The sequence below is a fragment of the Saccopteryx bilineata genome, chromosome 1 (assembly GCF_036850765.1).
Source record: "Saccopteryx bilineata isolate mSacBil1 chromosome 1, mSacBil1_pri_phased_curated, whole genome shotgun sequence".
Lineage (NCBI taxonomy): Eukaryota > Metazoa > Chordata > Mammalia > Chiroptera > Emballonuridae > Saccopteryx > Saccopteryx bilineata.
In genome coordinates this window covers 131,504,042-131,605,719 of record NC_089490.1, presented here as the reverse complement: position 1 = coordinate 131,605,719, position 101,678 = coordinate 131,504,042, and the positions used below count along the sequence as shown (strand labels likewise).

General features: G+C 45.3%; 2 protein-coding genes across 4 annotated transcripts; one reads left to right on the top strand and one right to left on the bottom strand.

The window, feature by feature from the left end:
* Positions 1-1,635: 1,635 nt before the first annotated feature.
* On the bottom strand, positions 1,636-51,665 carry CCL25 (C-C motif chemokine ligand 25). Of its 2 annotated transcripts, none has more exons than XM_066266630.1 (6): positions 51,489-51,665; positions 5,321-5,416; positions 2,859-2,976; positions 2,651-2,763; positions 2,202-2,327; positions 1,636-2,043 (listed from the first exon to the last, which is right to left on the bottom strand). In XM_066266630.1, exons 1-6 carry the CDS (start codon positions 51,568-51,570, stop codon positions 2,036-2,038), a joined length of 543 nt encoding a protein of 180 aa, XP_066122727.1. In that variant the 5' UTR covers positions 51,571-51,665; the 3' UTR covers positions 1,636-2,035. The 2 variants fall into 2 exon arrangements, with proteins under 2 accessions (XP_066122727.1, XP_066122736.1); XM_066266639.1 differs by lacking the exon at positions 51,489-51,665 and adding an exon at positions 5,603-5,746.
* A 124-nt stretch (positions 51,666-51,789) lies between these two features.
* ELAVL1 (ELAV like RNA binding protein 1) lies at positions 51,790-101,234 on the top strand. 2 transcript variants are annotated; one of them, XM_066266625.1, is made up of 6 exons: positions 51,790-51,971; positions 71,002-71,190; positions 84,881-84,984; positions 87,176-87,329; positions 93,870-94,005; positions 96,774-101,234. In XM_066266625.1, the coding sequence occupies exons 2-6, from the start codon at positions 71,019-71,021 to the stop codon at positions 97,096-97,098; spliced, it is 891 nt and encodes a 296-aa protein (XP_066122722.1). In that variant the 5' UTR covers positions 51,790-51,971; positions 71,002-71,018; the 3' UTR covers positions 97,099-101,234. The 2 variants fall into 2 exon arrangements, with proteins under 2 accessions (XP_066122722.1, XP_066122719.1); XM_066266622.1 differs by having other exon boundaries at positions 93,780-94,005; positions 96,774-100,649.
* Positions 101,235-101,678: the final 444 nt, after the last annotated feature.

The following is a 101,678-nucleotide window of genomic DNA, read 5'->3' as shown; positions in this document are numbered from 1 at the left end:
GGTAGAACCCTGAAACTCAGGAAGAGTGACATGCTACACCATGATCTCGGGTGAGACAAGCCTCTCCTCAACACTCAGTCTTTCCTGGAGACAGCTGGAAGCAGTGCCCTGCATCCTCCAGCTCCCACACTGGCTCAAGCAGGGCCCTGTGGTTCACCGTATCTGATCAATCTCAGGCTAAACTTCTGCAATGCACTAGGATTCAGTCTCTGGGGGTTGGTGGAACATGGAAACAGCAGCTAAGGTGGGCATGGGGCTCATCCCTTCAAGTGGAAGAACCCACAGGACCCCAGCTAGAGTTGATGACATGCAGCTGTGTTCATGCCCCCTAGGGTTCCAAGGATGCTTTATATCAGAAGCAGAGAAACAATGAAGTTATTCTGGGGCTACACATGCTCCCTTAGCATGTTCTTGAAGCTAGTAAACACTGCAGGCCCACACAGAGAGAGCCCCAGACCCCAGGAGAGCGGAAGCTGTGGGGAGGATAAGCTACAGCCCAGGGCTCTGAGGAGAAAGCACAAAAGTGAGAGGTGGGTGGAGACTATCCTCCATCTGGGGGTGGGGGCGCAGTCCTTGGGTACAGACATATGCATTTGATACCAACTGAGCCTTCATGCATTCACCAATACTGATGAAAATGGCTCATATTTCCAGACCACGTACTACATGCTGGGCACTGTTCTAAATATTTTCAAATTATTGACCCATTCATTACTACAACTTCATAGAATAGAGCCGATTATCCTCATTTTAACTTTTCAGATTAGAAAACTGAGAATCAGAAGGTTAAGCAATTTGACTAATGTGTCTCTCCAGGAAGCAGGTAGCAGAGCCAGGTTCAAAGTCAGGCAGCGGTACCATGCCTCACTTCACCATCCTGCCTGACTCCAGGTTGGGCCAGATCTACCAAGTCTGAGGGCTGGGATTCTTATCCTGTTAACATGCAGTCAGTATGTGTGTTTGCATATCATGGACAGGAGTTTATTTAGTCCCCACAGACTTGTATGAGGCAGGCAGTGTTATAACCCCATTTAACGGGGGAAACTGAGGCTTAGCAAGTTTGCGGAATCTGCCCAGGTCACCCACAAAAGCATAATAGGGCCTGGATGTGACCCCAGTTCCTTCAAGTCTGGTCCATGACCCCAAACCACTTCTTGTCCTCTAGAGATGGTGCATTTGCTTTTCATTCACAACATCCTCTGTCACAGTGCAAACACTCTGCCTGAGGAGAGCACAGTTGGGGGGATTGAGTTTGGGTGGTGACCTGGACCCTGAAATGTGGCCTTTCATACTCCTCTTGTAGACCAGTCACTGGACTCTATGCTGGCTGGAATCTAGTTCACCCAACTTATCAGGAGCTTCTAGGCAGCCATCATAGCTCACAGAGCTTTATCCACACGCAGAAACCTGGGCAGAGCAAGCATATGACCCCCACTTTGTAAACCAGGAAGGAGGCAGCAAGAGACTGAGAGGTTTCCTCAAGGTCACAGGCTGAACTCGTACCCAGTTCTGCATTTAGCACATCCATGCTCAGCCCCCTAGAGCTGTCTGGTATCCCGGAGTGTGAGGGGATCAAGTGGGGCTCAGCACGGGCTGGGACTGGTACCGGCTAATGAAATGTAACAAAGATAGTAATGATGTTCCACTGAAGGTTTATTTTTAAAGAGCACAGCCCAGGAGGGGTGTCCATGGACTGTCTAGAGCTTTGTAAGAATCCAGCAGGACCCAAGCAAGTGTGGCCCAGGGTAGATGACAAGGGATTGCACATAGGTAATGTATCTCAGTGATTATAAGAACTAGTGGCCAGAGCTGGGTCTGATTCCCAAAGAAAATATGGGGCTTAAATCAGGCCAGCTCCCTCTTTCTAGCTGCCTACAGAGCAGGAGGTGGCAGGCTTGAGGGAGCCAATGCAGACTCAGGCAGGAGGGATAGAGCTGGCTTGAAGGATAGAGAGGCTGGAGGGCTACAGGGCAACAGTCACGGTGGAGAAAGCTCCAGCCAATCTTGTGTTGGTTGATCTTGGAGATGTGAGGGCTCACAGTCCTGCAGGAGGTATTGGAGAAGACAGCAGATGACAGGGAGCAGAGTAGAGCTGGAGCCCCCTGGGCTGTGTCAGTTGTGGACACCTAGGACCCTCCCATTTGAGCCTGTGGGACTGTCCACTGAGCTAACCCTCCTTGGTCCTGGAGATGAGTCCTTACCTGGATTAGCTGTTGTTTGGAGGGAGATATTTCTCTTATTGTTTCTGGTATGATCTCTAAATGTGGAATGTGAAATTCTGAGCCTAGAGGGTCCAGAGCTCAACTTCTTCCCCCAAGAGTGAGATCCTGTCAGAAAGATGGAAAGAGAAATATATATGAGACTCACCAATATCCTTTGAGCACCTGGATCCAGCCGAGCCTGAAGCCACTGGCTAGTCATTTGAGCCAACGAGTTCCCCATTTGCTTGACTTTTCCATCACTGGCATTAGAAAGTATTTTGACTAAAAGAATTCACTCAATCTCCAACTCCCCAGGAACTGGCTTTCTTTGGGGTGGGGACAGCTGTAAGTATGCTGGGCTGCAATTCCCTCCTTTGGGGGTTGAAAAGCTCAGGAGGCTGCAGCAGGGAGGGTAGGCCCCCTAGATGTTGGGCTGAGATCTCACCCACCTTGGGGGCCTTCAGGATGCTTTTGCTGACTTTTCAGAAGCATTATCCCTTTTTGTACCCACTTGGCCTGTGGTTTCCCACACACCCTCTTCTGTTTGCGAGGGAAGTAGAATCTGCAGGTGGGAGTAGGGTGCCAAGTTAGTATGTAAGGAAGGAGCAAAGTTATGTGTGAACCCCCACCCACTCCAACTCCCACTGTCCCACTCACATCACAGCATGCAGGTTACAGCTCCCGCTCACATCCTGGTACACATAACTCCGGGCATGCTGGAGCACATTCAGCCTAACGTGGGGGTGGTAAGCCAGGCAGCAGTCTTCAAAGACGCCTGCAATCACATGGCCACCCAGGCTCACTTTTCTATGTGTGCCTGTGCAGCTGCATGTGCCCTGGGTGTTCAAGCACAGACACCAATGTGGGCACCCGCAAACATAACATGACCGTCCCAGGCCCCAAGGAGGCTTAGGAACTGCCCAGGTAATAAGGAAGCCAATCTGCTCACCTTTGGCCCTTGATATGGGGGCAGCTGGCAAGAGTTGGAGAGAGCCTGAAGGCCTTGTCTGGGAAGGGCCCAGGACCTCAAATGAACGAGGAACCAAGGCCATTTTCACTGCTGCTCTGGGGCAGAGGGCAAGGAGGGCAGGTTCAATACTCTGAGGAGGGGCCAGAGCCACCACTTCTATCTGGGCCCCTCCTCCTAAAATGAGCAGGCTGGCCCACTGCTCCTTATGTCCTAGCTCCTGCTCCAGGCTGGCCTTTCCCCACCTAGGTCTATCTCAGGTACAAACTACACTCTGTCCCCATCAGAATGACCACTTCGAGTCACCTGAACAGAGACCAAGAGGTTTGGGTGAACAAAAGCATTTAGAGTTCCTACTCAGAACCAGAGTCGGGACAAACAGAGGAAAACTAGACCCACTGTTGTCATCGGGGATGTCCTGGAGATGGAAGTTGATCTATGCTGGGAGTGGGAAGCTCAAGGACCTTGAGGGGAGGTGCTCAGAGAGGAAGGTGCTGGTGCCAGAGGGTCTGGAAGCAGAGGAGGAATTGATACGAGAGATGGTACAGAGGCTTTCAGGGTTGTCTGGGATCTGTCTCTCCTGGTCCCTGGAGGAACCACACCTGAATCCCACCAGTGCACAGTGGGAGGGAGGGTTAAGGGGGAGGCCTCCAGTGCCCCAGAGGACAAGGAGCAGTTGAGTCAGATGGACCCTGGGCTACAGTATCTGGCAGGCAGTTTCTGGGGCTGGGGCCACTTTGTACCCTAGGATCAAAGGGCCAAGGCTTGGCCTGGCTGCTGCAATGGGCCTCTGATACCAGAACAATAGGAATGAAGCCCAGCCCCCTCTGGGGCAAAGGCTAAGGTCTCTGGGGGCTGGAAGAGGGCCTCAGACCCAGTGAGGAGTGGGTGAGGCAGGTGGGTAGGGCCATGGGACCTCACCCCTGCCCTGCTAGCTGCTGGGGTTCAGTAACCCTTTCCTGGGCCTACTGGGATGGAGGACACAGTGGTAAGGCTCATGCTTTAGAACTAGCTTTTAGTCACTAGTGTGTCTGTAAAGTCATGGTGCACTTTTGACCAGTCACAGGAAAGCAACAAAAGACGATAGAAATGTGAAATCTGCACCAAATAAAAGGAAAACTCTCCCAGTTTCATACCTATTCAGTGCAGTTCAATGTGGGCTCACACACAGATTTTTTTAGGGCTCCATAGGTAGCTATCCTGTATAGCCTCTACAGACTCGTCACTGACTGATGGCCTACCAGAACGGGTTTCTCCACCAAACTGCCAGTTTCCTTCAACTGCTTATCCCACCGAGTAATGTTATTCCTATGTGGTGGCACTTCATTATAAACGCGCCGATATTCACGTTGCACTTTGGTCATGGATTCAAATTTTGTGAGCCACAGAACACACTGAACTTTCTTCTGTACCGTCCACATCTCGACTGGCATGGCCATGGCTCCTCCGCTGTATACACGGTGTTAGGTCATTTATCTGCGCATGCATACATGCTGCCACATCATCCTACAGAAACTAGGAGGGTTTTCCTTTTATTTGGTACAGATTTCACATTTCTATCGTCTTTTGTTGCTTTCCTGTGACCGGTCAAAAGTGCACTTTACAAATACACTGCAAGCATCAGCCTCATGGATCTTCATGGCCCCTCTTTACAGTGGGAATTCAGAGCCCCACTTTGTAGATAAGGAATCTAGGGCCATAAGGGCTGAGTAATGACTCTCAGCCTGATCACACAGTTAGTCCGAGTTGGGGGAAGTCTGGATGGGGACCCCTTCCTACTAGTCTCTGGTGCTCTGCAGGGTCAGGTCACTGCAGTGTGTCATTGATGGTAAGGGGCTAGGCCACTGCTGGAAGCCACTCTCTGCTCCCTACATTCCTTGGGCCAACTGGAGCTCCTGCAGGGAAATCTTAGGTCATGGACTGTGGAGGAGGCATCACAGGAACCCTGCAGTTCCAAGGAGCTGCACAGATGTTAGGAGTTTCTGCATGCTTGGAGGCAGGTAGCCCTCAGAATTCCATGGAGATAGACTCAAGCTTTTGGAGGAGAAGATAGACAAATGGGGGAGGGGACAGAAAGATAGATGAGAAGAGGGGAAATCGGGGGGGGGGGGGTAGAAGGTAGGTAGAAGGTAGGCATGGCCCAAGACAGTACCTTGAGCTTGGATAGCAGGGGCCCAGATGTCCACAAAGCAGGTCACCAGGCAGGCCAGGAGCCACAAATTCATTGTGCAGGTTGGTGCTTCTGAACCTTGAGGAATAAGATGGGAGGTAGGCATTAGGAGGACCCCAAATGGACAGTAGCAGACACTGAGAACACCCCCCATCTCAAGCCAGGACCTTCTACAAGGGAGGCAGACAGTACAGGATGGGGACAAGTCATTCCTGAGAGACCAGCTGCTGGTCTCAGTTGTCGTGGTGGTGATGGGGCACTTACCAAAGCCTATGGTGTTTCTGGTGCCTCTGGTGTGTATGCCAAGCTCTCAGGCCCACTAGCTGACAGGCTTCCCCACTTTATAACACATGAAGCCCCACCCTGTCACCACCTGCCCTCCTCCACTACCTCCTCCTTCTCCTCCGGACCTGCACTCCCACTCCACTCTCCCTCCTGCCCCACCCTTCTCTCTTTTCCCTGTTTCTCTTTCTAGCTCCTCTATCCAAGGTCAGGGTATGCCTGGAGGAAGTTGGGGCCTACAGAGGACAAGAGGATCCAAATCAGTAAACAATGACTCCCTCAACTGTCTACTCAGATGTAAAACAGACAGGGGGTTGGCTCCCTTGGCAATAAGAGGCTAAAGAATAGATGCAGATGGACAGCCCAGACTTGAACGTTTTTTGTGTGTGTGTGTGACAGAGACAGTGAGAGAGACAGAGAGAGGGACAGACAGACAGGAAGGGAGAGAGATGAGAAGCATCAATTCTTCGTTGCAGCACCTTAGTTGTTCATTAATTACTTTCTCATGTGCCTTGATGGTGGGGGAGGGCTACAACAGAGCGAGTGACCTCTTGTTCAAACCAGTGACAATGGGCTTCAAGCCAGTGAACTTTGGGCTCAAGCCAGTGACCATGGGGTCATGCCTATGATCCCATGCTCAAGCCAGCGACCCTGCGTTCAAGCTGGTGAGCCTGTGTTCAAGCCAGATGAGCCCATGCTCAAACCAGCAACTTTAGGGTTTTGAACCTGGATCCTCTCAGTCCCAGTCAGATGCTCTATCCACTGTACCACCGCTTGGTTATGCCCAGCCTTGAACTTGACCAGACTAACTGAAGGTTGGCTACCCCATGATGCCCCTCATCTTCCTCCACCTTCCAAGGCCTCTCAGCCAGCACCCTGCTTTCTTTCTGAAGGGCCCTTTCTCTTCCTTTTCCTATTCCCTCTCCAGCCAAACACCTGGTTGGCTTCCTGTGGACAGGTCTCAAGTTGCCTAGAGCCCAGTGAAGAGGCTTCACCTCTGCTCCCCACTCCCAATCCACTTGTCTTTGTGGGGTCTTGACTTAATCTGGCTTTTCTCTCCTGCCACACAATGGTGTGATTTATGTCACAGAAATGTCCAGGTGCTGAGAACAGGCAAGTCTATAGTGGTTGTTGCCTGACCAGTGGTGGTGCGGTAGATACAGCGTCGACCCAAGGTCCCTAGTTTTAAACCCTGAGGTTGCCAGGTTGAGCAGGGGGTCGCTGGCCTGAGCGCAAAATCAATGACATGATCCCAGGGTAACTGACTTAAGGCCAAAAGTCCCTGGGTTGAGCAAGAGGTCACTGGCTCTGCTTGAGGCCCCCCCCCCTCAAGGCATATACAAGAAGCAATTAATGAATAACTAAAGTGAAGCAACTATGAGTTGACACTTCTCTCTTCCCCCCTTTCCTGTCTCTCTCTCAAAAAAAAATAAAAATAAAAATTATATATATAGTATATATACTATATCCGGACCTGTAGTGACACAGTAGATAAAGTGTCATCCTGGAATGCTGAGAGGTTGCTGGTTCGAAACCCTGGGCTTACCTGGTCCAAGCACATATGGGAGTTGATGCTTCCTGCTCCTCCCCCTGCCCTCTTCTCTCTATATCCCCCCCACCTCTCTAAAATGAATGAATAAAAATTTTTTAAAAAGTTGTTGCCATGAGCTGGGAGGAGGGGTGAATGAGAGGTGACTACAAAAATGTGTTTTGGGGATGTGGGGGTTCTGAAACTAGATAGCGGTGAGGATCAAGCGACTGAGTACAGTAAACACTGCAGAATTGTCCACTTGCTATGGGTGCAATGTATGTATGTGAATCTTCCTCAATATTATCTTGAGAATAATCTCAATAAAACTATTAACCACAACAAATAAATATTTTGGTTTTAGAATAAAAGTCAGAAGCCCCATGTAGCCACGCCAGAAGGAAACAAATCATCTAGTAACTCAGCAGGTGATTCTTTTCCTAGGTCCTGTGGCCCAGCCGGAACAGGTATACGAGGTGAGGATGGGGACAGGTAGGGGAAAGGGAGGGCTGCCGAAAACTCAACAGCTTTTAACTTTTAATTTTTCGTTTCCCGCATTCTTAGTTGTAGAACACACTCTGGGTATTGATGACAGCCTATACTCCTTTTTCATCTCTCCAGCTCCACGAGGAGCCCCTGATGGGGGTTGGAGGTTTCCTCGCTGCCCTACCCGCCGGCTGGGTGGAGCTTGGCGTTGTGGGCAGGACTTGATGGAAGGCGCTTGCCGTCGGGGCGGAGCGTTATGAATGGGGCTTAAACCGGGGGCGGAGCTTGCGGGCCTAGCCCCGTACCCCACTTGGCGATGGAGGACGCTGTGTGGGTGGGACTAGGCCCCGAAGCCGCTCCGCGTGGCTGCGGGCGTGGGGACGCGGCGTGGCGGGCCCGAGCCAGCCACCCGCCCACTGCCCCTACTTGCCCCTACGGTGGGCAGCGGCCAAGACGTGTAGTTACCCAGACTTAGCTGAGCGAGTTCCCCTCCCCGCCCGGTCCCTCGCGATTTGTTCAACTGCAACCTTAACAGGAGGGCACAGAGGCTGAGAACCAGAACGCAGAGCAGACAGGGATTTGCGCGTTCTTGCACTTGGCTCAGGAGTCAGGTGTCAGGGGTGGGAGGGAGACAAGATGCTTAGGTCGGCGAGGCCCTGCATGAAAACCCCAAGTTCTGACGACCACAGGGGCTGAGTGTGAGGAGGGCCACATATTCACGGTCAAGGCTGAACCCTGAGAGGGTAGGCCTTTTCTGTTCCTACAGCTTCTGGAGGCGTTAAGGATAATCTGCTTCCAGCAGAGAAAACCCTCTTCTCATCCTGCGCGAAATGAACGCAGCTGTGGGGACAAAAGCCTCCTCCTGCTTCCTGGTTACGAGCTCTGGCAATGGGGGCCGTTGGCAGTGGTCTCCATCCTGGAGCTGAGCCAAACTCAGAGACTGGCTACACCCCAGTGCCTGGAGGGCCAGGCAAAAGTTTTGTGGGCAGAGCCACAACTCGGCTCTGGAGGCACCCCTGTGGAAAAAGCTTCTCCAGCGTGAGAGATGGGCTCTAGAAGGGAAAATACCAACCACTCCCTTTGAAGTGCGCTCTTCTGCAGGCCTCCCTTTGAAGTGCGCTCTTCTGCAGGCTGAGTAATGACTCACTCTTATTTCTCTGCTTGAAGCCCCTCCCAGGTACTCAACTTTACAGAGGAGATAGAGGGCCAGGGAGGCCAAGTCTTTTGCTTCTTTTTGGCCAAGTAAATAAACTTTTCTTCTCTTTTTACTTATTCATTTTCGAGAGGAGAAAGAGAGAGAAGGGAGGAGGAGCAGGAAGCATCAACTCCCATATGTGCCTGGACCAGGCAAGCCCAGGGTTTTGAACCGGTGACCTCAGTGTTCCAGGTCAATACTTCATCACTGAGCCACCTCAGGTCAGGCTCAACTTTTCTTATATACTGTAAAGGAAAGGGGGACAGTCCCCTCCCTAATGGAGGAGGGCCATTGAGCAAAGGTCTGAGGGGTCATCAAGAAAAACATTGGGGAAGTATCACTGGCTGAAGTGGGAGGTCTTTCTGCTGTTGATTTTGCATGTCAGATCCCCGTTAACCCCAGGTGCTGCTCCTGAACCTCCGGTGCCTCAAGGTCCCATCAGCTCAGATGACCTCTGAGAGAAGCAGCAAGGGGCCCTACTCTCCCTTCCTCCCCATTATCATGCATCTCTTGTGGAGACAGGTGTTCTGTCTGCTGGGCCTGGACTCCTGTTACGCCCAGCTGCCTCTTGCTCTGGTCTAGATGCACAATGGTTGCCAAGCAACTGGAGGAAGAGAGGTGAGGGGGAAAGGGATGCATTGCTAGCTTCTGGCCTTTCAGGGACTTAGTTTTCAGATTGTCCCTGTGTTCCCAATGTGATTGGCCCTGGTCCCTCCTGCAAGGCCAGCTTTGAAGGGCTTACCTCCCAAGGTTGACCAGCCACCTCTGTGTTCCAAGAGTCGGCCGCACTGATTGCAAGGGTGGGAAGACTCAGGCTTGGCTCTGGTCATGGCCTTGGCCTCAGTTCTTGTGCTTCTCCTTCTTTTACTGTATTTGTTGGGGCTGGGCCAGGCTGCCGGCTGGGCTAGGGGTGGCTTGAGAAGGGGTGGTGGTGAGCCCTGAGGAAAGGGTCCCATCTGGTTCCAAGACCTCTTTGCAGCTGCAAGCTCCATTCACCTCTTCCACACAGGTTTTCAGGGTGCCTCTTACAGACCAGCCCTGAGGCATCAGAGAACCAAATATATCCCAGACATAAAACATGACAAGGATGTCACTAGTCTAACAGGACCTCTGTGTTGGGACCACTTGTTATCTCATTCATCCAGCACTGAGCGAGCACTTTCTATATGCCAGGCCCTGGGCTGGGTGCTGGGTCAAACATTGAAAAAGATAGGTGGTCCCAGTGTAGAGCAGACAAGACAAGCAGCAAAAGGCAAAGCAAGATGCTATGAGGTCAGGATCACTGCCCCTAATTCTGAGTGATAGGAAGACTCTGGGGTTGAGCTGTGTTCCTTTGAGGAGAATGGCTTGACATAACAATAACCCTAGAGGTTTAATATTTATACCCATTTTTCAGGAAAAAAAAACAATCAACTGAGGCCCAGAGAGGTTAAACCTGACCAAGTAAACAGGGTCCAGATTCCAAGCTTAGGTCTGACTCCATTCCAAATATACATACTATTGAGTGCTGTACTAAACATGTCTTGAAAAAAAATTAATAATGTATTTTATTTAACCCTATCCATAAAATATAGGCCCTTGCTAGCTGGCTCAATGGTAGAGCATTAGCCCAGTGTGTGGATATCCCAGGTTCAATTCCCTGTCAGGGCACACAGGAATAGCTCTGTGGAGCCTCCACCTCAGGTGCTAAAAATAGCTCAGTTGATTCTAGCATTGGTCCCAGATGGGGGTTGCCAAGTGGATCCTGGTCAGGGCACATACAGGAGTCTGTCTCTCTATCTCCCTCCTCTCACTTGGGAAAATAAAAGAAAACACACACACACATACACACAGAAAAATAAAAAGAAGAAGGCATCCCTGAGGGGCTCTATCTTTAGCAAACCACAGTTGCCTTCAAAAAAATGGTTGGGATTGCTTGACCTCTTAAAGGGATGAGGTTAGGGAAGTTGCCAAGGGAAACTCATGTTCCAGTTGATCTTCATTAGCAACATATCTTATATACTGTATACCTTTCTCACCATGATGTGTGGGATAAAGTGTGCTCTTTCTCAAAAAAAAAAAAATGCTCATCACCTTTCTTCTCTCACTACCTATTATCTATCTTCTTTTCCCTGTTTCCACAGCCACTCACTTTGGCAATGAATAAATGCCAAGAACAGTGCCCAAATCTCACCAGCTAAAAGAAACCCAGCATCTCTGATCCCTTCTTGCCTTACTCACCCACCCCACCCTGCCCCATCCCTTCACCCCCTACTCCTGAACCCCTGCATGGCCTCCAGATTGAAACCTAACAGCTGCCCCTCACCCTCAGCCTCTCTGGCCATTCCTTCCATTGGGCTCTTGCCTCACTGCTTCAGAGACACACCTCTTTGTGTCCAGTTCCCCTACACAAGCACTTCTGTCACCTTTGAGACAAGGACATTTTCTCAAGGTTCTGCTCCTGGTCCCTTTCTCTGGGATCAGACAGAGGCCACACAAACCCTCCCTTGGTATTTTAGGTACTGGTGAAAGGGCTGGTGATGCTTCATAGATTATGTGTCCACTTGACTGTGAACTTCTGCAACAAAAACTTATTTCCCTTTTAACATTGGCATAAAAACCAAAGATGTCTTCTCTTACAGAGGAGGAAATGGAATTGACCCAGGATATGTTGATTGTAAGAAGTTTTTCTAAGTCATGTAAGTGAAGCAACAATTGGGACTTTTTGGTCTTTATAAGCATAACTTTAAAAAAAATTGTTTCTTTATCAGTGTTCTAAGCTTGAGAAAGCCCCCAACCTTTTTACATTGAGTCCTCCCCACCTAGTGAGAGAGACAGACAGCAATACCCTGTGCACCAGAGCTCATGCCAAGAGAGGCCAATATCAGCCCCAACACCCAGCAGCCCTCCTTAACTTGGAATTTCAGAGTAGATGACTGTATGAATTCTCTGCATCTGCTGTAACAAATCACCACAACTTTAATAGCTTAACATCACAATTGTGTTATCTTACAGTCTTTGAAGGCAGAAGTCCTATAACGGAGGTGTTGGCAGGGATACATTCCTTCTGGAGGCTCTAAGGCACAGCCCATGTCTATGCCTTCTCCAGTTTCTAGAGCTCTCAGCAGGTCTTGGCTAACAGCCCTTTTCTCTGCCTTCAAGGCCAACAGCATAACATCTTCTAACCTCTTTCTGACTCTGCTTCCATCCTCATACCTCCTTCTCAGACCTGGACCCTCCTGCCTCCCTCTCATAAGGACCCTGTGATGACACTGGGCCCACATGGATAATCCAGGACCATCTTGCCAACTCCATAGCCTTAATTTAACCACACCTGCAATGTCATAGTCCCAGGCTCTGAGGATCGAAACATGGACACTTTGTTGGGGGGGGGGGGATTATTCAGCCTACTGAGGCACATATGGGTGCCATATTCCTGAGATGGGGGTCCATGGAACACCCCTTGGGATAAGTAATGTGTGGGCTTGCTTGCAGAAAATGGCAGGTGGGCCTTGGGGGGGACAGAAAATTCCAGGTAGAGGAAACATGGTACATAAAAGAGCAGGCTTCCTGAATACTTGTCTGAAGGGTATTAACATCATCAGCTCGACCCAGGCAAGGGAGTTGCCCACCTTTGACAGGTTCAGTTCTGCAAAGTGAAGGTTCTCCCCTGGGCCACTTCTGTCTCCAGGGAACACCTGGCAATATATGGAGAGATATTTGGCTGTCACACCTGGGGAACAGTGGCCAGAGATGCTGCTAAATATCCTACAATGCATAATCCTGTCACCAGCACAAAGAATCCTCCTGCCCAAATGTCAGTGGCACTGAGAGTGAGAAACTCTGCTTATAGTCACTTTCTGGCTGTCTCTCCAAACCCAGAGGGGCTTCCCCTTTCCCCCATCTAGGGTTTCTGCTCAGTAACCTTTAGCCTTTCTGCCCCCATCTCACCTTTCTTAGGAAAAGCTGTTTCTAGTGACCCCTGGCCTACCCTGAGAACAGAAGCATTTGTGGAGGTCAATAGCTCCTACCTCTGGAGTATAAAGGCAGGGCCTGGCCTAAGCCCCAGGAATAGTGTTTCCTCCCTACTATCACTAACTTGGGCCTGACCCACTCTGGCCTCTGGGTCCCTGCACTGAGATGAGGCAGATGGTATACTAACACCTGTTGAGACTGTGCCAGTCACTGGGTGGAGGATAAGCTACTTTATTCCTGGGAGAGCAGAAGGAGTGATTTAGGGCCAGCCCATTTGCCTCCAGCTTCTTGTTGCCACCACCTCAAAGTGCTCCTGTCAGTGATGCCCCTTGGAGTTGAACATGTCCTTCTGGGGCCAGGGTAGGAGTGGGATGCTCATTTCACCCACCATGAAAGGGACCCCAGCTTGGGTGACCTGACCGTGTGTGTGGGGGGGGGCAGGGAGACAGAGTAGGCTCTGCCAGGATGTGATAAACCACAGCTGGTGTCTTACTGCCATTGTTGGCTCTTCTAAGAAGGTTCCTCTGTTTGTTCATTTGGTCGGCAAAGTTTTGATGCCTATAGGCCCTGTATTTGGTGCTGGGGATGCAAAGGTCAACAGGACCCAGCAGTGCCTTCAAGGAACTCACTGTAGTTGAAGCAAACAGGGCTCATACTGGCTGACTGCTTAACCCAGAATGAGCCCCCATACTAACTGTGCCTCATCTCTCAGTGGGAGCAGAGCAGTTGCATTTCTGGAGGAAGAGACAGCAGTATTGGCTGGGGAACAAGGGCAGCAGGTATCTGAATAAAGAAAGCCCCAGTGGCCTGACTTGTGTTAGTGCAGTGGGTAGTGTCGACTTGGAACACTGAGGTCACTGGTTCGAAACCCTGGGTTTACCCGGTCAGGGCATATACGGAAAGCAACTACTGTGATTGATGCTTCTACCCCCCCCCCCCCACTCTCTTTCTCTCTCTAAAAAAAATCAATAAATAAATTAAAAAGAAAGCAAGCCCTGGGGCAGGAAGGTAAGCACTTATCCAGTGGGACTTCCTTTGGGATGAGCCCAGAAAAAACCCTGCTCCTGGGGTGGGAGAGCTGTCTGGGGAGATGGCCCATCCCACCTGCCACCAGCTCCAGATTTTCTCCCTTACTGCCCCTGTGCTGGTTGTAGTGGCTTGGCCAGTCTCTGCATTTCTATGCAGCCCATCATTGAGTCCAAATCCTTAATGTATGGCACTGTCCTCCTGCTGGGGCCCAATGTCAGCCCCATCCATCAGAGAAGGGGGTGTCCAAACCTCAGAATTCTGGCTCCAAGACCTGTGGAAGACCAGGCAGTGCCCTCAGGTGACAAGGGTCACCTGAGCTCCCCTGCCCACCCTGCTGTAGCAGAATCACATGTGTCCTTCCTCCCTCCACCCCCAGTGTTATGAACTGAATTGTGTCCTCCCCAAGTAAATATATTGAGCCTAACCCCCAGGACCTGAGAATGTGACTGTATTTAGAAATCAGGCCTTTATGATGTAGTCAAGTTAAAATTAGGTCATTAGGATGGGCCCTGATCCAATATGACTGTGTCCTTATAAAAAGGAGAATTTAGGACAGATACACACAGAGGGAAGACCATGTGAGGACACAGGAAGAAGATGGCCGCCTAAACACCAAGGAAGAAGGCCTCAGAAGAAACCAACCCTGCTGAGACCTTGGTCTTGGATTTTCTCCCAGAACTGTGAGAGGCTAAATTTCTGATGTTCATAAGCCACCTAGTTTGTGCTTTGTTATGGTAGCCCTGGTGAATTCGTACACCCAGAATGCACCTGAGTGAGAAAGCAGCATGTCTTAGGAATGTGGTGGGAGTAAAGAAGACACACCCTTTCTCCACAGCCTTGGAATCTTCCCTCTCCCATGTGGATCAGAAGCCATCACTTCTTTTTTTTTTTTTTTTTTTAACTTTATTTATTTATTCATTTTAGAGAGGAGAGAGAGAGAGAGTGTGTGTGTGAGAGAGAGAGAGAGAAGGGGGAGGAGCAGAAAGCATCAACTCCCATATGTGCCTTGACCAGGCAAGCCCAGGGTTTTGAACCAGCAACCTCAGCATTCCAGGTCGAAGCTTTATCCACTGCGCCACCACAGGTCAGGCAGCCATCACTTCTTTTTGCTTGTTTAATTTTAATGCTTTTTCTTTTCTTTTAAGACTTTATTGATTGATTTTACAGAAAGGTGGGGAATGAGAAGTAGTTGCTTCACTCTAGCTGTTAATTGGTTGCTTGTCGTATCTTGACCCGGTGTAATGCCGGTGGCTAAGGCCAGGCAGGTTCACACTGGATTTGGGCAGACAATAGAGGAATTGCAGAACCGGAAGGCATTGGGCCATTCCTGTTTTAATATATAGATTCTCGCAATGGCAGATGAGCAAAAGGCAGGGGAAAACCACTTCTCACAGTGGCAGGCGAACGAACAGAAAAATGGCCCCTCACAGTTGTGAACAAGTGATCCACCAAATGGCCCTTTGCAGTGGAAGGCAAGCAATCTGTGCCAAGGGAAAGCGCAAAACACTCATAACCTACCTAATCCTGCAAAGTGCAAGAAAGCAAGCCTGACACAGCTGGTTTCCCAACATCCAGCAAGCCTGGGGTTTCGAATCAGCAACCTCAAGAGTTCCAGATCATTGCTCTAACCATGGTGCAACTATGGGCCAGGCTCTTTGTTTTTAAATTACTATTTATAAATTTTATTTATTAATTTTAGAGAGAAAGAGAAACATCAATTTGTCATTCAACTTATTCATGCATTTATTGGCTGATTCTTGTATACACCCTGATCAGGGATCGAACCAACATCTTTGGTGTATCAGAAAGATGCTCTAGCAAACTGAGCTACCCAGCCCAATATTCTTTTATTTTTAAGCCATTCTTTTATTTTTAAGCAAACTGCACTACTGAGGCTGTCCCCTTACCTCAAACTCAAGCATCTTAAGCCACTGGGCCCTGGTTAGGCGGGGACGTGGAAATAACACACCTCAGATGCTTCCATAGACAAATGACTCCCACCAGGCTGTGCTCTCCTTCTGAGTAGTCCAGGTAAACCTTCCTGCCAGCCCCTCCTCTCTCCTAGGCCCCTGCCAATTCTTATACACATTCTTCTTAGGCCTTTATTTTGCCCATTGACACTGCAGCAGGCCCTCCCTCAGTGCTGGCTCATCCCTTTCTTTTATTTTTTAAATTATTACTTCTTTATTTATTTTAGAGAGAAAGAGAGAGAGAGAGAGAGAGAGAGAGAGAGAGAGAGAGGAGGGGGAGAGAAACAAGAAGCATCAACTCCCATATGTGCCTTGATCGGGCAAGCCCAGGGTTTCGAACCAGTGACCTCAGTGTTCCAGGTCAATGCTTTATCCACTGCACCACCACAGGTCAGGCTCCACTTTCCCCTTTTTCTTTTTTGTGACAGAAACAGGAGAGACAGAGAGGAGGACAGAAAGGGAGAGAGATGAGAAGCATCATCTTCATTACATCACCTTAGTTGTTCACTGATTGCTTTCTCATATGTGCCTTGACTCGGGGGCTACAGAAGACAGAGTGACCCCTTGCTCAAGCCAGCAACTTTGGGCTCAAGCTGGTTAGCCTTGCTCAAACCAGATAAGCCTGCACTCAAGCTGGCGACCTCGGGGTTTCGAAAGTGGGTCCTCCACGTCCCAGTCAGATACTCTATCCACTGTGCCACCACCTGGTCAGGCTCCACTTCCTTTTCTTTTCTTTTTTTTTAAATTACTTTTTTGAATTTTTTTATTTTTTACTTTTCTGAAGCTGGAAACGGGGAGAGACAGTCAGACAGACTCCCGCATGCGCCTGACCGGGATCCACCTGGCACGCCCACCAGGGTCGATGCTCTGCCCACCAGGGGGCAATGCTCTGCCCCTTCGGGGCATCACTCTGCAGCGACCAGAGCCACTCTAGCACCTGGGACAGAGGCCAAGGAGCCATCCCCAGCGCCCGGGCCATCTTTGCTCTGATGGAGCCTTGGCTGCGGGAGGGGAAGAGAGAGACAGAGAGGAAGGAGGGGGTGGGGGTGGAGAAGCAAATGGGTGCTTCTCCTATGTGCCCTGGCCGGGAATCAAACCTGGGTCCCCTGCATGCCAGGCCGACGCTCTACCGCTGAGCCAACCGGCCAGGGCCCTTTTTTTTATTTTTTTATTAATTCATTTTTAGAGAGAGACTAGAGAGAAAGAGAGAGAGAGAGGAAGGAGCAGGAAGCATCAACTCCCATATGTGCCTTGACCAGGGAAGCCCAGGGTTTCGAACCGGCAACCTCAGCATTCCAGGTCGATGCTTTATCCACTGCGCCACCACAGGTCAGGCTACTTCCTTTTCTTTACTCCCTCCCCCTACTCTTCCAGCCACAGATGGAAGACCCTGCAGAGGGTAGGTGCAACTCTGTGCCTTGCCCTTAGCTCTCAAATCATAAGCACTTTGGCATCAAGGTTCCATGCATGATTTCTGAGCTCCATTAGTCCTGGTCTTTGGCCCCCTTTTGTCCCTCTTCTAGGAGTGTAACCTCAGGCCCACTTGTTCCTTCAGTAAAATGGGACTGGGACCCAACTCACAGGCTCACCGTGAGGATTAAACTGCATACACAGAGCTCAGCCCAGGGAGCTACTCTTTCTCCATATAATTGTGGTTCTCCTACTGTTGTTTCTAGTGGATGAACAATTCACCAAGCTAGCCTCAGTGCTGGGCATTTGGATTGTTGCCAACTCAAAAGTACCTTTTTAAAGGCAATAAGAAACATTTTCCTTCCAAGAGCCCTCCCTTGGGTGGTGCAGGTTAATTTTCAGTGGTATAACCACAAAGTCTGACTATAAGCCCTTTCATATGCTGGTACCTTCCAGTGTCTGTCAGACAAATATGACTGTTACCCCAGAGCAAAGCCAGTGTTGGGGTCCTGGAGGCACTGCAATAATCTTCACCTTGACCAGCTCCCACCCAAGGCCCCACCTTGACAACACTGTGCAGACACTGACCCTTGTTGACCCTTTTCTCCTCTTGTAAATTGTCTATTTCTGATCTTTGCTCCTTTGGTTCTTATCAATTTGTGTGAACTTTAAAAAGTTGATCACACCTGGCTTGTTCATCTTGAGGAAACATGCTGCTCGTTATCAGAGCTCAGTATTCCTGGAGGCTCTGAGTAAGGTGCTGAGTGTGCTTTTGGATCTTTGGCCTGGGGAGCTGGGAGGGTTGAGGGTCTTGTGACACATGGGGTATGAGAGTTGCCAAGGTCAGGTAGAAGCTGGGAATGGGAACACCCATCCTTGGTGCTCCTGCCCTAGCACATTGGGGCAGGTAGGAGTACCTCAAAGGAGAGCTGGCAAATCTGTGGACACCCTGTCCGCTGGAGAGCTGTCACAGCAAACTGACCACCTGCCAATGCCTGATAAGCATAAAGCCCCCATCTCATTTATAAAGAAAAAATTGGGGAAAACAGTGTTGTTATACTTGGTGAAAGAAGCTGGACACAAAGAACACCTATTGTATGATCTCATGTATACAGTGCAGTCAGAAAGAGGCAAACCCATGGGGTCATGAAGATTCATGGTTGCCAGGGGCTAGCGGTGACTGCTTATGGGCATGGGGCTTCTTTTTGGGACGATAAAAATGTTCTGGAATGAGATAGTGGTGACGTTTGCACAACTTTGTGAATATACTAAAATCACCAAATTTCTGCTTAAAAAAAATTTTTTTTAAAGCACTGCAGAAAGCCCAACAAATAATACATAAAATATTTAGAGACAAGGAAAAGAACTCATATAGCATGAAAAAGAACAGTTGGAATTAAAAAAAAATCTTTTTTAAAAATTATTAAGTGAGAGGCAGAGAGACAGACTCCTGCATGCACCCTGACCAGGATCCACACAGCAAGCCCACTAGGGGGCGATGCTCTGCCCATCTGGGGCCATTGCTCAGCAACTGAGCTATTTTGGCCTCTGAGGTGAGGCCATAGTGCCATCCTTAGCACTCAGGGCCAACTTGCTCGAATGAGCCATGGCTGCAAGGGGGGAGGGAGAAAAGGGGGAAGGAGAGTGGTGACTTCTCCTGTGTGCCCTGACTGGGAATTGAACCCGGGACTTCCACACACAGGGCCAATGCTCTACCGCTGAGCCAACCAGCCAGGGCTAAAACAAATCTTTAAAAAAGTAATACTGAGTCACTGGTAGGAATGAGGATGATGACAATGTGACAACACCTAGAAGTGAAAGTGGTCAACATCTATATTGCTTTGGGACAACAGGAGCAACCAGGTCACTCTGGGACCCTGGGAATCAGAGCAGTGAGGCCTTTTCTAAACTTTGACCCTATGGGAGATAAAATGCCCACTGCTGTTCTTGCCAGAAAGATAAAAGGATAATGGGTCAGACCCAGAAAGATAATTCTGAAAAAAAATTTGCCAAGCTTGCTCAGGTCAGTGCCCCACGTTATCTCACAAGGTGGTATTAAGAAGCCATGATTCTAAGACAAGAAATTGAGCCCTTCTCATTCTCTGGGCACTAACCACGGTACTTACTTTATGGGCCTGTAGATACAAAGGTAGTCCTGGTGTGTTGGATGTCCTGCTCAGTGCCTGCTTTACTCATGTTGCCAAGGTGGAAGTGCCACATGCCTTTTGCAAACAAGCAAAACCTCCCTGAAGCCTGGGGAAGTTATTAGCACAGCAGCTCCTGAAGGGAAGCTCTGTACTGTGTGCCCCTCAACAGCCAGGCTTTCCAGGTTAGAAATAGAAACCACAGGTAACCTATGTTCTCAAATTCTAAACTAGTCAGGACATGAATTCCAAACTGTTACTAACCTGAGAATAAACTCAGCTGCCTAAGAAAAACTAAATAAATGTTGGGGACTGAGGGCCAACAGGGTCTTTGAAGTTTAGATTTTGGAGGGACAGAGGTGTGGGGAAGTGGCAGTAAGCTGACAGTCTGCCCAACCTCCCACCTCACTTGTTCTGTGAAGTTGCTAAAGGCTACTTTGCTATGGTGCTGGATTGTTTATACTCATCCTTCCCCCCATGTCTCCCAGAAAGACTGGAGGCAAGTTTCTTTTATCCTTTATCTCGTGCAGTTAAGATGTTATGTATGATGGGGGTTTTTGGCACTTGGTAAAATTCTTGGGTTGCCTTGCAAATGTGATCAGAGATCTCTTTGATTTGCCAATGGCTTTATTTTGCCCTATAAATAAAGCAGGAAGTGGGTGTTGAGCGCGCTCTATTCTTACCATCAGCATTGCACAGACCTCCTGAGCCCATTCTTTTTCTCTAAGCCTATTTTCTTTTTCTTTTCTTTTTTTTTGTATTTTTTTTTTCTGAAGCTGGAAACGGGGAGAGACAGTCAGACAGACTGGGGGCGATGCTCTGCCCATCTGGGGCCATTGCGCCTGACCCGCATGCGCCTGACCGGGATCCATCCGGCACGCCCACCAGGGGCGATGCTCTGCCCCTCCGGGGCGTCACTGTGCCGCGACCAGAGCCACTCTAGTGCCTGGGGCAGAGGCCAAGGAGCCATCCCCAGCGCCCGGGCCATCCTTGCTCCAATGGAGCCTTGGCTGTGGGAGGGGAAGAGAGAGACAGAGAGGAAGGAGGGGGGGAAGGGTGTGGAGAAGCAAATGGGTGCTTCTCCTATGTGCCCTGGCCGGGAATTGAACCCGGGTCCCCCGCACGCCAGGCCAACGCTCTACCGCTGAGCCAACCGGCCAGGGTCAAGCCTATTTTCTTAATTCCATACCGTTCCCACTCAGGACCTGGAATTACTAGCCATGCTGGTTCGTGGCAAGTGCCACCTGAACAGGAATCTGAGAAAGGGAGAACTAAACTAAAGGCAGGTGATGGAACTCATCAGGTGCACACAGTAAAGTAAAATTTTTGAGTCAAGTTTTGAGGGAAGAGTATAATCGGGAGTAATAAATTATGGGACAGTTAGTCAAAAGTAAGGGACCTTTTTCTTTTTGTACAAATGTTTTGAGGAGCTTTTGTTTAATCAGAGTGAACTTGAAACAAAGGGATGTTAATTTGAGAACCCCTTGGAGTCTGAGAGATAATAAGGGTGTCGCAGCTATGGCCGTTTTAACATTTGCACATCTGCCGCCCTCTGCACGCTCTTAACATTTATCGGGTTGCCTCAGACCTTTGGAGTTTCCTGCTCCAACAAGCTTTAGATCTGGCTGGAAATACAGGGGATTACATCAAAATATGCGCTGATATTGGGCCTTCATATATGCAAGGTCTGGCAATTGCCTCAGTGTTTCAGGGGAGGCCTCCAGGACAATACTTTGATAAACGGCAGAACAAACGAAAGAAGGAAGGTCAGGGAAGTACTTCTGCCCGTGGATCATGTTTCCAATGTAGGAGTTTAGGACATTTTGTTAGAAGTTGCCCTGCTTCCCCCAGATGTCAGTCTTGGCCTCTCCTTCAAGGGCAGCTAGCTCTTAAAGCTCCTAGCTTCTGCCCACATTGTGGGAGAGTGAAACATTGAGCAAATGAATGTAAATCTAAGTATACTGCTGAAGCGCATGTGATTCAGGGAAATGGAGCCTTCCCTGGCCCCTTCAACTTAGTTTGCCGCTCAGCTAAAACTGAGGTAGAGAAATCTCAGCATAATCAACCTGAACCGCCAGTTGCAGCAACAATAGAATTTGAGAATGGATAGGAGACTCAGGTATTAGGAAAGTTACAGCTTTTCCTGTTATTGTCTGATTTTCTTTAATATTTTAGCTACAATCCTCTGAACTATCATTTTATTTCTTTCTTATTCTTTGCCTAGAAATTTAGGCAGGGGACGCCTGTTGGATCTGACTATAGAAAATATCCCAGTAGCTGCTGAGTTTTCTTTTTCTCACAGAAATTTTGTCTCATCCATCTTTTGTCCCTCTCAAAAAAAATGCCCTAAGATCAGGCAGGCATCTTTCTAATCTGGTTGTGCTCTGAAATCCCGGGTTTCTCTCTGGTTTGTCTGGTTCATTTGATTCTTGTTTCTGTTTAGTCTTTAAGGTTGTTTAAAATGTGTCTGTTTTTAAGGCCTGAATTAGTTCTTGCATGCAAAAATTGGAAGTGCCGGCTCTAATATTGAAAAAATAAAATGGTTTCATCCCTACATTTTTTTAAATTGAAACTTGTAAGGAGTGCTCATTTAAATTTAAACAGAATGGATGTGGATCCCAAAAACTTGCTAATTTGATTGAGCTGATGCATCTGTTATTGCTAAGCAACACTGGGTTTTATTTATTTATTTTTTCTCTTGATTTATTCATGAAGCAGTCACTTGAGCTGTGAGGATTGAGGCAGGCTGGATTTCCCTAACAAAGGTGTTTTTTTTTTACAATGAGAAGATAACAAAGATCATACTGAAAATTTTCAGCCTATGTGCTCTCTAGATTGCCTGTTAATTAATGGGGTAGAAATGTTTTGAAAAATATGGGAGTGTTACTTAGAAAAGCATTTACTATATTTTGTCAGACTTTTGGAATTAACATGAGGACAGGTATTTCCTACAATCCTCAGGGTCAAGGCATTATAAAGTGTGCCCAGCAAATGCTTAAATGTCAATTATAAAAAATAAAACAGAGGGAGTCATATTCTGGAACTCCTGCAAATCTTATTACACTTTTTACTTAAAAATTTTTTTGAGGCCCTGGCCAGTTAGCTCAGCAGTAGAGCGTTGGCCTGGCATGCGGGGGACCCGGGTTTGATTCCCGGCCAGGGCACATAGGAGAAGCGCCCATTTGCTTCTCCATCCCACCCCCTCCTTCCTCTCTCTCTCTTCCCCTCCCACAGCCAAGGCTCCATTGGAGCAGAGATGGCCCAGGTGCTGGGGATGGCTCCTTGGCCTCTGCCCCAGGTGCTAGAGTGGCTCTGGTCGCGGCAGAGCGACCCCCCAGAGGGGCAGAGCATCACCCCCTGGTGGGCAGAGTGCCGCCCCTGGTGGGCATGCCGGGTGGATCCCGGTCGGGCGCATGCGGGAGTCTGTCTGACTGTCTCTCCCCGTTTCCAGCTTCAGAAAAATACAAAAAAAAATATTTTTTTTTGAATACTGATGCATCCCAGAGCCTCTGGAATCCTACAAGGAAAGCCTTCCCTGACATGCAATGGAGGGACCCACTCACAGGAATCTGGCAAGGGCCAGACCTTGTTCTCTTATGGGGCTGAGGATATGTGTGTGTTTTTCCTAGGTCTGCTGAAACTCCTCGGTGGGTTCCTGAACATTTGGTGAGACACCATGAGCCAGGATGAGAGACACTTCACAAAAGCAATTGTATAAGGCTTATTCTACTATGCTCTTATCCCTTTCTGTCAAACCTGTTCCCTCTCTCAAATCCTCTTAGCACACTCAAAACCTCTTTCTCCTGCAAATTCCCACCTCCTTCATTTGATCCAGCTGATAACGCTGTCCTGTCTTTTTCCAACCAGCTTCAGATATACAGAAAAAAGTTTATATAGGTTGAGGAGGATCCTCAAACTCCTCAACAAGATCTCCTGAGCATGGCTTTTAAGGTCTATAATGACTGAGAGGAACAGGAGAAGGCAGACGGAGCCTAAAGAGATCAGGCAAACTACCAACTCTTGGCATATGCCCTTAAAGGCTCCAGCACCCCTAAGGGACCTCATAAGACTCCATCAGGGCCCTGCTTCAAGAGTGGAAAGGAAGGTCATTGGACTAAAGCCTGCCTGGCTTCTTGGCCCCCACCAGGGCCATGTCCTTGCTGTGGAGAAAAGGGACACTGGAAGGTAGGCTGTCCCCTTGCTCCTGATTCAGTCTCTTCCAGCCCTGCCAGCCACCTCTGATCTAACCTTGCCCAGCCTGCTGGGACTTGCCACTGAAGACTGAAGGTGCCCAGAGCCATCGGCCCCATCTCATGTCACCACGGATGAGCATAGGGTAATCATCCAAGTAGCAGGTAAGCTGATCTCATTTCTTATAGACACAAGGGCCACTTACTTTGCCTTCCCTGAATATTTGGGTTCTGCTCATTCCTCTAAGATCTCTTTTGTGGGTGTTGATGGTCTTATTTTCCTCCCATTTGCCATGAATCCACTGCCTTGTTTAATGTATAGTGTCTCCTTTACACACTCTTTCCTCCTCCTGCCTCAATGCCCCATGCCTATTTTAGGCTGGGACCTACTCTCCAAATTGAGCCCCTCTCTCTCTCTCCCCTCTTTTTGTCCACTTCTGTTACGAATTTACCTCTTCCACCCAGCATAGTGAATCCCAAGGTTCTCCTCATTACTGCACAGCTGCAAAGCTCCAGTGAAAGGCCCCCTGGTTTCATCTCTCCAGATTAAAGAAAACAGAAGCTCCATCTCCATATATGCTGCAGATGGCCCTTCCAGTCTACCTGAGTCATTGCCAGAAATCCAGTATTGACAATATGAGACAAAAACTTAATGTGCTAGAAGCAGTGGTCATTGGGACTTGGATGCTAGCTGCAGAGTATGGAACTGTGACAACAGTTCCAGTGCCTTGTGGATTTTTTCTGAATGTAACTCCTGCTCCTTGGGACAGTTCTCAGACTGAAGTGGGGTTGGGTTGCATTTACAAATAATGTGGAGTGGTGATGGTGTCAACATGGACTTGGTGAAATTACATTAGACATATTAAGGACATTCAAAACTGCAAAAATTTTATTTTAGATCCTGCTGTATTAGCTAAGAATTTGCCTGATAATCTGAAAGGTTTCAATCCCTTCATTGTATTAAGACAGTTGTTTTGGTATCTGTTGGTAATGGCTATTTTAATTTTGTATTTTATATTTTTCTAGTCTGCCTCCAAATCAGAACATGAGAAATCAGATGAGTATGAATCATAGCACACGAATTGAAGTTAAAAAATAAAAAAGGGGCATATGTTGGGGGCTGAGGGCCAACAGGTTCTTTGCAGTTTAGATTTCAGGGGACAGAGGTGTGGGGAAGTGGCAGTAAGCTGACATTCTGCCCAACGCCCCACCTCACTTGTTCTGTGAAGTTGCTAAAAGCTATTTTGGTATGGTGCTGGATTGTTTATACTCCTGGCCCGTGTCCCCCGGAAAGACTGGAGGCAAGTTTCTTTTATCTTCTGTCTTGTGAAGTTAAGACATTATATATGGTGGGGGTTTTTGGTACTTGGTAGAATTTTTGGGTTGCCTTGCAAATGTGATCAGAGATCTCTTTGATTTGCTAATGGCCTTATTTTTCCCTATAAATAAAGCAGGAAGCAGGTGTTGAGTGTGCTCTGTTCTTGCCATCAGCATTGCAGAGGCCTTCCGAGCCAATCTTTTTTCTCTAAGCCTATTTTCTTAATTCCGCACTGTTCCCACTCAGGACCTGGAATTACTAGCTGCCCTGGTTCATGGAAAATAAAGATTAAAAAGGTTTGATAACCCAAAGAACACCCCTGTAGCAATGAGTATTCCTAGTGATCTTATCTTGGTTTCTAACACCCTTCTCTAACAAAAGGAACCAAGCTTGGAGAAATGGCTCATTCTAGGACTGGTGCAGAAAATATATGACATGTGTCTGACCAGGTGGTGGCGCAGTGGATAGAGTGTCAGCCTGGGATGCAGAGGACCCAGGTTTGAAATCCCGAGGTTGCTGGCTTGAGTGCAGGCTCATCATCCGGCTTGAGTGTAGGCTCAACAGCTTGAGAGCAGGGTTGCTGGCTTGAGCGTGGAATCATAGATATGACCCAAAGATCGCTAGTTTTAAGCCCAAGGTCTCTGGCTTGAGTCCAGGTCACTGGTTTGAGCCCAAGGTCACTGGCTTGGCTGGATCTCATAGGTCAAGGCATATATGGGAAAGCAATCAATGAACAACTAAGGTGGCACAACGAAGAACTGATGCTTTTCATCTCTCTCCTTCCGGTCTGTCTGTCCCTGTTGGTCTGTCTCTCTCTCTTGCTAAAAAAGAAAGAAAGAAAATATATGACACGAGCATGGTACATCTAATACTACCAGAGTAAGGTAGTGTTCCAAAGAAAACAAACAAACAAGCCAAAAAACATTGATGGGAAAATGCCAAAAGGTCACAGGAGCCAAATGGAAGAGACCCCAATGGCTAAAGTAAGAACAATTTGGAGATAGCGATGGAGTAGGCAGATGTTCCAACTGCCACCTTTCAGGACCATATGGATTCAAACTTAATTTAAGAATAATTATCTTCAAAAATCAACTTTGGAATAAAAAAAGAGGACTCTATAACCAAGGATCACAAAAGAAGCCACACCAAGACTGGTAGGAAGTCCAGAGATATGGAAACAGCTGCCCCACTCCCAGAAGCAAGTGGCGGCTGAGGGTCAGGAGGGATTCTCACTGCAGGGAACGTCACCCTGAGAGGTGTGAGTGCTCAGCCCCAAGCCCAGAGCCCCAGCCTAGAGCCCCAGAGTCTAGAAGAGGCTCCCAACAGCATTTGGTGGTAAAAAGAGCAGGGTTTCTGTCTGCGAGAGAGACTGAGCTTTCTGAGATGCAGGCTCCGTCTTAATTGTTGACTGCTCACGAGTTAACTTGTATTTTCATGCCCAAACACTGTTGACTGCTCACAAGTTAACTTGTGTTTACACTTGCATTAGCTATTTCAATTTTTGAAACTCAGGCCATACACCCATAAAGGACCGTCTGACCCTTGCATTGTGTGCAAATGCTAGCAGTGACTGTAAAGTAAAGCCACTGCTAGTGTATCATTCCAAAAATCCTTGAGCCTTTAAGATACACAAGATTCTTAAAGAAAAACTGCAGGTTATGTGGCACACCAATGCTAGGGCATGAGTTATGTGGCAGTTTTTTATTGAATGGGTAAATCTCATCTTTGGTCCTGCAGTGAAGAAATATCTGCCAGAAAATAAACTCCTGCCTCACCAGGCGGTGGCGCAGTGGATAGAGCGTCGGACTGGAATGCAGAGGACCCAGGTTCAAGACCCCGAGGTTGCCAGCTTGAGTGCGGGCTCATCTGGTTTGAGCTAAGCTTACCAGCTTGGACCCAAGGACGCTGGCTTGAACAAGGGGTTACTTGGTCTGCTGTAGCCCCACAGTCAAGGCACATATGAGAAAGCAATCAATGAACAAGTAAGGTGTCGCAACAAAAAACTAATGATTGATGCTTCTTATCTCTCTCCGTTCCTGTCTGTCTGTCTATCCCTCTCTCTGGCTCTCTCTCTCTGGCTCTGTAAAAAAAACAAACCCAAACAAACAAACAAAAAAAGAAAATAAACTCCCGATGAAAGCATTACTAATCCTTGACCATGCTCCAGCCCATCCACCTGGTCTTGAAGATGACATTCTCAATGAGTTCAAATTCGTGAAAGTCTTCTACCTCCGAACCAACACGACTTCAATCTTGCAACCTATGGATCAGCAGGTCATTTCCAACTTTATTTTTTTTTATTCATTTTTAGAGAGGAGAGAGAGAGGGAGAGAGAGAAAGAGGAAGAGAGAGGAGAGAGACAGAGAGAGAAGGGGGGAGGAGCTGGAAGCATCAACTCCCATATGTGCCTTGACCAGGCAGGCCCAGGGTTTCAAACTGGCGACCTCAGCATTTCCAGGTTGACGCTTTATCCACTGTGCCACCACAGGTCAGGCTTCATTCCAACTTTAAAAAGCTTTACACAAAGCACTTGTTCCACCGCTTCTTCGAGGTGACTGAGAATACAATTCTAACCCTTTGAGAGTTTTGGAAAGATCATTACAACATCATGATGTGTTTATGCATTGTTGACTTAGCATGGCAAGAGGTTACAAGAAGAACCTTGAACTCGGCATGGAAAAAGTTATGGCCTGATGTTGTTGCAGACAGGGACTTTGAAGGATTTGAACCAGAGACTGAGACCGAGGTAGAAGCATTGGAGGAGACTGTGTCCCTTGGAAAGTCGATGGGTCTGGAGGTAGATCAGGGTGACGTAAACAAGCTCATCGAGGAAAATGAGGAGGAACTCTCAATTGAGGAGTTGAAGGAGCTAAAGATGATGCAACATACAGAGCTTCTGCAAGAGATTAGTAGTGAGGAGGAAGTAGAGTCAGAGGAAGTGATTTTTTTTTTTTTTTTGCATTTTTCTGAAGTTGGAAACGGGGAGGCAGTCAGACAGACTCCCAAATGTGCCCAACCAGGATCCACCCGGCATGCCCACCAGGGGGCAATGCTCTGCCCATCCGGGGCGTCGCTCTGCCGCAATCAAAGCCATTCTAGCGCCTGAGGCAGAGGCCACACAGCCATCCTCAGCGCCTGGGCAAACTTTTGCTCCAATGGAGCCTTGGCTGCGGGAGGGGAAGAGAGAGACAGAGAGGAAAAAGAGGGGGAGGGGTGGAGAAGCAGATGGGCGCTTCTCCTGTGTGCCCTGGCCGAGAATCAAACCCGGGACTCCTGCACGCCAGGCCGACGCTCTGCCACTGAGCTAATCAGCCAGGGCCATGATTTCTACAAGTGAAATTAAAGACATGCTGGCAATATGGGAGAAGCTTTCAAGTTTCATTGAAAAGAAACACCCAGAAAGAGTTTCAACTGGTTGTGCTTCAGCACTTTTTAAATGACACTTGTTTGTCACATTTCCATAACATTTTTAAAAGGCAGGCAAGAGCAAACCTCTTTGGATAGATTTTTATTCAAAAGTCCTGCAAGTGAAAGTGCCGAAAGTGCAGCCAAAAAGGCAGAAACAGGTGATGATTAATTGAAAAATATGCAATGTTAAGCTTAGGTTAAGTTTAAAGTTAAGAAAGTGCTTTTTTTTTTTTTTTTTTTTTTTTTTTGCGTGACCTGTGGTGTAGCAGTGAAAAAAGCGTCAACTTAGAATGCTGAGGTCGCCAGTTCAAAACCCTGGGCTTGCCTGGTCAAGGCACATATGGGAGTTGATGCTTGCTGCTCCTCCCTCCTTCTCTCTCTCTCCTCTCTTAAATAAAAATAAAATTTTTTTAAAAAAGTGCATTTTTTTTACAATTAAGTTTTGTGGTTTCATTTTAAGTAAAGAAAGTGCAGTTTTACGGCAATGAGATACCACCTCACACCTGTTCGATTAGCTGTTATTAGCAAGTCAGGTAATAGCAAATGTTGGAGAGGTTGTGGAGAAAAAGGAACCCTCATACACTGTTGGTGGGAATGTAAAGTAGTACAACCATTATGGAAGAAAGTATGGTGGTTCCTCAAAAAACTGAAAATAGAACTACCTTATGACCCAGCAATCCCTCTACTGGGTATATATCCCCAAAACTCAGAAACATTGATACGTAAAGACACATGCAGCCCCATGTTTATTGCAGCATTGTTCACAGTGGCCAGGACATGGAAACAACCAAAAAGCCCATCAATAGATGACTGGATAAAGAAGATGTGGCACATATACACTATGGAATACTACTCAGCCATAAGAAATGATGACATCGGAACATTTACAGCAAAATGGTGGGATCTTGATAACATGATACGAAGCGAAATAAGTAAATCAGAAAAAAACAGGAACTGTATTATTCCATACGTAGGTGGGACATAATAGTGAAACTAAGAGACATTGATAAGAGTGTGGTGGTTACGGGGGGGGGGGAGGGGAGAATGGGAGAGGGATAGGGGGTGGGAGGGGCACAAAGAAAACAAGATAGAAGGTGACAGAGGACAATCTGACTTTGGGTGGTGGGTATGCAACATAATTGAAAGACAAGATAACCTGGACTTGTTATCTTTGAATATATGTATCCTGATTTATTGATGTCACCCCATTTAAAAAATAAAATTATAAAATAAAAAAAAAATAAAAAAAAATAAAAAAAAAGAAAGTGCAGTTTTAGTTTTGTTTAAAGTAAAGAAAATGGAGTTTTAGTTTACATTTAGTGTTAAAAAGTGCAGTTTTAGTTTACGTGTCTTCAGTGCCTGCATCCCTTCCTCCCTCCCTCCTCTGCCATTCACTTCCGTTAGCCACACTAGTCTGTCTCCAAGAATACAGTACTAAATAACACTTTTTTCTCTTATTTTATATATTTTGTTATGCATTGGTAAAGTATACATGAGTGTTTCTTTTTTAATAATTTAGAATGGTTTGGGGATGTTTCACAGGGCTGGAATGGATTAAATCTATCTCAGTTATTTTAAATGGGAGAAATTTGTTTGATATACAAGTTGACTGACTTACGAGCTCAGTTATAGAATGAATTAAACTTGTATCTCAAGGTACCACTGTATACACATCACCCAAAGTCAAATCATCCTCTGTTACCCTTCATTTGGTTTTCTTTATGCCCCTTTCCTCCCTTTCCCTCCCCCTGGTAACCACTGCACTCTTATGTATGTCTATGAGTCTCAATTTTGTGTCCCACCTATGCATGGAATCATACAGTTCTTAGTTTTCCTGTTTTACTTATTTCACTCAATATAATGTTATCAAGGTCCATCCACATTGTAAATGATCCTATCTCATCATTTCTTATAGCTGAGTAGTATTCCATAGTATATATGGACCACATCTGCTGCAAACCACTGCAGCTAGTAATTCCAGGTCCTAAGAGAGAACGTCGCGGAATTAAGAAAATAGACTCACTGAGAAAGAGGATCGAATCCAAAGGCTTCTGCAATGCTGAAGGCAAGATCAGAGAGAAAGCCCCCAGTCTTGCTTTTTATATAGCATAGCCCCTGGTTGGCAAACCATGGCTTGTGAGAAACATGCGGCTCTTTGGCCCCTTGAGTGGGGCTCTACCACAAAATACCATGTGCAGGTGCTACCTTGATAAGGAATGTACCTACCTATATAGTTTAAGTTTAAAAAATTTGGCTCTCAAAAGAAATTTCAATCGTTGTACTGTTGATATTTGGCTCTTGTTGACTAATGAGTTTGCAGACCACTGGCATAGACAATTAAAGCCTTTAAGCCAATATACAAATAAGGAAGTCTCTGATACAAAGCCACTTATCTGAGGCATAAATAGGATTCCTCATAAGAACACACCACCCACATCATGCAACAGTCAAGGGTGAGGGGAAAAGCTTAGTTTTGAGAAGGGTGTTGAGAAGATCTTAGTATTATAAGGGTGTGTGAAAGATCTTAGTATTAAAAGGGTGAAGAAGAGCTGTCTTAAACTAAGCCCTAGGTCAGTGGTAGTCAACCTGGTCCCTACCGCCCACTAGTGAGCGTTCCAGCTTTCATGGTGGGTGGTAGTGGAGTAACCAAAGTATAAATATAAAGATAGATTTAACTATAGTAAGTTGTTTTTATAAAGATTTATTCTGCCAAACTTAGCGAAAATCCGACATAAACTACTTGGTAATTATTATTATATGCTTTAATTTGCTGTAACTCTGCTTTATAAATTTTATAAAGTTACGTTACTTCCCTACTTTAAAAATCACCATTACTGTGGAACTGGTGGGCGGTTAGAAAATTTTACTACTAACAGAGATACAAAAGTGGGCGGTAGGTATAAAAAGGTTGACTACCCCTTTTGGGGTAAGGATTTTGTCAGCTTATAGCCTGTCTCCCACACACACCTTCTTTATCCAATCTCTATTGAAGGGCCCTTTGGTTGTTTCCATGTCTTGGCCACTGTGAACAATGCTGCAATGAACATGGGGCTGCATGTGTCTTTATGTACCAATGATGTTGAGTTTTAGGGGTATATACCCAGTAGAGGGATTGCTGGGTCATATGGTAGTTCTATTCTTAATTTTTTGAGGAACCACCATACTTTCTTCCATAATGGTTGTATTACTTTAACATTCCCACCAACAGTGAATGAGGGTTCCTTTTTCTCCACAGCCTCTCCAATACCTGTTATTACCTGTCTTGTTGATAATAGCTAATCTAACACGTGTGAAGTGGTATCTCATTGTAGTTTTGATTTGCATTTCTCTAATAGCTAATGAAGATGAGCATCTTTTCATATATCTATTGGCCATTTGTATTTCTTCTTGGGAAAAGTGTCTGTTCATGTCCTCTTCCATTTTTTTTATTGGATTGTTTGCTTGTTTGTTGTTGAGTTTTGTGAATTCTTTATATATTTTGGATATTAGCCCTTATCTGAGCTGTTATTCAAAAATATCATCTGCCATTTAGTTGGCTGTTTGTTTTGTTGTCAGTTTCTTTTGCTTTGTAAAAGCTTCTTAGTCTGATATACTCCCATTCATTTGGAGTCCAATTCATAAAATGTTCTATGTCCATGAATTTAGTACCTATGTTTTCTTCTATGTATTTTACTGTTTTGGACTGTATATTTAGGTCTTTGACCCATTTAGAATTAATTTTTGTACAAGGAGACAAACTGTAGTCGAGTTTCATTCTTTTGTGCGTGGCTTTACAGTTTTCCCAGCACCATTTACTAAAGAGGCTGTCGTTTCTCCATTGTGTGTTTTTGGCTCCTTTATCACAGATGATTTGACCATATATATGTGGTTTTATTTCTGGGCTCTCTATTCTGTTCCATTGGTCTGAGTGTCTATTTTTATGCCAATACCATGCTGTTTTGATTATTGTGGCTCTGTAGTGGTGTTTTTTTTTTTTGTTTGTTTGTTTTTTACAGAGACAGAGAGGAATAGATAGGGACAGACAGACAGGAATGGAGAGATGAGAGGCATCAATCATTAGTTTTTCGTTGCGCATTGTGACACTTTAGTTGTTCATTGATTGCTTTCTCATATGTGCCTTGACCAGGGGGCTTCAGCAGAGCAAGTAACCTCTTGCTTGAGCCAGCGACCTTGGGTCCAAGCTGGTGAATTTTTGCTCAAACCAGATGAGCTCACGCTCAAGCTGGCGACCTCGGAGTCTCGAACCTGGGTCTTCTGCATCCCAGTCCAACGCTCTATCCACTGCGCCACCACCTGCTCAGGCTAATATGGTTATTTTAACTATATTTATTCTCCCTATCCAAGAACAAGAAATATTTTTCCAATTCATTGTGTCTTTTTCAATTTCCTTTAACAATGCTTTGTAGTTTTCATTATATAGGTCCCTTTATATTCCTTGTTATGTTTATTCCTAAGTATTTTATTTTATTTTATTTTTGTTGCAACCGTAAAAGGGATTATTTTCTTTAGTTCATTTTCTGAAGTTTCACTTTTGGCATATAAGAAAGCAATTGATTTTTTGTATGTTAATTTTGTATCTGCGACTTTACTGTGTTGGTTTATTGTTTCTAATAGTCTTTTTGTGGAGTCTTTGGAGTTTTCTATATACAGGATCATATCATCTGCAAAAAGTGAAACCTTTACTTCTTCTTTCCCAATTATGAATGCCTTTTATTTCTTTCTCTTGTCTGATCGCTCTGGCTAGAACTTCCAGCACTACGTTGAATAGGAACAGAGAGTGGGCAGCCTTGTCTTGTTCCTGATTTTAGAGGAAACGTTTCCAGTTTTTTGCCATTTAATATGTTAGCTGATGGTTTGTCATAAATGGCCTATATTATGTTGAGATATTTTCCTTCTATACCCATTTTGTTCAGTGTTTTAAACATAAAATGATGCTGTATTTTATCAAATGCCTTTCCTGCATCTATTGATAGGATCATATGGCTTTTGTTGTTTGTTTTGTTGATATGGTGTATTATGTTAATTGTTTTATGTATATTGAACCATCCTTGTGATTCTGGGATGAGTCCCACTTGATCATGGTGATTATTTTTTAATGTGTTGTTGTATTTGGTTTGCTAGTATTTTGTTTAGGATTTTTGCATCTGTATTCATTAGAGAGATTGGTCTGTAGTTTTCTTTTGTGTGTTGTCCTCGCCAGGTTTTGGTATGAGGGTTATATTGGCCTCATAAAATGTGTTTAGAAGTACTGCTTCTTCTTCAATATTTTGGAAGACTTTTGAGTAGGATAGGAAACAAATCTTCTTTGAATGTTTGATAGAATTCACTAGTATATCCATCTGGCCCTGGACTTTTATTTTTTGGGAGGTTTTTTTTTTTTTTTTTTTTTTTTTTACAGGGACAGAGAGAGAGTCAGAGAGAGGGATAGACAGGGACAGACAGGAACTGAGAGAGATGAGAAGCATCAATCATCAGTTTTTTGTTGCGACACCTTAGTTGTTCATTGATTGCTTTCTCATCTGTGCCTCTTGACCACGGGCCTTCAGCAGACTGAGCAACCCCTTGCTGGAGCCAGCGACCTTGGGTCCAAGCTGGTGAGCTTTGGCTCAAGCCAGATGAGCTCGCGCTCAAGCTGGCGACCTCGGGGTCTTGAACCTGGGTCCTCTGCATCCCAGTTCAACATTCTATCCACTGCGCCACCGCCTGGTCAGGCTTGGGAGGTTTTTGACAGTTGTTTCTATTTCCTCCCTGCTTATGGGTCTGTTTAGGCTTTCTACTTCTTCATGATTCAGTCTAAGAAGATTATATTGTTCTAGGAATTTATCCATTTCTTCTAGATCGTTAAATTTGGTGACATATAGTTTTTCATAATATTCTACAATCCTTTGGATATCTATGATATCCATGGAAATTTCTCCTCTTTCATTTTGTATTTTGTTTATATGAGTCCTTTGTCTTTTTTTCCTTAGTGAGTCTTGCCAAGGGTTTGTCAATTTTATTGATCTTTTCAAAGAACCAGCTCATTTTATTGATTCTTTCTATAGTTTTTCTGTTCTCTATTTCATTTATTTATGCTCTATTTTTTATTATTTCCTTTCTTCTGCTGGTTTTGGGTTGCCTTTGTTCTTCTTTTTCTAGTTCCTTAAGATGTGATGTTGTTTACTTGGGCTCTCTCATTTGTTCATATAAGCTTGTAATGATATCAACTTCCCTTTTATTACTGCTTTTGCTGCATCCCAGAGATTCTGATATGTCTTGTTGTCATTTTCGTTTGTCTGTATATATCTTTTGATCTATGCTTTTAATTCGTCTTTGACCCAGTCATATTTTTGAAGTATTTTGTTTAATTTTCACATTTTTGTGGGTTTGTTTCCTTCTTTTTTGAAGTTGAATTCTAGTTTCAAAGCTTTCTGGTCAGAGAATATGCTTGGTATAATTTCAATCTTTCTGAATTTGTTGATGTTATTTTTGTGACCCTTCATATGGTTAATTCTTGAGAATGTTCCATGAACATTGGAGAAAAATGTATACTCTGACGTTTTGGTATATAATGTCCTGTAAATGTCTATCATATCCAATTGTTCTAGTGTTTTGTTTAAGGCTAATATTTATTAGTTTTCTGTTTGGATGAACAATCTAGGGCCGTCAGTGGTGTATTGAGGTCTCCAAATATGATTGTATTTTTGTCGGTTTTTATTTTTAGATCAGTTAATAGATGTCTTATATACTTTAGTGCTCCTTGATTTGGTGCACATATATTAAGAAGTGTTGTCTTCTTGATTCAATGTCATTTTTATTATTATGAATTGACTGTCTTTGTCTCTGATTACCTTTGTTGTCTTGTAGTCAGCATTGTTAGATATGAGTATGGCTACACCTGGTTTTCTTTGGATATTATTTGCTTGGAGAATTGTTTTCCAGCCTTTCACTATGAGTCTGTTTTTATCCTCGTAGATTAGATGTGTTTCTTGAAGGCAGCATACAGTTGGATTTTCCTTTTTGATCCACTCTGCTACTCTTTTTTTTTTTTTTTTGTATTTTTCTGAAGCTGGAAACGGGGAGAGACGGTCAGACAGACTCCCGCATGCGCCCGACTGGGATCCACCCGGCATGCCCACCAGGGGCAACGCTCTGCCCACCAGGGAGCGATGCTCTGCCCCTCCGGGGCGTCGCTCTGCTGCAACCAGAGCCACTCTAGCACCTGGGGCAGAGGCCAAGGAGCCATCCCAGTGCCCAGGCCATCTTTGCTCCAATGGAGCCTTGGCTGCGGGAGGGGAAGAGAGAGACAGAGAGGAAGGAGGGGGGGTGGAGAAGCAAATGGGCGCTTCTCCTATGTGCCCTGGCTGGGAACTGAACCCGGGTCCCCCGCACGCCAGGCTGATGCTCTACCACTGAGCCAACCGGCCAGGGCCCTCTGTGTCTTTTTATTGGTGAGTTCAATCCATTTACGTTTAATGTAATTATAGATAATTGAGGGTTTCCTATTGCCATTTTATATAATACTTTCTAATAGCTGTATTTCTTGTTTGGTTCTTTTGTTTTGTTTTTGTCATTTGTTTTTGTTTGGTTATATTCCATACTTGTTTCCTCTGTTTCTTCTTTTTTTAAGTCACGTGTTTCAGTAGTGGTATTTTCAGGGGTGGTTACCATTAGGTAACCAAAAGAATATATATCATATTCATTGTAGTCCATTATCTTATGAGTTCTTTTGCACTCCAATCTCCTCTGTTAGTGCTAATTTTTGTTTTCTCCCCTTTTTTTGTTTTTGTTGTCACAGATTCTTGTTTTTATTGTGCTCTTGTTGAAGCTTTTACTTGTGATTGTTTGTTTTGTTCTTTGTTGGATAACCCTCTTAGTATTTCCTAAAGTGGAGGTTATCTGGTGATAAATTCACTCATCTTCTCTATATCTGTAAATGTTTTTTTTTCCCCCTTCATATTTGAAGGAAAGCTTTGATGGATATAGTATTCTTGGCTGGAAGTTCCTCTCTTTCAGTACTTTAAATATTGGGGTCCACTCTCTTCTGGCTTGTAGAGTTTCTGCTGAGAAATCTGACGATAGCCTAATGGGCCTTCCTTTATATGTTGTAGTCTTCTTTTCCCTGGCTGCCTTAAGGATTTTTTCTTTGTCATTGATTTGTGATAATTTCATTACAATGTGCCTTGGAGTAGGTCTGCTTGGGTTATGGTAACTCAGTGTTCTGTTTGATTCTTAGATTTGAGGCTCTACTTCTTTCCACAGGATTGGGAAATTCTCATTGATTATTTGTTTGAATATGTTCTCTATTCCTTTTTCTCTCTCTTCTTCTGATATACCCATTATTCTTACATTGCTCTTTCTGATGGAGTCAGACAATTTTTGTAGGGCTTTCTCATTTCTTTTAATTTGTGAGTTTCTTTCTTCTTCTCTCTGTAGAATCTCTAGTTGCCTGTATTCTATGTCACTAATTCTCTCTTCTATCTGGCCTATTCTATTAGCTAAGCTTGTCACCTTAGTTTTCAGTTCTTGTATTGAGTTTTTCATCTCTGTTTGGTTCCTTTTTTTGTGACAGAGACAGAGAGAGACAGAGAGAGGAACAGACATACTAGAAGGGAGGGAGATGAGAACCATCAATTCTTTGTTGCAGCACCTTAGTTTTTCAGTGATTGCTTTCTCATATGTGCCTTGACCGGGGGGCTACAGCAAACCGAGTGACCCCTTGCTCAAGCCAGCGCCCTTGGGTTTAAGCTGTGAGCCTTGCTCAAACCAGATGAGCCCGCACTCAAACTGGCAACCTCAGGGTCTCAAACCTTGGTCCTCCATATCCCAGTCCGATGCTCTATCTACTGTGCCACCTCCTGATCAGGCTGTTTGGTTCCTCTTTATAGTTTCAATTTCCTTGATGAAGTACTCTTTTTTGTTCATTAAATTGTTTTTTGAGCTCACTAAATTGCCTTTTAGAGCTTTCTTGTATTTTCCTGCGTATTTTTAGGACTTCAATTTTCAATTTCCTGTCATTTAACTTCAAGGTTTCCATGTAGTCGAAATTTTTCTCTAGAGAGTTTTCATCTATCTGAGCTACATCTCTGTATTTTGTATCCATGATATTTGGTTTCTTTTCCTTAATGGCATTTGAGAGTGGTATTGTTAATAGCACTAATAAGAGATAATTAAGAAAGTAAAATAAAAGTTGAAAAAATAGTGGAAAAGTGAAAATTCTATAATGATAAGTGGAACAAAAACTACAGCGAACAAGGAGCAGGAACTGATGATAGATGACAAAATATAGAAAGAATGAAGTGAAACACAAGCAAAATGCCACAAAGAAAAATATGAGTCCAAAATATAATAATTTGATGATAAATGAAGATCAGATGAGAGCAAAAAATAATAATAATAAGGAAAAAAGATAAAGGAGAAGAAATGAGAAGGGAGAATAAAGAGAAAGAAAGGACAAGAGACAAAATACAAAACAAAGAGAAAGAAAAAGGAAAAAGAAAACATACCAGAAAAGATTTCTTTTTTTTTTTTTTTTTTGGTATTTTTCCAAAGCCAGAAACGGGGAGGCAGTCAGACAGACTCCCACATGCGCCCGACCGGGATCCACCCGGCATGCCCACCAGGGGGCGATGCTCTGCCCATCCGGGGCGTCACTCTGTTGTGACCAGAGCCACTCTAGCACCTGAGGCAGAGGCCACAGAGCCATCCTCAGCGCCCGGGCAAACTTTGCTCCAATGGAGCCTTGGCTACAGGAGGGGAAGAGAGAGACAGAGGAAGGAGAGGGGGAGGGGTGGAGAAGCAGATGGGTGCTTCTCCTGTGTGCCCTGGCCGGGAATCAAACCCAGGACTCCTGCACGCCAGGCTGACGCTCTACCACTGAGCCAACCGGCCAGGGCAGATTTCCAAAATGAAACCCTCACAAAAAACAAGAATGAAAAATGTAACAACTATGGATAATATAGTTCAAAAGGAAAGTAATTTAAAAAAAAAAAGAAAAAGGAAAGAAGTATAAATTACAAAAAGCATTTAAAAATGTAATTTTTTTCTGGTTTTGAGAGGTAGCTTATTCCTTTCTTTTGGCAGGTGGCGCTGTACTATGAGTTTTGCCTCTGTGGGACTCGAGGTCTGCTGGTGTGTCACTGTGGCAATGATGTAGGCTGGGCCTCAGTCCCATTAGCAGGCGGAATTTTTTAGGGCTTTGCAATTATATGGCTCTAGTAATGGCATTCTCATTTTTCCAGACACCTTTCCGCACGTCCCTCCCACTGGAGCTAGCAGCCTGGAGACTTAGCTGTGGGTCCGCCTCACCTACTGTCCTTGCAACAAGGGAATTTATAAACAGGTCCCCCCCTCCCAGTGTCGCTCAAAGCACAGTTCTGGGGAAGGCAGTAGGAACCAGAGCCGCCAGTGCAAGGAGGCAGGGCAGGGCACAGACCAACAGCTAAGTTCCTTTTGTTACACAAAGTTCCTTTCTGTTCTATGGGCTGGCGGGCATATCTACCATGCCTCAGCATGCCACGGTTTTAATCTCTACAGGCTTTTCCCGCTTGTGGTGCTTGGTAGTCCGCTACAGACCATGCGTGTGTCCAGCTCCCATGACTCCAGCAATGCACGCAGATGGTTGCAGCCACTGTTTAGGCACCCAGTGCGGGCATTCTCAGGCTAAGGGTCTTGGCCTGTGCATGCACCCAGTGCTGGAGATTGTGAAGCCAGGAATGCCCAAAGATGCTGGTGCTCACACAGGTACCTAAAGTTGCTAATCTCGAGCTAAGCACTTCGGCCTGTGCACACGCCCACTTGCTCCATGCTGGTGATGCTAGGTGGAGCCACTAGCACTGCACTGGTGATCATGGAGCTGGGAATACACAAATATGCTGGCACTGGCCCACATTGGCACTGTGTGCTGGTAATTTCAGGTGGATCCAACTGCCCATGTGCATGCCCAGTGTCCATGATCTCAGGCAGAGCCAGTGTGTTCTTTCCTTTGATTGGGTGCCCACCCTAACTCAGTTCTATCCCCACTATTCAGTCTCTCCTCTTCACCCAGCTCCAAACAAAAGTACTCCTACCTCAGATCAGTGCGGAAAGTGAAATGCCCCATCGTCTGTCTTATATATTCAGCCACATTTTCACCCAATCATATCTTTGTCTGGTGTGTGTAAATTTTGGGTGCTCCTAAAGTTTTCTTTCTCTGTGTTTAGTTGTTGAATTTGTTGAAATTTCAAGAGGAGAGACTGGGAGTATCTCTCATGTCACCATTTCTCTGACAACCGGATTATTGTATTTGTGACTCTTTGCCCTGAGGGTCAAAATTTGAAAAACAGCACACCATTCTATATTCTAATGCAGACTCCTTTTCTTCCCACTCCTCCAGGCATGAGACCACAAAATCGAAGGTACAGTAAACAGAAACAATTACAGTGTTGAGTCATCTAAACTTGAACTTAACCGCTCGCAGTTTGAACGTACATATCAAGGATGTTTTAAATCTCTTTGTTGTGTTCAATTCAGCTAGAACGTGTAAGGTATGTGTTTCAAAAGGAAAGCGCAGCAAAACCAGATATATTTGCAAAACGTTGTGTACCCATTACAAGTAGGTGATTGCAATACAATATACCACACCAAAAAAATTACTAAAATATATGTGTATAAAATATATGTAGCAGACATGTACAAAGTTTAATTTAAATTCATAAATAAGGTACACTGAAGTTTATTTAGATTGTTTTTTCATACTCAATTATGAAAAAATAGCCAGTGACATGAGATAACTTCTATGTAAAATTGTTGGTCATCAATGTGTTAAAGGGCCCGTGCAGAAAATCTCGTTCACAGCAACTTACCTGGGGCTCCGGCAGAGGGAGAGCTGAGAGGAATGCAGTTGCGTGAGAAGAGTGAAAGTTGGAGGCCCTGGGAGAGACGCTGTGAGGGACAGCCACCAGAACCCCTGTGCTGAGTCATTCTCCAATACTGCACTTGCCATCTTTCTTGGGTGAAGCAATCCCCTCTATGCGGCATCAGCCTGGGGAAACGCAATTGCTCCACCCTCGGGAATCTCTCCTACCCCAGACATGGCAACAGGTCTTTCTGAGAGGCCAGAAAGCAGGGGGCGCATCAGTGACTCAGCTTTCTGGTGTTGAGACTGGAGTCCCCCCCATGCTCCTGACTCTAGGACTGGTACTTCCACCTCACAGGACACTCAGTAGAAACTGTCCAGAGAGAGGACTAGAGTTGCGTGAGAAGAGTGTAAATTTGGAGGCCCAAGGAGAGACACTGTGGGAGACTGCCACCAGAACCCCTGTGGATGCCCAAAGGAGTCTATACACAGACAAAGAAATGCAACCCAGCCTGACCTGTGGTGGCACAGTGGATAAAGCGTCGACCTGGAAATGCTGAGGTCGCCGGTTCGAAACCCTGGGCTTGCCTGGTCAAGGCACATATGGGAGTTGATGCTTCCAGCTCCTCCCCCCGTCTCTCTTCTCTCCTCTCTCTCTCTCTCTCCCTCTCTCTCTCCTCTCTAAAATGAATAAAAATAATAAAAAAAAAGAAATGCAACCCAAATGAATCAACAAGAGAAATCCCCAGAAAAAGAACTAAATGAAATGGAAGTAACCAAACTACCAGATGCAGAGTTTAAAATAATAATTTTTATGATGCTCAAGAATCTGAGAGCAACTGGATGGGCATAAAGAGCACCTAAATAAAGAGATAGCAAGCATCAAAGAGGACATTGAAATCATAAAAAAGAACTAATCAGAAAAAACAAATACAATATCAGAAATGAAGACTGCACTAGAAGGAATCAACGGCAGGCTGATGAAGCAGAAGATTGAATCAGCGATTTAGAAGACAAGATAAACATAAGCACAGAAGTAGAGCAGCAAAATGAAAAGAGGCTCAAAAAGACTGAGGAAACTCTAAGAGAGCTCTGTGACGACATGAAGAGAAACGACATCTGCATCATTGGGGTTCCTGAAGGAGAAGAGAATGAACAAGGGCTAGAGAACCTTTTGAAGAAATCATAGCTAAAAATTTCCCTAAATTGATGAAGGGCGAAGTCACACAAGTTCAAGAAGCACAGAGAGTCCCGTTAAAGAGGATCCCAAGGAGGCTTACAGCAAGTCACATCATAATTAAAGTATCAAAGTTAAGAGACAAATAAAGAATACTAAAAGCTGCAAGAGAAAAGCAGTTAATTACCTACAGAGGATCCCCCATAAGGATGACATCTGACTTCTCAACAGAAACACTTGAGGCCAGATGGGAATGGCAAGAAATATTGAAAGTGATGCAAAAACAAGAACCTACAACCAAGACTACTTTATACAGCAAGGCTATCATTTAAAACTGAAGAGAAATAAAAAGTTTCTGAGACAAAAAACATCTCAAGGAATTCATTACAACCAAACCAGTACTGCAAGAATGTTAAGGGCCTGCTGTAAAAAGAGCAAAGGAAAAAAAAAAAGAAATTGAGAAAAAGAGGAATGTAAATTTAAAGAATAAAAAGGCAATAAATAAGTACATGTCAATAATAACCTTAAATGTAAATGGATTAAATGCTCCAATCAGAAGACATAGGGTATCAGCATGGGTAAGAAAATAGGACCCATACATATGCTGTCTAAAATAGACCCACTTCAGAACAAAGATACACATAGACTGAAAGTTAAGGGATGGAAAAAAGTATATCATGCAAATAGAAATGAAAGAAAAAAAAAAGCTGGGGTAGGAATACTTATATATGACAAAATAACCTTTAAAACAAGGCTACAGTAAGGGATAAAGAAGGTCACTACATAATGACAAAGGGAACAATTCAATAGGAGGTTATAACCATTGAAATATTTATGTGCCTAATATAGGAGCACCTAAATATATAGAGAGGATTTGGATGGACATAAAGGGTGAAATCAACAGCAATACTATAATATAGGGAATTTTAATACTCCACTAACATTAATGGATGTATCTTCCAGACAGAAAATTAACAAAGAAACAGCAGCCTTATATGACATATTAAATCAAATGGATTTAATTGACATCTTCAGAACCTTTCACCTCAAAGCAGCAGAATATACATTCTTTTCAAGTGCTCATGGTACATTCTCTAGGATAAACCACATGTTAGGACACAAAACAAGTCTCAATAAACTTAAGAAGATTGAAATCATATCAAGCATCTTCTCTGATCACTCAATGGCATGAAACTAGACATCAACTACAGTAAAAAAACTGAAAAACATTCAAACACTTGGAGGCTAAATAGCAAATTATTAAATAATGAATGGGTAAACAACAAGATCAAGGAAGAAATTAAAAATTTCTTTGAAACAAATAAAAATGAACATACAGCAACTCAAAATTTATGGGACACAGCAAAAGCAGTACTGACAGTGAAGTTCATAACATTACAGGAATACCTTAAGAAGCAGAAAAAGCTCAAATAAACAACTTAATTCTGCATCTAAAAGAACTAAAAACAACAACAACAACAAATAAAGCTCAGAGGAAGTTGAAGGAAGGAAATAATAAAGATCAGAGGGGAAATAAATGACATAGAGGCTAAAAAAAAATACAAAAGATCAATGAAACCAAGAGCTTGTTCTTTGAAAAGGTAAACAAGATTGATGAACCTTTAACCAGACTCATCAAGAAAAAAAGAGAGAGGACTGAAATAAATAAAATTAGAAATGAAAGTGGAAAAGTAACAACTGACACCACAGAAATACAAAGGATTGTAAAAAAATATCCCATGAAGATCTATATGCCAAAAAAATTGGACAACGTAGGTCGTGATGGCAAACCTTTTTATAAAGACTGCCCACTTTTGCAGTGCTGGTCAACCTGGTCCCTTCCACCCACTAGTGGGCCTCCAGCTTTCATGTTGGGCCAATGACAGCAGCACGTTTGGTTGCTCCGCTACCACCCACCATGAAAGCTGGAACCTCCATTAGCAGGCAGGAGGGACCAGGTTGACCAGCACTGCAAAAATGGGCAGTTTTTATAAAAAGGTTCGCCATCACAGACCTAGGTTAAATGGATAAATTTCTAGAAACATACAATCTTCCAAAACTCAATCTGCAAGAATCAGGAAACCTAAACAGACCAATAACAACAAATGAAATGAAAACAGATATCAAAAAACAAAAGTCCTGGACTGGATGGCTTCACAGGTCAATTTTACCAAACATTGAAAGAACTAACACCTATCCTTCTCAAGCTTTTTCAAAAAATTCAAGAGGAGGGAAGACTTCCAAGCTCCTTTTACGAGGCAAGCATTATCCTCATTCCAAGGCAGGTAAAGACACTACAAAGAAAGAAAACTATAGGCCAATATCCCTGATGAACTTAGATGTTAAAATTCTCAACAAAATATTAGCAAACCAGATCCAGAAATACATGAAAAAAATCATACATCATGATCAAGCGGGATTTATTCTGGGGAGGAAAGGCTGGTACAATATTTGCAAATCAATCAATGTGATTTATCACATAAAGAAAAGGAAGGATAAAAATCACATGATTATATCAATAGATGCAGAAAAAACATTTGATAAAATCCAGCTCCCGTTTATGATCAAAACTCTCAGCAAAGTGGGAATACAGGGAACATACCTCAACATGATAAAGGCCATCTACGACAAACTGACAGCCAACATCATACTCAATGGGCAAAAATTAAAAGCAATCCCCTTAAGATCAGGAACAAGGCAGGGGTACTCCCTTTCACCACTGTTATTCAGCATAGTTCTGGAAGTCCTAGCCACAGCAAGCAGACAAGAAAAAGGAATAAAAGGCATCCAAATTGGAAAAGAAGTAAAACTACCATTATATGCTGATGATATGATACTGTACATAGAAAACCCTAAAGTCTTAGTCAAAAAACTACTGGACCTGATAAACTCAGCAAGGTGGCAGGATATAAAATTAATACTCAGAAATTAGAGGCATTTTTTGCCTGACTTGTGGTGGCACAGTAGATAAAGCGTCGACCTGGAAATGTTGAGATTGCCAGTTTGAAACCCTGGGCTTGCCTGGTCAAGGCACATATGGGAGTTGATGCTTCCAGCTCCTCCCCCCTTCTCTCTCTCTGTTTCTCTCTCTCCCTCTCTCTCTCTCCTCTCTAAAAATGAATAAATAAAATTTAAAAAAATTAGAGGCATTTTTTAAATTTATTTTTATTTCTTACAGTGACAGAGAGAGAGTCAGAGAGAGAGATAGACAGGGACAGGCAGACAGGAACGGAGAGAGGTGAGAAGCATCAATCATCAGGTTTTCATTGCAACACCTTAGTTCAGCGGTTCTCAATCTGTGAGTCACGACCCCGAGGGGTCGAAACAAAAACACAGGGGTCGCCTAAAGCCATCGGAAAATACATATTTATTATACAATACATTTTTAAATAAAATATGTATTTCTGATGGCTTTAGGCGACCCCTGTGTTTTGGTCCTTTGACCCCCGCCGGGGTCGTGACCCACAGGTTGAGAACCGCTGCCTTAGTTGTTCATTGATTGCTTTCTCATATGTGCCTTGACCACGAGCCCTCAGCAGACTGAGTAACCCTTTGCTCGAGCCAGCGACCTTGGGTCCAAGCTGGTGAGCTTTTTGCTCAAGCCAGATGAGCCAGTGCTCAAGCTGGCGACCTCAGGGTCTCGAACCTGGGTCCTCCACATCCCAGTCCAATGTTCTATCCACTGCACCACCGCCTGGTCAGGCAAAATTAGGGGCATTTTTATACACCAACAATGAACTGTTGGAAAGAGAAATTAAGGAAACAATCCCCTTCACTATTGCAACAATAACAAAAAATAAAGTATCTAGGAGTAAATTTAATCAAGGAGGTAAAAGACTTGTACTCAGAAAATTATAAAACATTGATAAAAAAAATCAAGGAAGATACAAACAAGTGGAAGCATATACTGTGTTCATGGTTAAGAATAATAAACAGGCCCTGGCCGGTTGGCTCAGCGGTAGAGCGTCGGCCTGGTGTGCAGGGGACCTGGGTTCGGTTCCCGGCCAGGGCACATAGGAGAAGCACCCATTTGCTTCTCCACCCACCCCCTCCTTCCTCTCTGTCTCTCTCTTCCCCTCCCGCAGCCAAGGCTCCATTGGAGCAAAGATGGCCCAGGCGCTGGGGATGGCTCCTTGGCCTCTGCCCCAGGTGCTAGAGTGGCTCTGGTTGCGGCAGAGCGACGCCCCGGAGGGGCAGAGCATCGCCCCCTGGTGGGCAGAGCGTCACCCCTGGTGGGCGTGCTGGGTGGATCCCAGTTGGGCGCATGTGGGAGTCTGTCTGACTGTCTCTCCCCGTTTCCAGCTTCAGAAAAATACAAAAAAAAGAATAATAAACATTATTAAAATGTCTATATTACCCAAAGCAATCTATAAATTCAATGCAATTCTTATTAAAATACCAATGACAGACTTCCAAGATATAAAACAAATATTTCAAAAATTTATATAGAACCAAAAAAGAACATGAATAGCCTCAGCAATCTTGAAAAAGAAGAGTGAAGTGGGAGGTATCACACTTCCTGATATGAGGTTATACTACAAGGCCACTGTAATCAAAACAGCTTGGTACTGGAATAAGAACAGGCATATAGAACAATGGAACAGAACAGAGAACCCAGAAATAAACCCACGCCTTTATGGTCAATTGATATTTGACAAAGGAGAAAAGAGCATACAATGGAGTAAAGACAGTCTCTTTAACAAATGGTGTTGGGAAAACTGGACAGGTACATGCAAAAAAATGAAACTAGACCACCAACCTACACCATTCACAAAAATAAACTCAAAATGAATAAAAGACTTAAATGTAAGTTGCGAAACCATAAACATCTTGGAAGAAAACAGCTCGGCCCCTCTATGCCATTGCTCTGGTGCAATCAGAGCCATTCCAGCGCCTGAGGAGGCCATGGAGCCATCCTCAGCGCTGAGGCCAACTTTGCTCCAGTGGAGCCTTGGCTGCAGGAGGGGAAGAGAGAGAGAGAGAGAAAGGAGAGGGGGAAGGGTGGAGAAGCAGATGGGTGCTTTTCCTGTGTGCCCTGGCTGAATAACTAAAATTTATAAAGAACCTCTAAAACTCAACACCAGGAAGGTAAACAATCCAATTAAAAAATGAGCAAAAGAATCGAACAGACACTTCTCCAAAGAGGACATACAGATGGCTAATAGGCATATGAAAAAATGTTTAACATTAGTAATCATCAGAGAAATGCAAATTAAAACCACAATGAGATACCACCTTATACCTGTCAGGATGGTGCTCATTTTGTTATTCAACACACAATAAGTGCTGGCGAGGGTGTGGAGAAAAGGGAACCCTCCTGCACTGCTGGTGGGAATGCAGACTTATGCAGCCACTGTGGAAAACAGTATGGCATTTCCACAAAAAATTAAAAATGGAACTGCCTTTTGACCCAGCTATCCCACTATTAGGAATATATCCTAAGAATACCAACTCACTGATTCAAAAGAAGATATGCACCCCCATGTTTGTTGCAATATTGTTTACAATAGCCAAGATCCGGAAACAGCCCAAATGCACATCAGTGGAGGAATGGATTAAAAAGCTGTGGTACATATACACAGTGGAATACTATGTGGCCATGAAAAAGAAGGAAGTCTTATTTTTTGTGATGGCATGGATGGACCTGGAGACTATTATGCTAAGTGAAACAAGCCATGCAGAGAAAGACAAATATATGATCTCACTTATATGTGGAATCTAAGGAATGAAATAGAGGCAGAGGAGGGGTCACAGGGAGCAGAGGAACAACCATCAGAGGGAAGGGGGATAAGAGGATGGGATCAGAGAAGGTGAATGGATTAATGAAATTATATAATATATACATAACACATAGATACAGATAACAGGACAGCAAATCCCAGAGAGAAGGGAGGTAGGAGTTAGGGGGAGGGGGGGGGGCAAAAGGAGTGTAAATAGGGACATGGGGTGGGGGGTGAGGGGTGAGGGTGCTATATTCAGTGGGACACTTGAATCCATGTTAACACAATAAATTAAAATTAATAAAATTTTAAAATAGCAAAAAAATAAAATAAAACCTGTGTTCAAGAAAAAAAAGAAAAAAAACCTATTTGAGCAATAAAATAAAGTAGTATCAGCTTAAAACCCAGAGTATAAAATATCCAGGAAGCCTTAGTGATATAATTAAATGATTGAATAAAGTTACAAATGGGGGAGAAAAGAGAAATCTCCAATGCAGAAGAATTCCAAATAATTTATGTAGGTATACACCCTTAAGGAGGGGGAATATAACGCTGCACTCTTCCACTATGGATTGCACATAGTGACTTCCTTCCAAAGTATACAGTGAGGAATGGAGTGGGGGCAGTTTACAGTGCAGACACCTAACAGATACTCTGCCAGCCAGGTGATCAAGGCCATCAACAGACATAGACAATATTGATGGCCTGTGCCTTTGATAGGATAGGATGAGACAACTACTTTACCTCTGTGACCTTTTTCCCCCAAATCCTTCATCCTAGTCTTGATCATGAGGAAAATATCAGACAAATTCTAATAGAGGGACATCCTACAAAATATCTGACCAGTTCTCAAAATTGCAAGGTCATCAAAAACACAGTATTTGAGAATCCAAGAAGTGTCTAAAGAGACAGAACAAATAAAACAATAGACCTTAAAAGTTCTCACCGCAAAAACAAAAAATTTAACCTGACCTGTGGTGGCGCAGTGGATAAAGCATCGACTTGGAATGCTGAGGTCTGCAGTTTGAACCCTGGACTTGCCTGGTCAAGGCACATATGTGAGTTGATGCTTCTGGCTCCTCCCCCCTTTCTTTCTCTCTCTCTCTTTCCTCCCTAAAAATTAATTTTAAAAAATTGAACAAAAAATTTATAACTAGGTGTGATGGATGTTAACTAAACTTATTGTGGTGATTACTTTGCAATATATATATATACATATATATACACAATATATATATATATATACACATATCAAATCATTATGTTGTATACCTAAAACTAATACAATCTTATATGTCAATTATATTTTTTTTTGAAGAAGAGAAAGATGGCCTCACCAGGTAGTGGTGAAGTGGATAGAGCATTGGCCTGGGACACAGAGGACCGAAGTTTAAAACCCAAGGTCGCTAGCTTGAGCATGGGCTCGTTGGTTTAAGCATAGGCTCACCAGCTTGAGTACAGGGTCACTGGCTTGAGCACGGGATCACAGACATGACCCCATGGTTGCTGGCTTGAGCCCAGAAGGTTGCTGACTTGAGCAAGGGGTCACTTGCTCTAGTGTAGCTCCCCAGTCAAGGCACAGATGAGAAAGCAATCAATGAACAATTAAGGTGCTGCAAGGAAGAATTGATGCTTCTCATCTGTCTCCCTTTCTGTCTGTTCCTATCTGTCCTTCTCTCTGTCTCTCTCATTAAAAAAAAAAAAAAAAAAAGAAGAGAAAGATGGCATAGGGAGGACAACTGTAAATGTAATGTGGTATCAATGAAATTCTGGAAGAGAAAAAGGACATTAGGTAAAAACAAAGGAAATTAAATTAACTATGAACGTTGGTTGATAATAATATATCAATATTGGTTCATTATAACAAATATATCATTCCAATAAAAGATGTTACTAATAGGGGAAACTAGGTGTAGGGAAAACTATAACTCTGTACCTTCTTTGCAATACTTCTGTAAAACTAAAACTGTTCTAAAAATATTAATGACGCCTGACCAGGTGGAGGCACAGTGGATAGATCATCGGACTGGGACGTGGAGGACCCAGGTTCGAAACCCTGAGGTCACCAGCTTGATTGAGGGTTCATCTGGTTTGAACAAAGCTCACCAGCTTGAGCCTAAAGTTGTTGGCTTGAACAAGGGGTTACTCGGTCTGTTGTAAACCTCCAGTCAAGGCACATATGAGAAAGCAATCAATGAACAACCAAAGTGCTGCAACGAAGAACTGATGCTTCTCATCTCTCTCCCTTCCTGTCTGTCCCTATCTATCCCTCTCTCTGTGTCAAAAAGAAAAAAGAAAAAAAATATTAATGACAACAGTAAAGTATAGATAAATAAATAAAAGAGTTTATTTTCCATGGTGACCATGATAACCACTCCTTTCTCACAGATATTTCAAGAATTACACAGAAGAACCTGTAAAAAGCATTTAGCACATGATACACACTCAATTCAGAGCACTTGCCACCATTCTCCTAAATCTTTCTCATCTGCTATAGAAGCCACTGGACCTATTGTGACTATTTAAATTTCAGTAAAGTAAAAACTAAATACATTAAAAATTCAGTTCTTCAGTGGCAACAGCCACATGTCAAGTGCCCAAAAGCCATATGGAGCTAGTAGCTACTAAATTAGTGCTGATAAAACACATCCATCACACACAAAGCTCTACTGAACCAATACTGCACTATAACAATGAATGGCACTCTGACCAGGTATTTCAGTAGAGCATTGTCGTGATATCCCAAGGTTGTGGGTTCGATCTTTGGTCAGGGCACACAGGAGAAGGTATCATCTGCTTTTCTTCCTCTCCTGCTGCCCCTTCTCTCTCTCTTCTCCTCTCACAGCCAGTGGCTGAATTGGTTTGAGCATCAGCCGTTGGTGCTAAGGATAGCTCAGTTGGTCCGAGTGTTGGCCTCAAGCACTAAGGATAGCTCAGTTGATTTGAGCATTGGCCCCAGATGAGTGTTGCCAGTGGATCCCAGTTGGGGCGCATGGGGGAGTCTATCTCCAGTGAAAGCATCAATGAGTGAAACAACAAATTAATGTTTCTCTTTCTGTCTCTCCCTATAAGGAAAACAGCTGTGTTAAGCTTGCTTGCTTGCACTTTGCATGATTAGTACGTGAGCACAAGGCAGAGCCACGTGTGTATAGCCTATGTAAGGCTATGGATACTTTCACTCAGGGCGGCTTTGGCGATTGCTTGCCTGCACTGCAAAGGGCCGTTTTGCTGTTCATTCTCCTGCTACCGTGAGAAGCAGTTTTTCCCTGTTTGCTCTATCTCCATTGCAAGAATCTAATAAACGGAAATGGCCCACTACTTTCTGGCTCCATGGTTCCTCTACCGTCTACCCAAATCTATTGTGAACCTGCCTGGCCTCAAACAATGGTATTACTCCTCCTTCCTCTTTCTCTAAAATAAATAAATAGTAACGTTTTTTAAAAGTTTTAACAATCAGCCTGATGTGTGGTGGCACAGTGGATAAAGTGTTGACTTGGGACGTTGAGGTTGCCGGTTCAAAACCGAGGCCTTGCCTGGCCAAGGGACATATGGGAGTTGATGCTTTCTGCTCCTTCATCCTCTCTCTCTCTCTCTCTTTCTCTCTCTCTCTAAAAATGACTAAATAAAATCTAAAAATAAATAAATAAATAAAATTTTAATAAATAAATAAAATCTTTTAAAAAAATCAAAAAAAGTTTTAACAATGAACGGATTCTTTGTTCAGTCTTCTCAACTCCTTCCAGTCCTTGAAATGTCATCTTCTCAACCTTCCTGACCACTCACTGTCTTTCAAATTGCTATCCCCCATCTCCCCTGCTCTTTCCTCAATTTACATTTTTTTTTTACCACTCATGTGGAATCCCCTTGATTTCTTTTCTGCCTCCTCATCTAGTATTTTATGGTCTAATGCAATAGCCATTGGCAACATGTGGCTGTTGAGACCCTGAAATGTAACTATTACAACTTCAGATAGGCTGTAAGTGATCAAAGACATGTGAAGGGAAAAAAAAAGGAAAAGATCTCATAACTTTTTATATTAATTACACGTTTAAATAACATAGTTGCATTAAATAAAACACATTCAAGTTAACAATAGCTGTTTCTTCTTACTTTTTTCCTTTAACATGGCTACTAGAAAGTTGAAATAATGTATGTGGCCAACTTTTGTGACTCGCTTACATTTATTTCTATTGGATAGTGCTGGTCTAGGATGTACGCCCAACTAGGGCAGCCGTTTTTGTTTGTTCACTGCCCATGCAGTGACTGGCATATAGTAGATGCTCAATAACATTTTAGTGAATGAATAGTAGGCTGAGCTTCTGGAAACCCAAGATTTCTAATAGTAAACACTGTTGGAACACTGCCCACGTCCCATGCCCCGCCTCCGCACCGCACCAGGTAAGAAAACTGAGGCCCAACGAGGTAATGTCAGCCCCTGTCAAACTGCAAGTACTGTGGAAACGTCGGGGTCAGGATTCGAACCTGAGTTCTGCCCCATAGATAAGTTGCGTTGATTGTTCCTACCTCGTAGGGCGGTGATGGTGTCGGCAAGACAGATTGGGGTGGGCACACAGCATGCGCTTGACAAGGTGCTTGGCTTCTCCATCACTGCCTTCAGTCAGTCTCCCTAAGGCGGATGCCATCTGGACACCTCCACGGCCATTGCTGGCCACCCAGAGCTCCTTCGCCATCTAGCCCTTCTTAGGCAGTGCGAGACGGAAGTCCCGCCTCCACCGCGCTCTCGCACACCGCGACAGCCATACCGGTCAATGAGAATCGCGCCGTGGAGAACACCGGCCAATGGGTGCGCGCGCCGGGAGGGGGGCGTGTCCGGGCCGCGGGCCGGAGCGGATCGTGCGCGCTGAGGAGTTGCTGCCGCCGCCGCCACCTCTATCGCCGTATCTGCTGCCGTCGTCACCGCTACCGAGGCCGAGTGGAGCCGTTATCGCCGCGCCGCCACCGCTCGCCCTCCTCGGAGCAGCCCTGGGCTCGCCCGCCCGCGTTCAGGTGAGGCGGGGTCCTTCAGTCGTGGCGGACTAAGTAGGCCGCAGCAGGCCAGAGCTCGCCTGGTCGGGCCGCGGGCGTCCGCGGGCCTGCACCAGCCGAGGCCCAGGCGGCGCCGGGGCGGGAGGGGACGCGCGCGGCCGCGGCGGGCGGGCAGGGACCGGCGGGTGAGGGCGCCAGCGACAGGCCCCGGGCCGAATTCCTCGGCCCGCGAGGAGCGGGCGAGGGGACACGGCATGGCCACGCGCCTGCTTGCCGCGCTTCACGACCGGGGCCTGGGTTGTCTTGGAAGCCCGGGATCCGGGGGCGGAAGAGCGAAGCCAGAGGCAAGGGATTGGGGTGAGCGCACAGAGGTCACGGCCCACGGGGTTGGTCTCCTGTAATCCTGCAGATTCTTTTGTGGTCGTTGTTAAAGGACCGCGGCTAATCTGAGGTCCTTTGAAAAGTGTGCAAGCCCTCTGTACGTATGGGAGTCCTCGAAAAATAGATGTATTTCCAACGCCATCTCTAACAAAGCTGTTTTGGGGGCGGGGGACATTTGGATTTGTAAAGTGTGTGTGTGTTGAGAAGACAAACTGCAAGCAGTTGAACAATGGGGGATGGATACTCTTCCTTTTTGGAGCCCTCTGCTGCTAGGCTTACTAAAATGGGTTTAAGACCTACTTTGTGCACAGCGGATGGGGAAGAACTTCTGCTTGTGCTGCCACTTGGAGGGATCGAGCCCCCTTACCCACAGTGTTCATATGGGATCCAGATGGCCAGCGCTCTAGAAGTGGGAAGATGGGATGATTACACTTGGGGAAGGGTTTCTCAGTGTTGGCACTACAGACATTTGGGTCTGATTATTCTTGGTTTTGGCTGTCCTGTACATTGTAGAACGTTGAATAGCATTTTTGGCCTCTACCCACTAGATGCCAGCAGTGTCCCCCTCCTCCTCCCCCTCCCCCACCCTTCTGAAGATCAAAAATGTCTTCAAATTGCCAAAAGTGTTTCTCTCTCTCTGATACACACACATTTGCTCGCTCACATGTGAGAACCATCACTGGACTAAATAATTTTCCACTAAAGGTTCTTCCAGCTCCATCTCTGATGCCTTCAGATTTCAGGCACCCAAGACTTTGAACAAATTCATCTGTGGGGTCCTTAGTTTTCTTATCTGTGAGATAGGATTGACAAGAATATTGCTGTGAATACATTTAAGGGGGTGGAAAGCCCCTAGCATCGTGCATGGTGATGTTATTAAAGCTTCAGTAGTATTTAGTGAGGATTTATTTTGTGCTTGACTATTCCCAGACATTTATCTCCAGCCCTTTTGGTGGGAGTTGTTACAATGTTCATTTTGGGGACAAAGAAACCGAGATTTAGGTGGCTCATTTAATATGACCAGCCTCACACCATAAAGTGGCCAAGGCAGGATTTGACTCAGGCTCCTTATTACTCTTAACCCCAGGGTTTTACGGCTCTTATAATCATGAGAGTCCAGGGGACCCTGAGAGGAATTGTGTTCAATTGTCATTGAGCATCTCTGTGTGCAAAAGACCTGTGCTGGGATCTGTTATAAAACTCTGCAACTTTCAGAATCTGCAAAGAGGCTGAAATATATGAACACCTCAAAATGTGCACATAAATAAAGTTTATGTTGAAACACTGGTTTTGAGGGGTCAGAATTTTGGTTTGGATGTGTTGAATCTGAAATCATGGGGCAGCAAGAGGAGAATTATGAAAATAGCGTCTTCCTGATGCTTGTTTTGTGGCTTCCCTCCCTGCCTCCCATTTCTATCCTTTATCTACAATTCAGTGAGTTGTAAACACATCTGATCATGTTTCTCCTGGATAAAAGTTTTTGGGAAGAAAAAACAAATTAATTTTTTAAACCTCTTTAGATGACTTAATAGCCAAAGTTTGGGATTCTAGATCTTGCACATTCTAACCTTCCTTTCTGATTTCACCTGCACATACTCCAACTCTCTTTCTCTCTCTCTCTTTCTGCCTATTTTCCCCACTGCCTAAAATGCTGTTCTACACCTGGAGATCTCTTTCTCTTGCTGTGTGGCCCAGACCAGAGCTCATTCACCATTTGAAGCCTCTGGCTTCCATGCCAGAATGAACTCATTTGTGTCCTCCCTGTCCATTCCATTTATTGAATCAAATTAAATGCTGAATTGTAAGAGAGGTGCAGTTTCTGTCTTCGTTCCTAGGTGGCAGTGGTGAAGCAGCCGATTATCTGTAGCTTTGATTCAGGGAAGGGTGGGAGAGGCTGGCTTCCTTCCTTGAACTAACTCTCCCTGTTCCACTGCTGTGTCCCAGGCCCTGAGCACCACTCAGGGGAAGCAGTGGTGATCACATTCTGTGTATAGGTCATTCTGGTCTGCTCTGGTGAGTGTATTGATGGTTGTAATTGGCTGATGTGAAAGCACTGGAAAGGACACTATAACCAATCACAGGGGGCTTCCCAAAGGAGGTGAGTATGTGTACTACCGAGGAGTTATCCAAGTAAAGTCCCTGGGGAAGGTTTTGAGGTGGAAACATTTAGGTTTGCTCAGAGAACCACATGGGATCTGGTACTTCAGGGGCAAGAAATGTAAAGTGAATAGTGGCCAAAGAACTCATGCAGCTGGTGTGCAGAGGGCTTGGGGATTATCCTGTAAGCCACTCCAGGGTGGCTCTTAGGCAGTTTTAGATCACAGAGTGAAGGAATCAGATCTGTACACAGGAGGAAGAGTTGGAGGGGAATAATGCTGAAGGGCTGCAAACCAGTCAGAAGGTGATTTCTTTCATTTAGATAAGAAAAATTGGGAATGTGACTCTGGGCTGTAGTGATATGGAAAGAGAGAGGATGGGTTTGAGACATAGTTAGGAGCTAAAAGACGCAGGACTCAATGGATATTTAGTTGTGGGGCCTGAACAAGAAATGAATGATATCTAGTCTTTGCTGGTGTGATCAGTGGATGAACACTGGTCATGAAGAAAACAGAAGGTGAGGGAAGGAGCAGTTTGGAATGTGGATATAAACTGGAAGGCACATAACCCAGTTAGAGGGCATGTGCGTGGGTATACAGACAGTGAAGCAGGAAGGTGGCAGAAGGCTGTGTCCGTATCGCTGTATGTTGAGGGGACTGACTTATATGATCATCGTTCATCCCCACTCCACCTGGAGCCTCCATGTACTTGGATCATATGCTCACATGTTTATAGCCTGAACATATGACATACAAACTGCTAGTCCAGTGTCATGGAAATGGGATGAAGTGGAAGAAGTTGCCTCCTTAAGGAACTTACAGCCTGAGTTGGGGAGAAAAGACAACAAAAGATTAAGCAGCAAGTCCTGACAGCATTGAGAGAGTATGGAAAGAAATGATTGTCCATTGTTTGGATTTTGGTATTGAGGAAAGTGCTGGTGTCCAGACTGGTCATTGTGATCAGAGAGGCATGGGCAGGAGTTTCCAGGTACAACGAGAAGCCTGTGTGAATAAGAGGAGGACATAAGGAGAGTCAAAGGTGAACTTGGAGATAAATCTAGAAAAGCATGCCAGGGTCTGGTGATAGAGGGTTGCTAGGCACAGTCAGGAAGTGATCTTGGAAGGTTGCCTTTCTAGGGAAGAGACTGGATGGATGGAGTTGTCAAGAGGCTTTTGCAGTACTAAGATAAGATAACCTGGTAATGGCCTGAACTTGAAGGTTGCGTTGGGGACTGCTTCTTTATCTCGTATGCCTAGTGCCTTACTCTGCCTGGCATGTGGTTGGCATTCCATCTATGCTGGGGGAAGGAAGGGTTAGAAGGGAACTCAGAAGTGAGTGATCTAGCCACTCATCAGAGACATATCAGATGAAAGAATTACAAGAGAGAACAATCCAAACATCCCAATGGCACAACTTATATCACCATGAACAGAAACAGGGAGACAGAGAAAGAGGAGTGATTTGAAGAGAAAAGACCAAGTTGGTTTGGAGATGCTGAATTTACTTAGGTATAGGGGATGGAGAAAGGTGGCTTAGAGCAGTGATCCCCAACCCTCGAGCTGCGGACCATTACCGGTCCGTGGGCCATTTGCTACTGGTCCGCAGAGAAAGAATAAATAACTTACATTATTTCCATTTTATTTATATTTAAGTCTGAACGATGTTTTCTTTTTAAAAAATGACCAGGTTCCTCTGTTACATCCATCTAAGACTCACTCTTGACACTTGTCTCGGTCATGTGATACATTTACCCGTCCCACCCTAAAGGCCAGTCCGTGAAAATATTTTCTGGCATTAAACCAGTCCGTGGTTGGGGACCACGGCTTAGAAGACATGTGTATGTGCCATCAAATGAAGTAATTCAGGGGAGGAGGAAATTTGAAGAGGGTATGAGGACTGAAAGAGGAGATGAGGGTGTTTGCAACTGGGATAGGAAGGTAGGGCAGGGACACACACATTCACCTCAGTTTTGTTACTAAATTAGAATTGAGGGAACAAATATAAAATAACTTCATATTTGGTGAACAGATTAAGAGGACAGCTGATTTGTCCAAGGTTATGTGTGTGATTGAGCAGAGAACTATGAATGAGATCTTTCACTTTCATGGAATGCTGTAATGGTTAGCCCTGGCTAGTGGAACCACATTGGATTTTCTGGAACCCAGGCCCATTAGAAATGGCATCAAAGGTGTGGTTTGTTTCTAGGATCCCAAAGAAAAAGGATTGAAGCATTCCTTAGTGGACCTGGAGGCCGATGGTGAGTTGAGTACTTACCATGTGTCAAAAACTGTGCTGGGTGCTGCAAAGCAGATGGTAACATCTTCATTTTGTAGATAAGGAAACAACTCTGGGAAAGGAAGTGATGGACCCAAAAGAGTTCAGCTGATTAGCAGTAGGGTTAGTTTTAGAGCTCAGGTCTGCCAGGCTATAAAATCCATGGATTTTTCCTGCTGGTCCATGTTGCTTTGTAGTTCTCTTCAAGAGCCCTGGAGTGGGCTTGACCAGCCAAAAAGAAGCTGGAACTCTTAGCAGGTCTCTGGAGCTGATCAGGTATCTCTGGGCCCATGGAGCACTTTGGGCCAGAAGATGAACTTGGAGATAAATCTAGAAAAGAATGCCAAGGTCTGGTGATAGAGGGTTTCTAGGTGCAGTCAAGAGGTATTCTTGGAAGGTTGCCTTTCTAGGGAAGGGAAAAGGATGCATGGACTGGTCGAGAGGCTTTTGTGGTACTGAGGTGGCCTGGTAATTGCATGAACTTGAGGGTTGGAGCTGCACCTGATCTGCTTGTGCCCCCGGTGTCTCAGCCTATCAGATGTGGAATTGCTTGACATAACTGGACCAACTCCCACCAGGCATCTATCCCCCTATGGGCTGTGGGAAGGGACGAGTAAGAAAACATACTGTGTCCACTTGAGTCCTCACCTCTCATAACAGTTATAATTGGGTTAGGTAGTACATTGAGATTTTTTTCTGGCACCAGAGTATTTCCTGGAGTACCTTAAATTCCTAAGACATTTTACCCTGAAGGACTCAGAGTTTTACATCTGGAATAATTGAGCCCAGGCTTTATTTACCACATGATATGTAAAGTGTCAAGGTTGAGCCTGAAGATACATTTGATTATTCTAGTTTTGTTCTTGTTCAAGTAGTTTAGAAACTGCTCTGTGACTATAAAATGAGTTAGTTCTAAAGGGTACCCATTAGAAACCAGTCTTGCCTGACCAGGCGGTGGTGCAGTGGAAAGAACGTTGGACTGGGATTCAGAGGACCCAGGTTCGAGACCCCGAGGTCGCCAGCTTGAGCACGGGCTCATCTGGTTTGAGCAAAAGCCCACCAGCTTGAACCCAAGGTTGCTGGCTCCAACAAGGGGCTACTCGGTCTGCTGAAGGCCCGCGGTCAAGGCACATATGAGAAAGCAATCAATGAACAACTAAGGTGTTGCAACGCGCAATGAAAAGCTAATGATTGATGCTTCTCATCTCTCTCCGTTCCTATCTGTCTGTCCCTGTCTATCACTCTCTCTGACTCACTCTCTGTCTCTGAAAAAAACAAAAAACAAACAAAAGAAACCAGTCTTGCTACTTTTATGTACGTACTACCTGTGTATATTGTTGTCATTTCTGTATATACCTCTTCACTGTATGTGCAGTAGGTATACTATTGATGTGAGCAACATTGCTGAAGTCACACAGACAACCAGGATAGTTTAATATAGTGTGATGGGTCTGAAAACTCTCAGATCATCCAAACTTCTCCATGATACATCCAGTTACTGGAAACATTGTTAAATCAGCAGGAGTCCTTTTGATAAACTCAAAATTTCCCTTTTTGCAATTGATTTTGATTCTGTGGGATGGAATGATACTTATTGATGATCCTAAAACAGATACTGAATGGGTCTGGGTGGGTAGCTCAGTTGGTTCGAGTGTCGTTCCAATATGGCAGGGTTGTGGGTTCAATCCCCAGTCAGGGCATATACAACAATCAACTACTGAATGTATAAATAAATGGAACAACAAAAGTTGATCATTTCTCTCTCCTCCTCTTCCTCTTCCTCCTCCCCCTCTTCATCTCTCGTCCCTCTCTCCTTCCCCCTCCCCCTCCTCATCTCTCTCTTCTCTTTCTCTAAAATCAGTAAATATTTTAAAGGTATATTTCAAAAAAATAGGTACTGAATATAATAATAAACTGTCAGGACAATTTCCATCTGTCCTTCCTTAACTTAAAAGAATGTATCAGCCTAACCAGGCAGAAGCACAATGGATAGAGCATCAGCCTGGGATGCTCAGGATCTAGGCTTGAGTGTGGGATCACAGACATGACCCCATGGTCACTGGCTTTAGCAAGGGGTCACTGGCTCAGCTGCTCCCCCCCCCCCCATCAAGGCACATACGAGAAAGCAATCATTGAACAACTAAGGTGTTGCAACTGTGATTTGATGCTTCTCATCTCTTTCCCTTCCTTTCTGTCTGTCCCTGCCTTTGTCTCTCTCTTAAAAAAAAAAAAAAGAGAGAGAAGATGATGAAGAAGAATGCGCCACAAACATGATTCCTGGGTGAGTTTGAGACCCAGTGTCTGTTCCCCCCTCTGCTACTTTGTGTACCTATGTGATATACCTATAGTTTGCTGGGTACCCTGGATTTGCCTGTTGATTCTTAGATGATGATGTTGTAGTCCTCAAGGCTCTCACTAATGATGCGGGTAGAAAACATAATTACAAGTCAGAGTGAACCATGCAGTGGTACAGGTTTACACTAGCGGTGTGTGGGCACTGATAACAAGAGGGACCTATTGTTCTGGGGGACTTTTTAAAGATATATGAGGAGATGATAGGTGGATAATCTTCATCCACAGTTGAAGATTATGTGCCAGAGGCATGGGGACAGAAAGGTCTGTGGTATGCTGGGGGAGAAGCTAGTGAGGGGAGTAAGGGCTGGAGCAGCAAGCTGGCCCTAAGACGGAGGGCTTTGTGTTTCATTGTTGCTCTGTAGTGACAACTTGAGAACTGGCCCTGCCACTTATGAACGACTGACCACAAGTAAAGTAATGTAACCTCTGAACCTTGGTGGGTGAATAGAGGGGTGGAGATGGCTTGATGGGGCCACACCTGTTGACTTGAAGGGGTGTCAGAACATCGTATGGAGAGACACACTAAGTGAGGAGGAGACAGGGCCAGGTGAACTGAGACAGCCAGAGGTAGCCATGACTTGGAAATCATTGCTCGTTGGGTAGAAATGAAGGCCTGGTTGTGGTTGGAGCTTGTAAGGACAGAAGCTGGTTTGGCACAGATCAAGGGAAAGGACCCAGAGAGCTGGGTGGAGTGGCCACAAAGTACTGAGACACTGTACTCTTGAGGTTTTGGTTTCTCCCTTGTTGCCAGTTGACCAAGAAGTGGGTCTGCAGGGAGCTGGCTGCTCAGACCCGAGTGGGCATCAGGAGGAGCCGGTATGCTGGGGTACAGGGCTACAAAGCAGAAAGTATACTTTTTAAACCTTTGAAATTTTATTTTTTAACTCTTTTGGTGTAGAGTTGAGTTTTGACAAATGCAGAGTCAAGTAACTACCACCATGATCAAGATACTGGAAAGTTCCATCACCTAAACAACAAAAATACAGTTGGCCATTGAACAATGAGAGGGTCAGAGGTGCCAGCCACCCACACAGTCAAATTCTCATGTAACTAAAGTGGGCCCCAACTATGGATCAAAATACTTATTCCCTCAGTGCTCCCCCTGTGTAATCAATTCTTTTTCCTGCTTCCAGCCCCTGGCAAGCCCTGATCTAGGACTTTGGTTTTGCCTTTTCCAGAATGGAATCATGCAGAGTCTAGTTTCTTCCACTCAAATGTTTCTGAGATACCTAAAAGTTGCATGAATTAGTAGTACCTTTTTATTGCTGAGTAGTATTCCACTGTATGGTTTACCATAAGTTATCTGCTAACAGCTTAAAGGACATTTGGGTTCCAGTTTTTGGCAGTTATGAATAAAGCTGCTATAAACATTTGTGTATAGGTTTTTATATGAACATGACTTTAATTTCTCTTGTATGAAGATTAGGAATAGGATTGGGTCATAGGTAAGCATATGTTGAGCTGTAAGAAACTGCCAGTCTGTTTTCCAAAGTGGCTGTAACATTTTTACATTTCTACCAGCAGTGTGTGAAAGTTCTGGTTTCTCCATATTCTCACTAGAACTTGATATTATCTGTTTTGTTGTTGTTTGCTTGCTTTGTGTGTGTGTGTGTTTTACTAAAGTATAGTTGACATACAATATACACTGCTCACAAAAATTAGGGGATCAGGGAATGTACTCCAGTACTTTCATCCTTTTGTATAGTGCATTTTCACCAATGAAATGAGTTGGTTTTGCATCTCATTTGCATAATTGAACGTTTTTTGACTTGTTTGCTTTTCTGATGTTCTTGTTTAATAAAAAAAATCAAATGCTTTTTTTTATCATTTCATATTCATTTTAAAATATCCCGTAATTTTTGTGAGCAGTATATTAGTTTCAGATGTAGCTTGCTTTTGCTTTATTTTGTTTTAGCCCTTATAAACGGGTACTAGTATTTCAATTCTCACTTTAGATGGGAGTGGCATCTCATATCTCGATGTGGTTTTAGTTTGCATTTTCCTAATAACTAATGATATTGAGCATCTTTTCACGTGTTTACTTGCCATCTGTGTATTTTTTTTTGGTGTGGTGTCTGTTCACATCTTTTTTTTTTTTTTTTAGAGAGAAAGACAGGGACAGACAGACAGGAAAGGAAAGAGATGAGAGCATCAACTCATAGTTGGTAGCACCTTAGTAGTTCATTGATCGCTTTCTTATATGTGCCTTGACCAGGAGGCTCCAGCTGAGCCAGTGAACCCTTGCTCAGGCGTGACCTTTGGGCTCAAGCCAGCAACCATCGGGCCATATCTATGATCCCACACTCAAGCCAGCTACCCCGCACTCAAGTTGGTGAGCCTGCGCTCAAACCAGTGACCTTGCGGTTTTGAACATGGGTCCTGAGTGTCCCAGGCCGATGCTCTCTCCACTTTGCCACCACCTAGTCAAGCTCTTTTTATTTTAAGATTTTATATATTGATTTTACAAAGAGAGGGAAGAGAGAAGGGGGGTGGAATGAGAAGTATCAACTTATAATTGCTTCACTTTAGTTGTTCATTGCTTGCTTGCCATAGGTGCCTTGACTGGACAAGCCCAGAGTTGCAAACCATCAACCTCAGTGTTCCAGGTTGACGCTCTATCCTCTGTGCCACAACAGGCTAGGTTCTTTTTGCCATTTTCTAATTAAATTTGGAGAGTTTTTAAAAAGTATGTTCTGGATACAAATACTTTTGCAGATATATGATTTGCAAATACTGAATTCCAGACTTCGGATTGTAATTTTCCTAATAGTGTCTTTTTGTAGAGCAGAAGTTTTTAACTTTTGATGGTATCCAGTTTGTCAGCTTCTTTTAAATGGGTTGGGCTTTTGGTGCTATATCTAAGAAATCTTTGCCTCATCCAATGTCACAAGATTTTTTCCTAGAAATTTTCTATTTTTACATTTTAAAATAGAGGTCAGCACACTTTTTTTGTAAAGAGCCAGATGGTAAATATTTTCAGCTTTGTGGGCCATATGGTCTCTGTCACAACTACTAGATTCCATTGCTGTAGGACAAAAGTTAGCTACAGACGATACATAAACAAATGAGAGTAGCTGTGTGCAAATAAAACTTTATGTATAAAAATAGGCAGTGGTAGGCCTGACCTGTGGTGGCGCAGTGGATAAAGAATTAACTTGGAACTCTGAGGTCACTGGTTCAAAACCCTGGGCTTGCTGGTCAAGGCACATATATGGGAGTTGATGCTTCCTGCTCCCCCCCCCCCTTTCTCTATCTCTCCTCTCTAAAATGAAAAAAATAAAATCTAAAAAAAATAAATAGGCATTGGGTCAGATTTGGCCCCCAGGTTGTGGTTGGATCACCACTGTTCTAAAAAGTTAACTTTTACCAGGCATAGAAGACATACCACACTTCTTTAGGTAATGAGAATGAAGTAATTATGCATGAAGGCAGGATGAGGAAGAAGGCCGAAAAATAGATGCCTAACTCAGAACAAGGATGAAGAGAGGGAGGGATAAAGAAAAAGAAAGGAAGAAGAGAAATGTTAGAATCACATTTGAAACAAATTTCAGTGTGCATTTTAATTTCTCAGAGTTTACCCTTGCACTTTGGTTCCAGCCTCAGCAGATGTTTTTGTTTACTTTTGAGCTAATGATCTCAAAGTCTCCTGGCCATAGACAGTTTATTAACAGGTTCATGCAGTTTTTTATAATTAAACCTGTTAATGCTCGTGGTCCTGTGTTTTCTACTTATAGTTGGTATTTATCTAATCATTCTCCGTTAATGCATATTTATAGATTAGATTCAGTGTTTTAGTTTTACCAGCCAGAGGTCCTGTGTTTCTTGCACATGTGCCTTTCTTTCTTTTCTCTTTCTTTCTTTCTTTCTTTCTTTCTTTCTTTCTTTCTTTCTTTCTTTCTCTCTTTCTCTCTCTCTTTCTCTTTCTTTCTTTCTTTCTTTCTGCAGAGATAGAGAGAGGGACAGATAGGGACAGACAGGAAGGAAGAGAGATGAGAAGCATGAATTCTTTGTGGCACCTTAGTTGTTCATTAATTGCTTTCTCATATGTGCCTTGACGGGGGGGGGGGGGCTACAGCAGACCAAGTAACTCCTTGCTCAAGACGGCAACCTTGGGGTTTCAAACCTGCATCCTCCGTTTCCCAGTCCAACACTCTATCCATTGCACCACTACCTGGTCAGGCTGTGTGTTTATTTCTGTAGAACAGATTCTTATAGTTCTGAATCGTAGGGGTAGCATTCACATAAAAAGTCTTAGTAGGCACTACCAAGTAAGTTATACTTTCAAAAGGTCACACTTATATCAACAGTGTTTTAGGAGTATTTTCCCCTTGTTTTTTAAAAACAATTTTTTAATTGATTTTAGACAGGAGAGGGCGGGAAGAGAGAAGCATTCATTTGTTGTTTCACTTAGTTGTGCATTCATTGTTTGTTCCTGTATATGCTCTGAGCAGGGAACCCGCAATTTTGTCCTTTCAGAATGACACTCTGGCTGACTGAGCTAGCTGGCCAGCACTCCTTATCTTTATACTGTATTTAGTCCATATGACAGGCAGAAAGTAGCATCTCTCTTTTTTTTTTTTTTTTTTTTTGTATTTTTCTGAAGTGAGAAGCAGGGTTGGGGTGGCAGACAGACTCCCACATGTGCCCTACCAGAATCCACCTGACATGCCCACCAGGGGGGCGATGCTCTGCCCATCTGGGGCATTGCTCCACTGCAACCAGACTGAGGCGGTGGCCATGGAGCCATCCTCAGTGCCCATGGAGCCTTGGCTGCGGAAAGGGAAGAGAGAAATAGAGAGAAAGGAGAGGAGGAAAGGTGGAGAAGCAGATGGGTGCTTCTTCTGTGTGCCCTGGCTGGGAATTGAACCTGGGACTTCCACAAGCCAGGCTGATGCTCTACCGCTGAGCCAAATGGCCAGGGCCTACCATCTCTTTTTATTTTGCATTTCTTTTATAATTCGTGAACTTGAGCTTCTTTCCATGGTTTCCTAGCCAGTTGAATTACTGTCATCTATTAGTAGCATCACATAGCCTTTGTTCACTTCTCTGTTAGTGATACGTCTTTTTTTTTCGTATTAATTGTAGATGGTCTGAATGGAGTTTTCTCAACCTTGGCAGTATTGACATTTTGGGCTGGATAGTTCATGGTGATAGGGGCTCTCCTGTGGAATGTTTAATAGCATCTCTGTCCTCTACCCACTAGATGCCAGTCACACACACACACACACAGTTATGATAACCAGGAATGTCTCCAGACATTTCTGCCCAGTGTCCCCTGGGGGCAGAATCACCCAGGGTGAGAACCACTAATCTAAATAATATATAGGTGACAAGTACATTTGACCCTTGAACAACACAGGGATTAAGGGTACTGATGTCCTGTGCAGTCAAAAATCCACCTATAAAAATACAGTTGACCCGTGAACACAACAAATTTGAACTGCATAAGTTCGCTAAAGGCATTCCAAAGCCTGCAAGCTTTTAATACTGTGTTACAATCAACTCCATTTCTACCAGTCTGCTGTTTATTTGTTTCTGATGCCTTTTGTCATACAAAAGTTTTTACCCTGTGAAGTCTTAACTTTCCAATCTTTTTTTTATGGCTTTTGATGTCAGCCTACTTTATAAAGAGCAGGAAACAGAACATTTTCAAATAAGTACAGTGGTACCTCGAGATACGAGCAGACCAACATACGTGTGTGTTTTTTTTTTAAGATACGGGCTGCGACTCAGTCCGTATTTTTGTTTGAGATCCAAGTGAAAATCTGAGATACGAGTCGTGATTTGGGAAGCTGCCGCTAGTTGGCATGTTGGCACACGGGTCCAGTGTTGGCAGCACACTAGCATCTCGTTCTTTCTCACGTGTTACCCACAGAATCAAGTAGAATCTTGTGCGCTGTACTCGTTCTTGAATCATTTTTGCATATTTTCCCTAACTTTTTTTGTGTGTTATCATGGAGCCGAAGAAAGTGAGTGTGAAGGACAGTGGTGAGGATAAGAAGAAGAAAATGATATCGATAGAAATAAGGCAAGAAATAACAGAAAAACATGAACGTGGTGTACGAGTGATTGAACTGGCAAGGCTGTACGATGGCAATACATTACAATTTGTACCGTCCTTAAACAAAAGGATGCCATAAAAAAGGCAAATCCAGTGAAAGGAACTACAATTGTGTCCCAATTAAGGACAAATATCCATGAAGAAATGGAGAAGCTTCTGCTGGTGTGGGTGAAAGAGAAAGAGCTGGCAGGAGATACAGTGATGGAGACTGTAATATGCAAAAAGGCACGTATTATTTACGGCGACTTGAAGAAAAAATAACCATCAACCTCAAAAGAGGCAGCAGAAGATACGTTTAAGGCAAGTCACGGCTGGTTTGAAAATTTCAAGAAGAGATCTGGCATCCACTCGGTGGTGAGGCATGGTGAAGCTGCGAGTGCTGACGTTAAGCAGCTGAGGAGTACATCGCACGTTTTGCTGCGCTTATTGCAAAGGAAGGCTACATCCCCCAACAAGTGTTCAACTGTGACGAACAGGATTGTTTTGGGAAAAAATGCCCCGGAAGACTTTCATCACTGCAGAGGAGAAGAAGCTGCCAGGCCATAAACCCATGAAGAACCATCTGACTCTTGCATTGTGTGCAAATTCTAGCGGTGACTGTAAGGTAAAGCCAACTGCTAGTGTATCATTCCGAAAATCCTTGAGCCTTTAAGACTCACAAGATTTTTTTTTTTTTTTTTTTGTATTTTTCTGAGGTTGGAAACAGGGAGGCAGTCAGATAGACTCCCACATGCACCCGACCAGGATCCACCTGGCATGCCCACCTGGGAGCGATGCTCTGCCCATTCGGGGTGTTGCTCTGTTGCAACCAGAGCCATTCTAGCGCCTGAGGCAGAGGCCATAGAGCCATCCCCAGCGCCCGGGCCATCTTTGCTCCAAAGGAGCCTTGGCTGCGGGAGGCAAAGAGAGAGACAGAGAGGAAGGAGAGGGGGAGGGGGTGGAGAAGCAGATGGACGCTTCTCCTGTGTGCCCTGGCCAGGAATCGAACCCGGGACTCCTGCACGCCAGGCCGACGTACTACCACTGAGCCAACCGGCCAGGGCCTAAGACTCACAAGATTCTTTTTTTTTTTTTTTTTTTTTGTATTTTTCTGAAGCTGGAAACAGGGAGAGACAGTCAGACAGACTCCCACATGCGCCCAACCGGGATCCACCTGGCACGCCCACTAGGGGCGACGCTCTGCTCCTCTGGGGCGTCACTCTGCTACGACCAGAGCCAGCCACTCTAGTGCCTGGGGCAGAGGCCAAGGAGCCATCCCCAGCGCCCGGGCCATCTTTGCTCCAAAGGAGCCTTGGCTGCGGGAGGGGAAGAGAGAGACAGAGAGGAAGGAGGGGGGCGGGGTGGAGAAGCAAATGGGCGCTTTTCCTATGTGCCCTGGCTGGGAATCGAACCCGGGTCCCCCGCACGCCAGGCTGACGCTCTACCGCTGAGCTAACCTGCCAGGGCCTCACAAGATTCTTAAAGAAAAACTGCAGGTTATGTGGCACACCAATGCTAGGGCATGGGTTATGCTGAAGTTTTTTATTGAGTGGGTAAATATTGTCTTTGGTCCTGCAGTGAAGAAATATCTGCAAGAAAATAAACTCCCGCCTCACCAGGGGGTGGCGCAGTGGATAGAGTGTCGGACTGGGATGCGGAGGACCCAGGTTCAAGACCCCGAGGTCGCCAGCTTGAGCGCGGGCTCATCTGGTTTGAGCAAAGCTTTCCAGCTTGGACCCAAGGACGCTGGCTTGAGCAAGGGGTTACTTGGTCTGCTGTAGCCCCACCGTCAAGGCACATATGAGAAAGCAGTCAGTGAACAACTAAGGTGTAGCAACAAAAAACTAATGATTGATGCTTCTTATCTCTCTCCCTTCCTGTCTGTCCCTATCTATTCCTCTCTCTGACTCTCTGTCTCTGTAAAAAAAAAAAAAAGAAAAGAAAATAAACTCCCGATGAAAGCATTACTAATCCTTGACAATGCTCCAGCCCATCCACCTGATCTTAAAGATGACGTTCTTGATGAGTTCAAATTTGTGAAAGTCCTCTACCTCCCACCCAACATGACTTCAATCTTGCAACCTATGGATCAGCAGGTCATTTCCAACTTTAAAAAGCTTTACACAAAGCACTTGTTCCACCGCTTCTTTGAGGTGACTGAGAATACAGTTCTAACCCTTTGAGAGTTTTGGAAAGATCACTACAACATCATGATGTGTTTATGCATTGTTGACTTGGCATGGCAAGAGGTTACAAGAAGAACCTTGAACTTGGCGTGGAAAAAGTTATGGCCTGATGTCACAGACAGGGACTTTGAAGGATTTGAACCAGAGACTGAGACCGAGGTAGAAGCGTTGGAGGAGATTGTGTCCCTCAGAAAGTTGATGGGTCTGGAAGTAGATGAGAGTGCCGTAAACCAGCTCGTTGAGGAACATGAGGAGAAACTCTCAACTGAGGAGTTGAAGGAGCTAAAGATGATGCAACATACAGAGCTTCTGCAAGAGATTAGTATTGAGGAGATAGAGTCGGAGGAAGTGATTTCTACAAGTGAAATTAAAGACATGCTGGCAATGTGGGAGAAGCTTTCAAGTTTCATTGGAAAGAAACACCTAGAAAGAGTTTCAACTGGTTGTGCTTCAGCACTTTTTAATGACACTTGTTTGTCACATTTCCATAACATTTTAAAAGGCAGGCAAGTGCAAACCTCTTTGGATAAATTTTTATTCAAAAGTCCTGCAAGTGAAAGTGCCGAAAGTGCAGTCAAAAAGGCAGAAACAGGTGATGATTAATTGAAAAATATGTAATGTTAAGTTTAAAGTTGAGAAAGTGCATTTTTTTTTACAATTAAGTTTTGTGGTTTCATTTTAAGTAAAGAAGGTGCAGTTTTAGTTTTGTTTAAAGTAAAGAAAACGGAGTTTTAGTTTACAGTTAGTGTTAAGAAAGTGCAGTTTTAGTTTACGTGTTTACAGTGCCTGCATCCCTTCCTCCCTCACTCCTCCTCCGCCATTCACCTCCATTAGCCGCACTCATCTGTCTCCAAGGTAAGAATACAGTACTAAATAACACTTTTTTCTCTTATTTTTATATATTTTGTTATGCATTGGTAAAGTATACATGCATGTTTTTTAATTAAAAACATCTTTTTAAATAATTTAGGATGGTTTGGGGATGTTTCACAGGGCTGGAACAGATTAAATCTATTTCAGTTATTTTAAATGGGAGAAATTTGTTTGATATACGAGTTGACTGATTTATAAGCTCGGTTACGGAATGAATTAAACTCGTATCTCAAGGTGCCACTGTAAAAGAAATGCTGGGAGATTGAATTAATATTGTATGTTGTATATGGTCTGAAGCAAGTTTGAGCCAAAAACGCCATACCAAGTTCCTCTCTCAGTGATGCTTCAGGGTGGGGAAATCCCCGAGCAGGAGATGTATTCATATTTTTTTTTGTTTTTTAGCAATAAACAAAGATAAGAAGAGTCAACTTGTAGTTACAGCAAGCACTTTAGTTCATTAATTGCTTCTCATATGTACCTTGATGGGGGGCTCCAGCTGAACTAGTGACCCCTTGCCTAAGCTAGTGACCTTGGGCTCAAGCCACTGACCATGGCATCATAACAATGACCCCACGCTCAAGCTGGCGACCCTGTGCTCAGGCTTGTCAGCCTGCACTCACTCAAGCTGGTGATGTTTGGGTCTCGAACCTAGGACCTCAGCATCCCAAGTCGATGCTCTGTCCACTGCACCACCATCAGTCAGGCAATGTGGAACCACTGGCAAGTCTTTCTTTTTTAAAATTTTTTTTTAGATTTTATTTATGCATTTTTTAGAGAGAGAGGGAAGCGGGGAGCTGCAAGAATCAACTCCTATAGGTGCCTTGATCTGGGCAAGCCCAGGGTTTTGAACCAGCAACCTCAGTGTTCCAGGTCAGTGCTTTATCCACCACACCACCACGGGTAAGGCTGACATGTCTATTTTTAAAGAATGCTCCTGGCCTGACCTGTGGTGGCGCAGTGGGATAAAGCATCGACCTGGAACACTGAGGTCGCCGGTTCAAAACCTTGGGCTTGCCTGGTCAAGGCACATATGGGAGTTGATGCTTCCTGCTCCTCCCCCTTCTCTCTCTCTCTGTCTCTCTCACTCCTCTCTCTCTAAAAAATCAATAAATAAAATATTTAAAAAAAAAGAATGCTCCTGAAAGCATAAAAACAGCTGGACATTTGAGATTGGGAGAAGGGGTAGGCTGTCCCCCAAGACCTCCAGGCTATTGGGCAGCAAGGTCGTTTCTCAGTGATGGTGTGTTTTAGCCCAGGAGTAGGGGTTGGGGGTAAGTGGTTATTGAATGTGTATTTTAGAGGCAAAGACACAGAACAGCTTAGATTAAGCAGCTCACAGCTGGGCTTGTGAGCAAACCCAGTGTGAGTTGTGCTCTCAGAAAGAGTAGTCCTGGCACCCTCAGCTGCACTGATTGGAACTCGACTCCAAAGCTATCACTGTGCTCTGATGTCTGTCACTGAAAGGAGAGACTTCTTCAGGTGGCTAAAGGCTTCCAAAGCCTGCAAGCTCTCAAGACCAACTTTCTCTAACTGCTAGAGAAATCCTAACCTTCCAGCTCACTCTTAATGAGTTTTGGTAGAAAGGGATGCAAAAGACCATTGCCTGCCTGCTGGAGGACAGGCAAGGTGTCGGGCTGGATAGTGCAGGCACCTTGTTATTCAGCTGCATTGATCCATAGTGCATGTGGGGGCAAGAGAAAGCAATCAGTACCCATGGACTGCTCCAGAGAGACAGTTCAAACACTTCACAGGAGCTTGAACAACAGTGTTGAAATTGTATGTATGTTTCTTTGAAGCCCTTTTAGTAAATTTTAGTAAGTGGAAATGGTTGAACTTGGACTTGTTTTGTTTTAATAAACTTTATTTTTTAGAGCAGTCAGGTTTACAAAAAGACTGTGAAGTACAGAATGAGTTTTCATACCCCTTCCTCCAACACAAAGTTTCTCCTATTATTGACATCTCACATGAGTGTGGTATTTTGTTATAATTGATAAATGAATATTGATACATATTAGCTGAAGCCTGTAGTTATTTTAGGGCTCACTCTTGGTGTTGTACCTTCCATGGGTTTGGACAAATGTGAAAAGACATGTGTCCACCATTATAGTATCATACAAATAGCTGTAGTGCCCTAAAAATCCTCTGTGCTCTGCCTGTTCATTTTTCCCTCCCTCTCCCCAGCTCCCAGGAACCACTCATCTTTTCACTGTCTCTATACTTTTGCCTTTTCCACAATGTTATATAATTGGGATCATATAATACATAGCCTTTCAAGCTGTTCTTTTCCATTTAGCAATATGTATAAAGGTTCCTCCATGTCTCTGTGGCTTCATAGCTCATTTCTTTTTATCCCTTGTGTCAGTATTTGTTTCTCCATTCGTCCACTGAAGGACATCGTGCTTGCTCCCAGTTTGAGGGTAAGTGTATATAAAGCTGCTGTAAACTTCTGTGTGCATGTTTTTGTGCGGACATAGTTGAACTAGCCTGACCAGGCGGAGGTGCAGTGGATAGAGTGTCTGCCTGGGACACTGAGGATCTAGGTTCGAAACCCTGAGGTTGCCAGCTTGAGCAAGGGGTCACTGGCTCAGCTGGAACCCTCGGGTCAAGGCACATATGGGAAAGCAATCAATGAACAACTAAAATGCTACAACCATGAGTTGATGCTTCTCATCTTTCTCCCTTCCTGTCTGTTCCTCTCTCTCTCTCTTGCTAAAATAATAATAATAATAATAATAGTGAGTTGAAGTATGTTGAAGAGAAAACTAAATGCTAATGTATTCATTCATTTTGTCTCACATTCTGCAATGTGGACATTAGGAATTTACTTGAGTTCTTTTTCCTGCAGATTAAAAAATATATACAATGGCTAATGGTTATGAAGACCACATGGCCGAAGACTGCAGGGATGACATTGGGAGAACAAATTTAATCGTCAACTACCTCCCTCAGAACATGACCCAGGATGAGCTGCGAAGTCTGTTCAGCAGTATTGGTGAAGTTGAATCTGCAAAACTTATCCGGGATAAAGTCGCAGGTAAAGAAACCAAGATTTTTTGTAAAGGGAGTGTTTGTGGCTGTCCTGCTAAACACTGTCTTCTCTTTTTTTTTCTTAAATTTTTTTTTTAGTGAGAGGGGAACCAGAGATAGACTCCCACATGCTCCCAGACCAGGATCCACCCAGCAAGCCCACTAGGAGGTGATGCTTTGCCCTCTGGGGCCATTGCTCTTTTGTAACTGGAGCCACTTTAGCACCTGAGGTGGAGGCCATGGAGCCATCCTCAGCGCCCAGGGCCAGCTTGCTCTAATTGAACTTTGGCTGCAGGAAGTGGGGGGAGAGAGGGAAGTGAGAGGGGGAGGGATGGAGAAGTAGATGGGTGCTTCTGCTGTGTGTCCTGACCAGGGATCGAATGCAGGACATCCACATGCCAGGCTGATGCTCTACCACTGAGCCAGCTGGCCAGGGCCTAAGCACTATTCTTTACCTGTGACTCTGCAGCATTCCTCAGTGTAGAAGAGCTGCAGCCTTGCAATGATGCTTGTCAAGTTTCATTTTTATCTCAAAGTCTCCTTTGCCACCACCTTGGTGTAAGATTGGATGTAGGTTCCCAAAAGAGGAAAAATTCAATGTCAGGCAGAGATCATGTATAAAATAAGATAGTAAGAGGGGAGAAAAAGTGAGACACCAAAAACTGGGTCTGCTTTGAGATCTGGAAGGGACCAAAGGACGGCCTGGCCTGATGTGGGCCCACCTACGGAAGGTACGCTGGCCTGGGCGCTTCCCAGCCTCTCACACATGCTCAGATCTGTAGCAGAGCACGTGAGTCCCCATGGGTGGCCTTTCATTAGGTTTGGGCCTCCTCGATTGCTGTCACTCCATCAACTTGAACATCTGAAATATGCTGAACCTGAACTCTGCTGTGGGGGTGGGAGATAGGCAGCAGCTCAATAGGTTGGCTGTGGAGTTGGTTGTCAGGCTCAAAGCCCCATTCTCCACTCCCTTGCAGTATGGCCTTTAAGCCTCAGTGTCCCCATTCATATTGTGGGGGGGGGGGTGGCATCTACTTCCTGATGCTGCCTATACCTCATAAAGGTTTGTGGAAGGCTCAATACCTGATAAGGCCCTTGTTCTGAGCATGGTTTCAAGAACTCTGAAGAAAAAAGTGGAAAGATCAGGTACTACGATTCTTTTCTCCCCAGGGAGAAACACTGTTTTAGTGAGCCTTCCCCTTCCTCCTTTTTTTCTTCCTCCTACCTCTTCCTTCCTCCCCCCTTCTTCCTCCCTGCCTCCCTCCTCCCTCCTTCCCTCCTCCCTCCTTCCCTCCTCCCCTTCCTCTTCTGCCTTTTCCTCCTCTTCTGCCTTCTCCTTCTCCCCCACCTCTTCCTCTTCTCCCTCCTTTCTCTTCTTTCCCTTCTCTCTCTTCCTCCTCTCCCATCCCCTCCCCTTGCTCTTCCTCATCTCTACTCTGGTGAGCTGAGGAATGGACAGTCCTCCCAGGAGGATTCTGGCTGCCACCTGGCTTGTGGGACTATGATTCCCTACCATGAAACTACTTTAAAACAGTATTTCTATTACGGAAAAATAATATCTTATTCAATTTTGCATTACAGTAGAGTAAGATATTGAATCCCGTGTACCCATTATCAGTTCTCAGTATTTGCTACTAGAGATGGGATGATGCCCATCTCAGGATTACTCCTGGAGAGGCTGGCTGACCCCATATAGGAAATGGATCATCAGACAGGGGCTTGGAACTCAGAGTCTTTTAAAGGATACTTCCAGCCCTGGCCGGTTGGCTCAGCGGTAGAGCGTCGGCCTAGCGTGCGGAGGACCCGGGTTCGATTCCTGGCCAGGGCACATAGGAGAAGCGCCCATTTGCTTCTCCACCCCTCCGCCGCGCTTTCCCTCTCTGTCTCTCTCTTCCCCTCCCGCAGCCAAGGCTCCATTGGAGCAAGGATGGCCCGGGCGCTGGGGATGGCTCTGTGGCCTCTGCCCCAGGCGCTAGAGTGGCTCTGGTCGCAACATGGCGACGCCCAGGATGGGCAGAGCATCGCCCCCTGGTGGGCAGAGCATCGCCCCTGGTGGGCGTGCCGGGTGGATCCCGGTCGGGCGCATGCGGGAGTCTGTCTGACTGTCTCTCCCTGTTTCCAGCTTCAGAAAAATGAAAAAAAAAAAAAAAAGGGATACTTCCAATTCTGAGTCTATGATTTTTTTTGTTATTGTTTTTGTTTTTGTTTTTTGGGACAGACAGGGAGAGGGACAAACAGGAAGGGAGAGAGATGAGAGCATCAATTCTTTGTTGTGGCACCTTAGTTGTTCATTGATTGCTTTCTCATATGTGCCTTGACGGGTGGGGGTGGGGAGGTTGCAGCAGACTGAGTGACCCCTTGCTCAAACCAGCAATCTTAGGTTCAAGCTGGTGAGCTGTGTGCTCACACCAGATGAGCCCACGCTTAAGCTGGCGACCTCGGGGTTTTGAACCTGGGTCCTCCGCATCCCAGTCTGACACTCTATCCACTGCACCACTGCCTGGTCAGGTGAGAGTCTTTGATTTAATAAATGTCTTCTAAATATAGGAACTTTAAATAACACACAAAATTGAATACAGTAGGCCCTGGCTGGTTGGCTCAGTGGTAGAGCGTCAGCCTGGCGTGCAGGAGTCCCGGGTTCGATTCCCAGACAGGGCACACAGGAGAAGCACCCATCTGCTTCTCCACCCCTCCCCCTCTCCTTCCTCTCTGTCTCTCTCTTCCCCTCCCACAGCCAAGGCTCCATTGGAGCAGGGCTGGCCTGAGTGCTGAGGATGGCTCTGTGGCCTCTGCCTCAGGTGCTAGAATGGCTCTGGTTGCAACAGAGCAATGCCCCAGATAGGCAGAGCATCGCCCCCTGGTGGGCGTGCTGGGTGGATCCCGGTTGGGCGCATGCGGGAGTCTGTCTGACTGCCTCCCCGTTTCCAACTTCAGAAGAAAAAAAAAAATTGAATAGTGTTAGAATGTTCTAGAAGCCACTATTTCTCTCCTGTTCCAAGAGACCATCCTGAATAAAGAGTATTTGTTCACAGGGGTTTTGAAATTCTCCTGTGCTGCTAACAAGTCTCGCCTTTTTCCATTTATGTTCTGGTGGAAGGGGATTTTCAGCCCCTTGATACTTCTTAATGCAGTTGGATTTTGCAAGCGTTCTCATGGTACCTGACTTCTTTGTCTCTTCACTTGTTGTGGTTTTCAAAGGAATGTGATGTATGGTAATGGGAACACCTAGATTTGGTAGGATTGGCTGGGAAAGTAGAGAACTGGTTTTGAAAAAGCAGTAAAAATGTAATTTCAGAGTTTTCAGTTCAAACATAAACTTTGTCTTATCATTAGACAAGATAAGTGTAGTGTACCAGGAGTCGTGGAGTAGGGGGGCCTGGGCTCACATTTCAGTTCAGTACCTTGCTAGCAGTTCTTAAATTGAATGAATGTAGCTTTATTTAAAACTTACCACATTCTCACCCTTTATCTGCCACCAGTGCGTGACAACTTCACTGGCTGGTCCTGGAACGACGGCCTTTATCCTCTTATTACACTGCTCTGGTGAAACCCTGAATATGGATATGTCACTCCTGGCTAGGCTCAGGCTGCCCACCCCAGAGAGAGACAGGCGCCCTTCGAATCAAATCCCTGACTGAGCTCAGCTTGCAACATGGGCTATTGCCATTCCCCAGAACAACCATTTCAGAAGCGTGTTTTCCCCCTTGGGATTTCCTCATCTCAGCTGATGGCTGCCTCCTACTTTGCAGCCATCTCTGCCTCTGTCCTGGGTCCTGTTTCTTCTCAGCACCCCAGGAACCTCAAGCTATGCAAGTACCCATGGTTCTAGGACTTCCCAAGATTGTCTCATCAGTATTCAGCATGTTTCAATCTCTGCTCTCTCTTAAAAGATCCTAGCTAAGATTCTCCAACTTTGTGTAGCTCAGGTTTTCTCAACTTGAGCATTATTCGAGATTTGGGATTGCATAATTCTTGTGTGTGGGGTGGGGAACATCCTTTGCACTGTAGGATGTTGAGTAATAAGTATCCCTGATCTTTACACACTAGATGCCAGGGGAAATTTTCAAGTTGTGACAACCAAAAATGTCCCCTAGACATTGGCAAGTATTCCCTAGGGTGCAGAACCACTTACAGTTGAAAACCACTGCTCTGTCCTTCTTCTCCTATTTATAGTGCCAGCAAATTGACTGTCTTCTCCTTCTAGAAGCTTCTTTCCTTGGCTTCTGTGAACAAACCACCCTGGTTCTCTCCTGCCCCTGAGGCCTTGCTCTGCCTCTCTTGTGGCCCCTTTCCAGCTGTTAACTTCAGCAGTCCTCAGGGTTACTCCCAGGCTGCTTCTTTCTAAGCCTATAGTATGCACCCACAGCTTAGCTCCCCCTTTGGTTTGCTGCCTCTCTTTCATCCACAAAGCTTCTCTGATTCAGTGTTTTCCAGACTGACCTTGACTCTCCTGCCAGCCAACTGCTTGTATCCCGGTGTCCCCATCTTAATGGATGGCACTGCTTTCCCCTCAGTGGCTCTGGTCAGAAATCTAAGCATGAACTTTGACAGATATCTTTACTACTTGTCCTTCTGGATGCTTCCATTTCTTTTCTTCCATCTCCCCTGTCTTCATCTAGACCAGACCACATCGTCCTCTGCCTACGTTAGTGTTCTTGCTTCTTAACTGGCCACCCCTGCTCCCTCCAGCATGGAGGGTCACTCCCCTGCATTTAAACTCCTCAGTTTACAGGTCCCATTTCCTTTAGGATGCCTTTCCCAGTCCCAACCCTGTCAGCTTTAGATGCTTCTATTCTGGGTTCCCATAGCAACAGGGCAGACCTGCAAAATGGGTTTCCACAGTGCACTGAAGTCAGAACTTTCTTGTCTGTTAGATCCATATAGTTCTTGGAAGCAGGGACCCTGTTCACCTCTAGTGTTTGTGGAGGTAGCCACAGTCTGTTGAAGGAATGAACAAATGAAAGGGTCTGGGATTGGAGGAGAATGCATGTCAGCATGGATGTTCGTTCACCCAGCAAATATTTATTGAGTACCAACCATGGGCCAGGCTCCAGTGACAGGAGGAATGAGGAACAGGGTGGTGGCTGAGATGCCGAGAATGTTCCATGTGGTGGCCTCAAGATTCAGAGTATTTCTAGCCAGGCAGGCTCCAGCCCTTACATTGGGGATATACATTTGTTGTTGCCTATTCCACCTACAGTCACTAGCTAGCCTTACTCTGCAGCCCTGCCCTGTTCTTTGTCCCTCTGCAGATGTCATGTGGCCCACAGGAGACCAGGAATCAGCCTACACCCTCCTGGACTGTCATACTGGTCACTTGGTCCCTCAGCTTTGGTCAGCTTCTATTTCATTGCTCTGTGCACCACTGCTCAGGATAAAGCTTTTACCCCTGCCTGCAGCTCACAAGTCTCCCAGGGAATTGTCCCCCTCTTGCCAGCCACTGCACCCCAACACACCCTGTTCTTGGGCTGGACTGAACTTGTCATCCTCAGACATGCCCTGCTGTTGCACTCTTATGATTTCCTGAAGACTCTTTCTTCAGCAGGAGTGTCCTTCCACACCTGGACAGCCTTACCACTGTTTTTCCTTATAGAAAAATAAGGTCATGTGAGATAAGGAAGAAAATTTTAAATTACCCGTAATCCCACAACTGTGTTCCATGTTCTTCCAGGCTTATTTTTTTTACATATTCCTGGTTGTAAGCAGTTGTGTGCTTTTTACAAAAATGTACTTGTATCCCCAAGCTGTGTGGAAACTTTTCTTCCTATAGCTGAACAATTTTGTGTCATCAAACATTGCTATCTCCTAATCACAATGGTTATGTAGCATTCTACTATATGGAGGTTCTGAGTTTACCAAAGGTTACTATAACTTTTTCTATATTCAGTCAGCCTCACTGAGATAAATATCCTGGCACAAATCTTTGCTCACTGGTTGTTTCCATAGAAAGTCTTTCTAGAAGCGAACCAACAGATGTGAGAGTGTATATATTCATCCCCCCTTATCTGTGGTTTTGCTTTCTGTGGTTTTAGTTACCTGTGATCAACCACTGTCAAAAAATATTAAATGGAGAATTCTGGAAATAGTTTATAAGTTCCAAATTGCACATTGTTCTGAGTAGCATGATGAAATCTCTCATCATCCTGCTTTCTCCTGCCCGAAATGTGACTCATCCCTTTGTCCAGCGTCTCCACGATATAGGGGTGCTCTCTTCCCGTTAGTCACTTAGGAGCCTCTCAGTTATCAGATTGACTGTTGTAGTATTGCAGTGCTTGTGTTCATGTGGTCCTTGTATTACTTCATAATGGCTCCAAAGCACAAGAGCAGTAATTCTGGCAGCTCAGACATGTCTAAGAGAAGCCATAAGTGCTTCCCTTAATCCTTGAGTAGTGAGTTTTTTTCATGCTCCGCTGACCCCTGGGAGTGAATTTTTTTTTCCAAAAGATCAAATTAGTTCCAGTTTTATTAACTTAAAATCATGTTGTCTGATAGCCAATTTATGGAAACAAGAACATACATTTGCCATTTTTTATGGTTGCCCTATACATTTTTAAAATAAATCGGTTGTACTCTGGATTGTTAGGAGGCATGAGGATATACATGAACCTTCACACTACTTAAAGGGTTAAGTGAAAGGAGTGCATATGTAAGAAGAAATGTAGCATATGTAGGATTCAGTGCTATGTGGGGTTTCCATTATCCATGGGGGTCTTGGAGTGCATACATTGAGGTAAGGGGGGGACAATTGTACTTTTGAAAAGCCCTGGACCCATATTGCCTACTTGATTTCCAGGGGTGCCCAGTTCACATTTCTTCCCTCCACTGGCCCTTCCATCCCTGGGTGGGGCACTGTTTCTCAACTTTGCCAGCCTAAGTGAAAGATGACATCTAACCCTGCTGGTGATATGCATTTCTAGGAAAATGTATCTGTTTTCACATACTTAATGGCTGTTTGTACACTTTCATAAAATATCCTTTGTGTCCTTTGCCCACTTTTTTTTCTATTGCTGGCATTTGTTGTTTCTTGTTTATTGTCTGATTAGTTCACTCATCCTCCCCTTCCCCAAGACCCAGTCTCTCTGTCTCAGTGAAGTCTTCCCTTGAGCCCCAATGGACCTTTAAAGGAAGAACTTGAGTGCTCTCACCTGCTCATGTTGCAGGAAAGGCCTCACCCACAGGGCACTCACCTGCCTTGGCCGTGCACCCAGGTCAGTGTGAGGGATTGAAACAGTACATTGGCTGCTCTGCTCTGTAGACAGAGATGAAATGCTGTGCAATTGTCTTTTGGTTTTCAACCTTTGCCCAAAGAGAGAGGAAGTGTGTTTGGAAATGGAGGAACACTGGATGGGAATTGCCCAAGAGGGCAGGCAGGCTTGCTGTTCTCCAGGCAGTGGCTCTTGGAAAACTGGATCTTGACCAACAGTAGCACCTACTGGCAAGGCAGGGTGGGAGAGGCACAGACCTTACCCTAGCCTCGGGTCCACCCAGATCCACTGAATCAGCCAGGCCAGGTGTTTGCACATCTGACATTTAACCTTCCTGGAGGGAAGGCAGTGCTAGGGCTGGGGCAAATAGAACCAGGGTTGAGAGGCACTGGGCCTGTGACCAGACTGTGACGGTGACGGCACTTTTCCTACTGTGTGGGAAGTGAGAGCTGGGGGAGTGCCGGCCTCTGGGACATCCCTTGACCTCAGACCCAGGGTTTATTTATGCTTTATTTCTATTTCTTTCTCTCATCTTCCTCTTCTCCCCTCTGCATTATATCTCCCCACCAGGGGCTTTGGTAGCCCCCAGTCCTGTGTCCAGGAAGGCCCTGCCCTCCTCACACACTAGCAGTCTGTGCAGGATCCTTGTCCTGCCAGAGCTCTGCCTCTGAGCGCAACTGCTCCCCTGCCAAACCTCAGACTTCTTTCATCTGGGGCGTCTTCCATCCCCACAAAGGGGGAAGGTACAGCAACTGACCTTCCTTCATGGCATTGAGTTCTAGGAGGTCCACTGCCTCCATGGGGCAGTAGAATCATCTCTAAGGAGTTGAGAAGTATAGATTCCCATTCCTGCCTGCCATCCTGGGTCCCCAGGATCTAGAGTAGCTACACCATTACCTGCATGGCTTGTGGACTCTGTTGGAGAAACAGTAACTTGGAGAGGCTGCTTTGCGAAGTGAGTGCCTTCCCCCAGACACCTGGGTCTCCTCTCTATAATCTTGGGAAACATGCTCTCTGGGGTTCCCCAAGTGCACTTCCAGCATCAGCTCTCAACCTGGGCACATTAGAATCCTGGGGAGCTTTCAAAACTACTGAAGCCACCCCCACTCCTGCTCCACTTCACCCCCACTCCAATTTCATTACTCTGAGATGTGGCCTGGGAAATGGTCAGTTTTTAGAAGCTTCCTTGGTGATTCTAATGGGCAGCCAAAGACAAGTGATTGGTTTATGTTGAAGGAAAGGGTGGAGATGGGTGCTCAGCACTGTTAAGCACTTTAGCCTCATCAATTGAGTGAAAACCAGGTGCTCCCCTTTGTTCCTTCTCTCCCTTCCCTCATGCTGCACACAGGTGCCTACCATACAGGATAGAAAGATTAAGAGGACAGAGCCAGCCCTGGGGTAGGGGTATGCAGAGACCCCTCCCCACCTGGCTCAGAGGGCTTAGCCCAGCCCAGGAGTGCTGGCAGGGGAGCTGCTTTCTGGTACTGGAGGCCCTCCTGGAGCTCCCTTCTGCATCAACCCATCTTCAGGCCTTCTTTGTGGGTTTTCCACTGCCCCCTCCTTGGCACACACCACTCTAATTTCACACCTGCTCAAGCTCACAGACTCTCCACAGGTCTTGACGCACTGCGTCTGCTCTCCACACAGCAGCCACCTCTAGCCATTCCCCCTTTTCCTAGAACACACCCATTGTTTCCACCTTAGAGCCTTGGCACTTGCTCTTCTGTCTGGAGTGCTTGCCCCTACCCATCCTGATGTATTGCTTCAGATATCAACTCCTCAAAAGGAGGTCCTGGCTGTCCTGTCTGCTGAGGGTCCATCCTGTCAGCCTCTCACTATAGAAAGATTCTCCTCATAGCACCTGTGTGGTGGCTTTGTTTAGTCTTTTCTTTTTTTAAATTTTTTTATTTATTTATTATTTATTTATTTATTTTACAGAGTCAGAGAGAGGGATAGACAGGGACAGACAGACAGGAACGGAGAGAGATGAGAAGCATCAATCATTAGTTTTTCATTGCGCATTGCAACACCTTAGTTGTTCATTGATTGCTCTCTCATACATGCCTTGACCGCAGGCCTTCAGCAGACCAAGTAACCCCTTGCTGGAGCCAGCGACCTTGGGTTCAAGCTGGTGGGCTTTTCCTCAAACCAGAGGAGCCTGCGCTCAAGCTGGCGACCTCGGGGTCTTGAACCCGGGTCCTCTGCATCCTAGTCCAACGCTCTATCCACTGCGCCACCGCCTGGCCAGGCTGTTTAGTCCTTTCTTGCTGTTTGTTGTACAACTTGCCCAGTGGGGTGTGAGTTTCGCTAAGGTACAAGCTTCCTTCTTTATGATCAACCCCCCGCCCCCAGCCAGCCTGGCCTGAGTTCTGATGCATACTAGGTGTTTAGTTAATATGAATGGACTCATTGAGGAGAACTGAAGTGGGGGTAGTACCGGGGAAGGGAGACAGTGCCATCTGAGGGTATGTGACTTCCTAGGTGACATTGGCAGATGCAGTCACAGGTGGTCAGAGAAATCAGCCAGGAATACTGATGGAGACAAGGACCAAAGGCAGAGTCTTGGAGACCAACTGATAAGGATAAAGGATGGTCTGACTGCTGGTGGCGCAGTGGATAGAGCATCAGCCTGGGACTCTGAAGTCCCAGGATCGAAACCCCAAGGGCACTGGCTTAAGCGCAGGCTCTTTCGGCTTGAGCACAAGATCATCAACATGGTCCCAAAGTCTCTGGCTTGAGCAGGGGGTCACTGGCTTGGCTGGAGCCCACAGGTCCAGACACCTATGAGAAGCAATCAGTGAACAACTAAAGTGATGCAACTATAAGTTGATGCTTCTCATCTCTCTTCCCTCCTTTCTCTCTCTCTCCCTCTCCATCTCACTCTAAAAAATGAGGGATAGTCCAGAGGACAAACCAGAAGAGAGATAGCTAGGAAGGAAGAAAGCCAGACACTGTTGCCACAGCATGAAGGTGGCACCTCAAACTGAAAGTTCATGGAACTGTGCATGGGGCAGTGCCCAAGGGTCATGGATGGCCTTGATGCAGATAGTGCTAGCAGTCAGCAGTGACCACCCTGGGGAGCCAGCCAGGGCTGTTGGACACTGGGATGGGGCAAGGTCCATATTTATTTATTTTAATAGAGAGAGAGAAACAGATAGGGACAGACAGGAAGGGAGAGAGATAAGAAGCATCAATTCTTCATTATGGCACCTTAGTTAATTGTGTTCTCATATGTGCCTTTGGGGGGGGTGCTACAGCAGAGCAAATGACCCCTTGCTCAAGCCAGCGACCCTGTGCTCAAGCTGGTGACCTCGGGGTTTCAAACCTGGGTCCTCCATGTCCCAGTCCAGTGCTCTGTCCACTGCACCACAGCCTGGTCAGGCAAGGGCCATATTTATATGCTGAGAGGAGCCAGCTGCAAGACATAGGAACGGGGCCTGGGTGAGTTGTCATTGGTGTCTGGTTTCTCTAGCAGTGCTTAGGCCACCTGGGCACTGTCAGGGAAGAAGGCAGTTGATCCAGGGGAGAATTGGCCTTGAGGGAAGAACAGAAAAACAAGGAGACTCATGTGCATGGGGTGCTGATCAGAGAGGAGGCAGAGGAACCTGTCTAGGTCCGAGCCAGATAGGAAGGGCTCCTTGGCCTGGCCACAGGGAGAAACAAAGTGGGGTTTAAGAGCAGGTGTTTGAGGGTAAAAATCCCAGGCAAGCTGGACTTTGGTTGGGAATTCATATCACAGACCTTTGTATTCTCAGCTCTCACATTTGTGGTCTGGACTGTTTGCAAGGACCCTAAGTCCTGTACTGGAGCCAGTTGTAGTTTTCTGAGCTATGAGTATGACTCTCCTCATGGATGGGCCTGGGCCCCACAGCCCTGCTCTCTGAGGTGCTCACTGTCCAGGGCTCCAGAGCCAAGTCTTTGAGACCCATGGCATTTGTTAAAATATGGGTCTAGAGGGTCAGGTTTTGTTTTTGTTTCTTTTAAAAAAGAAAGAGGCCATGCAAATAATTTATATAGCTACTCTGCCCTGAAAGAGAGCGAAATTCCACAAGGCGCTCCATAAGTGTGGGTTGCACAGCGACTTCTTTCCAAAGCCTACAGTGGGGGTGGGGGTTGACCTTACGATAGAGAAGAAACCTGCCAAACTTCCTGCCTCTGCCAGGTTCACAGTTACCACCTGTGTTAGTCATGTTGACAGTATGAACCCCTAGTATGATGTCAAGAGAAGGGCATTGCACTTGGTAGTCTTCCTCCCAAAACCCATCATGCCAACCTAACCATGAGAAAAATCTGATGAATCCGTACTGAGAAGGACTCTACAACATGCCAGCCCTCTTTGAAACTGTTAAGGTCATCACAAGCAAGGAAGGTCTGAGAAATTGTCACAGTCTAAGGAGACATGATGACCAGATGTTACATGGGATCCTGAATGGCATCCTGGGATAGAAAAGAACATTAGGGGAAAACCTACTGCAATAGAAATCAAATTTGGACAGCAGTTAGTAATTTATTGTTGCTGGTTCATTACTTGTAACAAGTCTTCCCTCCATTGTAGTATAAGATGTTACTAATGGGAAACTCGATGTAGGTTATATGGGAACTCTGTATTATCTCTAGCTTTTCTTTAAATCTAAAAATAAAAGTTTTTATTAAGTGTCAAAACTGAGTTAGACTGCCCACTGGGTTCCTCTGACGCTGCAGCTGAGCTGGCACAGCTGCAATGAGGATCTCCACTTCCATGTGGCTCATGGCGTGGTTGTATTTTCTTATCTGCTCATTGTAACTCTGCCAATTTGATGAAGAGATGCATCAAAGCTCAGTGATGGTGGGCCTTGGTCTTACAGCTCTGTTTCTGCCCAGGGTACTGCCCTGCGTTTAGTGGGTGCCCTCAAACGTGGCGTGTATGTGGGTCAGATGTGGGCACATGGTGGTTCTCTTCTCTGCACCTCCTCCTCCTTGTCCCCTGCAGTGAAGGTATCAGGCTCCTTCCACCTCTAAACCCCAGCCTTTGCTCCTCTCTAGCCTCTTGGGAATCCACAGCCCCTTACCTGCTATCTGAGTCCCTTGTGGGTATCCAGCTGGTGGTCATTCCCTTTTCTAAAAGTTTCACAAAGGAGTCGGGGACGTGCTACCTGTAACCTTGGATTTTTTTGAGGAAGAGTTCAGGTTTTTGCATCTCTTATGATTCCCCCAGCCTTAAGCTGATAATGCTATTACAGTGGAGTCCACTGCTGACAGGGACCCTACAAGCTCAGCTAGGGCTGTGAAGGAAGTGCTGGTGCTGCCCGATGGGGTTGAAACTTCTCTCAGTGCTTTCTTCTTGTGCCCACCAGTGGGTCACAGGGAAGTCAGAGGAACCGATGCTGGATACCACCAGGTCCCAGCAAGCTTTCCCCACTCTGGGGTTGGAAGTGGTAGAGTGGTGCCTATCTACCTATCTGCCACTTGTAATCATCCTCCTCCCCTTCTCAGACTCCGGCCCTCTCAGAATGACCGTCACCAGTGAGACCAATCATTGTCATTGCTGTGGTGATGGGTTCCCCAGGATGCAGTCAGTTGCACTTTTAAATTGTTTCTTTTTAAATAACTTTTTTACCTGACTGGTGATGGCGCGATGGATAGAGTGTTGACCTAGCACTCCGAGGTCCCAGGTTTGAAACCCCTGAGGTCACCAGCTTGAGCGTAGGGTCACTGGCTCGAGCAAAAGGTCACTGGCTCAGCTTGGGCCTCCCAGTCAAGGCATATGTGAGAAACAATCAATGAACAACCAAAGTGAGGTAAATACAAGTTGATGCTTAACTTTCTCTCTTCCTCTTTCTCTCTCTAAAAAAATAATAACTTTTCTTTACATACAAAAGTAACATTTGTTCTTTGCAGAAAATGTACAAATAAATAAATAAGTCATTAATATAGATTGTAACCATCAGTCTATAACTTCACTTCCTGCAGGCTCTGGCTCTTAATGTTTCTGTTTTCTGTGGGGAGGTTTTATTTGTTTTTTGTTTTGTTTTGCTTTTTAGGTGAGAGGAGGGGGGATAGTGAGGCAGACTCCCGCATATGCCTAGACCAGGATCTAACCTGCAACCCTACCTGGGCCAATGTCAAGTACCAAGCTATTTTTTGTAGATGGTTGTCATGCTCCAACTGAGCCATCCTCAGTGCCCTGGGCCACGCCTGAACTAATCAAGCCACTGGCTGTGGGAGAAGAGAGAGAGAGAGAAGGGGGAAGCAGAGGAGAGGTAGAGAGAAGCAGATGGTTGCTTCTCCTGTGTGCCCTGACCGGGAGTCAAACCCAGGACATCCATACACCAGGCCAACACTATCCAATGAGCCACCGGCCAGGGCCTCTGTTTTTCCTTTGTCTTTTCTCTGACCTTGTTCTTTTGAGCCCAGCCTGACAGGAGGGCATAGCCCTGTTCATCTTCTCGGTTTCTCTCAGTCTCTCTCAATCTCTCTCAATTGGTTTACCAGTATGTACATGTTCTCCCACAGGACACAGCTTGGGCTATGGTTTTGTGAACTACGTGACTGCAAAGGACGCAGAAAGAGCAATAAACACACTGAACGGCCTGAGGCTCCAGTCTAAAACCATTAAGGTAAAGAATGCTAAGCACCACATCATTTATTACTTTCCTGGGCTGACATCTGTGCCAAGCCCTACTTACCTCACTGTCACTGTCCAGGATATCATTAGCACCTGTTGCTTTCAGGGTGTCGGGGGAGCATTCTGCTTGCTCACAATTGCAGCATTGCATGTCAGATGTGTGTTGAGTGGTGACTGTCCCAGGCCTCATGCTGTGGCTCATGGCTTCCTCAGCACCCCCAGTAAAAGGAGGGTCCCCATGAAGGGCATGCACACAGGAGCAGCCTCCTCCCCAGTCCAGGCCTCCCCTGCCTGTCTCCTGTTGGCTGCAAAACTCTGTTCATTTGCCGCCCCCTGCCCTGCCTTGTCCTGCCCTACCTGCTCCTTGCTGGCTGCAGTGGTGCAGTACTGTTGCCCTTCCTACCTCGTCACAGCCACTTCATTCAGCAGTCACTCAGCACACGTTTACTGAGCACCTGCTGTGTTCCAGACAGTGAACAAATGAGAGATTCTGTGTCCATGGAGCCGGGATGGGGTGTGGGGTGTGTGTTTTTGTGTGTGAGTGTTCTTGATACATAAAGCCACACTCCTGCCCTTCCTGCAGGCCTAAGCATTGTGATCCTGTTGTCTATGCCCTCATGCTGCCCAGTGACACTAAGAGATCATGTTGTTCCTATGTTATGGTCTCAGGCTCCTCACCTCATCAGTTTTGTGACCCTCAGAAAGTTCTACACAGTCCTCACCTTCTCGAGCACATGGTCCCGTATGCCCCACTTACATCTCACATCTTCCTCACTTGGTTCTGACTCCGTTGGGTGTGACTGAGTCCTGTTTCTTTAAAATTCCCCTTGTGGGCAGAAGAGTCCTCCCACCTGCCCCTTCCCATCAGGAGTGTGACCTTGGTCCCATTCCTCCTTCCAGCCTGCAGGGTCTACGCATCTGTCACCTTTTCTTCAAAGACCTTTTCTTTGAAGAAAGCATCAAAAGACCTTTTCTTGTCATCAGCCCTGCAGCCTCCCCTCATCACCTCTAGTGCACACACATGCCATTTTATCTAAGCCACTACCAAAGTTCCTTTTAGGCTTTCTTCAAGTTTGCAGAACAATATTAAAAACCATTTGCACTTAAAAAAAAAGATTGCAGAACAGCGCATAGCGAGCAGGCTGACAGCTGTCGGGAATAGGGAGCGCTGGCTGCAAGGGAGAGGGAGTTATTGAGCAAAAAAGAAATAAAAAGAGAGCCTGGTTTGTGGTGGTACAGTGGATATAGTATTGACATGTAATGCTGAGGTCGCCTGTTCGAGCCCCCTGGCTTGCCCAGTTAGGGCACATATGAGAAGCAACAGCTATAACAAATTGATGCTTCCCACCCTCCCTACACACCCCCGCTTTTCTGTCTCCCTCTCCTTTCTCTAAAATCAGTAAATCTTAAAAAGAAAGAAAACTCATGCAGACAGACAGCAGTGTGGTGATTGTAGTATTGTGATGGGGGAGGTGGTGGAAGGTATGGTGGTGGAAGGGAGTAAATGGTGATGGACGGAAACTTGGGATGGTAACAACACAATAGTATACAGATGATGTGATGTAGAATTGTTTACCTGAAACCTGTATAATTTTGTTAACCAGTGTCACCCCAATAAATTCAATAAAAAGGAGAAAAAAGATTGCAGAACATAAGTCCAAAAGGCCGAGAGCTATATAATATTGAATAGTTGAGTGTGGAGTTCAGGGCTCCCCACACACTCACGGTCCCCATTGTGACTCCCAGGGTGAGCTTGCCTATTCACAGGTGGCTGTTGCACTCCCAGCAGCACCCAGCTCTCTTGTCCACCACCCCTCATGCTCCTCACAGGCAGTTCCTGTTCCCAGCCCAGCTCATCATCCAGAGAGGGATAAGGCCTTGGTAGGTGGACAGGTAGCAGGATTGGGTTCCTGCCCTGCCACCGACCATCTGTGGGCTCTCAGTCACTCACTTTGTAAAACAAATAATGTTTCCCTCACTGAGATGTGAGGGCCACGTGAGAACACGGCCGCTATCAGCTCATTGGCCCATGGGGAGCTGCCAATAGGTGCAGCCATGAGTGAAAAGTGTTTGTGTGTTCTCTCGCCATAGTTTGGCTTTTTCTCACCCCAAAGCTTAACACCCTCCCTCAATGCTTTGGTTGCACACCTTCGCTAACCACAGAAAGTGGTTTTGTTTTCAAGGTGTCATATGCTCGCCCGAGCTCAGAGGTCATCAAAGATGCGAACTTGTATATCAGTGGGCTCCCCAGGACCATGACCCAGAAGGACGTGGAGGACATGTTCTCTCGGTTTGGGCGAATCATCAACTCCCGGGTCCTTGTGGACCAGACAACAGGTACGGCAGTGGCCTGGGATGTGTGGTGAGGTTTTTTTCTCTAGGCTGGGGTCGGGTGTTCTAGACAAGAGAGATCATACTTGATTTTAAATGTCATCAGTTCCACCTATGAAGATAGACTCAAAATGAGATGACATTGGTGTTTGTTTTCTGAGATTGGAGAGGTAAAGTGGTATGAAAGAGCTCCCATGTCAAAGGACCTGGCTGGTTAGCTCAGTGGTAGAGCATTGGCCCAACATGTCGATGTCTTAGGTTCAATTCCCGGTCAGGGCACACAGGAGAAGCGCCCCTCTGCTTCTTCACCCCTCCCCCTCTCCCTTATCTCTGTCTTCCTCTTCTGCAGGCATGGCTTAGTTAGAGCAAGTTGGCCTCTGGTGCTGAGTAGGCTCCATGGCCTTGCCTCAGGCACTAAAATAGCTTGGTTGCTGAGCAGTGGAGCAATGGCCCAAAGTGGGCAGAGCGTTGCCTGGTAGGGGCCTTGCTGGGTAGATCCTAGTCAGAGTGCATGTGTGAGTCTGTCTCTGCCTCCCTGCTTATTACTGATAAAAAATTTAAAAAAAAAGATACATATATATTATATATATATATATAATATATATGTATATAATATATATATATATGAAACAAAACGAACTCCCATGTCAGGGTGGCATTTTATGGTGAAAACACCAGGACATATTTTCCCTTAGGCACCCATCCTGGCCCAGCCTACAAGTGGGGTTCAGGGTTTTGCTGCTATCCTTATTGTAGGCATACAGTATGCGGTATGACAGTGTTTACTCATGGTCCAGTTCTTTTTTAGCCATGAAGCTACAAGAGTGACTGTTTCTGATTATTTAGATGCCCACCCACAGAACTCAAAGGTAGTGAATTCCTCCTGCTAATCATCCCGGCCCCTCTTAGGTCATCTCAGTTCAAGGCATTAACCACTTAGGCTCTGGGCTTTGTGTGAAGCAGTCAGACACTGATGAGCTGAGGCTTCACACTCACAACCCTGGAAGCAGTCCCTGGTGGGCAGGCAGGCAGGAAGCTGGCCTATGGCCCCCACATACCCTGCTGGCCTAGAAATTAGGGTTGGGACATCCCTTGCCAAGTCCTGTACATGCCTCTGGCGAGCAGTGAGCTTGGGTCACACTGCCTTTAGAACTCCTCACTTCTGTTCCCACCAGGAATGGGAATCTGCTGACAAACTAGAAAGGTACCCTCTTGCCCACAGAGTTCAGCAAAGCTGGTGGAATTGTCTGGGTTTGACTTTTATGTTTTTCCAACACAATATTCACCACCCCCTTGGCTGTGGTATTAAAACTAGTGTTGGTTAGTTAGGTCACAGGAAGTCATAGCTCTGAGGTGACCTCTCCTTTGCAGACCAAACCCCAGAGAACAGGTGGGCGGAGACCCACACATTTTTTCACGTTCCCCCCAACTTGTGTACTTTCGGGCAGGTGGCCTTGTCCGCTGCCCTCCTTTCTCTATCCCCAGCTGTGGAAGCTGAGATTTGTGCCTGCTGGGGGCCAGACCATAAGAGAAATGGACAGCTTGAGTCTCCGACGGTCCTGAGGAGGAGAAGTGGCTTATGGGCTGTGGTCCACAGGCTCAGGTCACTGGCATTTCATGGGAGTTCTGGTTAGCCCCATAGTCTGGCACCAACACCAGGTTGGCTCAACTCCACCCATTCTTTCATTCTTCCCCTTTGCTCTAGGGTAGGGGGTAGATACGGGGTGAGGAGACCATTTATTTGGGATATAATATACCACCCTGGCCTGCACCAGATTACTTTCCTATAGTCCCTGAAGCCCCCCTTGAGAGAACAACGCAGTGTGGTTAGCTGGTCAGTGCATGTGTTTACTCCCAGCCCTTCTGCGTAAGTGCGTCTGAGTGGGCTGCCCAGGGACCCATATTCTCCCTCTGTGGCCATGCTTGTCTAGATTGCACAATGGACTACTTTGCCTCTGCTGACTTTTCCAGTACTGCAGAGCAGGACCTTACTCTCTGGAGCCCAGCCACTTCGAGAGCACACACCCCTGCCACCTGTCTTTTATGTCACTTCTGTAGATAGCTCCATTGGCCATTTGCTGGGGACTTTGTCTCCTTTCCTCTGTAAGGCTTGTGTCTCCTAGAGTGTTGAGGGGTACCTCAGGGTTGTCCCCCCGGGCTCAGCTGTTACTTCAGGGTGGTGTATCAGACCCTCAGGCCTCCCTTCCAGCCTCTGCTACTTCAATGAAGGAACGAGGGCACCCACCCAACATCTTTTGTGTTGTGGAATACTTGCAAGTGGGGTGGAAGGAAGAGATGAGGGATTCCCCGGGGCACCCTCCCCCAGCCCTGCCTTTTGATCCTGAGGGTAGAATTAGAGAGTAGAAAGATGAGCCTGGGGCTGTGTGCTTCCTTCTTCCCTTTGCTCTAGAGGAGGCCACCCACCCTGGACCCCTCTGCTGGCACCCCATGGAGTCCACAAGGGGCTGGGGCTGAGACAGCTTAGCAGGCAGGTTTGCCTTCATATAACGTGCTTTTTAGTGTTGAAGAAATGAGAGAACTCTCTTAAGAAACCTTTACATCGTAAACTGACAGAACTTAATTTTTCTTTTAATTTCTTTGCTTCTTTATCCATTTTAATTGTGAGCTTTATTATGGTTTACTCATCTAGAGATTGTGCCATTTATTGGTCTGCTCTAAATTCTATAAAAACACTGGTGGTGGGGGGAAGCAGAGCTATCTTCAAAAAAGGTACATTCACCAAATTAATGAAATAACATTCCCTTGTGTTAAATAACATTTGCTTTTTCTTTCTTGGATTTTATTCATGGAAATCAGGGAGTTTTCATTTGAAAGTCATTTTACAAAACCAATAGGGGTCCTGGCTGGTTTGCCCAGTGGGGGAGCATTGGCCTAGCTTGTGGATGTGCCAGGTTCAATTCCTGATCAGAGACACAGAAGAGGTGACCATCTGCTTCTCCACTCCTCCCCTTTCTCTCTCTCTCTCTCTCTTTCTCTCTCTCTTCTCCCACAGCCATGGCTTGGTTTGAGCAAGTTGGCCCTGGGTGCTGAAGATGGCTCTGTGGCTTTGCCTCACGTGCTAAAATAGCTCGGTTGCCAAACAACAGAGTAGCAGCCCCAGATGGACAGAGCATCGCCTGGTCAGGGTGCAAGCAGGAAGTCTGTCTCTGCCTCCCTGCCTCTCACTTAATTAAAAAAAAAAATAGGGAAACCCCACTGACACACACACTTTCTCTCTGCTTGATCTCAAAGTCTTAATGAATGGAATGACACCTTCTCCCTGAGGGCAGCTTTCTGTGGGAGCCAGCCAGATCTAACTTTCAGCAGTATTGCCTAAACTTAGATTCTGTTCAGATTTCCATCTACCTAAGCTGTTGTTCATGCCCTTTAAGAGTGAATAAAAACAGCATTTTTCAGGTGTTGCTTTGAACTGAAATTGAAAAATAAGCTCAGGTTCTAGAATTTCCTGGGGCACAGATGTGAATTGTTGCTAGGTCTGATCTTACTAAATCACTGATTGTCTCTGGCTGTGTGAATTTTAGATTTATATTTAAAGAGTCATGGAGCCCATGTCGGGTAGTCTTGAGACCTCTGGGAGCTGCTGTGTGATCTCTCAGGGTAGTGTGCTGTGGGGATGGGAGCTTTCCAGTGAGAGCTTTAGGACCTTGCATGGATATCCAGTGTGTTACAGTTGTAAACAAAGAACCTTGGCCCAAGGGTCCCTGACTATTCACTGTGTACTTCAGTGGGGGCCACGGTACCACATGCAAGTCGGGCCCAAATGTGGAACTCCAGGCCCAAAGACGTCAACTGTGCCTTTCAGTTTGTCATCTCAGCACCCCAACCAATGTGCCTGAGTTTTGCTATGCCTTCTGTTGCCTCCAGACCAGCCAAGAGACCCATGCCCCATGCCCATCAGGAGACAGTCAGTTGGATCCTGTGGGGAAATAGTGAGGAAAGGTGCTAGAGCGTGGGAACATCTGATGTGCTCGCTTAGCTGGTGGCCTAAGGTCCCGGGCTGTCTTGCTTGGATCATTGTCATTCACAACATACTGAAGACCTTTGTCTAGAGATGAAAATGTGACTTATGACACCCTGTTACTGACAGGCGAGACGAGAGTGTCTAGGATAGGGCTGTCGACTGCAGCCACCCCACTATTACTCCTAGTATTCCAGCCCAGTGACATCACCCTCAGACTGGTTCTTACTGTCACCTCTCCACTACACTTGGACCTTTAAACTTGATCCCCCTTTCTTCTCCTCAGAAGAAGAAGCAAGGCTCTTCTGTGGCTCCAAATTCCTTTGCCTGAGTCCCACCCCATTCCTTGACTTTTTCAAGGGCCAAGATCTCTTCATTGTTCCCCAGACCCAGAATATAGACAGACAAGGCTGAGGTCAACTGAGCCCTCTCCCACCCAGTTTACTAGGGTCTCGCTTTCACACCAGCTTAGCAGACACTGCCTTTAGCAACTGGGCCTTGGATCTCAGGCAGCTTAGTCCTGGGCCATGTTCCTGCTCTGTCGAGGAACTCAGTCAGGGCTTATTACCTGCCAGTGCCTCAGTCTAGGTAGCAAGAGAAGGTGCCTGCCCTTCTGAGGCAGATGCATCCTGACCCTTCCCATGCAGGAACCAGGTATGGAGTGGGCCTAAGGAAGGGACTCTTAACCTGCCAGAAGGTCTGTAGAGGACTGTCAGCACTGTTGTATGTCCCTGGCCAGTCGATGGAACAAGAGTGAGTGGCCTTACTTGATCCTGAGGGCAGTTGGGGCCCTCAGGAAGTCCCAGGACCTTACAGTGGTGAGTGAGGTGATGAAGTCAGGGAAGAGTGTTTGAGTAAGCCTTGCTTATTGGGGCTCCACACCCTTAGGGGATGAAGGAGAAGGCCAATCTGGGCACCACATAACCAGAGATTCTGTTGGAACTGCTGGAAAGGCCTGCTAAGGCCAGTACAGGTTATGAGGCCAGGTTGCTCCTAGTTTACTACAGCTGTTCAAAGGCACCACTGCTCCTTTGGCTCTCTGGCGGGGCGGAACAGGTATGGGAGGGTGCAAAGCCAGGGCAAATCCCTCAGACCCAGCCCTGATTGCCTTTGCTCCCCAGCCCATCTGGGCACCCCCACCACAGTCAGCACTTGGCATCAGAAGAGTGATGGAAGGGGGGTGATTGCCTCTAATGCGCCGGTTTTGGATGTGTTTGGGGTGTCTGTCACCAAAATACCTTTTGGCACTGAGAAACTCAGAAGACAGTTTGAAACCTTAATCTTTTATTGGTCATTGTTTTCTATTTTTTTAATTTATTGGGTTTTTTTGTTTGTTTTTTGTGACAGAGACAAGAGAGAGACAGAGGGACAAATAGGGACAGGCAGACAGGAAGGGAGATAAGAAACATCAATGCTTGTTTATGGCACCTTAGTTCATTGATTGCTTTCTCATATGTGCCTTAACTGGAGGGCTGCAGCAGACCGAGTGACCCCTTGCTCATGCCAGCGACCTTGGGCTCAAGCTGTTGACCTCAGGATTTTGAACCTGGGTCCTCCGCATCCCAATATGATGCTGTATCCACTGTGCCACCGCCTGGTCAGGCTAAACTTGTTTTTGTTTTTTGTTTTTTTAAGCGAGAGAGACAGGAAGGGAGAGAAACAATGAGAAGCATCAACTTGTATTTGTGTCATTTTAGTTGTTCATTGATTGCTTCTCATATGTGTCATGATGGATTGGGCTCAAGCCAGCAACCATGGGATCATGTTGATGATCCCACGCTGAAGCCGGTGACCTCAGGGTTTTGGACCTGGGACCTCAGTGTCCCAGGTCAACACTCTATCCAGTGCAGCACCACTAGTCAGGTGCCACAGAACTATTTATAGTTGTGTATAAATGTCCCTTTATTCTTATTTCTTTTTTTCTTTATTGATTTTAGAGAAGGAAGGGAGAGAGATAGAAATAGTGATCTGTTTCTGTATGTGTCCTGACCGGGGATCAAACTGGCAGCCTCTGCATATCAGAATGATGCTCTAACCAACCGAGCTATCTGGCCAGCCAGAGCTATCCCTTCATTCTTAATTTAAACATGGATCTGCTTAGTGTTTCCAATTCACATCATACAGAATAAGGACACCTTGACCCAGGAAGCCTTGAGAACTTGAGCATTTTTTTCTTAATTTATTGATTTTAGAGAGAGAGATTTGCTGTTCCACCTATCTATACACTCATTGGTTGATTCTTGCATGTGCCCTGATGCAGGGTCAAATGTGCAACCTTTTCATATGGGGATGACCCTCCAACCAACCAAGCCATCTGACTAGGGCGAGCATATTTAGGTTTAATTTTTGTTTATCTCATTAATCAGGCATCTAGTTTGAATCACAGTAGATTGAACTGACTTGACTTTTGCTTTTCAGTTTTAAAAAATCCTTACATATTTTCCCCCTAATTCCATTTTTGTTGGTTTATTAAAAAGGTTTGTCCAGAGGGGTTGCGTTTATCCGGTTTGACAAACGATCGGAAGCAGAAGAGGCAATTACCAGTTTCAATGGTCATAAACCCCCAGGTTCCTCCGAGCCCATTACCGTGAAATTCGCAGCCAATCCCAACCAGAACAAAAACGTGGCGCTGCTCTCCCAGCTGTACCACTCGCCAGCTAGACGGTTCGGAGGCCCCGTGCATCACCAGGCGCAGAGATTCAGGTGGGTCAGGAGGGCAGCGCTCTCTCACCTACCTACACCCAGCCTTTTCCCATTATTCTGGCTGTGCTTTGAAAGCTAGGTATCCACATGCAGTGGGAAGCACTGGGTATGCTGGGCTGATCACATCAGAAGGTCACACAGAATCATTTCATGTCTCTTGTGTCCCCAGTTCCATCAGAAGGGTATCTGTGTGAAAGCCATATATTTCCCACCAAGTGTTGTCTTTCATTAGAATTGAAAAGATGGCATCCACTCCTGCCAGCTCCGAGGAGAGGATGATAGCATGCCAGCACACAGTTTTTAGTGACCTGAGGGTGGAGCCATGAGTTGAAAAGATGACTCCACATCTATGAGATGTGCTAAGCCAGAGCTCTTCTTCCAGAGTTTTAAGCAGGTTTTAGTTGATTATCAGCCATAAGGCAACCCTTTTCAATACACCTAACCTTGTGGAGTAATTTTGGTATTTAAACACTATATGCCTTCTCTTTAAAAGCCATGTCCTTGAGGTGGACATTTTCCCCATGTTCTTTAGTCTTTCCATGTTGAAAATGATTCTAATTGTTAGGATCTAGTAGAACAGAGACAATTCGAGTCAATAACTTGGATTCCAAAATCAGGTGTATTACCACTTACAAATCACGGCAGTCTCACTTTAGGGGCTTTGTTTTTGTTTTTTTGTCAAAACCTCAAGAAGTGGCATCAAAGCTTCCTCAGGTATGTTAAGGATTTTTCTCTGCAACTTGTCAGGTTTCCCATCTTTGTTTTAAGCAGTGAGGTTGGGTAAAACCCTGCCCATTTCCATAGATGCAATTTAGCAAGGTATCACTTTCACAGCCCATTAATCCAGAGTTCTCAACTACATCAGATTCCAAAGCTGGCTCTCCTAGTTAATAGATAAAGGCAGGGGAAGTATCTTTAGACAGAGCAAGTATGGAAGTAAGATAACACAGTCCACCTCAATGTTGATCAGGCAGGCTGTATGGATGGCAGTGTTCATGGAATTATGGTAAGTCAGGAAAACCAGAGACTGTTGGAGGAGGAGGAGAAGGGGCCTTGGTCACAGCAACGAGGAGTAAGAAAGAAAGGGAAGACCAGAGGGGTGGAACTGTTGGTCAGGCAGGAAAGGGGTCAGGACTGCCAGAGGAACAGAGCAAATGATGGAAAGGGATGGTGGGTGGGTGAGGCAGGAGGGAAGATTCACCACCAGAGAGCAGATTAAGATAAGAATAAGAGAGAAAGACACAGAAGAGGAGAGAGTGCCTTTGTTCTTATCACATTGGGGAGAGCCCCAGATAAGGGAGGGTCAGCTCTCTGTTCATGCCCTCAAAGAAAGCATTCAGGATGGGTGGGTTTCCTGACAGGACAAAAGAAATTAGCAGGAGAAAAAAACAATTAACAGTGATTCACAAGAATGAGAATCATGTCAATAAAAGGCAGTAAAATATAACCTCAGATCATTTATACTATAAAAGGTACTTAAAGAGGTTCACTGTAATGAGTCCGGTCTGTATTGGTTCTCAACAAAATTTGGAGGAAATGAAGTCTTTTACAGGAGTACTTTTAAAATGGACACCCCTTCCCAGTTCTTATTGAGAACTAGCTGGATTCCTTTTCCCATTGCCACGTTAGTGCTGTTGTGGTCTCACTGTAGTCCCAGACGGACCCAGGGTCATTGACAAGCCACCTGAGTCATGTAACCAACTGAGACTTTCTGGTGCAGGCTGTTTAAAGTACTATAATTCTCATTAAGTCAAAACTAAGGCCAATAATGTGTCTATATTCAATATCTATGTCGGGTACAACCCTTGGTTCGGTGGGATGTACCTCAGGGGCTGGTCCCTCTGCCTGGGGTCATGTAAGAGAGTAGATCTGTGTAGTAGTCCTTAAAGACACCCTCTTAATCCTAGATCAGTCCCACAGCTTGAAAGCCGACTTTATTTTAGAACAGGTAATACTTCTCCATTTGTATTTTATGGTTTCACAGATGCTGTATCACACTCAAGTCCTCCTAAATTGACCTGAGACCATAATTTTTAGTTTGTGAACTACCCAGAGGACCACATAGCTTCAGTAATGATCTTTATTGCAATGGCCACACATTGGTAGAAAGCTCAGTTTTGATGTAACAGTGTCACTTTGGAAAGGGTCCTACATTTTTGGTATAGTTCAGTGACCCTGCAGTCCAGCCCCTGGCCCTTCTGGGATGTTATGAGCAGGCAATGGAAGGGTGCCCCAAGCTTTGGGAAGGTGTTCTCTCTTGTGCCAGCAGTGGCTCTTCACAGGGGCACGTGTAACTGGACACCTCCTGACTAAATGCTTGGAGATAGCAGGTTATGACCAGGGGAAGGTACAAAATTTGGAAGAAGAGAAGAAAAAAATATATAGGCCTCCCCAACATGCACACATGCACGCGCACACATACACACTGTACACAGACGCATAGTGGGAAGGGTGGAGAGAGTGGCTGGTCGGCCACTGATGGGCCATCACTCTAAGTGAAGTTGGTTGAGGCTTTGACCTTCCACACACAAGTGTCTCTCAGAGTCAACTCCCTCACTATACCACCATATTGAATTCCTCTTAGTTAAAAACAAAACCTTATTTGTGACAAGTGGATTGTGTCAGTGTCAGCCTTGGGAACTTCACCCCTGGCTGAGGGGAGAGAAGAGCCTGAGCCAATTCTGCCTGCTCCCCACCAGCTCCCCAGTGATGTTGGCATGCCTTTGCACACTGACCTTGACCTGAATGCTGTGCTCTCTGTTTGCTAGGTTCTCCCCTATGGGTGTAGATCACATGAGTGGGCTTTCTGGTGTCAATGTCCCAGGCAACGCATCTTCGGGCTGGTGCATCTTCATCTACAACCTTGGTCAAGATGCCGATGAGGGAATCCTCTGGCAGATGTTTGGCCCCTTTGGTGCAGTCACCAATGTGAAAGTGATTCGCGACTTCAACACCAACAAGTGCAAAGGCTTTGGTTTTGTGACCATGACAAACTATGAAGAAGCCGCGATGGCCATAGCAAGTCTGAACGGCTACCGCCTGGGGGACAAAATCTTACAGGTTTCTTTCAAAACCAACAAGTCCCATAAATAACTTGCTCATGCTTTTTTTTTTTGTACGGAATAGATAATTCAGAGTGAAGAAGTTGAAACTTTTTTGTTAGTGTACAACTCATTTGCGCCAATTTTCACAAGTGTTTGTCTTAGTCTAAATGAGAAGTGAAAAGGTTTTTATACTCTGAGATGCAGCCGACATATTCAAATGTTTGAAATCCCACATTGTTAGACCAACTTTAAGTTTCTTAAGTTATTTCCTTTAAAATATATATTAAACAAATCTAAGTAGACTGCATTGACTAACCCGTCCCTTGGGATGGTGGTGAAATTGAAGCATGCTTTACCTGCTAAGACTGTCTTAACACCCGTCTCACTCGGTGTCTCCACAAACTGGATAAAAAAAAAAAAGAAATGACCTTTTAGTTTTCGTTTTTAAACTAAAGACGTTAGACAGGTGCTGAGTGTGCATTTTCTCAACTGCTTCAACATTTTAAGCGATTCCTGCTTTGGTTGACATGAAATTGCTTCCCCAAGCAGGTCCCATTGTCACCTCTTGCTCACTCAGCCTTGGGCTTTGCCAAGTGGTCCTGGCAGTGGCCACGGACCTGTCTGACTGTGAGCTACCACTAGGGAGGGGCACAGCATGCCGGGCCAGGTCCTCCAAAGGAGGACACATTGTTTTGTAAGCCCAGGCATCAATGAGAATGGACCAAAGAGTTTTAGGGAAACTCCATATATTCCTGAGTGAGATCTAAGCCCCAGGCACACCTGACGATGTGTAGCTACTCTGACATCCTGAGTTCCTGTTCACACGATGCATGCACAGTGCCCCACACATCAGACACTGTTGTTCACAGTCATTTCTCCAGTTTTGAGAAGCATTTACCATAGCGCGAATGTGTACAATAGCTCTATTTTTAATAACATAAACATTTGAGCATTGTATTTCTCGCATCCCTTCTCGTGAGTGCTAGACTTTTTTCTATTTTAGTTGGAATTTGTTTTGAAACGTTGCTTTCATATGAACACTCAGCAGAAAAGTACTTACTTCTTGCCAATTATCTATTAACAAAAAAAAAATCTTTGATTTGTAGTTTTTAAAGATTAACCCTCAAAGTTCTCTTCATAATTGCTTTGACATTTTGGGTTGTTCTGTTCTGTTAATTTTCTTTTGCTTTTTTGTGTTTTTTGTTTGTTTTTACTTTTGCATTTAAGACCATTAAATTTGATTTTGTTTTGCTCAAATTTTGTTTTGTTTTTTATTTTACCTTTTCTTTCTTTTTGGCTAGGTGAGGTACAGGTGGCTCAGCATTCAGGGAGAATGTGTAAGATCTTAAACAAATACTGGCCTCAAGACCAAGCATTTTCAGATCTGTAATGTGGGAATGTGTGGTCACAGATGGTGTTTTTAAAATGGGGAGCCAGTAAGGAGAGTCCAAGAGAGGGCTGGAGAAGTAGCCAGGGCCAGATCTCCGGGCAACTCCTAAGGAGAATGATCTGATTTTATAAATAGTGTGTAGAGAGAAGAATAAACAAGATAACTTAGTACCAACAGTTTTTAACCTTAACATGAGACTAAAACATGTAATGATAAGAACGATAAGCTGTTTTTTAGTTGCTGTGATCATGGAATAGCAGCATTATTTATTTATTTATCTATTTATTTATTTAAGTGGAAAAATAAAAGGGCCGGTAGGCACCGCATTCTCCAGAGCAGATCAGTGTTCTGAGAAGCCTTTGAAATTTTTTGAGGTTGCCTGTCCCCACCGTTACCCTCATACTTTAACTGAGGAGCTGCCAGCTGCTTGCATTATCCTCCCAAATTTAAGATGTTGCCATATTGTTTTCCTACAAAAGGCCAATTTCATACCTACAGCTTTGTCTCATAAGTTGGCTGTGCCATGGAGGGCCTCCTCCATTCAGCAGAAGTTCCCAGATCCCAACTCAAAGCCAGCATACTTGCCTCCTCATAGAACCCAAAACACAAAGAGGGTCCCTGCTCTGTTGCCCCAGAGTGCTGTTCACCCTGGGACTGATGGGTTTTCTGGCAAAATATGCCTTTCAGGTTGTGTAGCCTTGGGCCAGTGTCTTCACAGAGATGAGAATCCCAATTCTGAAACCCATTCTTAAAGTCCTCATTGACATCCATTCCTGCTAGCCCTTGCTAGAGCTTGTCCTACAAGGGTAATGTCAAGTGCACACTAAAGTGATGCTCGCTTACTGCAGTGCAGCTTCTTTGTTCTCCTCCCTTGTATTTGAACCAGATTGATCTGATGCTGGCTCAGGTGAGAAGCAGATGTGAAGTGCACGTGAGCCTTTGAAAGTTGCCTGAAGTTTCTTTGGTCAGTAAAAGTCTCATGTTACATGATCACCACAGCCTTCTAGCTAAAAATCCCAATGTGTTTTTTTTATAGTTTTCGATGTGTAGGTATGTGGAAGGATTCCACTTTTGACATGTATCTCCTGAGAAGCAATTGTCATCCTGTCCAGGTACAGATGGCTGGCCCTGTGTCCATAGAGTTCATTACATCTTCTCTAGGTTTGTTTGCAAAAGGAAGATCCATTTTTTAAAAGTCACAATCCAAAAGAAACCATTTTTAAAATTTTACATAATACAATCATATTTGTATTTTGCAAAATTAGTGCTCTTATTTGGAAATTTTGATGAAAAAGAATGAAGAGTAGATAAAGCTAATTTATCAGCAGTTTGGTTTGGTACATAAATACCAAAAAGGCTTTGACCCAATTCTCTTTTGGCCTGTGTAAGTCCCCCTAACAGTTTTTGCTAAGCAGCTCCAAACTTGTGAGCCTGGTTCCCATTGAGTTACTTTTTACCCTCGGTTCTGCCCTTCTTTAGCTTCTCAGTATAATATGCTAGGCTGTGGTCTTTTACCCCGGCTGTGCCTCTCAGCAGCAGATGGTGCCGGGTGTTCTCTGCCATCTTTGTCCAGAAGGTGAGTCTTTCCCTAGCCAAAGGCAGCTGTCCTAACCTTTGAGAGTGCATTGGGGTTAGTGCTGGAAACCTAGCATGCCGGGTCTGCACCAGGAGGAGCCAGCCTTTGGAGCTGGCAGCTGAGAGGTGCCTGCTGGAGCAGACAAATAGATGAATCTACGACAGTTATTGGCAATAATTTATCCTGGTTGACCCCCACTTTGGGGCCATCGACTGACCTAAGTCCACTGTTGGGCTGGAAAATCAAAGTCAGCACCACCCAGCTGTTCCATTTCATATCTCATTCAGCCTGATTTTTTTTTTCTCTGCTTTTTGCAGCCTTGGGTTGGATAAAAAAGAATAAGCTGCCCACCCTCCACCCAAGCTCTCCACTTGAAATTCTTCTCATCTTTCTAGGACCTACCACCCCACTCCTATTCATCAGATTCTCAGACCAGCCACCAACTGAAGTCGCACATGCTTTCTGTTGAGTGGCATTGGTAATTGACCCTTTCTTACGATAGCAGCAGAACCTGAATCCCAGATCTTTGGCAGGGTTGAAGGTTCTAAACCTTTTGATTTGCCTCTGACTTCTAATGATTGTATTGTATATTTTCCCCACTACTTTTTGGTGACATAGTTCAGTTTTCCACTGGGTCATTTTTTAAAAAGAAAACTTAATTGTAAGTCACCACCAGGACCTATGTTAGGCTAACCAGTGGTCTGAACAGTAACTGAGAGGACTGCATTGCACTTCCCCCTGGAAGAGGCTTGTCCATTGGTTGGGACCACTTCTTCACCGTGTAATGTTCTGTTTACAGTGACTCGCTCTGGGGGAACGGGGAGCTTTCCTGGCTGGTCCTCATGTTGTATAGTAGATGAGTAGACATTTTGTATATTAGTGTTTTAAGTTACTGATTTGTTTTATATAAAATAATTTATTTTTCAGATACCATTTTTCATTTTAACTTTGTTTTTACATGGGTTTGTTTTCAATAAAGTATGACACTGCTGTCCAAAAGTCAACAATAAAATGAATCCCATTGTGTTATTTTGAGGATGCTTATGTAACTAGCTTTTTTTTTTAATTTTCAGAGGAAAAAGCCCTTCTCAGTTTTCCATCTTCCCATTTGCATTTTTATCCTTGTGAATAAATGTTCTTTAGTGTTTCAAGAGGAAAAAGCAAACCTAGATTTTGATAATCCAGAAGATTTCAGACTAATAAAGAAGCTTTGAAAGAAGACCATTTTTCAAACTTTTAGTGAAGTGTCAATATTTTTTGTCAATGGCTTTCTCAATGGGAATGAAACTTTTGCACCATTTTCAGAGTTTTTATAGAGATGCCAATTGATATATTTACATGTAATGGAAACATGAAAAAGTTTTATTAAACAGTTGTTCATAGCTGTGTAGATATTTTAATTCAGTTTCCAAAGCTCTCAAAGAGTATTTTTGGAGTACGGAGTGATAATGGTTTGGGGTGTTAACAATTCCAAACATTCAATTGTCGGAATAGTTTTTTCCACAGGTATCAGGTTTGTGTTAAACACTGTATGTGAACTATTACTGGAATTCTGTGATATTTTGGTAATAAATGAAGTGGGATCATTGAGATGTGATGGTTTAGGGTGATGGTGTGTAACTGCTAAGTAGTCAATGCTGGCAAAGCACCAGCTGGGGCAGCA

What these genes read in the sequence shown, in the direction of transcription:
- ELAVL1 (XM_066266622.1), top strand. Translation starts at nt 71,019, where the DNA reads ATGGCTAATGGTTATGAAGACCACATGGCCGAAGACTGCAGGGATGAC. An exon ending in TATCCGGGATAAAGTCGCAG is followed by an intron (nt 71,191 to 84,880) that starts GTAAAGAAACCA and finishes GTTCTCCCACAG; the next exon opens with GACACAGCTTGGGCTATGGT. An exon ending in TCCAGTCTAAAACCATTAAG is followed by an intron (nt 84,985 to 87,175) that starts GTAAAGAATGCT and finishes TTTGTTTTCAAG; the next exon opens with GTGTCATATGCTCGCCCGAG.
- CCL25 (XM_066266630.1), bottom strand. Translation starts at nt 51,570, where the DNA reads ATGGAGAAGCCAAGCACCTTGTCAAGCGCATGCTGTGTGCCCACCCCA. An exon ending in CACCATCACCGCCCTACGAG is followed by an intron (nt 5,417 to 51,488) that starts GTAGGAACAATC and finishes TTATTCCTCAAG; the next exon opens with GTTCAGAAGCACCAACCTGC. An exon ending in CCCTGCTATCCAAGCTCAAG is followed by an intron (nt 2,977 to 5,320) that starts GTACTGTCTTGG and finishes ATGTGATTGCAG; the next exon opens with GCGTCTTTGAAGACTGCTGC.